Source organism: Thermobia domestica, chromosome 18 (assembly GCF_964235325.1).
Source record: "Thermobia domestica chromosome 18, izTheDome1.hap1.1, whole genome shotgun sequence".
In the NCBI taxonomy this organism is placed as follows: domain Eukaryota; kingdom Metazoa; phylum Arthropoda; class Insecta; order Zygentoma; family Lepismatidae; genus Thermobia; species Thermobia domestica.
Genome location: NC_137471.1, coordinates 167,604,774 through 167,706,807, shown reverse-complemented (window position 1 = coordinate 167,706,807; position 102,034 = coordinate 167,604,774). Strand labels below are relative to the sequence as shown.

The window sequence follows — 102,034 nt, the reverse complement described above, 5'->3', positions numbered from 1 at the left end:
GTAAAAACCCGGGAATATTCCCATTTTTAAATTCCTTCCCACCGGGAATATTCCCACTGCCCATCACTATTCCTGTTTAGCTGTTCCAGATATTTCTTCCTTATGTGGGAGTACAGATTTGCCTTCCATAATCACACATTTGTTAACAACTGAAAGTCTTTGTCTATTATTAAAGAATGTTCTTAACTCTGTAGTATTATGTTCTTGCTTCAACTTTTTGGGCCTGTCTTTTACTATCCATTGTCTCACCTGACATACCACTGAGTCTACTTCCGATGCCTACATGACTTCTTGGACCGTTAATGGTAGTAATATTATTTGACTTATGAATTCTTTTTCGTCTATTTTTACATCCGCTGGTGACTCATTATTCGGTAGTCTGCATAGGAAATCTGCTACATCCACTTGCTTAATATAAAGGATTTTGAAGTCATATGAAGACAAGAACAGCATCCATCGTTGGAGTCTTGGTGAAGCTGCGTCTGGAATAGCCTTTCCTCCGAATATGATCTTGACTGGCATAGAATCTGTAATAATTGTGAAACATCTACCGAACAAAAATTTATGAAATTTCTTTACTCCGTGTATTATCGCTAATGCTTCCCTTTCGAACTGGGCATAGCTTCGCTCTGCATTGCTCAATATTGCTGACGTACACGCTATCGTCTTTAACTTGTTAATCACTTCGTTACACAGCATAGCGTCGATTCCATCCTGTGATGCATTCGTAACGAGTACCATTTCTTCTCATCAAATGGATGTAGTATTTCCGTCTTCTTCAGCAGTTCTTTCGTTTGTGCGAATTCTTATGCATGTCGTTCATCCCAACATCATATGGCTTCTTTTCTTAGTAATGTATATAACGACGGAATTTTTGACGCTAAGCCAGGTAGTTGTTGTTGGTAAAATGAAAGTATGCCTAGAAAGGTCTTCAGTTGCGTTACGTTTTTTGGTACGGGGCATTTCATGATCGCTTCCACCTTATCTTCCATTGGTCTAACTCCTGGATTAATATGATGTCCCAAATACTCTATTTCCTGTTTGGAGAAAACACACTTGTCTCCCCGCAGTCTGATGTTCAGATTCTTGAACTTTTGTAGGAGTATCCATGTCGTTTCGTAACAATCATACCTATCTTTTCCCCATATTATCACATCATCGAAGAGAAACGCAGCCCACGGTAAATATTAAAACACTGACCCCATGAACTTTTGAAAAACTTGCGCTGCACAGCTCAACCCAAATGCTAGTCTCTTGTGTTTGTACAAACCCCAAGGTGTGTTCAGCGTCATGTATTTAATGAATTTCCATGGACCAACAGTTGTTGGTAAGCCTGCTTTAAATCACACAATAAGTAACAATGGAACCCTTCAACTTGTTCATTAAGTCTTCAATGTGTGGTATTGGGTACGATACATTTTCCAGAACTGTATTTACCGTTATGCGAAATTCCCAGCATAACCAGATGCTTTCATCTTTTTTCTCGCTAATACCAGTGCGTTGCCCAATCGGCATATTCCATTTCGTCAAAATCTCTTCTTGCACCAACTTGTCTAACTCATCTTTCACTTGTGGTTTCAAACTTACCGGTATTTCGTATGGCTTCTTGAAAATTGGTACCGCTTCTTTCACTCGTAATAGCACTTTGTACCCTTTAACTGATGTGTTTAAGCCGCCCTCAAGCACTTCTTTGATTGTACTTGCTAAGTTGTTAGCTACAGTTACATCAGTTTGTCCTGCCTCAACACTTGGTTCCACATTATTTCCAAACATTTGTACTTGTAGAGTTTCTGTTTCTTCGGCATTGTAAATTTGAATAAAATTAACATTTTGCTCTCTTCACCATACACACACATTAACCTATATTAACAACTTAATTCTTCATTCACTGCAGCTTCAAACAGCGGGAAACAGGCAACCAAGGTATATAAAATAACAAGTAGCCCCAGTTCGCGAATAGCGTCCTGATTGGCTTCCTGTCCGTGGCGTCATGTGGAAGTATCGGGGAAGATATTTTTTCACTTGCTTCTTGTTACACTTCGCAATTTACTCGTGAAACTGTATTCAAAACATAATTATGAACTTCCTTGTCTTTCCAAGTACAAATAATGAGCTTTTTCTACTCAAAGATGAGACGATATAATTTAATAAATAAATAAATGCTGTCAATAATGATTAATTATCTATACAAATAAAAATGAATATAACGTTTGCTCGCTAACTTATCCTAGACTTTTGGGTCGATGTTTATAATTTTTAGTACATGAGTTGACCTTACTAAGATTTTTTATCACATTATTTTGATTAAAGGGTGAATCCTAAGGGGGTAGAAGAAGTTCAAAATTTCTGCCTGAAATACAGTATCTCACGAGACTATCAAGTTAGAAAGATGAAACTCGGTATATAAACTCCTCATTACATTTAAGGGAAAACATATACCATTGCTTTGAAAATTTCCGTTTTAAGGGGAAGAAGAGCCATTTTCTATTCATATAAATAAAAATCATTGTAATAATAATTGACTGCTAATTCCTCCTCGACCAACTTAAAGTACCAAGTATTATTGGTACTTTAATCCGCCCAGGACTAACTTAGGATTTTATCATTTTTCGTTTGGGGAGTGAGAGCAGATAGGAAGGAGACGACAAATAGTCGAAGAGCCAAAATTGGTGCCCAGCCCATAATTTTCTGGGTCACTGAAATGAAAAGTGACCATCCGCATACCGTTTAAATCCAAATTCATTCTCTTTGGGCGTGGGAAAGGTGTGACATTATAGATTTTTGTCATTACACTTTCATTGAACGTGAATTCTAAGAGGGGAAGGAGTTCAAATACTTTCCATAAACCAATCCTCTCCATGAGAGCATTTCAAATAGTAAAACACATAAAGCAACATAATACAAAGTATTCAGAGATTCCGGGTATGTAATAACAAATTAGGTTAGGTTGTGTTAGGATAGGTTAGGTTACGTTAGAAGTCTAATCTACCCTAACCTAACAAGTGAACCTAACCTAATTGGATTAGATTAAGTTAGGTTAGGTTAGAAAGCTAGCCTAATCTATTGTATTTAGTGTGTATTAATCAAACTGTCAGGTAGCATCACTACAAAATATTTCCATTACTTTACTAATATTCGTTTATTACTCAATACAACACACTTCACATTATATATATTACAGATTACAAGTTACATAAAAGGACCACCTACACAGGGGAAAATTTGCATTTATTTGTCCTACACTTTACCTTTCGATTACTTGGAATTTAGTTTCCGTGGCTTAATCCCTCTGTCCGTCATCCCTTTTATTACCCAATATTACCTAAGAATAATGGTAAGAGTGCACTTAGAGCAGAACAAGTGATTTTGTCACACGATGTGGCAATGTAGAAGGAATAAAATCAACGTAATTTGTACGTAATAATACGGTTCGTTTAGACAAGATTAGGTTAGGTTACATTCGATTCGTAATAGGTTCCTATGAATGTCCTTCTCCAAGTGCACTTTGAGCACTTTGTCAGAATAATGAATCAGATATTTAACAAAACTAAAGGACATCATTTAAACTAAAGAATAGTGTAAGAGAGTACTACATTTATATACTCGTTAGTACCAAATTTCATTTCGCTTTACTTACATAAACTGCTTAACTTTCAGGCCATCAGAAACAGTTGTCAATAAAAGTAAAATAAATTATTCCTGCTTTTCAACTTGACTAGCGTCTAGTTTGGTATCAATAGTAATGAAGAGACAGCGTCAGATCTTAAACATTACTTTTGGGGGAAACCTAGAAGCTCATTTTTCAAACCCTTTGATAATCTTGTGCTGAAAAGTGACCAGAACATATTTCGTGCGTAATCTATATTAAGTGTTCTTTTGCTTACAGCGGGAAATCCATCTTCTTCGAAGTTCACCATTCCTAGGGAATCGATGGAACATTATTTCATTTGTATTGCTTCTTCTGTTATTATAATGAGTTACTGAGCAATTAAGATGGTTTTGCCCATCTTGAAACAGTAGTGTAATTATTTATGCAGTACTTCGCTTGTTCTGTTTAAAAATTCCGCGATACCTCCACCTGACGTCACTGGCCACAAAGTATCCTGGGAAAAAAGAGCAGAAAAGCTGAATCAAGAGCCCCTTGCAGGCAACCTCCAATTCTCTATCTCTGCGGAGAAATAATATCCCATTATGAAAAATAAATCAATACGCTCAAACCCTATCCTCAGTGTGAGAAATTATTAATCAAGAATTTTATAAATGCAACTGAAAACCTTAAAACTGTTTCAACCATCAATCAAAATGGTCACTATCGTGGTATAAAGGACAGAAGAAAAGTTTTATGCATTCTGTTATCCGTAGTTGTTCTTTCATGAAAATAAAATTTTCTTTTCGATTATTTTTACACCCCCTCAAACATTTATATAGATTTTTAACCCCTCCAAATATTTCAATGACGCAGATTGCGTCTTAACCCCCCCCCCTGGCGGGCATGCCTGTCTGGTAAGCATGGGAAAGGATATAGTCAAATCACACTTCGCTACACATATTAGCGTATCATGTTAGAACCTTCATACTTGCCAATAACTACGGAAAGGATTTGACAATACATATATTAACAGATACACCTAATACACGGACCTCGCGTCAAGAGTGCACGAAAGAGATTAGTTAAAGCTCAAGGGGAAAAAACGTAGTTCATACAAGCAAAACGCATTTGGATGTGAGGAATGTGGGAAGGGATTTATAAAAGAATCAGATTAGTAACTTCCATGTTAACATGGTATGGGCAAGAATACTGGGACCTAATATAAATATAAAGTATAATTGAAAGACCACGTGTTTCCACATACAGAAGAAAACAATCATCCTTCGTAGTATTGGGAGGAAATTTAGTTGAAAATCGTATTTCACAAGATATAATTTTTAACAATATTGGCTCAAGTTCCTGTTTGGGAAGACATTTTACGAGTGTATTGGGGTTCGTTCCTTGTGAAGGAACAGCCACTCAATGATGGTCTCTAGGTTCGGGTGTTATAAGATTTGTGAATGGGGGTTGGCCAAGGTTTCAGGCTATATACCCACTCTCACTGATGAGCCCGTCCCATTGTGGAAAACCAATAAAATTTTGTTTATAGACGGTCTCATATATGTTGTGTTCGTGTCTTAACATGTCTCCTATAACCTCGAAAAAGGAATTCAAATAAGTTTTAGGATGTAACACTAAACACCTGATGCTTGAATAGCGGAATGAATGTACCCGTGCACTGCGCCATTGTATCTACGTCGCCAATATGACAAAATATAAAAATATTAATAAATAGATGTAAAATACGACATTATCCTGTTGGAGAATATATCACCATAATATACGTACAATCAGTGGCGTATTTAGGGGGGTGGCTTCCGGGCTTAAGCCCCCCACGAAATCTTACTTAGTATAATAAAGTAAATGAAATATATTGCAGAGTTTTCACATTTCCAGGCAAAGCTCCCCCCCCCCCCGAAAGTTAGCAAAGCCCCTCCCGAAACAAAATCGTAAATACGCCACTGCGTACAATTATGTTATTTGCATCATGTTACTAAACCCAAAATAAGCACTCGTTATATATATTTTAACACATATAGTTCAGGCTTTGAGAAATCACAATCACATACGTTTTACACACTATTATTATATCTTTGATTAGTACAACACTGGCCCAAGGATAATATATATAGACCAGCGCGACCGTTGCCGATACCGATTTAATGCACGAACATTATCGATCCCGATAGTTCAATCCTCGGAAGACACAAACATTCTTCAAAGTACAACATATTCGTCTCCGACTACCATTTGGGAGATTACTTGTCTTAGGAGAATCCTTGGATGTTCTCTCTTGTTTCCATGGTTTTCATGCCGCTGAGAGAAAAGGTATTACATTTTTAAAATTTCACCTTTTCATTGTGAAGCACACTGTTAACTTTTGTATATTCGTATAAAACAATAAAAGGCTATTGAGTCAGAATTATATGAAAGGACAGGTAAGCGTTTTGAGTTATGAAATCGGACTGCCCGTGCTCTCCGAGCGTCAGAGTTACTTCGCACAAAGAAAGCGTAAGGATACACTGATAGGAGGAAAGGTAGTTCCCCCAAAACACTTAGTTTTTAGTTTTTACACTTAGGTGGTTTTACTAATAAGAATTGATTAACTGATTATTATTTTATTGGGAACACATTAACCACATTTAAACACAGTAATGTAAATAATTAATAATTACTGTAAAAAAAATGCACATTATGACTTATGGTTCACTGCTGTATATTGACTCAAGAATTCAGCTTCCGAAGGTGGGGAGACGAAAATTAAGCTGAGTTGAATTCTTTGTCCATATTTGCTCATACGAAGAGAGGAGTAGGTGGACAGCCGCACACAAACATAGAAACTTGTGAGCGAGAAACTTCGCAGCATTCCAATCTTAAGAATTCTGTCTTGGTGGGCACTAATTCTAAGAAATCCTCTTCCGTATATGAGGGTTGCTTAAGGAGTACATATAACTATAGCGTTATAAATTCCAACTGAATGTAAGAGAGTAGATTTTAAAATAAAGTACATTTCACATAACACTTGTATTCTTATATGCATATGTATGCACATACGCGTGAATATCTGTATGTATCTCACATAAATTACACAATGAACTTTAATTGGACAACATTTTGTACAAATAACTACTGATGGATACAGTCTCATTCAAAGTTGCGTGATATCTTGTAAACTGTTTAGGTATTTATCGATATAACATTGGTGTGTATATATTCTGCTAGCACATAATGGTTTCATAGGGTTTGGGACGAAGATGCAGAAGCAGATGAAACTCTTCCTTTAACATTTGAAGCGACTCGGTATGCCTGGAAAACTTGAATGTATAATAAAGGAAAGAGATTAGTTCAGTGGACTGAGTGTGTTATACTGTATCGTTACAAGTATAAATACCAAGAAGTTTTTTCTTGAATATTGTCTCATTCCATTCTTACAATTTTATTTTTTTTTTAATAAAATGCTTGCAACATTTTAAAACTGACAACTGAAACAATCTTATACGTAAATTAATCTTATTTAATTTTTTCTTTAAAAGTGATAAGTTTGGTAGTGCAAGACAATGGCGAAATCAGCCGTAGGCTTCGTTCAGAGACAGATGCTATGCACCACAGATTTGTAAGTCTCGAGATTCTGAGTTCAATATACTGGCTATATTATAAATTACGGCACACATACGCACAAAGGGTGTTGTATATACATGCTTTAAAAAACTAAAAAGCTCTATGTATAATCAGGGGCGGACTGGCAGCCATAGGGCCCACCCTGCTAAACTGAAATGAGGGCCCACTGTATAAAAATGTAAAAAATGTACTTGGCATTCTTCATATGTATTACATATAAAAGTCCATCTTCGAACCCATAAATAGTATCCCATATACAGTATTCATACAAAAGCAAAACATTAATTACAAAAAATCTGAAGTAGGAACATTTTAATAGTAACTCATACAGTGTGTAATTGGCATTATCATTTTTTATTGTAAACACACACAATACCGGAATTGGTGCTTTCAGTTATTTAAATAGTGCTATTGTTTTTATGTAATGAATTTAAACCATTTATTTAAACAAATGAGTGTTATGTTTTAGAAAACCCAAAATATATACATGTGCAATAAATAAAAATTAATCTCAAGTCAATTTTGAAACACTAAACAATTAAAGCACTGACAGAAATAATGTAAGTTTCTTTCCTCATAAATCAGTCCTAATATCAAATTGGATATAGATATTTGGGAAACGTTAATTAATTTTGAGGTAATTTTTATTGCGTTTTCATCTAAAATAACATATCTGAAACTTTTTTTTTAAGTAACCAAACGTGCAACCACCCTACTTAACGAAGGTCCGTATTTTGTCATAGCTGATCTGGGGCTCCCCTCCCCCTTGATACGTAAAAAAATACCACTTACTTCAGTCGGGAGTCTGCTCGCGAATATGCCGCAATCTCTCTCTGTACCTGTCTTTTTGGCGAGAAGAAAATGTACCCCACATACACAAATTCGTCTAAATATTGCTGTATAATCTCGAGGAAGTACGCCCCGCTCTTAACAGACAACTTCCTCCCCCCAAGTGTTTCAGGTGAGACAACACACATGGCGACAGTGTTGGAAACTTGAAAAAGCTGTAACTTTGTGGCCTCAATGCAACACACAGAATGCGATTGGAGGTAAATTGCGATAGATTTCGAAACTCAAGGTTTTCCTGGACATAAGTAAGTCATAATATCATATCTTCATGTCGCAGAAAGATTAGATATCGTCTATCGTCTAGTGTAGTCCGCCCATTCCTCGGCTGGCCTCAACTTCTCTTTTCATATGAATACCTACTTTGCACATCACAAATAATTTTTACATTTTACTACATTTTTATTTTAAATTAACTTTAAATAACTAAAGGGAATTTAACATTTACACGATTTACACACTGATTTGACTGACAGCATAAGTGTTCAGCACTTTTAGAAGTTACACTAACGCTTACTGAGCCCAGTGCCGGCAGCTAGTGCTCTCAAACGGGTCAGGTCGGGCTTCATCGGGTCAGGGCTCGAGTCGATCCTTCTTGGGTCACAGGTCGGGTCAGGTCTGCTCTAGCCTCGGGTCAACTTTCTTATGCGTCGTTTCGGCTAAAACCTATTCGGGTCATGAGTCGGGTCGGGTCGACGTTCAACTCGACCGGACCCTCTCGACCGAGGATTTAGCCGAAACGGCGCATAAGGAAGTTGACCCAAGCCTACCCGTGGGTAGAACAGCCCTGACCCTAGCGTAAGTAACCTGACCTGACCCGTGTCTGAAGCATTCTTGACTCGACCCCTGACCCATGAAAGCCTGATCTGACCCGTTTGAAAGCACTACGCGGCAGCAAAATGTTCAGTTAATTTCGTGTTCGCCTGTTAAAGTTGTGTAATTTCAAGTAAAAATAGCCATAAAAAAATAAGCTACAATTGACTGAAATCATCCAAAGACGTGGTGTATACATTGTAACTTATAAACACCTTAGACAGAAAAAAAATACCTGGCACCTGTCCTGCAGTAGTCGAATGAGTCACATCGCGCTCATTTTGTTTCTTGGGGCTTCATAGATTCAAATAGCCTACGTTGTTTTGGGTCAGATGCAACTTTTTGTAAATCACATCTTCGTTAGTGTTATCGCTTTTTAGCACCACTTTTATATTTTTCTTTACAGTAATCTTACAATCACTCCTACCATCCATACTGACACAACCACATCTGTCTTCCACGACAAACGACACGTAACTGGTGTTCCAATAATTGAATTGCTGCTAACGGATTTGCTCTTCGATGTAATATACAAATAAAACACGAGCCGAGGGCAGCAACTTCATAGTAATTGTTTGAGGTTTGCATAAAACAATCGTTGATAGTGGCGACTAATTTGTTTTCGCTTTACCGCACTGAAAAAAAAAACAACGAAGCCTGATCCGATTTCTTTCTTCGAAGCTTGGTCTTAGGACAATGCAGTTCAAAAGCGTTCCGGCTCCACCTCCACTTTCCACAATAACAATATCTACAAAACTATTGTTTCTTTAAAACATCGCCGCTCGCCGGCTTGTAAAAGCACCGGAGTAGGCAATGTTATCCAAATCCAATAACAGCCTGAAATCTACTGTGTTTCTTATATTTAAAAAAGTAGTAGTTAACGTGTTCGTTTTTAACAGCTGCTGTATCACAAACCCCGCAATGTTTTAGGGCCTGATTGTCTCATAGACGGAACCTTTTCAAGTCGATAAACGTGAAGAAGAATAAGGTCTGTTCATGATGGTTTAACTTTACGTCTTTTTTATTCAAAACACAAGTTTGCGGGAGTTACCCTGCGATATTTTTGATGCTGGTAGGTTCAATTGAGCACATCTTTTTAAAATTGGTGGAAGGGGCCCACCTATACGGGGGGCCCAACCTGCATTTGCAGGGTAGCAGGGTGGGCCAGTCCGCCCCTGTGTATAATTATGTTCGGTATTCTTCTTTCTCAATTTCTTTCTCTGTGATATTTGTATCTAAATTTACTAGCTGTGTTTGCAAATAGAAACCAAGGAAAACGAAAAAATTAAATATATAATACCAGTTCCTGCTTCGCACAATTATTAATGCGCACACATTCAGCATATTTCGTACCCTACTTGCTTTGGGACCACACATTAGTTGGTGCTGATTCTTCATCACAAGGCATTGGAGAGCTATCTGAAATAACACGCTTCACACTACGGTCCGAAAGCCAGATATACTGGTTCCTTAGAGGCGTTGGACTTACAACGCAATTCCTAGTTGAACGACCATCTTACCGATCACAGATGTATGAACTGGGAAAGAGCCCTTAGTACACTCCTCCTACGTAAGCAAATTTCATTATTTCTCCATACTGACTACAGAGGAACAGGGCCGTCTTAGGAAAGATAGAAGGAAATTGCACTTTGGATTGAAGAAACAGGCTTCTATTAAATTTTAACTAATATATTTTCAAATAAACGTGAAACATGTCAATAAGCAATTTTTTGCCTTTGGCAAAACCTGAAATGCTGCAACTGTTCTGTAGCGTAGGCAATATATTTGATTGGGCTCTTTGGATATTACAATATAAAGTGATATATTGTGCCGAAATTTCCCATATGGACGTTTGAACATTAAATATTACACTTTTCTCAATGCACGTGATCCTATTTATAAACGCGCATTTGGCAATGCTATTATGTATAGCCACGGCTGGATTCTGAATCCAATGTCCACAACTAATTTGATTCTTGTAAATAAAATTTTCTTTGAGAGGTAAGGGTCCTGAGGAATAGCCATGGGCCCCAGAATACGTTGACTTGGACGTATACGTAGCCAGCTTCTGACTTCAAATGCTATTCTTCCGACTTTCTCAGGAAGGTTCTCTATAATTCCTTGCTATATACTATGGGGAGAACTAGAAATTTTAGGTCAATTCAGTAGACAGATCGAAGAGTTTGATCTCCATTTTATCTCACAGAGTTGTAGTGTACGCAAAAGCTTTTCCTCAAAATAAAATGTCAACTCAACATTAGCGACCTGGCGATCGAGTTCTGAACTGCGACCAATTGGATACATAGTATTACATATCTTGTTCCTCACTGGGCACGAGACTCGTATTTCCAGTCGTTATTTAATGAGCCCTCCAAATTATATGTATGTGCTTGTGTGTTTAAGCCCTTTCTTAATAAGCTTCTGTCTACACAAATAAAGACAGTTAATGTACTCATGGAATTGTCATCTATGTGCAGTCCTATTTTTTAGAATAAGAGTACAATTACAATGCAAGCTATTACGTCTTCAGGGTTGGAAATCGAGATTAAGCAACTGATCTTCATATCAATTGACTACACTAGCGTCTAATTGCAACTTTATGTTAGTAAAACAAAAGTTGCTACAACATCTTGTTGAACATAACGTATCGGTAATAGTGATGAGCAAATGCAAGACCAAGACCCGGGTGGTCTTGGTCTTGCACTGGAACCTTTAGTATTGGTCTTAGTCTTGGTCTTGCACACACAGCCTTGGTCTTGGTCTTGCTTGAAGGAGTCTTGCAAGTTTTGCATTAAGAAATCTTATGCCTTTCATACGTAAATTTTACTTTGGATAAATTTTACAATGCGACAATAGTAACGGAAATACAATGTATGTATCTAAATGAAATATAGTTTACCTTCGTGTAAGTATGATGATAGTATACAGCATATGTGATAACTTTTATTTTTTCAATGGGTCCCCACGCTTCACTACTTATAAGATAAATCACAACGTTTCGTAATCTTTTTATATTTTTTTAACAGATTCAGTACGTCACTGGTTCCAAAATTCAGGAGACGCATGAAAGAAAATCAAGACGACACACATTACTGAAATACCATAAATTGCTAAATTATTTTTACACTCTAAAGACGTCAGATATTTTTTTTATTTTCAACGAAGATTACCTAATCTTTGTATTGAACAAACTTCCAATTAAATATTAAGATTTTATTTTACTGATTCCAACACATGAACTCTATGAAACAGAAACATGGACATTACGCAAAAGCGATATATATTGGATGGAGGCTTTCGATAAAATGAGAGAATTAGCTGCGCTGAACATAAAACGAATGAGGTGTTAAAAATAGTACAGTAGGGAAGAGAAGAAGAATTTTAGATGTAATTAAGAGGAGGAAAGAAACTGGGTGGTATATTGGCTGAGGAGGAATTCTATTACGGGGTACATGCTAGAGAATATGGTGGAAGAAAAGAGAGGGAAGGGGCAAAGCAGACTGTAGTTGAAGAAAGGTATTAAAACAGAAAATTGCAACGTCAAAACGAAGAGACTAGCTTCTGAGTTGCAACAATGACCTACCAATAATGGTAAAATATATATGATGATATGTTAGCAATATTGCCCAAAAAAGAGAGAGAAAAAATAAAAATAATTACGATGATAATCAAACATCTTAATATTTTAGTATAATTTGAGTAAAATCTGAAAACAACTCAACTGTTCTTGTCTTTGTAAACTCAACTTATACAAATACTTTTGACCTACAGTATATTAGAAATACAAAAAAAGCATCAAACTCCAAGTTATTTGAAATAAATGTACAAAATCACTTTATTGTTAGACTTTATTGTTAACTTATATCACTATGTTATATCGCTCGATCCTCGTGTGCCATATATCGAAGGAAGTTAAAAGTTAGATTAATAAACAATTATTCAACGTATAAGCACCCGCCCATGAAATCAAACTTGCGGTCATATACACAAGTTTCTGTCAATGTCATGAAATGTTATTTCGATATTAATTTTTTCAGCACACATTAAAAATTTCTAACGGATGCTTGATCCTTGGAGCCAAGGCCATACCCATGTAGTCGGCAACTATGGTGTACGGGATTGCCGATGTTCAATACTACATTTCTCTTTAGTTTTAAAAGAAGAACACCACTAATATGTTTTGGAATGATGTAATATCTAATTTTAAGTGCCACGATTATGCACCGAGTCTAAGAGAAATGGTGATGATGAGAAATGAATGAAATGGAGGAATGAAGAAAGTAGAAGGAAACGGGAAAATCCCGAGAAATCCTATGCGCATGGTCTCTATCCTGCAAAAAAGCTCATGTGTACAAGCTGGGATCGAACTAAGTACCCCAGCACCAAAGCTGAACGCCCTATTACTGAGCTGGTACATGTGCAAGAGTCTTGGTCTTGGTGTTGCAGGTATGTTCTTGGTCTTGGTCTTGCATGCAAGACTTGCAAAAACTGCAAGACCAAGACTTACGCTCATCACTAATCGGTAATACAATAAACTTGTCCTACAATCTCCTTTTAATATGGAAGATGAAGATAAAACTGAATATTACGTATGTACGATGGAATCCACATGGAACTCAATAGCTACTATCTCTGATGAAATCTATCTTCATCAAAACTGAAAATAACCATTATTCCGATGAAGACGATTCACTCGTATTTGAAGAAATAGAATACTAATTACCAGTCTTACAAAGGATAATGTGACGATATTCGAAACTGGAACACATATATTGACTTCCAATCCAAGTTACTTGGTTACGCTAGAACTTCACTTCAATAATGATGAAACACTTTTAAATGTATACCATAAGAAGTTAAAAATGGAGAATGAAAGTAAAATGACAAATGAAATATATAGTTAAAATTGTTATGAAGAGCAAAGGTAATATTTTTATTATACTTTATTTCACGATTATAATAGTCTGTTTTGTATAAAGGGCGATCAACTGATATCCGTTCTGTAGTCATAATTTATGAAATAAATTTTATTTCGAGCGGAAACTTGTACACTATCTAGAGGCGTCTATGGTTACTGCAGTAAAAATATTGTTCAGAAGAAGTCCCACTGTGTCACTAACTTACGAATTCCGTCCATGTACAATTTGGACGGCAGCCTATCAAACCAATCACGCACAGCGTCCTGAACCTCAGCGTCAGACTGAGATCTCTGACCTTTCAATGCCTTCTGACCTTTCAATGAGGCCCAAAGATGTGAAAGTCACAAGGTGAAAGGTCAGGGATGTAGGGCGGGTATCGCAACATTTCCAATTGACTCGTTGAAACAGATCCTGGACAGGACGGGGATAGTCAGTGGTTTTTTCACGCCCCTTCCGAAACGTTCTGGCCCAGTTCACCTGTTGTTTTGGAGACGAATGCATCATCATACACCTCTTTCATACGCCGGAACACTTCAACTGGTTGACAACCTTCTGCACTCAGAAACTGGATGACGACACGCTGGTCATGTTTGGACGGATTGGGGATCTTGAACACCGTCTTTCACTCGTTATACCTGCAAAACGGAAACACGTATCAAAAACGTTCCTACACACAAGGACATTAGCCATTACATACTATTAAACAAACAATATCCTCCTACACACTATACAAATAATACATGGAACGAACGGGTTTCAGTTGATCGCCCCTTATAATAAGTGCGTGTTTTCTCCTCCAAATTCTTTCCCTCGTTCGTATAATATTTGAACTCTGAAAATATGTATAAATTGCGAAAGAAATGTGGCATAGCCCTCATTGCAGTAATTTAAACTTCGGACAGTTTTAGTGGCAGAAAATAATAATCGCCAGCATCTTCTGAGGAAAATACTATAAGCCATAACATTTTAAATTATAATAGAATAACATGACTTTACGAGATATTTCTAACGATTTCTTTGTTATTTATTTATTTATTTATTGAACAAATTCCCAGATACAGCATAAATTTGCCATTTTACACAGGGACATGCTAACAAAGGAAAGAAAAAAACAAGACAACAATAACAACAACATAGAAAAAAGTGCAAAAGTAAAACTATTCTGTGAAAACTCTTAATTGCTCTTTCAAACACTGGGTACCTCGAAAAAATGTCCACATCAGTTGTTACTTGATTATAACTGTTTGGTATTCTATAAGAAAGAGACCTCTGTATAATAGTCAACCTAGGACGGGCAAGATGGAACAGGTGGGTATTCCGGGTGATGCGGGAGGGGACAAGAAAGGAGAGTTCCTGAAGTAATATTTCCGATCTTAAGTTTCCGTTAAGTATTTTATGTAGATACTACAGGTCAGAGATAATTCTGCGTACTTCAGGAGCCTGAATATTAAGATGTCGCAAGAGTTCCTTCTCAGATAATAATCAAAGTGCAGAAACACGAAAACGGACTATAGCGATGAAGAAATTGAGAACAGAATCAAGTCTGGAGAGATGTGTAGGTGCTGGCATAGCCCATATGGGAGAGCAGTGTTCGATCTTGGGCGCTATTAAAGTTTTATAAAAAGTTGCTAATGAAGAAACAGTGCGCAGTTCGGTGAATCGATAAAGAAGTCCCAGCATGCGCATTGAATTCTTTAGTATTGAGGAGATGTGGTCAGAGAATGTGAGTTTTGAATCAAAGACGACACCAAGATCATTATGACTAGCAGAATGTGTGATAGGGGAATCGTTGATATGGTATTTGGAGGGAACTGGAGACCTTTTCAAAGTAATAGTAATACTGTCACATTTCTTACTGTTGAGTTTCAAGTGCCACTTTCACACCAGCCTATAAGATAATTTATATCTACCTGTAGAGCAATTGTGTCATGGAGACACGATATTTCTCTGTATAACTTACAATCGTCAGCAAACAGCAGAAGGCCACTAGGTTGAGCTAATAAGTGCGTGTAGAGATCATCCATATACAGGACAAACAGCAGAGGCCCAAGTACACTATCCTGAGGCATCCCTGAGATCACGGGTTGGGGGTTAGAAGTCGCCCCTGAAAGAACAACTCTCTGTTTACGGTCCTTCAAGTAGCTTGTAATTAGAGAGAGAAATTTGCCATGCACATTAAATCTATTGAAGAGATTATGAAGAAGATGAATGTGACTGATAGAATCAAAGGTCTTCGAGAGATCAAAGTATTAAACATCTAATTGAGTATTGTTATTCATACATTTGACTGCACAGAAAAGATGAGTACTTAAATTTGAGAGACTTGAGCTTTTTGGTAGAAAGCCGTGCTGAGAACTGTGGATGTAAGGTAAGTTGTATTTACGTAGCCTGTCTGATTATTTTTTCGCAGATAATTGAAATTACAGAAAGAAGAGATATTGGCCTATACGAGGATACATGATCTATAAGTCCTGATTTATATATTAGGGTCACGTGAGCTAGTTTCCAACTGGTGGGATAATACCCCTCCTTGAAGCATCTATTGAATAAGATAGATACAAGAACGCAATAATTGAAGCAGTTTTGTTGAGACAGAGAATACTAAATTTATTAGGTCCAAGTGATCTATGTGGAGATAACGATAGCAAGAGAGCCAGAACTTCGCCGGGTGTGGTAGAGAGATTGGATAAGGTGTCCGAACAGATTGGGCGGAGAGGGGGAAGGTGGGTTGTAGAGGGAAGGGAAGTAAATGCTTTGCAGAAGTAGTTATTAAAGAGGTCGAGTCTTTGATCATCACTGCTTCAGTATTATCATCTTGAAGTGTTGCCGGTATGCCCGGAGATTTTGTTCTAGATTTAATTACAGACCAAAAGACTTTAGGGTTACTAACAGTAAAATCACCCATTGAGTCCATGTATTCAAAATATTTACGCCGCTGTACCTTCTTGGCAAGATTTCTAATTTTAGCAAAGTTTTTGTATGTGTAGTCACTCGGATGTGATTTCCATAGAGTCCAGGCAAGCTTTTTGTTTTTAAGAAGTTCACTAAGTTCATTGTCGTACCAGACCAGAAACCTGTGCGATTTTGATGCTTTCACCGGTACAAGGTTCTTTATGGCTGAGTGGACAACAGATGTAAATAAGTACACAGCGTCGTCAACAGTTCCGACCTCTAACAAACACCAAGGAAACAATTCAATAGTCCGGCAGATGTCACCCCAGGGGACTTTCTTCCAAAGAAGTTGTGACCCACTTTTGAGGGGCTGGTTTGTAGTAGTGGAGGGGAGGAAATCGAAAGAAACATCCAAGGAATCGTGATCCGAGGGTAAAAGATTTCTGCAAGGGACAACACAACGAGGTTCTAAGTTAGAGAGAATATAGTGAAGATTGCTATTATTGCGGGTATTATGCATATTATGTTGACCTAGACCAAGTCCATGAATAAAATTGTCCATGAAATAACAGTCGTTTCCATCTTTAGCTACGCCATGTTTGCTGTCCTGCCACGTGATGCAAAGGTTGAAATCACCAAATAGGATGACGTCACCGTGTGACAACGCATGTAACAGTGAGTCATGGCAAGCTTCTAAGATGTGCTGGGGGTGTTCTTGTGCGGCCTATAGAAGCTCCCAATAAACACAGAACGACGGTTTGGAATAAACACTTCCACCCAAATGAGTTCACAATCCCGTTCGAGATCCAGTCTTCTCTTGCTCTTCCACTTATTATTTACACAAATCATCATTCCACCTCCACGAGTTATGCGCTCTTTACGATAAATGGTAAAATTATTAGAAAAGCTAATTTCACTGTCGTTCACTGATTCATTCAACCACGATTCGGTCACTGCGAAACAATCCAGTCCCCTTATCTCACCTATGTTCAACGAGCACTCAAGTAATTTGTTTTTAATACTACGAACATTTTGATAATGTATATTGAAAGCACTGGTGTAACGTGGACAGGGTGGGCCAGGGTTTACGTGAATGTCACTACAAAGGAGGAGAAAACAAACGAGAATAAGGCACTGTTTTTTTTTCCTTTTAACTCATACCTTGGCACAAAATCACTGGTAGTTCCTCCGTCACTGTTAGCAGCACCAGAGAGAGCACATGACGGTCCTCTTGGTATGAAGGCAGCAGCAATAAAATGGAAAGATCTTTCACTACACTTCAGCCCATGTTTCATTGGCAATGCTTCACTTGGGAAAGTCACAGCACAGATACTACATGAAGGCAGTAGAGCACGCACATAAACACTACACACAACCACGTAAAAAAGTAAACAATAAGAGCAACATTTTGCATCGACTTCGAGTTTGACGCCATATTGGAAGTATCGAAGAATTTAAATATGTTTATGTGATTATAGAAATTTTCTAATTTGAACTTATAAGAATGCCATTCTTGTATAAGTATTTTTTCGTTGTATCAGTTTCCACATTTGTTTAAATCTATGTATTTATGTACCTTTCGAGGCATCTTTAATCATATTTTGATGTGGTATTTTAATGATATTTTCAACTTTTACCTGAACACGTGAAGTGACTGCTGTTATTTTATTTTAATTATGTGTGTATTTTAATGAATTTTCTCAGGTGTTTCTTCAAGATGACATATATCTTCCAAAATTATTCAATCTATTTAAGAATAGAATTATATTTAAACTTCATCAGTGAATTTGTCTTCTAATGATGAGTTTTCTTTTCTCATGGTTGTTTTACATCTTCATATGTGCGTGCTAGTACACTTCATAAAATTTCGAACTCTACAACACGAAATAAAGTTAGTACTAGTTGGGCTTTGCTATGTGATGATACATCAAGTGAAAAATGTACTTCTACTTTGCATCTACGAAATCATACATCGAAGACGATACACTCATGGGTTACCTGTGGTAGTCACAAGTATCATTTGAAACAGTATGTCTTAGTCCATTCGGGTACAAAAACGCATTTCCATTCTAACGTTGGTAAACCATTTCTTCGCAAATTTGTTCTGTGGAAACGCATGTTAACTCACAAATAAAAAATAATATACTTCTATTCTTAATGTAGTACTATGTTCACTACAAAGTTCTATTTCAACATGCACATGTTAACCCATACATGCAGGAAACCATATTCCTGTTCACAATGTGGAAAGACATTTACGAATTAATATAGCATTGAAAGAAACATGTTATCCAGTATGGGATAAAAGTCACAGAAATGTTCTAAGTGTGGAATGACGTTTATGACAGTCAGATTCCAAAAGGCACATGACAGTCCATACGCAAGAGAAAGTGCACTCAAGCCTGAATGTCGAAAAGCATTTATTAGAAATTTTAAGCGTACACATGCTCACCCATACAGGAGAAAAAACATACCATTTCCTTGAATGTAGAGATACGTACAGGGTTTCCACATGAAATATTCTTGACTACAAATATTAATTGCGTGGAAACTATTAGTGTCAGATAATAACGGTCTGAGACATCTTGAAGAGCAACTCAGTTTTTTGTTGTTGATGGTAATTGTTATTTGTTGCAGGTGTTTAGTAACAAAGTTTATATCAATATTTGTTATTTGGATTGGACGCGATGAACCCACTCCTTGGCCACCGTTGTCTCCCGGCATAACCCTTATGGACTTCTTCCTATGGGCCTATGTCAAAGAGAATCTATGCCACACCTGTACGTGATATTCCTGCTCTTCGCCACAAAATCGAAGAAGCCATCAACTCGACATTCTGAAAGCTACTAATGGAGCCCATACAGAAGTGCATATATAGACAAAAAATCTGAGTTTCTCTTCAAGATGTCGCAAACCGTTTTTCCCTGGCACTAATAGTTTCCACGTAATTAATATTTGTACTCAGGGAAGTTTCGTGTAGACACACGTATATGACAAACACTCATTTGAAAACCGTATGTTACCCTATACGTGGGAATATACGTACTGCTGCTTTAGGTGTGGAATGACTTTCAAGACAAAATAGGATTTGACAAGACACATATTATCCAATACAAAATAAAAATCGCACTCATGTCCTGAGTGCGACAGAGCATTCACTACTAGATTTAACTTCCAAGTGCTCAAGTTGCGAAGAAACCACACTCTTGTTGTGAATGTGGAAGGGTGCTTAAGACCAAATGTTAATAAGAGACACATACACGGCAAAATCGCAGAATTAGTTACGTGTGCAAGAATTAGTTACGTTTAAAGCGATATGAAAAATGAAATCTTTGAGTTTTACGTCCCACGGTTATGCCGGTTAGGCTAAAGGAGACGGTGATGATGAGTAATGAATGAAATGGTGGAATGAAGAAAGTGGGAGGAAACGGGAGAACCCCGAGAAAACCCACGCACACGGTGTTTGTCCACCACAAAGTTCACTTGGCGGGGGCAATTAAAGCGATATGGGAGGAGACGCGCTTTCACCCTTACTCTAGGAGAATATGCTATAGAGTCATGTGTAATTGCGAACTTTTTACTACAAAGTGAAGGCAATAGTTTTGTTTCTTTATAGATTTATTTTATGAAGACGTGTCGTTTTGAAATCCACATATAAATCATATCTGCAAAGTATCACACTACTGCTCTCAGTCTTATAAGAAATTTGCTTCATACTGTAACTTAAAATGCACTGGTTAATTCATACAAGAAAGGAACCATGTATTTCCTCTATAGTTACACCACTAAATAGATATGAAAACGTAGGAAAATCTACTTAGAATTTAATTTGGCTATTTCTATATTTAGGGAATCAATAAAATATGATCAAATGCACAAGGAGCGAAGAACCGAATTTCTATATTGAATGTGAAAGGCATTTTTAGAACAATCTAATTCGTTTAGGAAAAGAAAACCGAAAACGAAGTTATGCTAAAGAATATTAGCGACAAAATATGCTAGAATTAGAGAGCATTTGTTAGAAATACGTTCAAAAGGTATACAGTAAAACGCAGTGAGCAACTACCTCGCCTCTAAGAGGGAAAAGAACATTGAGCAACATGATTTGTGAAATAATTGATAGGGATCTTTATGGCAAATCGAAATTTAAGGTAGCAATAATAATGCCATGGTTAGTTCAGGGAAACTGAATACACACAACTCCATAAATACATTGAATACTATGTGGGGCCGGGTAAAAACCTCAAGTCTAACGAAGAGTGTTGAACTGAATGATGTAAATGACTTAATAGATGTGAAAAACAATCGCAACTTTTTTCAAAATTGTAATAATCATATAGATAGGCAAAATTTATTACTATTTCATTTAAATTTGCAATCAATAAGGAACAAACTAGCCGAACTTGAATTATTTTTAGGTATTCTTCCTTGTGATATTTTATGTGTCAACGAACATTGGCTAACAAGTGATGAAATTTACATGTATACGCCAACAGGTTACACGTTAGCACCTATTTTCTGTCGGGATAAAATATTACACGCTGGCGTAGGCATTTATGTAAACAATGGTATAGGTATTGAATACTGTTCTTGACTTAACTTGTTTTTGCATAGAACAGCATTTTGAGGTAGCTGGTGTGTTACTTAAACATAACAAAGTAATAGTTATTACGTTGTATCGGACACCGAATTCAGATATGCGTATTTTTCTTAGTGGTTGGGAGAAATTAAACAGCTATCTTTATAAATACAAAAATCATACAACATTCTATATTGGCGATATAAATGTTAGCGTCCTTATTAGTACACCCATTATAGCACTTATGACCGACCTTTGTGGGTTTATCGTAAATAAACTACATATTATCTCTCTCTCTCTCTCTCTTTTGCTTCACTTGCTCCAAACTTTGGTTTCGTGGCTTCCAGCGCCCACAAGAGGTCGTCACAAACCATACAAGCAGTCCACGTCTCCGCCGACCGCTGGAAAGATACCGGGGGAGAGAAGAGTGCTTGCCGTAAAGATGGATGAACAAAACAAATTAAAGTAAATAATCTATAAACTGTTACAATGCCTTGTAAAGCTACATGCAATCACGGCTAAGAATTAAACATGAGATTAAAATTGTGAGTACTATGTATTGTAATCAAACAAACAACATACAATAAGTAAACTACAAGCAAATTATATATTTAACAACCTGAGCCATTACTTTACTTTTTATTTTTCTTAAAATCATTTACTTTGATCAGGTGGCTTTTTCGACTTATAAGAATGATTCTTTCTTAATTCTACTTACAGTTTGCGCTAGCGGCATGGAATGAGAGTAGGGGATAATTTATAACACTCGCGTTTCACTGCGCACTACACAAGGAGAGTAGAGATTCAGTCAGCCGCAGTTTCCTCTTCTGGGCCGTCCTTTCCACAGAAATCTGGTTCCCAAATACCATCCGGTAGTTCATATGTCATACGAAAGAAAGCATCCAATAGTTATGCTGTTCACAATAGAGTTATTGTTTGGAAGTGCTCCTGCCAAGGTCCACTGACTGCATCAAATTACGTTTAAAACTAGCTGGCTAGCCCTTTTTCTTTTCGGCTACAACAACTCATAAAATCACAAAATGAATTTAGATTCAAGGCTCGTTCTATAACTACACAACACCGACACTTGGTTCCTTTCACTTCAACTTCTTAGGAACAACAACGGGCACAAAGCTCTGGAAACTTAAAGTCAGGTCGACGGGCTGGGTGCGAGCCCGTGTAAAAGCCTACTCTACGCGTAGGACGCACGACAGGTGCGATTGCACTCCTGCCTAGCCGAGTCTCTTCAATAGACTGACTTGCTTTCTTCGCCAACCTCTTATGCTGCTTTTCCAAAGGGAAAATCCCGGTTTTAACTTGAAACGCAACCAACTGATGCAATGGCTAAATTTAGCGATGAGACTTCTTGCTAGAATGTTCTGTGGAGCGATTCTTCTTTCTTTTTAACCATAAAAGGACTGCTTGGCGATTCGATCGAAGTTGGTTGCTCACACACACATTCAAACATATATGTATATGCTTGAGAAGAGAGAGAGTTCTTGGAAAATTTCCATACGAGGTTTGTTTATTAATTTTGAAATTTACACTGACTGTCTTTCGTCTCTTAATTAACACGATTAATGAGCGCCAAAAAATCCGTAACGCACTACTATGTGATGTTCTTAGGTCCCATACCTTCTATTATATTAATGATCAGCCCACAAGAAACTGTGCATGTTTAGATAATGTTTTTACTAATGAAAACAAAACTAGTCTGTTATGTAGTACTGTACAACCTTTGTTGTCTGACCATGAAGATGTATGGGTATTATTCCCTGTGATGTCACATATGAACGCTACCTATCCAGTAATTAAACGATTCAGATTGTTAGGTGAACCTAACATACAAAATCTGAGATATACATTAGGGAATCTTAATTGGGAAAATTTATTTTCTGAATATGCCAATGTTTCCGAATCTTTCCACAAGTTTATCAATACTTTGATTCTATATTTAAATGAATGTTTCCAGAAAAGATTAAGAGGTATACCACCTACGGAAGTAAACACGCCACATCTTAGATCTCAGCGGGATAGACTAATCACATTGTATTATAAGGCTAATATAACAGGGTTATCTAGAGATAAAGAGAGATATAAATTGCTAAAAAGATATACAGAAAAGAGATTAAAGCAGCAAAAATTACTGCAAACGAAAATTGGATAAATAATTAAAAAAAAAACAAGTGTGCAGCGGCTTGGTCTATAATCAATAAGGAAATCGGAAAATGCAATATAAAAGACCCCATACTAATATCCGCCAATGAATTCAATGAACATTTTGTAAATAACATAAGGAAATTAAGTGATAAGTCAAAAGTGAAGACTTTTCTTCTGAAAATCAAATCTATAATTTTAGTAGTTTATTAGCACAGCAAAACCTAAATAAGGTTAACTCGAATTTTCAGTGGACTAGAATAAATACCAGGACTGTTTTACAAATTGTTAACAAATTAAAATCTTCAAACAGTGAAGATCTTTATGGGTTTTCTAATAATTTGTTTCGAAAAATAATTGATGTTATAATTGATCCTTTCGTTTTCTTATTCAGTTGGATACTTTTAGATGGAATCTTTCCTGACTGTCTTAAAATGACAGTTACAGTACATATACATAAGAAAAATGATAAAAGTGATCCTAATAACTACCATCCTATATCATTAGTCCCAATTATTTCAAAAGTTCTTGAACAATGCATCAAAAGTCAATTATCAATGTACTTTGAACAAAATAAAATATTCCACAGTTCGCAATTTGGATTCAGATCTGGCCTTTCCACGATTAAGGACATAGAAAACGTAGTATCACACATATTAGATAGCTTCGAAAATAATTTAAATACGTGTGCAACATTGATAGATCTAAGTAAAGCATTCGATACGGTGTCACATCATATATTGGTTGAAAAATTATGTTATTATGGTATTCGGGGAACTGAGTTGTCATTGATTAAGTCCTATCTTAGTAATAGACGTCAATCTGTCCATATTATTAACGAAAGATCAACATTTTTAGATGTAACAGCAGGGGTACCTCAGGGTAGTGTGTTAGGACCTTTACTTTTTCTTATCTATATAAATGATTTCCCGAGTTGTAAATCTGTATTATATGCTGACGACATAACTCTTCTAAATACGGGTAAGAATTTAGTAAGTTTTAAAATTAAAAGCAATGAAATGCTTAAAATATCATCTATATGGTTAAAGCATAATAAACTTTATATAAATGGATCTAAAACAGAGACTATATATTTTTATCTTAGTAATCATATGACTGAGGTAGATATGCACCATTCCGTAAAACTACTGGGAATCGATCTAGATCCGAAATTAAACTGGAGTGAACATACTGAAAATTTATGCAGGAAATTTTTATTACGCTGGAAATTTTTATCTAGAGTGCTATTTTTATTACGTAAACTGAAATCAACAGTTACAGAAACAATGATTCTTGCAGCATACTATGCCTTTTTTTCATTCTCATCTTCAGTATGGCATAATATTGTGGGGAAATTCTCCAGGTGTCCAGACTATTTTTATATGGTAGAAAAAAGCCATAAGAGCAATGAAAGGTTTAACTGATAGTGTATTGTGTAGACAATATTTTACGGATTTACAAATTATGACAGTTCCCTCTCTATATATTTATAGTTGTCTTATGTACGTTAAAGAAAATGAGAGCAGTTTAGGTTATCGTAACAATACCCATTCATATAATACTAGACATAAAGATGACTTAAATACGCCTTATATTAGGCTAAGTATAACACAAAGAAGTTATAAATATACAGGAATGAAACTATATAATACATTGCCAGTGCATATACGAATGATGTGTGATAATGATTACAAAGAACATTGTAAATCTTTTCTTGTAAGTAATTCTATTTATAGTATCAACGAATTTGAAGACAAGTGTAAATTGTAACTTTTTTCTTTGTATACATTTATTTATATGCTGACATATATATAACAATTTTAAAATTCTTTAACAGACATATATTCATTGTTAAGAGAAATTTAATTTCTTTTAACACACACACACACACACACACACATGTGTGTGTGTGTGTTAAAAGAAATTAAATTTCTCTTAACAATGAATATATGTCTGTTAAAGAATTTTAAAATTGTTATATATATATATATATATATATATATATATATATATATATATATGCAATTTTTATTTATTTTTAATAGTGTCTGAAGAAGGATATGCTAGATGTCCGAAACTGTCACATTTATTATTTTATAATAAAAGGTTGCTTTGCTTAGCATTTGTATTTTAGTGTAAGTTATTGAATATAGCAAAGCTAGTATGAATCAGTTAAAGAATAGAGGAAAATATTGAGAATTAAAGGAACAAGCTGAACATCGAGAAACGTTGAAGAAACAATTCCAGGACAGAAGTTAAAAAAAGAAAAAACTCATTAGTCCAAAGATCTGCCAAAAAGCAGAATACTTAATAAGTATTTGAAGCAGAAAAAATCTACGAAAGTAGGGGCTTGTTATAAGGTTCTTCATTCTATTGTAGTTATTCGCATTACATTGCGATCTATAAATTTTATGAACACTTTGCGTTTCATTCATACGTGTTTGTGTATATGCGCATATTATGCGTTTTGGTACAATTACTTGTCATACCTTTTGCATAGCGTATAATTCCGCAAATTTTACGAAAATTGTCGGAAGAAGCCCCTTTGTTTCTCTTTTTCACTCTGTGTATTGAACGGAGTGAAATAAAATTTAAAATAATAGAGGGGTTTGTTGACAGCAAGGATCTTATAAAATAGAGGATCTGCCCTTACAATAAAATCTTGAAGCCATACGCAGGGACGGCGCCAGAAACGCTTGATGGGGTGGGCGGAAAGAGGTGGACTAGTTGCTGGGTGGGCGGACAATGGAAATGAGAACTGGGCAAGGTAGACATGTTTTTGACAATAAGTAAGTTTCATTTTTTATACTCTTTAGTTAGCTAAGGGTCAGACCGAAATAGGGGAAGAACAAGGATGTGGAAAACAGCTGTCTTGGCCTTATAGAAGGTACCATTCCGGCATTCGCCTCGTGGGACTGAAGAAATGCAGGACGCAGAATGGGCTGCAGAAGTTCGTGGCTATGCTCGGCCTATCGAATTCCGCGTGGCAGACACACTATCTCTATTTCCAGTTTCTTAAAAATAATAATGATGATGTGTACTATGTAGTCGATAAAGTTGAAGACAGCTTTACCTCCTCTCCCTCCAAGAATGAACATGAATGCAAAGAAATAAAAGAAGGTTCAAACAACACAGACTAACAGATAATACTATACCTTTCGTTAATAACACAAAATACACAATAAGTAGTTAAAGTAAAACCAGATTTTTTGACGTGGTCTCTATTTGAAGTGAAATGAAATGAAATCTTTGAATTTTAAGTCCCACGGATCTGCCGGTTAAGCTAAATGAGAAATGAATGAAATTGTGGAATAAAGATAGTGGGAGGTAACGGTAGGAATCCCGAGGAAACCCACACACACACGGTGTTTGTCCATCACAAAGTTCACTTGGCGGGGGCTGGGATCGAACCGGGACCCCAAGCTCCAGAGGTGAACGCTTAACCACTGAGCCACCGTGACCCTTTGATCTCTATATGCAACACCAAAGACCTATGTTACTAAAAGAATAGAGAAATTCGACAGCATGATTGTTTGATCATAGCTTACACAGATATCTTTGAAACCGAAACTAAAGTTAGCATATATATATATATATATATATATATATATATATATATATATATATATATATGTGTGTGTGTGTGTGTGTGTGTGTGTGTGTGTGTGTGTGTGTGTGTGTGTGTGTGTAAATTGGATAAATAAGTAAATAGCAATTAACAAAACTTCATCATGATCCACAGAAAGAACAACGTATTTTAAACTATGAAGGGCAGATCACATGGTACGAATAAGCTTAGAATGAACTTTTATACCTGCACCTTAATGAAGAGCAATGTCCAGGTTTTTATGTCCAGCATCGAATGCGTTTACCACACCCTCTACAGCAATATTCATTACAAGTTTTCTTTCTACTGAGAGGAAGCAAAAATCGCTTAGGCGACCGTTTGTCACTCGATTTCTTAGATATATTTTAACCCGTCTAAGATACGAGCAAGAACGCTCACATGGTGAACTAGATACAGGAATGGTGACAACAATTACGGCTAATTTGTGAATTTCATGAAAGCAATTTTGAAATGGTCCATTACTTCAGTAAACTGAGAAACGGAGGTAATTTTGCATTGCTTTTCCTCCTCACAGCGTTTCAAAACTTTCGGGAGAAGTTTCAGTTCCACCTCGACCCTATCAACATCACACCCATAATGACGTGCAAGTGGTTCAATTTTCTCAAATAAGAGGAAGTGTTCATTTTTAGGCAATGTTCGAAGTGGAAAAAAAGCAGAGGCGGTATGTTTTATTATAATTTTGACTCAACATACCTGTTATTTAAATATTGTCTTGATTACTGAAAACCAGAGACGGTATGTCCTCATTACTGAAAAACCAGACGCGGTGCCACCGCATACCGTCTCACTTCAACCACTGCTTTTAGGGTGAAGACTGCTTATCCCACATAGAATACCTGTATTTTCAGTAAAACGCCTATTCATTTCTGCAGGTATTCTGTCAAGTAGAGAAAGAAATATCCTACAGTCTGTAGTCTTCTTGAGATTGGATATCTTTTTCCTCAACCGATATTTGCTTAGTCATAATATACTGACGTAAATGATGGGGCAGTGATTGTGTTTTGGACATTGGATCCGTTAGAGATATACCGTTATTTTCAGCAAGACTCAAAGACTCATTCCAAATTTTTCGAACTCCTCGACTGTGTTTCGAATTTCAGTAAAATAATCGACTACACCCTTCGTAACTAAAACAGCATCAGCCAGTGTTCTCTCCTTATTTTGAAGATAATCTGACAATCTTTTCAACTTTCCAAGAAAAAGTGTGAGCAAGTTGAGTTGGAACACAAACTGAAAATTCACTTCGCTCAATAGACATCTTGCTTCAGAAGAGCGACTGCGATTTTCATTACTTATCTCAGCAAGTGTTAGAATAATTGCCCTAAACGTTCTCTTCATAGCCACACAAGCGGCAACCTAAGATAAACGGGCAAAAATTTCGTTAGCCCTTTCATACCCAAATTTTTATTTAGCGATATAAAAAATATTTTTTTCTGTTTTTAGTTAATATTAGGCTACTTTTATCGTAAAAAGTTCATACTCTTGCTTTCAGTGCTCCTATTGGCGAGAAAAATCGTGGGTCCAAATGTACCCACTGGACGCATAAGATATAAAATGTTCTAATATTGTGAAATGTTTAGTCTTACCTAATCTTTAAGTTTGATATATATATTATTACATTCTAGCCGTACAAAATACTATATGGAACTGTTGATAATACAGTAAAATAACTTTGCTGAAGAAATAACTGAAACTTCATAAATAAAAATGCTTTTCATGGAGAAACTATCAGTATATTTTACCATAAAATTGGTAATACATAATATTAGGACATAATTATTCTTGTATAAATTTTAACTATCTTATTCAAAATTAGAATTGCAAAGATAAGCACTTATGCAGGAAAATAAATGTTAAATACTGTTGAAAACGTGAAGTTATTTTCGATGGGACTGAATGAAACAATTTTTGTTTTTTGTCAAGCACAAAGCTACACCACATTTTTGGCACCTCATCCTAGATTTGGCTTTGATGCAGAGTTTGCAACGTTGCTTTTGTTCATCATGAATCGGCCAGTGACCAATAGCATCGAATCTAGTATCTAAACCAGGCGTTGTGCTGACTGTCTTCTTCTTCTTCTTGATCAAAGGTGCTTCCTCAGTTGAAGGTCTTCCACGTTTCCTCGAGATTTCTTTTCCAGCCATTAGAAGAGCATTTGCAATAGCTGCTCGGAAATCTAGTAACTTCTTATATGTGCCATCACCTCTTTGATAGCAATGACGTCTATACAATAACCAGGAATTGACAACACACATATCAATTAAGTAGAACAATTCTAAGATAAAAATCTCTTTGCCCTTATATCAGTTCTGTATAATTCAACGAGCATGTTATGCAAATCTACACCTCCCATCCTTTGGTTATATTCTTTGACAATTGATGGTCGCCTCACTTTTATATGACTCTTCTCAGCCAGAGACCACCTTTTTACTTCATCTACTGGCTCAACACCTACGTAAGATGACGCGATGTGAACAAATTTATTGTCATACCATTTTAACGCAATTATATTTGTTGTCGTTTCTGTTCTATAATCGAAGGTTCCACGCCCAGTTCTTCTGAGATCTTTGTCAGACTTAAAGTTGCAATTTGGCAACCTGTTAGGTCTAACAGTACCAACAGCCAAGAGACCTTGTAATTTCAGCTTAGAAAGAAGGGAATATGATGTAAACCAATTATCAAATGAAACTTTAAAATTCTTGTTCCTCGGTAAATGTTCAACAAAACGCATAACAATATCGCCACTAATACCAAGTTCAGATTCACTTGTTAGAGTTCCTTTTCCTACGTAAATTTCAAAATCGTATACAATTCCACTCATGCCTGCACATGCGAAAACCTTTATACCCCACTTATGAGGTTTATTTCTAATATATTGTTTCAAGCTGCTTCTACCTTTAAAAGGAATCAATATTTCATCAACAGTATTGTACTCTTCTGGTTCTGTTGTCAGAAAGTTCTGTCGCACTTTGTCTATGAATGGCCGAATTTTATACAACTTATCATAGTGTGGGTCACTTCGTGATGGGCACTGTGATTGTCGTTTACATGAAAAGTATTTCTAAGTTTTTCAAACCGATTGCGTGGCATAATATCAGCAATAATCGGGAACCGTGTGCTGTTTGCCCAGTAAAGTCTGTAGCTGGGAACTTGTAAAATGCCAGACAATACATGAATTCCAATGAATTGTTCAATTTCGTTTTTATTTGTATTTACAGATGCTCCACACTTCTGTACGGAATACATATTTGTCTGCTGAACAAATAACTCAATGACATCTTCTGTTATAAATAACTTGAAATAATTAAGGGGAGTTGTGTCGGATGAAGGTGGGTCACTAAATAACACATCACATCTTGTATCAACTTCTTGAATATCACACGCTCTCCAGCGAAGCTTTTCCTTTCTGCGTTCTGGCTTCAGAGATGTGGACGGAACGGGCTCTGAGTCCTCAGGAATCAAGTCATCATATATGGGATTGGCGGTGTCAGGAATATCAGGAAGGTTCAATTCGATATTATCCGTTACGGATGTGCCTTCTGTCGCTGCAAGAGTGAAAATTTCGTCTATGGCTGCTTCCTCGTCACCAGATTTTTCACCTAGATCATCAAGATCTGACCAGTCCCCCTCTGCGAGCATACGCAGAATCTCTGTCGCATCCAGCGCGTTGTTCACCTGAAAGTATAAGAAAGAAAGAATATGATTGTAATTTTTGCAGCTAATTTCATTTCGAAGTTGTTAGTTTAAGTTAGTATATTTACTAAGATTAGGTTAGGTACATTATTACCTTCAGAATAAAGAAAAAGGTTAATTTGTTAGATAAAGTCGAACAAACTTTATTATTTTCCAGAAATAAGTATGGCTAGAAGTACAATTTAGTATTTTCGAGAAGTAACTGTGGAAATAGAATACTCTTGGTAATCTTCTTCTAAATAGTTTCAATTTATTTGGAGAAAATAATTTTCACATATTTTATTTAGTATCTTCTATGAATATTTCTAATTTATCATGATTTGGAACATCCTGTATAGAAAGGACGAGGAGGAAGAATGGATACGAAACTGAGAAATAAAATGAAAGGTAATTATGTCAAAAAGTATAAATTTTCGTATGCCTCAATGTTTTAAAGTAAGTTTCAGAAATACATAACAAAGAAAAATTCATTCCTCATAATAAAATATCAGCCATTCTTATTGCAAAGTTTATTGAAAATTATAAGTTCTTTCTATATAAGTCTTTATCATACTCCTAATGGTTCCAATTGGAACTACACTTCATACAGAGATATTTCTAGTAATAGCTTCAGTGTAGCCTGATGGGTCCAATTGGAGTCGTGCTTTTTTATCAGTGAATAAAATCAAAAAGATTAGAAATTGCAAGCATATAATAACAGAAAACAAAGAAACATACATTCTACCTCATATCTTTAAATTTTAGAAGTGAAATATCGAATACTTACCTTGAAAATATAAAATATTCAAGCCGACTTGTCAGGGATAATTGGAAGCCTTGACTACATGCGAAACAATTACAAGAAACATTCGAACAACGATTGTCGTGTATAAAACACAGTAGCCAGATCAAAAATAAAAGTGTAGCAAACCTTATGGTAGGTTCACTAATTAAAAATGGTCAAAAAAACTTATGAAAATATATACGTAACGTTAACGGGTCCATTTGGACCCACGAGGTCGCAAAGGGTTAGTGGTTCAGAAGATACTTAATGCCATAAATTATACTATATGAAGGGGTGGATTCCAAAAGAGCCTAAGTCAATTTTTGTCAATTTTAAGATATTGGTTTTATTAAGTTCCATTTTAGCATCTCCATATATTGAACTAGGTTTTATGAACAGACTTCTTTCGTCTCTTAATTAACACGATTAATGAGCGCCAAAAAAAGAAAATGAGAGCAGTTTAGGTTATCGTAACAATACCCATTCATATAATACTAGACATAAAGATGACTTAAATACGCCTTATATTAGGCTAAGTATAACACAAAGAAGTTATAAATATACAGGAATGAAACTATATAATACATTGCCAGTGCATATACGAATGATGTGTGATAATGATTACAAAGAACATTGTAAATCTTTTCTTGTAAGTAATTCTATTTATAGTATCAACGAATTTGAAGACAAGTGTAAATTGTAACTTTTTTCTTTGTATACATTTATTTATATGCTGACATATATATATATGCAATTTTTATTTATTTTTAATAGTGTCTGAAGAAGGATATGCTAGATGTCCGAAACTGTCACATTTATTATTTTATAATAAAAGGTTGCTTTGCTTAGCATTTGTATTTTAGTGTAAGTTATTGAATATAGCAAAGCTAGTATGAATCAGTTAAAGAATAGAGGAAAATATTGAGAATTAAAGGAACAAGCTGAACATCGAGAAACGTTGAAGAAACAATTCCAGGACAGAAGTTAAAAAAAGAAAAAACTCATTAGTCCAAAGATCTGCCAAAAAGCAGAATACTTAATAAGTATTTGAAGCAGAAAAAATCTACGAAAGTAGGGGCTTGTTATAAGGTTCTTCATTCTATTGTAGTTATTCGCATTACATTGCGATCTATAAATTTTATGAACACTGTGCGTTTCATTCATACGTGTTTGTGTATATGCGCATATTATGCGTTTTGGTACAATTACTTGTCATACCTTTTGCATAGCGTATAATTCCGCAAATTTTACGAAAATTATCGGAAGAAGCTCCTTTGTTTCTCTTTTTCACTCTGTGTATTGAACGGAGTGAAATAAAATTTAAAATAATAGAGGGGTTTGTTGACAGCAAGGATCTTATAAAATAGAGGATCTGCCCTTACAATAAAATCTTGAAGCCATACGCAGGGACGGCGCCAGAAACGCTTGATGGGGTGGGCGGAAAGAGGTGGACTAGTTGCTGGGTGGGCGGACAATGGAAATGAGAACTGGGCAAGGTAGACATGTTTTTGACAATAAGTAAGTTTCATTTTTTATACTCTTTAGTTAGCTAAGGGTCAGACCGAAATAGGGGAAGAACAAGGATGTGGAAAACAGCTGTCTTGGCCTTATAGAAGGTACCATTCCGGCATTCGCCTCGTGGGACTGAAGAAATGCAGGACGCAGAATGGGCTGCAGAAGTTCGTGGCTATGCTCGGCCTATCGAATTCCGCGTGGCAGACACACTATCTCTATTTCCAGTTTCTTAAAAATAATAATGATGATGTGTACTATGTAGTCGATAAAGTTGAAGACAGCTTTACCTCCTCTCCCTCCAAGAATGAACATGAATGCAAAGAAATAAAAGAAGGTTCAAACAACACAGACTAACAGATAATACTATACCTTTCGTTAATAACACAAAATACACAATAAGTAGTTAAAGTAAAACCAGATTTTTTGACGTGGTCTCTATTTGAAGTGAAATGAAATGAAATCTTTGAATTTTAAGTCCCACGGATCTGCCGGTTAGGCTAAATGAGAAATGAATGAAATTGTGGAATAAAGATAGTGGGAGGTAACAGTAGGAATCCCGAGGAAACCCACACACACACGGTGTTTGTCCATCACAAAGTTCACTTGGCGGGGGCTGGGATCGAACCGGGACCCCAAGCTCCAGAGGTGAACGCTTAACCACTGAGCCACCGTGACCCTTTGATCTCTATATGCAACACCAAAGACCTATGTTACTAAAAGAATAGAGAAATTCGACAGCATGATTGTTTGATCATAGCTTACACAGATATCTTTGAAACCGAAACTAAAGTTAGCATATATATATATATATATATATATATATATATATATATATATATATATATATATATATATATATATATATATATGTGTGTGTGTGTGTGTGTGTGTGTGTGTGTGTGTGTGTGTGTGTAAATTGGATAAATAAGTAAATAGCAATTAACAAAACTTCATCATGATCCACAGAAAGAACAACGTATTTTAAACTATGAAGGGCAGATCACATGGTACGAATAAGCTTAGAATGAACTTTTATACCTGCACCTTAATGAAGAGCAATGTCCAGGTTTTTATGTCCAGCATCGAATGCGTTTACCACACCCTCTACAGCAATATTCATTACAAGTTTTCTTTCTACTGAGAGGAAGCAAAAATCGCTTAGGCGACCGTTTGTCACTCGATTTCTTAGATATATTTTAACCCGTCTAAGATACGAGCAAGAACGCTCACATGGTGAACTAGATACAGGAATGGTGACAACAATTACGGCTAATTTGTGAATTTCATGAAAGCAATTTTGAAATGGTCCATTACTTCAGTAAACTGAGAAACGGAGGTAATTTTGCATTGCTTTTCCTCCTCACAGCGTTTCAAAACTTTCGGGAGAAGTTTCAGTTCCACCTCGACCCTATCAACATCACACCCATAATGACGTGCAAGTGGTTCAATTTTCTCAAATAAGAGGAAGTGTTCATTTTTAGGCAATGTTCGAAGTGGAAAAAAAGCAGAGGCGGTATGTTTTATTATAATTTTGACTCAACATACCTGTTATTTAAATATTGTCTTGATTACTGAAAACCAGAGACGGTATGTCCTCATTACTGAAAAACCAGACGCGGTGCCACCGCATACCGTCTCACTTCAACCACTGCTTTTAGGGTGAAGACTGCTTATCCCACATAGAATACCTGTATTTTCAGTAAAACGCCTATTCATTTCTGCAGGTATTCTGTCAAGTAGAGAAAGAAATATCCTACAGTCTGTAGTCTTCTTGAGATTGGATATCTTTTTCCTCAACCGATATTTGCTTAGTCATAATATACTGACGTAAATGATGGGGCAGTGATTGTGTTTTGGACATTGGATCCGTTAGAGATATACCGTTATTTTCAGCAAGACTCAAAGACTCATTCCAAATTTTTCGAACTCCTCGACTGTGTTTCGAATTTCAGTAAAATAATCGACTACACCCTTCGTAACTAAAACAGCATCAGCCAGTGTTCTCTCCTTATTTTGAAGATAATCTGACAATCTTTTCAACTTTCCAAGAAAAAGTGTGAGCAAGTTGAGTTGGAACACAAACTGAAAATTCACTTCGCTCAATAGACATCTTGCTTCAGAAGAGCGACTGCGATTTTCATTACTTATCTCAGCAAGTGTTAGAATAACTGCCCTAAACGTTCTCTTCATAGCCACACAAGCGGCAACCTAAGATAAACGGGCAAAAATATTTCGTTAGTGGTTCATAAGATACTTAATGCCATAAATTATACTATATGAAGGGGTGGATTCCAAAAGAGCCCAAGTCAATTTTTGTCAATTTTAAGATATTGGTTTTATTAAGTTCCATTTTAGCATCTCCATATATTGAACTAGGTTTTATGCCAAAACTCCATAAATCAAATTAATTGTAAGCAAAAGAAAACAGTGGTGTTTTCCAAAATGTTCTTAGTCAACAGTATTCTCTGAAGTTATTTTCTGCCTTATGTCTAAAAGCACTTATAAAACTCTTGCTATAGATGATAATTTAACCGTTTTCTTACAAAAAGTAGGCAATTACAATTTTCTTTTATGTAGATTACTTTCCCTTCACAGAAATTTAATGATGGAAACACACAAAAAAATCGTATGCTGAAAAACTTACTTTTTTTAACTAAGGCTCTTTTGGAATTAAGCTCTTCATATATTGAATACCATAAGAAGGTAGTACATTAAAAGCCGTCATTTTCTGTGTACTATGACTGATGGCACCTCAGCAACATACAAAGGACGCGATGACCGATTAGTGGAAGGTCATTATGATGATGCAGTGTCCTGCCCGAAGGTCGATCTTTGACCCGAAGGTCCCTGGGGAGAGTGAACCCATGATGGCTTGCCATAGCCTTCCATGGAACGATGATAACGTCCTAAGAACGGGACCTAGAGTAGGATCCCAATCACTTATGTTCCCACTGGGAATCGAATCCGGAACTCACCGGGGACACTGGAGGGTCAATAAGAGTAACATTATTTCGCATCTGTTTATTTTCAAGGTAACTGTGCGGACAAAATGTGAACCAGTAATAATCTTCGATAACTACAGCAGAAAGCGCGCGTTATTTGCTTGAGCTGTTCGGGTTATTAAATTGTTTGGCGTAAAAAGGGAATGCTCAAAAGCCACAAATTCAGTTACAAACAAATATTCGTCAAGGTTTACTAGTTCTTATCTAAAACATGTACAGTACCGTATATGTAGTTAAGCATTGAAAAGTCATTTGAAACACTCTCGTATTCAAGAAAAGTGACCTGATCCAGCCCCACAATTAACAACAACTGTTTCTGTTTGAGCAACCAGTCTAAAAATATCAACCCCGCCGGCTAAATGTCATTCGGACAAGCGCAGAGATCGGATTACGGTGGGTTTGGATTAACGCGAGCAGCCTGTACTGCTAGTGGAGAAACAAAATACGGAAATGTGTAATTAAATGAGCTCGAATAAAAGTAAGTCACCTATAATCATGTCCAATAGAACAAGCTAGCAATCATGTTTACAACATGAGAGGGGAAACAATATTAGCAATTCTAGCCGTGCTAACTTTATTAGTCCACAGCAATTTGCGAATTATCTGGCAATGATGGGGAAATCCCCCTTTAAAACTACATACAGCATGTAAGTTTTATATTTTTTCGTGTTATTTTCTCCTGGAGTAAAAACTAGAATTACAAGAACTAGAAGAAGAAAATGTAGAACTAGAATTTACATGGATTGTGATGTCACATAATGGACTTCAAGGAATAATAAACACATATTCCTCCTATACACATATAGTATATTTGAGGAGGGGTGGGGGGCAAATTTTAGTTTTCTTTGATAAAAGGAAATTTACAGTAACAATAATACTAATAACGCATAACACAATAAAAATCACGTATGTGTCAGTGACTGAAATTCAAGTAGAGATATTAAGTAACAATTTTTTTTTTTTGTTTCATGTGTCTGCGGCAAATACGAGTGATTATTTTTAAATTTTTTCCAACCCTACGAAATCGTTTTAAATGGCTGCGTAGTTCACGAGCTGCTGGAATTTAAAGCCCGCGTAATTTAAAGGTTAAAGTATTTGTCTTAAAATCATTGTTCATTGTAGAGTTAAACTGAGTTCTAGAACCTTTTACATAACAATCCAAAGTAATACCTATTACTTTTGAAGTATGTCACCTTCATTACTCTACTTCTGTTGGGGTGGGCGAGGTCATACATCGCGTGGCACTCACCCACCCTTAATGCCGTCCCTGGCCATACGTCACAGTTTCGCCACCCCTACTCTGACCACTCCGCCCAATAGGGTCGCAATGTTTTGAGCCAACAGTCATGGCGGAAACGTAAGTAGCCAATCAGACGATAGCGGAAAGGAGAGTAGCCAATCAGACGTACCGATGCTCGGTTGTTTTTTGGCTTCATCGATTTAATAGGATGACGATACATATGGGCAGATCCTCTATTTGGGGGGCGCGGTGGCTCAGTAGTAGAGCGTTCACCTCTGGTGCTTGGGGTCCCGGGTTCGATCCCAACCCCCGCCAAGTGAACTTTGTGGTGGAAAAACACCGTGCTCCTGGGTTTTCTCGGGGTTCTCCCGTTTCCTCCCATTTTCTTCATTCTACCATTTCACTCATCTCTCATCATCACCGTCTCCTTCAGCCTTACCGGCATAACTGTGGGACGTAAAACTTAAAGGTTACATTTCATTTCATTTTCACATCCTCTATTTATAACATCCTTGGTTGACAGGCTACGTCAGTAATGCCAACCCGTGAGGAAAATCCCATTTTGTGGGATTTTTGTCGATTTTCGAAATGGGATAACGGGAACTTTCTTTTTTTAAAAATGCAAGATTTATGGGATTTTTCATATAACTATTCCATTGAAGGCCAACAAAATGTGTATGGGCAAGTAGACAAATCAATCTTCAGTTAACGTGAAATTAATGCTAATTGTCTAATTTTGTTGGTATAAAAATGAATGTTAGTTTTAATGTGATTTATACAGTGACTTGTGAATCTCACTGAGCGAGTGGCCAGGAACGTTAATTGTCCTCGAGTATTAAAAAAAATGAAGAAGAAGGTGAAACGAGAAATGTCAACTTCCAATAACATTCCGTACGAATGACTTCAGAATAATGTTTATCTAGCTTTATTATGTTCCGTGAAAGATCATCGCGCAAAAGGGAGACGGAAATACTAAAGTCAGCAAAATTTACTTATTTTCATCAGCTATTTCAATTGTTTCTTTCAATTAAGGAAAATACATGTTTATAAGCTTTTAATAAACGCAGATGATCAAAATTTTTGGATCATTCACTCATAAATGACTACACTAATTTCAATGTTCATAAGTTTACAAAATGTCATTAGTATAACGTGGGAAATTCAAAAGCAAAATGGGGATTTCTGATTCTCGAGATGGGATTTTATAACGTTTCATGTTGGCAACACTGGGCTACGTAGGGAACAAGCAGACAGCCAAACAATACGAGACACGTCGTTGACGAAGCTTTCAGCTTTATGTCTGTTATGATTGATAAGAGAAGTGCAAGGCGACGTGTAAGGAGATTTACCTTAAGCACGTGAATTGTAAGTATTTAGAAAATTAAGGTTATGAAAGAGAATGTAGTCTCGCTTTACCTTGATTGCGTTAAAACGTTTCCATAATAGTTACTGATACTTGTTGATTATTTTCAAAAGTTATAATTTAAATGGAAAGGCGGTAGTAGATTATTTCAGTATTATCATTTTACAGATATTTCTTTTTCTTTTTGTATGAAAGTTATGCAATCTCTAACAAACACCTATGCGTAAAGGATAAAACTGCCGGTTTTCATTTATCCGAGTAATTAGTGTAATCTGTCTTAAAGACTTGCAGGTTAATTTTAAATACACATCTAGAATTCATATTTAAAAAAGTAAAAGCACCAACTCCACTTAATATCCTTACGCAGACACTAGAGATAGATTTTAACAAAGTGCATCCAAACTTTTCTAACCCAAACTTATCCTAGTATACCCTTTTAAAGCAATCCTACTTATCAATGCGCTGCTGGAACATGTATTGGGGAATGTTCTAGAATATAGGTCCCTTTTTGTAAAACTATTTAACTATATTTTTCGTACCTCGTTTCGGTTCCCTTTGGTTCCTTATTCTTTTCTGTATTCTTTTCTTTCAGTTTTTGGACTTTTTTAATCGGTGAAATATATAATTACCGCAACTAAGAATATTGAACTTTAATCTTTGAACAGTGCATTATCATGTTTGTTTACTTAACCATATTAATTATATATAGTGTATTATTTTACACATAAAGTAATAATAATCTTTTGATTAATTATAATTTTGGATAAAATTAAGTTTTTTTTTATTTTTTTTATTTTACGTTCATGAATTTTATTTCGTGCAGGTTTACTTTTGGCGCATCACTCGAAATAATTGTTGAAGAGTTGTAATTCTTTCACTGATTTCCTTCTTATTGTCTCCTAAAAAGGATTTGCGCTGGGCGACATGAAAACATCTCACTTGGCATAGATAACGTTCAAGGAAGCCACCAGAGGTAATTTTTGAAAAATTAGTTAAATGGCATTTAGTATCTCCCCCAACTGGTTTCATGGTTCCAGAACCTAGTACCTTGTTTTTTGTCTAAATTGTGATAAAGGTAGAAGTACAAGGGCCCTGGGGGCTTCTAACTCCCTTCGCTAGCTGTCCCTAGCTCAGCTATATTTTGTAAAGCAAGTAACACACTGTAAATCTTATATGTGCAAGATTGGGGAGATACTAAACATCAGCCAATTAGCTGTTTCGATTTGCGCATAAATACGGCACTGGATGTGTGGCATAGGAAATACAGTTGCAAAACACAAACCAACTATTACTAAGTGACGACTAAAAAGCACGAATGCTATCTAACAGAGTCAGCGCAGGGCGAAACAAGTGTGATGCGCCAGGTGCATTCGAAGAGAGCAGTGCGCGTCAGTGATGGTGAGTATACGCGTAAGCCAGGATGGTGAAAAGAAGTGGTTTATGTCAAAGATACGGGTTTCTATAGCACTTGTCGTGATTTCGTACTAGTAATGCTCCACTTGTAAACATGAAATACAGCTTCTGTACACTGTGCAGAAATATACTGCCGGTAAAAAATGTCTAATAGTATCATTTTTCATATGCACTAACTTATTTTATCCATCGTGAAGCACTTGTAATGGTTTTACACTAGTAACCCTACACTTGTAGTCGTGGAATACAGATGTATTACTTTGTGTAAAATTATGTCAACTGCAGAAATGTGTTCCTTATAAATTTATCTTTTCATACAAAGTATTCAATTTTACCTGTAACTCTTCCAAAATTTGGTGCGCCAAAACTACATCAGCACCTTTTATTTTCTTGAAAATTCCAATGAGATTCGTTTCTGTATTCGGAGTCGATGTTGAATTGTTCATTGGCGAAGTATTGATATGTAGCAATATTTTGTTTTACAGCTCGTGTGTGATTGGGTTTTATGGGTTTACAAAATGTATTTTGTGGCATACGGTATGTTGTTCTTTGAAATTCATTTGTTCGCAATGGATATATTGTTCTGCATTATCTGGTATTATTGATGTTCCTTAGAGATGAAAAAAGGCCGGCTTCTTTGAATCGATGGTTTTTTGTGCGTAAACAGCCGGCTTTTTTGGAAAAAAAAAACGAAAATTTTGAAAATTTTGGCTTTTTTCGTTTTCATAATTTTTCTGTTTAAATAGCTTCCTTATAGTATACTCTAAAGTTAAATAAGATTTCATGACCTAAATGCTATATTTCGCTCTGTAATTCACCATCATATGATGAATGGAACACGTGTTTTATGAATTAAACATAAAGTACGTAGTATTTGAGGGCAACTGTAGAAGATGTTAATTATTTTAACTTCTGAGTTATCGACATATTTTTCTTTTCTACATCATTTCTTTTTAGTCATCCGTGTTTCATTTCCTAGAGATTAGTAGGCCTACTCTAGCTTCTAGCACGTAAGTTAAACTTTTGTTTTTCAATATATCCGTCAGGGCGTACATTTGTCAGTATATCTCTCAGAGCATAGTACAGCTGTGCAATGATTTAGCAATAATCTTCCGGATACAAACTTGAATACCATTTTATACAAATAATCAGTAGCGAATTCAGAAAAGTATTTTGAGAGGTGTTTCTTTGCTTAATGTTTGTTTTTTCTGAAATTTCCTAATTTTTATTTGGGAGTTTGAGTGCAAGCATAACTAATATTTCGTTTTGTTTGTATATTCAGCAATAACCTTCCGGATACAACCTTGAAGTTTTTTTAAATACCTAATTTTTATTTGAGAAGAATTTGAAGTTTATGGGTAAAGGCATAGCGAATATTTCGTTTGTTTTAGAAATTCTGTAATTTCAGGGTACAAGCTTCACCCATAAAACATCCTCACCCTAACACCCTTCGCAAATCCGTCACTGCTGATAATAATTAATAACAAGGATCTAAAAACGATAAGAAAGGAAGTCGGCCAAACTCACAGTACACGCATTATCTCTAGATTCACAGGTACAGTTAAGAAAAATTTTTGTCAAAATGGTGGAATGTGGGGTTGAATCCCGGACTTCCCGACAGAAGCGCAAAAGCTATCCAGTCACTCATGGTTGTTGTGCTTAACTTGGATATATTCTCCCTCTCTATGGCCTATGGAATCCGAAGGTTTAATGCCGCGTTGACAAAAGCTCTCCACTGACTTCAATCCTTAGCCAACTGTATCCAGTTTTTACTTTGTATTCCTATTTCTGCGAGATCCATTTTAATATTATCCTCCCATCTTTACCTAAGTCTTCCTAATGGATGTTTTCCGATTGGATTTCCAGTTAAAACTTTGAAAGCGTTCCTACCTTCTTCCATTCTAGCTGCATGACCTGCCCACCTGAGCCTCCTAGACTTGATGACCGTAACGATGTTTGGTAAACTGTATAAATTATGCAGTTTTTCGTTATGAAGTTTCCCTCATTCCCGTTCCTCTTCTGTCCGAATATTCGTCTCAGGATTTTATTTTCAAATACTTTCAGTCTGCGTTCTTCCCTCAAGCGACCATGTTTCACAACCATAAAACACAACAGGCATGATTATCGTTTTATATATTTTAAGCTTTAAATTCCTCGACAGAATTCGCGACGACAAAATATTTTGAACAGGATAATAACACGAATTTCCTGATTTCAGTCGACATTTAATTTCTTTGTGGATATGATTTTGGTCTGTGATATTGATCCCAGATATTTAAAAGTATACATTTTGTCGAAAGTATTATTTGATATTTTAGCGCATCCATAATTTGCCATGGGGGCGCAGTGGCTCAGTGGTAGAGCGTTCACCTCCGGTGCTTGGGGTCCCTGGTTCGATCCCAGCTCGCGCCGTGTGGACTTTGTGGTGGACAAACACCGTGCTCGTGGGTTTTCTCGGGGTTCTCCCGTTTCCTCCCACTTTCTTCATTCCACCATTTCACTCATCTCTCATCATCACCGTCTCCTTTAGCCTAACCGGCATAACCGTGGGACGTAAAACTCAAAGATTTCATTTTTTTTCTTTTATCTCCTTTCCGTTTTAATCCTTTTACCTTGCTATTGAGGAAGGAACCAGCTGAGTTCCGAAACGTCAAAATCTTTAAATTTTTCAAGGGAGGATTCATTGGTAAATAGGCAGTTTTTTGTTAATTTTGAATATCCCCCCATGCGCCCATGCAATTATGATATTTTTCCACCAAAAATGGTGGATTGGCGCTCATATAAAAGTGCAAGGATTAAATTACAACATGCAATTCTTGACTTAGTGTTTTTAAAGTCATGCAAGTTTCACTTTTTTTTTTTTTTTTTTAATGGAAAGTTTTTCACTTTAATCGGTCTTTACGCAATATTGTTTGTAATGCACAGGGTAGAGCATTAAATCAAATTATTAGGTTAAAATACTTTTTAATAAACAGGCTCAATAATGACTGCTATCAAATGTGGATGTCTTTAACTTTTTGTACTGACCCGCTATACGCACATATTCTACAGAATAGGTTGCTCGGTAAATGAGTTTTTTGAAGACGATGTATAAATGTTTTTCTTTGTTAATTATATTACGAATGTGTAAGCTTATAAAATTCATAGTTATGTACGTATTACTCTATCTGTAAGTTTTTTTAATAGCATATATGTAATTATTTTGTAATTTTGACAACTGTATGCGTACTCGAGAATACTCTCATTTGTATGCAAAACAGGCAAATAAATAAATAAATAAATGGAATACAAAGTTAAATTTGCACGCTTAGAAAAGAAAATCACTCGTCTATGTGGTACCCTTATTTTCAATAAACGCAAACCAACAAAAATAGTCTGATTCCCCTGTAGAATTATTTGTTAACCTTACCGATATTGACATACCTAAGAAATTCTATCAGATTTTTAGGTTAGGTTTAAAATTTAGTTACCTTCCGCTTTCCATTCCATTGGAGGAGATAATTTGTTCAGTAGAAAAAGCCGTTGACCTTGCACCTAATATTCATTCCGCGCAATCTATTAGAAATGAATGCTTGGCCAATATCAATACTTTTTTATACTCATACAAAAAGGTAGGACCATATCCAAAATCCAGATATGTACAAGGACTTATTACACAATTTAAGGAATTTCTTAATAAACACGAAATCTGGTGTTTTAAAGGCTGATAAAGGAAACCAATATGTTGCTATGCCAAAACAAACATATGCTTCCGGTATTTTAAAAATAGCAGAAAAATTTAATTTTGTTTTATATCCCTGTAATCCGTTACCACAGGTTATTAAGAAGGTACAGTCGACAATTGATTCTTCACCACTTTTAATTGACATTGAAAAAGATATGATAAAAATACATGCACCTAGTGTTCCCATTATTTATGGTCTTCCGAAGGTGCACTAGCCTGACATCCCCCTTCGCCCGATCATATCAGGTTTCAATCCTCCAGCTTATTTACTATCGAAATGGTTATATTAAAAACTCAGCATTGGTTTTAAATATGTTGTAATAAACAGTCTAGACGTAAATCAACAATTATCATCATTTGTAAATGCCAATGCCATTTTACTTGCCTCCATAGATGTTGTATCCGTCCATACCACTGGAACTTACTATCAATAGTACTCGGTCCTGGTTATTACAAAATGGCGCTTCTACCTATGAAACTAATTTTTTATTACAATTACTTGAGGTTTGTTTAACAACTAATATATTCCAATTTGAAGATCATTACTTTTCTCAGAATGATGGCTTAGCCATGGGTAACACATTATCCCCATGTCGGGTTTGGCGCTTCATCTAAAACAACATTCACATAATACAAAACAGGTTAGGGTAATAGGTTAAGCAAAATAAAAAAAAAAAAAACAACAGGAAATTAAAGAATCGTTCTTTATTCATAAATACAAATCTGCATTGAAACTTGATACTGGCAACATTGATCGAACTTGGGTACCTACCTTTGATGCATACTTTGGATCTGGCAATAGTGGCCTAACATACACACCGCGTTCTTTTTTTATTCAGTTCATTCTTTTTTTTCACTCTGCTCTGTTCATCTCAGGATCTTTTTTGTACGTTACTTTTATATAGTAGTATGTATTCCTGGTTTTACTCCTTTTATCTCCTGGGCCGCGGTGGCTCAGTGGTAGAGCGTTCACCTCTGGTGCTAGGCGTCCCGGGTTCGATCCCAGCCCCCGCCAAGTGAACTTTGTGGTGGACAAACACCGTGTGCGTGGGTTTTCTCGGGGTTCTCCCGTTTCCTCCCACTTTCTTCATTCCACAATTTCATTCATTACTCATCATCACCGTCTCCTTTAGCCTAACCGGCATAACCGTGGGACGTAAAACTCAAAGATTTCATTTCATTTTTCCTTTTATCTCCTTTCCGTTTTAATCCTTTTTACCTTGTCATTGAGGAAGGAACCAGCTGAAAGTTCCGAAACGTCATAATCTTTAAATTTTTCAAGGGAGGATTCATTGGTAAGTAGCCATTTTTTTATTAATTCCATGTATTTAGTTTTCTCTGCATTTATTTCTAAACCAATGTCGCTGCAAGCGTTTAATAAGGACTCTGCATTTCTTTCTATTGTTCTCCCATCATCCCCTATGAAATTTACATCATCAGCATACACCGTAACCTGGTGAATACAATTCAGCTCTAGGGCCTGATTGCTATCTTTAATTTTCCTTATAGCGTACTCCGGAACAAAGCTGAACATTAATGGCGATAACGCATCTCCTTGTTTCAGGCCATTCTCGACGTAGAAGCTCATGGACAAGAATTTTTCTGCTCGGACTTTACTCTGAAATACATTTAAACAGATTTTAATTAATCTAACTATCTTTTTCAGTATTCCGAATTATGTAAGAATGTTGTACAATGTTTCCCTCCTATTCGAGTCGTAAGCCTTTTTAAAACCAATAAACAGCTGATGTACGGGGTAATATATTCCCATTTCTTTTCGAGTATTTACGAGTCCACGAGCTTTCACGTCTAAAATGGCCTGAAACAAGGAGATGCGTTGTCGCCATGATTACTTAACTTCGTTCTGGAATACGCTGTAAGGAAAATCAAAGATAGCAACCAGGGCGTACAGTTGAACGGTATTCACCAGGTTATGGCATATGCTGATGATGTAAATTTAATAGGTGATGATAGGAGAACAATAGAAAGAAATGCAGAGATCTTATTAAACGCTTGCAGGGACATGGTTTAGAAGTAAATGCAGAGAAAACTAAATATGGAATTGCGTCGGGACCGGAATACAGCAAACTATGGATGCGTTAAAATATTAAATAATACTTTTGATAAAGTGGATAGTTTCAAATATCTAGGATCAATATTAACAGACGAAAATCATATTCACGGAGAAATTAAATGTCGACTAAAAACAGGGAATTCGTGTTAGTATTCAGTGCAAAATCTCTCGTCGTCGCGAATTCTGTAGAGGAATTCGAAGCTTAAAATATACAAAACGATAATCTTGCCTGTTGTTTTGTATGGCTGCGAAACATGGTCACTTACTCTGGGGGAAGAACATAGACTGAAAGTATTTGAGAATAAGATCCTGAGACGAATATTCGAACCCAAGAGGAACGGGAATGGCGGAAACTTCATAACGGGGAACTACATAATTTTTATATGGTTTACCCAACATTGTTAGGGTCGTCAAGTCTAGGAGGCTTAGGTGGGCGGGTCATGTAGCTAGAATGGAAGAAAGTAGAAACTCTTTCAAAATCTTGACTGGAAGACCAATCGGAAAACGACCATTAGGAAGACCTAGGCGCAGATGGGAGGACAATATTAAGATGGATCTCGCAGAGATAGGAATACAAAGTAGAAACTGGATGCAGTTAGCTAAGGATAGAAGTCAGTGGAGAGCTTTTGTGAACGCGGCATTGAACCTCCGGGTTCCATTGGCCATAGAGTTAGTTAGTTAGTTAAATAATGTGGTTGATAGTTGATCGATTTCCCTAAATCCACACTGATAATCTCCAATAATTTCATCTGCGTATAGAATGCATCTTGTTAATAGAATGTTAAGAGAAATGCCTCGATAATTATTACATTCAGTTTTGTCGCCTTTCTTGTGAATTGGAACAGTGATTGATTGTTTCCGCTGTTCTTAAATGTATTCCATAGTTTTTCTCTTTTTTAAAAAAAAGAAAAGTTTCGTAATGATATATTGAATTCCTGTCGTTAAAAATTCAGAAACCTTCAGGATTGAGTAAACCGTGATGGTGGTTATAAGTCTAGGAAACCGCATAATCAGATGAACAGTCTATTATGCATATGATCCATTAGGAGAAAATTTGGTACTTTCCCGATTCTGAACAAGCTTAAGAAACGGTCAGTGCATTATAGAATTCGGAATTTTACCGATTTTGCAGATTCCAAGCACCTGATATAGGTGGTATAACATTACATATGTGATCAATGAATTAAAAATTTGTTCGAAATATTCATACAATGTATATGAAAGTTAAAACTTAAAAATTTCAAGAATGTACAGAACCACCCGAAACCAAGCTCTTGATATGCAGTTTTTAAGATTATCATATAAATGTATTTCTCTCATGTTTTATTTTTTGTTTCAAAAAGAGGGTGCGTGATACTTTGAAGTAAAATTACTACATACAATTTTGCTGGTTATTTGTGTCTTTTTTTCTTTTTTTTAAAAAAAAGTACTTATTTTTGTGTATAAGAAGTTAAAAAAATATTATATATATATATTCGTTAATTTGTTGGAATTCATAATGTAAATATGTTAAGAATTTTTAAAAAAATCTTTTCGAAATTCATGGTTTATTTTAGAGATTCTATATTATTATCTACATCAACCACTAATGAAATGAGTTCTTGTGCTGTAGAGAAGCGAAACAAAGTCTGCTTTATCAGTTTAAAGCAAAATTTTGAAAAAAGCCCAAAAATTCCCAAGCAAAAAAGCGAAGCTGAAAAAAACCGAGATTTTTCCCAAAAAAAAGTCGCTTTTTTTTCTGAACCCTTGCATCTCTAATGTTCCTGGTTACTTTCGTTTTTTTTAGGGTATGTTGAGTGAATTACGGTAAAATAAATTATTCGAAATTATTAATTAACCAAAATTCCACTTGCATTGAAAGATTTCTTCTAATAGCATATATTCTAAAATATGTTTGGGGTATGTGGGGGGTGGCACTGTTATTTTATAATGTAGATTATTGGAAGAAATTCTTTTATACGAGTGGTATTTTGGTTGGTTACTAGTTTGAAATAGATTACTTTGTCGTATTTCACTTACATGGCCCCTAGAGGGAGACCTGTGGTCTAGAACCTTGCCTATGTATTGTAAAGGGATTCACTCGAGCAGAGTATTCTACCAAATAGAAAATTTATAAGTAAAATGCAATATGAAACATTTTTTGTGAAGGAATGAGAATATGAATAAAGTAATTTCTATTAGTGCAAAGCACATTGAAAACAAATCTGTCAAAATTTGGTAAGCAGTAAAACCGTTTTGAAGGTAACAAATGTGACCAGTATTTTAGAAGTTCTAACCTAACCTGAAAATGTAAGAAATCTCTTAAAATATACAGTAAAACCTGTCAACTTGGCCACCTGCTTATCTTAGCCTGGTTCGTCTTGAACCTGCATTTTCCCATAAGACATTCATTACTCATTACTCTGTAAGTTGGCCGCATTGAAGCAATGTTTATCCTATGTTGATAATGATAAATTTACCTGCGTATCTTGGCCACGCCAATACGTTTTGTTATTTTTCTTAACTCTTTCGTATTCCCATATGAGAGGCAGATGTTCTGTATTTGTTACTGGACACAGAAAAGCATAGATTCCCACGATTTGTTCTTGGAGGTCAATGGCCAGAACACTACCCTGACAAAATAAGAAAACGCACGTACAGGAATTCAGGTAATGGTCGTACGTATTTGTTTACCCTGTTTTGGTAAAACCATTAGCTACATCGGCTCCTTTCATCAGTGGGGAGCTTTAGTAATTCCGGGAAATTCTCAAGGTTAAAGCTAACCATCTCAATTGTGATTTATTGGCACCTGACGGCTTGTCGAAAAGTAGCAGAGGTTTTCACTTATAGCTCGTTAACAAGAGGTAGTTACTACAAAATTAGAATGTTAATATGTGCAAAAAAGAAAAGAAGACATACGTCTAGAATGAAATACCATGAATAAATTTGTTATTAATAACTGATTTGCTACTTTTTGAAAGGTATCTACAGAGAATATTTGACACTGCCGAAAAAAATCATATAAACTGCATATAAATTATTGAATTTATAATTTTGCTTTTCTTGCTTTCAATCTGAATAGCTCAGTGTGCTACAATATCAATTTCAATAAACTGCGTACGTATGTTTCGATTTTATGGTTGTGTGATTGTGTTTTCTGTCCAAATAATTCAGTGTACCAGACTAGTTTTCAGGAAGAAAAAGGCACATATATTAAGTATACTGTGGTATTTTTTCTAATACTGTGTATTGTTATAATTACTCTATGTACATTATTTAAAAGTAGCTGTCGTGGTATTGCTTATTAAAATTTTACAATCAAGTAATACTAGAAATCCTATTCTAAAAATACACCAATCACTTATTTTCTGTAAGTTGGCCACCTGTCTAAGTTTCCCACTTTTCAATGGAACCGATGGTGGCCAACATAGACAGGTTTCACTGTAGTAGAACCATCTGCTCAAGTAATGCCTTGTAAAGTTTACCCATGCGATATGAAATCATTTGTGTTAAATGTTGATAAAGTTAAAACAGCACCACAAGAAGTTCAAGGCCTCTTAATGCTTTGAACTCATATCCCAGTAGCGATTAACAATTTGTACTACGTTAATTGAAGCTGATGAGGGGAGGGGTAGCAAACATGCCAAATCTTCTTTACCTTTTTCTAGATACGCTCGCCCTAGTGGGTTCGTTTAGCGTCTTGCCGGAGAAATGGGAAGCAGGCAAGTTGCATGATGAGTTAGGGTGCCGAAGGCTCTGCAGTGGATGCTGTCCGATATATGGTTCTTCTGCCAAGTGGCAGATTAAGCTTACTCGGTGTACCTAGGCACAGAATTAATGAGTGCCCCTCATAGAAGCAAAATGATGTTTGCCTTACTTTCATATGTCTTTGTGTTAAAATCCGTGGGAAAATATTAGTGTTAACTGCAGATGGCTGCCCCAAAATGTAAAATTTACGGAGAAATGAACAGAATCAGACGATATGTTATTAGAATGACAAATAAGGGTACTGGTGTGTTTTTGGGCACCACATTTTGGAAGATATAAATGAAATATTGGATGCTTTGCGTGAAAAGATATGTTTGTAAGGAAGGCAAGAGAATAAAATACAATAATACAGCTGTACGGTTAGAAAAGGTGGATGAATATGAAAGATGACTCAGATGCTATTTTCCACCGGCGGTATATTTCTGCAGAGAGCCTGTATTTTATGTTTACAAGTGGGGCGATACTAATGAAACCATGACAATTCCTATTGAGACTCTTATCATTGCCAAAATGTACTTCTTTCGACTACTCTCGCTTATGCACATACCCTCCGTCTCTGACGTTCCTTCTCCCTTCGGGCATGCTACAATGTAGGACCGCTTGCTTTTTTGGGTGCCAACTAGCACATGTTGGTTTGTGTTTCTTGCACTGTAGTTTTTATGCGAAACATCCGGGAGCCGCATTTACACGTAGATTGTAAAAGATTTGTAAATTTTCAACAACTATTTTTGATGGCCCCCTTCAAAGGTAATTTTCTCCAGTCGAGTTCCGAGCCGAGTCAGTGTTTTGAGGTTGAGTTTCGAGTCGAGTCGAATTTGATAAATAGCTCGCTCGTTTAGCTCGTTTTAACTCGTTTTGAAATCATTGCCTGATTCGACTGGAAAACGAAAGCTATGAGAAATGTAAGCGGTAATGTGGAATACTTTTAGTGTTGCTTACGAGATGGGACACTGCTCGCATCTCGTCTCATCTCGATTAACAAGACGACAATGGATTTTTATAACGAGACAGTCTCAAATATCATGAGCACCAATATAAGTATATAGGCCCTACTGTAGTTATTACCACCAGGGCTGAGAGCTGTACGGTCGAAGTTTTCAGCCCAACCTGGGTAATGATGTTAACCGGCTCAGCTCGGTTGAACTGAGCGAACAGCTCGAGCCGGCTCGGTTGAGATGGGGCACCGACTCGGCTCAGGTGAACCATCCTCTCAAGCCGGCTCGGTTGGAGTGAGCCATCAGCTCGAGCCGGTTTGGTTGGGTGAGCTGTGAGCCAAGCCATGGGAGTCGTTTAGAACCCTAAACCCGGGCCTAGCAGTTTTGAACGTGTTTGTCCGGCGCCCTCTAACTTTTAAGAATTTTTGGTTCGAGCCCGGCTACTTTCTCCTCCGGAAATCAAACCCAGAGCCTCATGAACGATGTCCTTGCCTCTTAGATTTCACAACTACCAAGGTCAGCAGTCAACTTTTTTTTTTTTTTTTTTTTTTAATATTCAGATACAAACCGCCTATCTTTCATGTTTATACACGGTGTTGTTAATGATAATAATAATAATAACTTGTAGTAGTAGTATCATTGACAATAATTATATTGTGTATGTAGGATACTTGATGAAAGTACTTGCAACTACACACAGTATTTGGCTCGATTTGACTCGTTTTGGCTCGACTCGAGTCAAATTCGAACTGAGTTTCGAGTCGAGTTGGAGGAATTTTTTCGAGCTGAGTTCTCAAGTCGAGTTTCAACCAAAATTCGTTCGAACACGTTCGTGCTCATCCCTACTAAAGCGAAAGTTTCCCGATTTATATATAATTCTGTATAATGGTTTCACTTGTGCAACTGCTTGTCTTTTTGTCCTTCTGAAATGACTCTTGACAATTATATTAACAAGTATGTAAAGATCAGTACTGAGTGAGTTGGCAGACTCATTCCATTTGTGGCCAATTAGTCCCGGTTTCGAGTCCAAATGGAAAACAACTTCTCTCGGATATAAGCCAAGAAGCGGTTTGGATTCCACTTTAAGCATATGTAACCCCTTCCAGCATAACCCGTTGTTACATAATAACACCAAGGCGAAAAAACTTATTTCTGTCCATATGCAATATAAATACATGGAGCAAATTATTTAAACCAAAATTTTTATTTATTTTTACATGGTTTTTGCCGACCCTGCAAATATTATAGTTATGTTGCTAAACACTATAATTACATTTGAAAATATGGTAAAACTGGAAGTTGGAGATTTTCACTGTTCCTCTGAGCATAAATATACAGTATAAATGGTGTTATTTTCTCTTGGGAGTATGCATTAACGGGATCCCTTCCTTTTCAAATTGAATTTATATTATTCCTAAATTAATTATTACTTAAATTAAATTTCAATATTAAGTATTGAATTGTGTACTACAAAACTTAATTTTCATGTAATAAGAGACATTGAAATAAATTTGAACAACAAAGTAGTAGAAGCAGTCCATTAAAATTAGATTCATTTCAAAGAAAACAGAATAATACCGAGTGAATTTGTTTTCACAGTTTGGAATTACGGTAGACTTCCAAAGTATGCGAATTGAATATTGAAGCACATCTGTAATTTCCGGCTGAAAAAGAGAGGGAGTGAGAAATGAAACCTGTTAAGGAGTGAAAATCTACCTGTTCCGATCTTAGTACAGAGATGCAGGAGGAAAAAATGAATCTTTTCTCGACACGCTGAATCGATTACATTAAAAAAAAAGAAATGTCGCTGTCATGCCGTTTTTGTTCTTTGGCAGGGTGTCTATCGGTCACGAAATCAGAAAACGGTCATGAAAGTCACGAAATTTAGCTTTTGGGTCACGATTTTTTTAACTGTGAAAATGTAAGTACAGATTGAAAAAAAAATGTTCTATAAAACGTCGAAATTCAGCACCAAAAATGTCTATGGTCGGCTTTAGACGCTACCAAATCGCAAGCAAAATACGTTTGTATCGCATAGATGAAAATTCGGCCTAATTCGCACCCAAATTCGCTCTTGAAAATGTTAGAAAATTTTATGATTTGGTAAAGAAAAGGTCACGAAAAAGTCGCGAAATTTCATTTTGGAATTTTAATAGACACCCTGTTTGGCGATCAACATTGAAACCAGAAAAGAATTGATTTCTGCCATTTCCTGTCTGAATGAGGAGTTAACGGAGAAGATGGAAGGAACGCTGAATCAGTTGAGAATAACAAAAGCTTCCCGGAATCTCTTACCGTTTCTACTGTGATACGTGTGAACTGATGGGCGGACGGACATAGCCATTCTGTAAGACGATATTTTGGCAACTCTAATAATTTCTTATATCAATCAATAGACTAGGAGACATATATTCAAGACTGTTAATACAAACAATAATTAGACACGTAGAAGTAAACTATTCCGCAGTAATATAAAGGAAGCGACTGCTTTTGCCAGTATTTTCTTCTGTTGGAGTTTTAATAGTCTCCCGTGAGTCTTCGTATGTATATTGATACGAAGGAGATTCAAATGAAAACCTCATTTTTTCCCACTATTTTGTTGCAGGGAAAATGTTTACTTGTACATTATTTTTCTACATAATCCTCTGAGTTCAGTGCACTAACGCGGCCGGATTGGAAGTGCTTCGATACAGCGTAAGAAAAATTCTTTGGGTTGACACTGAAGCCACTCGTACACCGCCGATTGAACGTCTTCATCAGACGAACTTCTTCCCTCAAAGGTGAACTCAAAGATGGACTAAAGATGTAGAAATTTAATAGTGCCAAATCTGGGGAGTATCTCGGATGTGGGAGGCACTTGAAGCGTAGGTCGTCGATTGTTTTCATGGCTGCGTGAGCAAAATGAGGACGGGCGTTATCATGCTCAAGCAAAACACATGCACTCGCCAATGTCCTTGACTTTGTGCGTATTGTTCGCTTCAAACGGTTTTATAAGAAAGTCGGTGTAGGTAGCACTAGTCACTGTGGTACGTGGGGGCCATGTAGTGTTCCAAAATAGGACAATTCTTATCCCAGAATAAAGACAACATGACTTTGTCTGCAGAGGGCTAACTGTGAAAATTCTTAATTTCGGCGAAGAAGAATGTCGGCATTCTTTGCTTGCACGTTTCGTCTCCGGTTGAAAATGATGCACCCATCTTTCATTCCTGGTGACAGTGTGAGCTAGAAAATCTTCACCCTTGTGTTCATAACGCCTCAGCAACTTTCGACATGAGTCAGCCCGATGACCTACGTCAGCTGTCGAGGAGCCCACCTGATATTCACTTTTCTGTACCGGAGTTCATGTACTGTGTGGTGTATAAACCAAAGCTCATATTCAGCAAGGAAGCTATGTCAGCCAGGGTGACAGGCTTTTCTGAATAAGACGATCTGCTGTGGCTATGGACTTCTCTGTGGCAACTCGATTAGTCTTACCCAGACAGAAAGCATCAGTCAACAAAGTCGTACCTTCTGTGAATTTCTTGCATCACTTGTGTACTTGCCGTTGTTACAGACAGGCGTGTCCATACTTCATGCTCCGATGAATATCAACCGGCTTCACACTTTCACTCCATACAGATCGAATAATTCCACGCTGCTCGTCCTTGATGCGCCTGCATAGTAATTCCGCCGTATGGAATCAGCTGTTACTCAGCTAGAACCCCATCTACCGGCAGTACTTCGTAATACCAGCTCGGGAAGACATCAAGAACTGTGTCTGCAAATTTCCAAACTCCTAGAAAAGAGATATATTTTAATGGCACTTTTGCGATTTTCATTTGATTTTCCCTCGTTAATAAGTTCCATTGCATTGTTTGTGTGAAATTTTCTTTTGATATTAGTTTGCTGGTACAAGTATAAATAGAATACGTAAGGTTACTTTTTTGATTTAATCAATCACAATCATTTGTTTCAGATACTGATTCGCCATGATTGCCATAAAATATGCAATGACTGCTTTGTTCCCTTACCTCGTTGCAGTAGCAGCATCGAATTATAAAGATTTGAAGTGTCTAGGTAAGAAAAAATTTCAGTTAATTGTATCAAAACGGGATTAATAGAAATACTTCTGTACATGGTCAGTCTCGCACTGTTCTTATATATGATAAATATACAATAATTTAATGTGCTCTGTATAAGAGTGTGGTACTAGGGATGGCCAGAACCGGATCCAGGTCTGAAACCAGTTCCTAAGATCTGGTTCTGGAACCGGGTTTTTAGATCTAGACCTGGAACCGGTTTCTAAGATCGGATTCTGGAACCGGGTTTTCAGATCCAGGTCCGAAACTGGTTCTGAGAACCGGTTCCGCCGGAACCGGAACTTTGTGGCCATCCCTATGTGGTACACCGTATGCAATACGAGGGGCAATCAAAAAGTTCCCGGAATGTTGTAGTTTTGGCATTTCTGATGCAATCACAATGAATCTTATGCAGTACAGTCCTTAGGCTGCCTAATTATGAATTTAGCAAATGTGAACGAGTCATAATAGTGTAGCTGAACGGAACAGTCTGTGGTGATCAGTTGGTGCAATTCGACCAACGCTCAAACATCAAGTTCATGTGCCAATTGGGGAAAATCTGCTTCTGAGACTTTGATAGCCTTAAAAACAATATAACACCATTGGATGTTTTTTCTCTTCCCAAAGCAAATAATGGGTCTCAAAGGTACCCGTTTCACCACCGTTAAAAAAAAAAAAAAACTGAAATTAGGATTTTTATCGGTGTTTCCAGCAATCGCAGAAGCAGTGGAGTAAATGTGTGTGCTTCAAAGGTGCCTACTTTCAAGGTGCTTAAGTAAATGTGTACTTATCTTGTGGTAATATAGAGTTGCAACGAAATTTCGGTTACTTCTTGACTTCCCCTCGTTTTTCCAAATAACTCTTGTTCTCAGTTGAACAAATTTATACGATGATTTTCTTAAAACTTGAATAAGCTATTTATTGAGTATATTAATTGCATTTTAAATGTGAGTCAATGTTCATTCTTAACTATTATATATTTTCTGCATTAGTAAGATCTTTACGATCACACCTTGTAAGTACTACTTCTAACACACACATATATATATATATATATATATATATATATATATATATATATAGATATATATATCTGGACACACACATTTTCTGGACATATTGACCCATTATATACCCCGTGTACATGTGACATAACTTACATTAGATAAATAAGACGAAGAATTAAAACAAACTATTATAAATCAACCAGAGAAATCAGCATTAGCGCAACATGCATTAAAAAAAAACACACACACACAAATATTTGTTTGAAAATGCGCCGTTATATACAGAACCACTCATGGATATAAACGATTATTAAGAGAACCAATGGAAATAATATTACATAATAAGACATTAAATACAAAGAAAAACATTTGAAATATTTTATTACAATAATAATAGTAATTGAGAAAACATTTATATCATAAATTTGAATGAAACCATAAATAAAATTGATTGTTTCATATTGAAATGTAAAATTATAAAACGTAAGAATTAAAATTATACGACTACTCTAAAATTATACAACTAGATATCAATGAAAGAGGAAACTCCCGATTTTTTAACAGACCATATCCTCTATAGATGTGAATTCAATAACGTACAGAGAGTGAAAAAGTGACTGACTGAACCGAGAGTCGAACCCGAGACCTCCGGCATACCGTGCCAATGCGCTAACCACTACACCAGCCAGTCTGCTTCCCAGAACAGCCACTTACGTGGTTGGTGCTCTCCACTCGGATCACGTGGATTGTACCACAAATCACTGCTGTGCTTGGACACTGCATGTGTCCACATATTGAGCACCTTTGACGGTTGTAATTTCATATAGATATTAATGAAAGAGGAAGCAACTGATTTTTTAACACACCATATCCTCCATAGATGTGAATTCAATAACGAACAAAGAGTGAAAAGTGAAGAGTAATATCAAAGGTGCTCAATATATGGACACAGGGATTGTCCAATCACAGCAGGGCTCTGTGGTACAGCCCACATGGTCCGTTTGGAGAACACCGCCCTCGAGAGTGAGACAGTAAGTGGTTGTTCTGGGTGGCGTAGTGGTTAGCGCATCTGCACGGTATGCCGGAGGTCCTGGGTTCGAGTCGGTCCAGTCAGTCACTTTTTCATTCTTTGTACGTTAATACTCCCAATTTAGTTGAACTCTAATGATCAGTGTAGTCAGTGCATTTGAAACGTAAGTTGAAATAAATAAAACACAGATGAAATACCAAAAATTAAGCTTTTTAAATATAGTCAGATTGTTTTGTAAACATACTGTCATACTTAAATGTTAAATCTAGTCATACAGTGATTCTATTTCATAATATTGTGGTTAATATAACTTTTCAGCATATCAACCACGTAAGGAGAAAAGTACATTGTAAATAGAGTTGGGCAAGTAAGAGTATGTCTGAATTTTGGTATTTTAGAATATGGTAACCTTAGTGTTACGAATGCATATTTTAATCTTTGTTTCAAGCCACCAACCAGATAATGAATCCCTTCGGGAAACTTGTTCTGGAGTGGCAAACAGTCGCTACTTTCCTTTGAATCGATATCGTGATAGGTAATGCCAAGAAGTCATTCATAACGTGGTGATAATTGTATGGTCCATCGAATGTCACCACGAGCGTTTTTTCCATTTGTTACTTACCAAGTGGCGTTCGTCTGGTTTGTGACAGTTTGAATGACAGTGTTGACAGTTGATTGATCTAAGTTCACTGCCCGTTTTGTTGGTGTATTTCTGTAAATAATTCATCTAACATATAGTGCACATAACAGCATCCATTATTTCGACTGACATCTTCCTGGTATGTTTTGTGTGTGGATATTGAAGGGCTGACCTTTGCCACAAGGATATATACATAAGATCTTCCGACCGTAAATCCACTGCCTTAACACTGTTTTACAATTCTTTCGTAGCTGAAGTGTGCATTAAAAAGTATCATTGTATCGTCTTCGCTTGAGTCGTTTCATCTTTTACATGAACGTAGCTTCTATCCTTCTGGAGTAAGAAAGATAGCGTGTCATCAAAATCTTTTACATAATCCCTATCAGTTTTTTTTTTTTTTTTTTTTTTTATCTTATTTTCGTATAACTTATTAGCAAAAATGACGCACGGTTAAAATAAGGTTTAATGAATATAAATCCAGAAATTTGAATATTGTAGAAATCGTTCCCTTTTCGTCCTCTAGAAGAGGAATTTTCAAGTACACTGCAATATGTATTCGCTCTTGTTTAATGAAATTTATGTACCGATCATTCAACTTAAGCAACTCGTCACATTCGGCATTTTCTGAGTAAAAAGCCGGAAATTTGAATATTACAGAAATTTCTCTTTTAGGTGTGGAAATTTTAAAAAAATGTTGTAACACGTCTTTGCTTATTTCAGTACGAGGTTTATATGCCGAGTTTCCTGTTCCTAACTTCAGTTTGATGGATTGGAGTTTAGCATCCTTTTTCAGCACTGAAGCTGTATGAGACGTGGACCCACAGTTTTAAAGTAGAATCTGAACCTGTAATACGTTCAAATTTCAAGGTTTTCCTTCCGAGAATTGAACCCGGGATTCTGTGCGCGTGCTGTCAACTAGACCAACGAGGATGGCACCTGATTTCAAGATTCGTGATACTTAATTCTTAGCAAAAAAAAAAAAAAAAATCACCCGCTCTTAGAAGACGTTTTTCTAAAAATCCTTTCTTCTCCCGTGCTTTAGTGAGAAGATGAGCTCGTGTCCAAACTTCACGTTTCTACCTGTAGCAATATATCTTGCGCATTGATAGCTTAGCCACTTGTACTGTTTGATATAATAATATATTGCAATAAGGAAATCCTAACATGCATATATGAAAATGAAAATAAAAGGCAGTCCCATAATACGAGGGTAAGTCAAAATTTATCCTCAATGTAGCTATAACTTTTGTTACATTGTTCATTTTATTGTTCTTGTTTATTTTATTGTTATGCTGTTGTGGTGACGCTAGGAAAATTTGATCATAATTCCTCCGTTTGTCTTCCTTTAGTTGCAGATAGATCATTAGCGCTCAATTAGAAGTTTGCACCAAAGAGGAACAACGAGCAATGATCCGGTTTCTGTGGTCGGTAGGTGCATCACGGGCCGCAATCCATCAAAGAATTTCGGAACGGTGTCTTACCACAAGGGAGGGTCTACGAATGGATTGAAAAATTCAAAACTGGTTGCACAAGTGTTACGCACGAGGAAGGAGCCGGACAATCATCTACGACCATAAATGATGACACCGTTGAGTGTAATTTTGTTAGACTGTTCCCGTATTGTACCGAACGTCTTTGATGGATTGTGGCCCCTAATACACCTTCCGATCACAAAACCCGGATCACTAGTCGTTGTTCCTCTTTGGCGCAAATTTCTACTGGAGCGACCATGATCTATCTGGAACAAGAGAAAGACAAATCTGGGGAATTAGGATCAAAATTTCATATCATGACCACAACAGCATAATAATAAAATAAACGAGGACAGACGTAAATATGAAAAATGTAACAAAAGTTATGTTACATTGAGGATAATTTTTGACTTACCCTCGTAGTTATGAAAAAATAACTTTTTTTTAAGTTGAAAATGGAAGGCTCTACCAGACGTTTCAATGTGAGTTGATCCAATCTTTTTCTTTCAGTGTGTAAATCAGTGGTTGAAGAACTTGATAACATTATACAGAAAGTTGATCCCAAGAGGACTGTAAAAGTGGGAGGTTTCAGAATAGATTCCGAAGGAAATCAGAAGCAAAGCACTGTAAGTTAGTCTCATGTAATCGTAGTTATATCAGTTTATGTAATCTGTAGCCTAATGCTATCATCTCTCATGTTTCCGAGATATTTTTCTTTCATCAGGGAAATACTTCATCTTACCATTGCAAAATCTTCCCCATTGTATATCCGTTCTTCAGCGAACTTCTTCTATTTATCATTTTTACATGCTGTCCTCCATCTTCTGTCAGCGACAGACAAACTGTATTTTACTTCCGTTAATCCTTTCCTTTAGCATTTCATCACTTTATTATTATTTTTTATTTACTGTTATGAGCCTGATTTACTAAAAATAATACAAAATTTACCATTTTTCTTTTGCTTGTTTATTCATAAGTGAAAGGAGATAGTGAAATGCAGCTTACCACAATTATAGATAATGTTATTCTACAACAGAAAATATGAATGTCAAGAATTTTCAATGTTGCCAGAATAATATTGCCCTGAAAATCTAAGTTAAGGCATCGACTAGAGGAACGAATTCAACTGCATTTGATTACGTATCATGTTGTGTTGGAATTCTGTGAACTATTATTTAAATAACATTATTATTTAATTTTAATAACTGTATGTTAAAACTATTTTGTTTATTACAAACTAAATACAACTATTATTTAAAATGTAGTTCACAGGATTCCAAGACAACACGATACGTAATCAAATGCAATTGAGTTCGTTCTTCTAGTTGCTGCCTTAACATAGATTTTTGAGTAAATGTTATTCTGGCGACACTGTAATTTCTATCGATGGCACTATGGTGACATTACTCCTTATAGGCATTACACCTATAAGAAGTAATGTCACTTCAATTTTTCATTTATATAAGTGTGCTATTTTATTGAGAAAACCAAATCTATTTCTTTTTTCTGTAAAGAAAAGCTTTTATATTGGTCCTTGCCATCATATACACTACAATTGTAATCTGCTATAATTTTCTTTTATGGTGGAGATACGATAGTTTCATTCAGTGAATGTTGTCTAAAAATTGTATTTTCGCTATTTAGTGTTCTTTTTTTTTTATGCCCAATAATATTATCAGTGATTCATAAAATAAGTTGGTATCGCAGACTTCCATTTAATTAAGAGTTCCCATGTACAGGGTGTTTCAAAACAACATCGACAATGTTTGGGAGGCGATTCCTGACACCAAGATAAGACAAAAAGTATAGACAAACTGGGTGCACAAATGCTTCCTTTCAGAGATATAGGCTGCCGAAAACATGAAAAAAAAACGGTCCATAGCTCCAAAAATATGGGGCCTACCGTAGTCGGGTCAAAACTTTGCTTAGGAACTAGTATGTCGGCAACAATTTTTATAGAGGTGGTTGGTGAGTATTTCAAATTATATGCCCGTACCCAAACTCTTTCTAATTTTTAATTGTTGTGTGAACACCTTAGGATTCTGAAATTTGGATAAGGCACATATTAGTTGCTAAGTGAAATCTTGACCAGATTACGGTAGGTCCCATAGTTTTGGAGCTGTAATGTTTTTCCGTTTCCTTCCACTTTCTTCATTCCACCATTTTCTTTATCATTATTGTTATCACCGGCTCCTTAACCACGAAAAAAATCACGTTTTTTTCTTCTGATTAGGCGTCAGTTCAGAAAACGAGGCACTGTAACAATACAAATTCAATTTAATATATAGACTTGCTTGTTTTGGCCTTAAATTACAGTTATTGGTATAAATCAATTAAATCTATTACTGTGATTAAATATATGATATTTGACGTTTAAAGTAATTTGAAAACTTCGAACTTTCGGCTGCACCCAGGGTTTATCGAGCTCTGAATATTGTAACTAACATTTGTTACAAATAGTTATTACTAGTAGAATATTCGTTCTTCGCACGGAGAGAATACGTTTCATTTCGGACATAAAGGGGTGAATTAGGATTTAAATGGCATCGGAAGTGTCACTGTTCATCTCAGCGATCCCCCGAAAACTATGGATTCGACACTAATATGGGTCATTTTCGATCATTTTTAAATGTTTCGCCTTCCACTCCCCTAAATTGTACCGTCAAAGTGAAATGATAAAAGCCATCCCAAGCGCGAACCTCATCTACATTGAAAATTTGATCTAGATCAATCCAATGATTCAAAAGGTGTAAAGTCACAGACGTAGTCATTTTCATTTTATATATATAATTGTGAAATTGAAGAAATCTTTACAACTTGTCGAGGGGTGGTGTAACCCAGAAGTTTCTTCTTGTTGTATTATACTAGATTGTCGACTCCCGGTGCGGCATTCGGTCGAAAAAGTGTTAAACACTTTTTTAGGTCAGCCACGCTGAATGTGGTTTTCCTGGGTTTTCCTCATTCACACCAGGTAAATGCCGGGGGTTATCTAACTTATAGGTCCCAGGCCGCTTTCTTCCTTTCCCTTCCTTTCTCTGGATAGTGTGCTCGCCGAGGGACGTCATCTCTCAAACGTGAGGGGCTAAATGGTCATAGATGCCGAAAGCAAGAAATCTAAATCCTAACACTAGATTGTCATTAAGTTGATTAATTGGATACGATATTGAAATATTTTAACAATAACTTTCTTTAATCATTGTTACGGTTGTTTTTAACTTTTAAGAATAAGGTTTCCATGACAAAGGTTTGGGAAAGGAAGACTGGAACTGGAAAGTTGATCATTGTTGAAAAATATAGGAGATAAAAATAAAAGTTGTATATAAGCTGAAGTGATCAGAAATAGCATTAATAACAACTAAAAGTATGTTATCTTGTCGGTATTGGAGTAGAGAGCCTCCTCTCGGGTATGGTGCTACCCAACTTGTTGGCTGGACTTGGCGGTATGTTGTTGTGTGTGATTTTCCATGGGGGGATTCCCTGTTTTGCGATGTTCCTTATCGAACGAATATAAGAATTCCACGACTGCCCTTACCTTACTCAGCCAATCATTCTCCGTATAACATGAATACATCATCCTTAAATGATCTTCATGGAGGATTTCCAATGATGCAGTATCAACCTATAATGTATGTAGCCATCATGTGGTATCCGGTATTTCATAATCCATATAATGAATTCTTCCCTCCTGCAAGGTTTCGAGTTCCTCCAAGACACTTGAGGAGTATATACAGCGACAACAGCCGTTTTTGCCCAGCAAGTTTCAATTTCTGTAGTGCAAGGAATGTGAATGTAAACAGCCATAGTAACAGTCACGTCAGAACAAACTCGTGTACGTATGATACTCCTATATTAGCGGATAAGACTAGATTTCATAGTTCAACTAGAGAAACATCATGTGAATGCCGTGTGGGAGTGAAGACTTCACAGAGATTCCAATGCAGCTATGGATGCCAACTGGAAGCAGCACCACCAATTGTAGTTTGTTGTCCAATGAGATGTAGTACAAAACCACCAATATTAGTAAAGGATATTAAAGCTAAACTTCCCGATCGATTGGAATGGAGCCATCCAACTGAACTCGAATATCCAATCATTGTGTTGCCAGATGATCGAGCTGTAAAAGGGGATGCAGAAACTGGTGTGTTAGAAGATTATACTGACACTAAGAGTTCCGTCAGTCAGGTGAACCGACTCGAAACATCACCAAGAATTCTTAATAATAATGAATATAAAAATCAAGAAGAAGCTAAGTTAACATCTTTAATTTCTGAGTATGATAATGTTAATGCTGGGAGCAAGGTACCTTTAAAACACTGGATGAAACGCTATACAGATATAAAAAAATTATTGCAGAAGCGCGTAAGTGAAGAGGTTAAGCGTTTCTCTGATCATGCTCCTGAATCATTGGAAACGTCTGCTGAAGCTATACTTCTTAAACTGAACCAAGAATTAGAGTTGATAATAAAGAGGTGTGTTTTTGACTTGAAAGAACGTGAAAATTTTAAAGATATCAACAGAAAACTGCAAGAGTTTGAAGAATTAGCTTGTGTCTCAATTCATGTAGCCTTCAGACAGTTTCACTGTTTTCTCGAAAAGAAACCTCGTGGACGCAAAATTTGCTGCTTATTTCCTTGTTACAGGCATTAAATGGGAACAGAGATTACAATACTTTCTTTAGCTGTGTCAAGGAAGAAAGAATATTTGGAATTGGAATTGGTGAAATATACGTAACGAAATACAACTCAGACGGGAAAAAAGTAACTTTTACAATGGCATACTAAATTGAGAAGTATCTTCGCCACGTTTTGTTAGTGAACGTGTATTAATTATAATAAAAGTATCACTTATTACTTTCTGTGGACATTTATTTCTAAAGTGGAAATTTGTAAGGGAACAGCTCCCTTTAATTCTTCAATGAAGCTTTTCGCGGCGGGAGCTCATGTGGTTCGGATTCCACGTTAATCAGTAGGTCCATGTCCCATATAACCTCGTTCCTGAACGGGACGTTAAACTCAAACTCAGCTCAACTCTTCAATGAAGCTTCATGTTGGTGGTATATGTCTTCAGCCGATCTGATCTTTTCTTTTTTGTTTGTTTGTTTGTTTGTTGTGTTAACAGCCCGAGCTTTCGAGGCTGTCGGAAAGTTCGATTTGAGACTGAAAGTATCTAAATTCTATATCAATTGCTGCCCTTCGATTTAATCGTAATTTCAAAATGAATTATTCAATTGATTTCTATATATAAGTTGTGTCTGCTAATCATGTTCTTGTTATCTCTTAAAGTTGATACTTGCTATATTTTATTGCTTTTATACGTTTAGAGAAAAATAATATACATCGAATTTAGTTCTTAAAATGGTTACTATGTTTAAAATCAACAAATGTTAGCATTATTAGATTTTAGCACATTAATCCACAATATAGAACTTCGTTCTTGTGTAAATGATAATTGCAGTATTTAAAAGCAGTGGCTGGTAGTATATGCCGGAGATACAGGGTTCAAATCCCAGTCCAGTCAAATCACTTTTTTTTTCCTCTTTGTAAGTTGCTGAATTCACATTACAGAGGATTTGGTATGCAAAAATAAGTTTAAATCAGTTTTTTTTTTTTTTTTTTTCATTAATATATGGAATTACAAGCGTCAAAAGGTGTTCTCAATATATGGATACTAGATTGTCCAAGCATAGCAGCTAGGCTGTGGTACAAGGCATGTGGTCTGAGTGGAGAGCACCGACTGCAAGAGTGAAAGAGTATTTGGCTGTTCTGGGAAGCGGACTGAGTGGCATAGTGGTTAACGCATCGGCACGGTATGCCGGAGATCCCGGATTCGAGTCCTGGTCCAGTCAAATCACTTTTTCACTCTTTGTAAGTTAGTGGCTGGTAGTATTTGTGTTCCATGTATAAATCATGAATGTTATGTATTGGTCAACACTTTACCCACATAAATGGTAAAGTCTTCGGGGCAAGCAAATGCTGAGAATTATATTATATACCTCTAAAGTCGCAATCACACTTAATTGTTTGCATACTTCCACAAAACATACAATCACCAAACTTCGCATACATGTTCATCATGTGATGTGAATAACGGGAAAATTCTGATATCTTGAAAAAGGCGACATTTTTCATGTAAATGAAGGGTCGAAATTTTTTCGTCGTTTCGAAATGCTGGTTTTTATAGTAGTTGCACACATCATAGAAACGTCATATTTTGTCAGGCAGTGAAGCTAGGAACATAGTTTGTGTTAAAAAAAAAAAAGATTCGTTTTCGTTTGGCGGCGCAAATCGAGAAAATGTGAAATTTGTAATGGCTGTTGCTAGAACGTCGAAATTTCGAGCTGATGTTTATTTTGATGCGTAGTCTCCGAATGCATGCTTAAACTTGAAAAAATAGTCATCTTCGGGGTAAGAAAGTGCTAGGAATGTTTTAAGGGGGCGTCTAATTCTAGACAACTTGTAGATATGGTGGAAACACGAAATTGCATTAGGACGTGTAGATTGCAGCGTAAAGTAAGGGGGAAAATCGGACATGTTGATAAAGTCATCATCTTCGATTCAATATGGCGGCTCAAAAATTTGTAACCATGAAAATTGTAAGTTGTGCTCACGGTAGGTAAGTGAGGTTTTGGTATATTATTAAAGATTAAGTGCAGTCTGAGTGAAGAAACAAATCATTAGAGAAGTCGCCATAATTGAATGCAAAGTTGTCATGTTGTAGAATTGATTTGATCTGCCTTGTTATGTGCTATGTTAAGGGTAATAGAACAAACAGAAATCAACGTAGTAACTTGGCTCTGAGGAATCGCGTCTGCTTTCTAAGTAGCAGGTCCCGAGGTTCGATTCCCAACGAAACCTTATTTTGACTTGCGTTTTTTTTTTTTCTTATCACCATTGCTTCGTATTAGCAAAGTAGTTTCTGTTTATATTGCGCGAACAAAATATTTTCGTTATTACACACGTACAGCGAAAGGATATATTTATACTGCAACTGTTGAGATGGTCTGGACAGGAGGTACTGTGTTCGTGTGAAGCTTCGAGACGACACAAAGAAATCTTTAATTTCAAACATATGTAGGCTTCGGAGATGGGGCATCACCAGTGTTTCTTTCAGAAACAATGTTCAGGGGGCACATTTGGTATTCCGGGGGGCACTGCTAATAATATTCTATTTATTATGGTATTATAGACGTATTATTTTGGTCTTCTCCGGGGGCACTCACAGAGCTTGGGGGCAGTGCCACCCAAAAATATACAGGTCTGGAAGAAACACTAGGCATCACTTCCTCGATATAGTGGCCAGACCAGACAAAAGTGTGCGCCTCAAACCGGAAACTATGCGAGAAATCAAAAAAAAAAAAAAAAAAACTTTTATGCCCCTTGTGGATTCTCGTTAAACTACATGCGTATACCAATTTTGAAGTCTATAGCACAACTCTAGCCTCCAGACCGAAAATACGTCAATATCTGAACAACGGTTTGGAAAATAGTCATAATAGATGCCGAAAAATATTGATTAAAAGTTTTAAGCCGACTCATGCACACACAGAAACGCCTTTTGGCAATTGTCTTGTCGGCAGCTTACATAATTATAATATATGAGATACGTGGGAAAGTGCTCCTTTCGATTCAATAGTTTGTCTGTTGGACAAGGTGGAAATGAAATTCCATGCATAATAGACTCAAACTTTTTAGCAATCAATATAAAAGTAAACGTTCCAAGAAAGAAAAAAAGGAAGAGAAGAAGTTGGTAGGAATTGAACCCGGATCTCCTAATTCGTAACCTCATATCTTTCCGCTGGACTACTCAATTTTTCTTACATTTTTAACTTTTTTTTTCTACTTACTGCTCACAGCACATATGGGACCAGTGTAGTTGGAATTACACCTCTGAAGTCGAAATACTAATGACTAGAGACCGGATGTTAGGCAAAATGCCTATTCTTCAATGCTAAAGATATGATCAAAAATAACGTTTTAAAGTTTATATCGGGGATTATAGTTTCGTTTTAAGCCAACTTTAGTTTGCCTATTTCGCCCCTCACTGCCTAAATAATTGCTTTAGTGCCTAATGTTGGTATTCTATGCATTTTCTTTGAAGTAAGATTTGATTGGGAAATATATATAATTTATATACTGTAAATAACACAAGCACGTGGTACATTACAATCTCTCTCTCTCTCTCTCTCTCTATATATATATATATATATATATATATATATATATATATATATATATATATATATATATATATATATATATATATATATATATATATATATATATATATATAATACACATCAAGTTTCGTTTTTTACATATAGAATGAAAGAAGACATTAACAAACAAGTATATTGCTATATTCTTTGAACATTGTTTATGACTAATCTATTTTTTAAATTGTATCGAGTATTTATCTTCATTATTTCGAGTTACATTTTAGTGCCTATTTTTTAAATTTTAAGTGCCTATTTGCCTGCCTATTTTCCAAGTTTTTAATGCCTAAGCATCCGATCTCTACTAATGACCTTATATATGTGCTCTTTTAAAGAATATCGTAATGAATAAAATGTCATATTAATTGTTTAAACTAATGAATGGGATTTTGAGAAATTGGTTATGTTATTATTTTTTATTTATATGTAATTTAGTAATGGGGAGAATCGCTGCACTGTTTGATTTATCTTTTTCTTTAATATGTGAATATGTTTGTTTGTTTGTAGCTTTCTTACTGTTTCCAAGAGTGTATGTCTGTTGGATATCATAGTGTTTCAATAAGAGTTTCTTGTATTGTTTTGTTTCTTTAGGTTAAATATGTGAGTACTTCAGTTTAATTATTCTTTCTATTTTGAAATGGGAGATTATTTATATATATAAATTGGGGTAGTACATAATGTTTCAATACGGTTTGGTCTGATAGGTGAAATTTTATTTGTGAGATGCGTATGACTATTCGTATTTGTTTTCAAACGAAGTATTTAAATGCGAGGAATAGTGAAATTCAGAGTAAAATGTCTAATTTTAGGGAATTATTATTGTTATATATCTGTAATGTCTGAACATAGTTAATTGTTCTCATACTTCGCGAAAACATTAAAAAGAACATTTCGCGACATGTTCAGCATGTCGTGTGAGTGACGGGACAATTCGGATATCGTGAGAAGGGCGCAATTTTCGTTGCAAATGAAGTGTGGAAACTGTTCATAGTTTCCAAATGCTTGTTTTTAAGGTAGTTCGCATGCTTGTGAATGGACTTGCTGTGCGTTATGTACCATGTGGAAGTAATAGAATGGTTATTATTGGACGTAAAATGAAATGAAATCTTTGAGTTTTACGTCCCATGGTTATGCCGGTTATGCTAAAGGAGACGGTGATGATGAATAATGAATGAAATGGTGGAATGAAGAAAGTGAGAGGAAACGGGAGAACCCCGAGGAAACCCAAGCACCAGAGGTGAACGCTCTACCACTGAGCCACCGCGGCCCCATTTTTGGACGTAGTAGCTTGGGCAAGAAATAAGACGTCCGCTTACTAGTAGGACTTCCGGTTTCGATCTCGGAATAAACTTGTTTTCCCCTCGTATTTTTTCCTATCATGATTGTTTTGTATTAGGAAAGAAGTTTTTGTTTGTATTGCGCGAGCCAAGTATTTTCGTTATTACATGATTTTATATATGCGTTTATTTTTTTAAAAATATCTAATTAAGTATTAATAATAGGTTTAAACAATAACAACTACAAATGAAAATAACAAAGAGGATACTTCAATAATGTATAAACCAATTAGTTTTCCACCTACTTATTCTCTATATACGAGGTTTCTTGAGCATGTTCTACTTCTGCATTGCTCATCTGCTCTAAATCATTGTTGAAGGTTGTAAAGGTTTATGAATACATAGTTTACATGCAGTTGAAGATAATATGCAGGAAATAATGCCGTTTGAATTGAAAATAATGTGTTTGTTGACAGGTCCCTGCAGTAACAGGAAGTTAATACGTCTACACTACTTCTTTTACAAGTCATCACAGTTCATGGCAAAGCCGTGACCGGAGGCGAAGCCCCCAGCGAGCTTGAATATAACATCGAAGCTCTGTCATAACATACGGTAACTCTAAGCGTGCTTTCAATGCATTTTCATATACAGCCTAGTAGAAATGGGAATGATTATTCTTGAAGTCTGCAATACCAGAAAATCCAATTCTGTTGTTCTCGATGTTAGTAGCCGTTGTTTATGGTATCAGTAAGTCCTTAATTACAACGAAATGTTAATAATACGATTAATGAATAAATGTGAACTTAAATTAATTAAAAATTTCTTCGAAATGAGTTAGTTATGTTTCCTGATGAAACTACGTAAAATAATAATAATAATAATAATAATAATAATAATAATAATAATGTTGAGAAGTAAAACTGCGGAAGACTGAATAAAACGTAATTGGTTCCTGTAAATTTCTGCTGTCGATAAACTAGGTTCTGTTAGTTCGTATGATCTGATGTTCGAATTTCCGAACTGTTACTGCTATTATATACATTATACAGTCATGTCCAAAATGATTGTCGCATATCTATAACTGTCTTGCTTATGTAATATGATTTGATAATGATTTTGCAGGGTACATTTAATACTGTTACTATGTGTATAATTGGGAAATGTATATTTGTAGTAAATTTCATAGGAAAAGAATTATAAATACGCAAATTAGAATGAGTAAAACAAGATGTTGCTAAATGGACTCGAAAGTTTTATTTTCGTTTTATTGTTCTCATTTACTGCTCTTTTGACATGAAATTTGCCACATACATGTCTTTGCCGATTATACACATACTAGCATTATAAGAAATACCGGCGAAATCGTTATCAAATTATATTCCTACATCAACGTATTTATAGACATGCGACAATAATTTTGGACATGACTGTACATTTGATATATTGAGCGAATGAAACAGTAAACCATAATATTTAGAGGAGAACTGTGCCTGGAACATCATTTTAGAGCGAAATGTAGATTATTAATTTTCTTTTTAACTGAAGGGACCTTAGTATGATTGCGGATCTGCCTCCTCGGAACGAAGTCCTACCCCTTGGCGATGTTGGTTAAGCATTGTTTTTCCTGCGTCATATTTATATACTAAACCTCCATCAAGCGAACGTTGACCTTTTATATATACGAGGGTTGTACCAAAGTAAGGTTCCCATATTTTTTACCAATAGAAAACATTGTTTATTGTTATTAATTTGTACATCGTTCGAAAGCTTACACTGTTGTCTATTTTTGAACATAGTCTCCATTTTTTCAACGCACTTTTGAAGACGGTGCTCCAGCTTTTGTATTCCTAAGTCGAAGAAGTCTCCCGCCAATCCGTTGAGGAAGCGTGTGACCTCTGCTGGGACTTCATCGTCGCTCTTGAAGCGTTTGCCACCTAAGTGTTCCTTTAGCATGGGGAAGAGGGAAGGTAGCTCACTGCCGATCTTTGAGCAGCTCACTGTTGATCTTCTGGACAAGCGCATGTCCGACACCGGCGGTCTTCCACTTCGTTCTTCATCGTGAACTTCGGTGCGACCCTCAGCAAAAGCCCTGCACCATTTGCGGACGTGCTGCACAGACATGCACTCTTCACTATAAACCTCAGTCAGTTGCCGATGAATCTCCACGGGTGGTAACTCCTTGTGTGGAGAAACCGGATTACTGCTCGAACCTCGTACTTGGCGGGAGCGGCGATCAACACTTCAATCTCTGACGGCTGCCAAGCGAACACTGAGCGACCTGGAAAAATGGAGACTATGTTCAAAAATAGAACAGTGTAAGCTTTTGAACGATGTATAAATTAATAACAATAAACATTGTTTTCTATTGGTAAAAAATATGGGAACCTTACTTTCGGTACAACCCTTTGTATATATATATATATATATAATATCAAAAGTTAGTCACTACTTCCTTTTGCTGCAGGTTTCCTTACATTAAAAATAAATAAAAAAAATATTTTTCTCCTGCTATTGTCTTCGTCTTGGATAAAAATCCTTGAAAATGAGAAGAGTTGTGAAACTTTATTTCCCGGTATCAGTCGCAGTTAAATTAAGCAATTTCTAAGCAAAGAACATGACGTACATTCCGTAGTCCTGGTTCCTTCTATATTCTAGGTAAACAACGGAGTAAGGAGCGTTCGAATAAAAGATAAACAGAGCTGATAGTTGTAAGTATTTGATGAAAAGGTTGCATGGTAGCAGCACTGCATGTATTTGTGTATGTGGGCACAGAATGTCTTTCAGACCGAGTGGAAGAGTGCGTTCTTGCGTCAATGGCATGTAATGAATATGTTGAAGCGGGCATAACATGACGTAATCCAGTTCCTCTCCAAAAAGGAGAATTTATTTCTTTGCATGCAAGGGCATACAAGCACCATATTTGAAAATAGCACTGTTTTCCAGTAGTGTTCCGAGGGTCGAGAAGAACGAGTGAGTACGGTGTATCTCGCATAACCTGAGAAGACTCAGTCGAAGAAAACACATGCGCTGTGGACATGTTATTGAAGGACTAGTTGTTTGGTTGATATGGAATGAAGCGTCCCTATAAGCACCGAGGCTGTATGAAACGTAAACCTACAGCTTAAGATAGGATTCAAACCACAAGAGCTCTCGCCAGGAATCGAAACCGAGTCTCGCACCGAAATCGCATGCGCTAACAATGCAACCACGAGGGAGCTCTTGTTTTAAAGGAGAACCGCCGTCCTCAGCGCCTAGTCTATTTACACCTTCCTCTACTGAAAACTGTGTACTCTGGTACCTTGCAGACTAACAGAAAGCCTTACACATGGGAATATCCGTGCAACGCTTCACACAGTACCACCAACAAGGATAACGTTTCTTGGGTCAAAAAGTTGTTTGTGATGGAGCTTGAAGGCACAATTATTCGCATTGTGTTGCAGGGTCTGTGGACAATGTTCTTCAGTGTAAACGGACCTCTGTTATTAGATTGGTGCCAGCAACACTATGGAAATTTCACAAGAGCTCCTTCGTGACTAAGCGGTTAGCATACGCACCTTTGGCGTAGGAGACCCGAGTTCGATACCCGGCGGGAGCTCATATGTTTCGGATTCCACGTTAATCAGTAGGTTCCGTCTCATATAGCCCCACTGCTGAAAGGGACGTTAAACTCAAAATGAACTCAATGAAAATTTCACAAAGCCATCAAAAACAGATTGCCGGAAAAATAACCTTGCAACGTGCGTATGACAATCCATGACAGGGCATGGCTTACACGATAACGGACATTCTGCACTGTTTCAGCTGGAAGCCTGGATCTTACCTGCTGTGATTCCGACATCTTTGGTCTATTTAAAAAAAAAAAAAAATAAGGTCAGGCTTTTTATCTCCAAGGGACAGGTTCGTGTGCTCTGGAGAAGTGAGGCTTCCTTATCCGTTCTCAATATGCTGTGTTGTGTTACAGTGTATGTTGTCCAATACATAAAGTATTTCGTCGCTGCACCTTCAAAACTCGGTATTTCCAGTGTTTGTTCGAAAAGCTATTTTGCAGATACAGGAGCAGTTTGATGTAGAACGTTCACCCACAAAACCCTTGTGTGATATCGTTCATTTAAAAGTTAATTATATCACAAAACAAAACCCCAATTTTTTCCCCAAAAACACATTATTTGATGTTATATTAAAATAATAAGAATATTGCACGCCCAAGAGCAGCACGTATCTGATTTTTTTTTTTTTTTTTCGCCTAACAAACAATGCATTAGTTTAACTCTCGTAAATTTTTAATTTTACACGTAGCCGTTTGTGAAGTCACAACGACGATTTGTTTCTAGACCTTTGTGTGTTTCATGTGAATGATCTTATTCTAAGTGACAGTTATATAGAACGGTTCCTCTTCTTTCATAAAATAAATATTTTTATGGATATATCTAAATTGATTATGTTTTGCGAGACGTTTATGTATTGAGGTAATAATAATGTTTATCTTAATATATGCAATATGTATACTATATCAACCGTAAGTAAATAGAGGTAAATAATTATTTTGACAGATTCCGTATGCTCGTTCCGAGCTCCATCTGACTGAAGCCTTGGACCAAGTATGTAACAAAATGGACAATTATGTTCAGGCAAGATATAAATCTTCAGGGAAGCTAATGTTACTCCAGTTGGTAGATGAAAATGGAAAAATGAGTCCAGATTTTGATAAAGTGGACATTGTACAAGATCCCGATTTAAATAAGGGTTTAAAATTTTATGTAAGTATTTGCTGGCTTTTGTTGTGTTATTTTCCCGCTAATAACTATCATCTAAGTTCAAATTGTAATGTTATGTAAAGGTCGATGGTTGTAACTCATCTCCAGCCTCTTGCATAAAGTGGTAACAAAATCTAATATTCGAGTGCTGTCTACACTTCTTTATGGGACTTACTTTGTACAGAGTAATGTCATTGGTAAGTACACCAGCTTAATGTAAAGAATTTACAGTAAAAGTTTCAATTAAGTACAAAAAAAATCTTCCTCAATGAATATACAGGGTGTGGCCAAAAGTCTAGACCGGACTAAATATTTGAGAAACTATAAATGCAGTCGATCCGAAGTCAATTGGGATTAATGTTGGTAGCAGGAGAATACATTATGACGTGGTTAAGGTTGGTGACCGCCATATTGGAATAAACTTGTTTATTTTAAGGGGCCGCGGTGGCTCAGTGGTAGAGCGTTCACCTCTGGTGCTTGGGGTCCCGGATTCGATCCCAGGCCTCGCCAAATAAACTTTGTGGTGGACAAACACCGTGTGCGTGGGTTTTCTCGGGGTTCTCCCGTTTCCTCCCACTTTCTTCATTCCACCATTTCATTCATTATTCATCATCACCGTCTCCTTTAGCCTAACCGGCATAACCGTTGGACGTAAAACTCAGATTTCATTTCATTTCATTGTTTATTTTAATTGGTAACATGGTCGTGTGACATTAAACAACATCCTCGTTCGAAGGAAAATCCAACGGTAAAGTTATTTTACAAAATCTGCAGTGATTTTGAAGTTGTGAATGGATGTATGATAGGTTATGTAGAATTAAATTTTGTTATTTGTGGAGCATTGTATGGACGGAAACTGACTGTCTTCTTTTTTCTTCTTCTTCTTCTTTCTTGTAGGTAGGACGAGTTGTTAGCTCGAGAGGAAAGAATCGAAATTATCCTTTTGATTGGAGGATGCAGTTTAGCTGTCGCTCATTGAAGACGGCTGCTATTATTGCTGAACTGCGTTCTCCAGTCAAAAGGATAATTTCGATTCTACAAAATAACATAACCTATCCTAAATCCATTCACAACTTCAAGACCATTGCAGATTTTGGAAAAATAGCTTTACCGTTGGATTTCTCTTCGAACGAGGATGTTGTTTAATATGTAACACGACCATGTTGCCATTTAAAATAAATTGATTGCAATATGACGGCCACCAACACTGCGGACGACAATCTTAACCATGTCATAAAGTTTTCCCCCTCCCACCAACATTGATCCCAATTTCCCAATTAACTTCGGTTCGACTGCATTTACAGTTTCTCAAATATTTAGCTCGGTCCAGACTTTTGGCCACACGCTGTAGAGTCCACCAAATACTCAATAATTATATTAGTGTGATAAACTTGTGGGCAAGGAATACTTCAAGTTTGCTGTTGTGTACCTTAATGTATGAATTATATTCTGTGCAGTATTTGTTGCTTAGTACTAATTGGTTTATGTGTAATGTCTAGTGATACCAGTGGATTGAGGTACATTAAAATGATTTGGCAAAGAGATGCATGCGTAGAGTTTTAACCTACTTTAAGCGTGCGCCTTAAAGGTAGGATCCTTGAGTTAGAATAGTGATACTTTAATTAGAAATCATCTCTATCAAATTTTTATCATAACAAGCAAGTAGCTATTTGATATTTCCTAATAATTCAACTTAAAGCATCGGTATAATCTAATGTACATTTGATTACAGAAGAAATAAGGACTTTACATACAAAAAATTATTATAGTAATAATTGGCACTGTCAGTAGGATTCGAACTTACTAATCTCGCCTTCGGTCCCGGGGTCGATTCCCGGTTGAAAACGTGTAAGATCTTTTTCAGGCCAGCCATCCTGAATGAGGTTTTTCTGAGTTTCCCTCATTTACACCAGGCAAATGCCGGGATGGTATCTAACATATAGACCCCAGGCCGCTTCCTTCCCTTTCCCTGGATAGTGTGCTCGCCGAGAGACGTCATCCCTCATACGCGACGGGCTAACATGGCCAGAGATGCCGAAAGTCCAGAAATCGAACCTAGGAAGTGGACAACATGGTGTCCGTGGATTTTCTCTAGGTTACTCCCGTTTCCTCCCACTTCATCATTTCATCATTATTCACTTGTCTTAATCATAGTCTCCCTTAGCCTAGCAAGCATATTCTTGAGGCGTTAAACTGAAAGATTTCATTTCATTTTGGAACCTAAAAAGCTGTTCATACTGGTCTAGTGGCTAGCGCGCGGGTGTCTTCAGTGCACGTAATGCCGGGCTCGCTTCCGGGAGAGCACAAAACATTTAATTTCACGATTATTCACTTCCATTAATCCTCTCGTTTAACCTAAACGCTATAAACAAAAAAAAAAAAAATCATTTTATTTTCATTTTGAACTTAAGAAACTTCCTTATCCTATATAGTGAGCATGCGGGTCTTCGGCACTGGAGACCTGGTTTCAATTCCTGGTGGGAGCTTAAATGGTTCGGATTCCATGTTAAGCTGTAGGTTCAAGTCTGATACAACCTTGGTGTTAAAAGGGACGCTAAACACCAATGCAATGCAACCATCGAACGTAGGTGCAACCCTACCAATGCACTAAAACCTTTTAATATACCTGATATCGGTAGACATTACATGGAAATAACAAATACACAGAATATAATTCATACTAAAGAAATTATTACGGTAGACGGTAGTAAACGTGAAGTATTTATTACCCTAATTAGTTTTACGACATTAACATCACTTCCCTACAATAAGAAAATTAACTCGTGAAATATTTATAAGTAATCTGGTCTAAAACTTTTATATTATATTTTTCACTGCGAAAGCGATCAAGTGAGACGTTATATTTAAAGGTTTTTAAGTGAGTTCAGACACGGATATTTATGTAACATATTTGAATTCTATTACACATGCTTATTACAAAAGAGACCTGCCTTTAACGTTGAATAAAAGCTTAAGTGTGTTTGATAGAGATTCTTAGTATGTATAAGGTAAAGAGCTCAGATGAAAGTTAAACGGTTGGTGTCAGCACCATTGAAACGAAATGGCCTTTCACTCTGTTGAGAAAGCATTCGCCGAGATTGAAGCAACGACAATAAACTAAGATACTGTTTTTTAGCGCCACTTTACAATAAAAGACCGTAAATCGCAGTTGACAAAGCGAACCTTATCAACAATTGGAGCAAGTATTATAAAACAAGAAATCCTGACTGATGAACTCGTAGGCCAAACTGCTTAAGCTGAAAACTTCTCAAATTCGGTCAGATTTTTGGAAATTGGGCGTCGAAGGAGGAGAAATAGGGGTAGCAATTATTACAGTTCTGTCATATTAAAGTTCAGCGAAGAAGAAAATGTCCAAAGACGAGACATATAGCAATCGATAAATATAAATTACTTGAACAAAATGTTGTATATCAATATAAAACTCATGCCGAGAAAAATATATATATTTTTTTTTTGTACATCATAATTTATGTTGTACAATCCGCGGCAAAAAACCTGCAACATGAGGATGTAAGTTTATTGTGAAACTACGCCTAACAGCACAGGGAATGAACATAACGTCTAAGTGGAACGAATCACGCCAGGATAAACCTCGGCCTCCTCCCGTGCACACTTATTTTGGAGAAAAAGACTTCTTCATTTCACAAACTTATATGTTCATGTTGCAGGTTTTTTGCCGCGGATTGTACAAGAACGTTGCCACCTATTAAGATAAACTGATGCTAAAGTATACTCCCATGAACCTCTTCCTTAATGATGCTAGCAAGACAACAGTACATAATGAGGTTATTCCAAAACTATCATTACGTTTAAAAATATTGTGCAAAGATGAGATCATATCAAGCTGAACAAGATGGCGTAGTTCAAAATAAACTCTGAGGCGTAGATATCGAGAAAATCGCTCCAACTAGTTTGTTGCCAATGTGATGCACCTGATAGCTTGTATTGTTCTGGAATATATTAGTTACTTATTTTATATGAAAAATATTGACTACTAACTAGCATACTGTATTGTCTGATTCGTCCTAGCAGTGATGAACTACTTTAATCCTTTAATTTCGGTTACAAACATTAAATTTTGATATTTTGACGTCTCATTTAAAACAAGTGACTTTCGTTTCACAGTTGAATTTCAAACTGTCCGAATTTAATATTGAAACAAAGGGGCTCAGTGGTAGAGCGCTTACCTCTGGTGCACGGGGTCCCTGGTTTGATATCCAGCCAAGTAAGTTTGTGATGAACAACATTGTGCTCGTCGGTTTTCTCGGGTTACTTCCGTTTCCTCCCACTTTCTCAATCCACCAGTTCTTCCATCATCATTCACTTGCTTTAATCATGGAATGACCATTAAATTTTCAGCTGAAAACGGGACAGGTTCCGGCATATTAAAAAATAATAAGAAATGAGAAACAGGTCAGTGCGTAAATTAGTTCCCGTTTACCTTAGGAATACCTAATACATTTATATTGTGATATAATATAACATATATATATAAGCTATAAAATGTAAACAGCATTTAACTTACAATATAGTGGGACATGATGCTGCCTGCATTTTTTCCTTTGCCCTAGCTCGAATCCTTCATATTACATTAGGTAAGAAGTTGACTCCTGAACTGAAGAATGCCAGAACTATTTCTCAGAAGTATCTTCGTGAGAAAAGCTTTATTCTTCACTAGTCTTTCATAAAATTCACTATACTTCTCTGTGAAGTTACCCGTGCAAGTAACATAGATTTCATTGTTGCAACATGCAAGGAAGATTTTTCAGTTGTCCATATGTTATTCATGATTGAATAAATACGCTCGACAACACCAAAGAGGCACAACATTTTTCCTACTGCTTCCAATGGAATATCAAACTTTATATTCCGAGCACTACTGCAAATTATGGATCACGTTTAATATAGGGAATTTCAATTCAATCCTTGCCTCTTTGTTATTATTAATTATGTAACTAACTCTATGGCCTATGGAACCCGAGGTTCAATGTCGCATTCACAAAAGCTCTCCATTGACTTCTATCCTTAGCCAACTGGATCGAGTTTCTACTTTGTACTACTATTTCTGCGAGATCCATCGTAACATTGTACTTTCATCTGAACCAAGGTCTTCCTAATGGTCGTTTTCCGATTGGCCTTCCAGTCAAGACTTTGAAAGCGTTTCTACTTACTTCCATCCTGGCTACATTACCTGCCCACCTAAGCCTCCTAGACTTGATGGCCCTAACAATGTTTGGTAAATCGTTCACTTACATAAAACGGGACAAATACTACTTTTTAACGTCTACTGACAGGACGGCCGGGACACGCCTCTAAAACGGGACTGTCCTGGTCAAAACGAAACGTATGGTCACCCTATTTAATCATCGTCTCTAACAGACATAATCGTGGGACATTGAACTCAAAGTGTTTTTTTTAAATATTGAAACAGATCTAAAATTTACGGTCGCAATAGATGAATAGTGTGAGGTAAAACCTGTTAACTAGTAAATTTCTACCATTTCTAGTCTTGGTAGAGTGATACAAGAGAAGATTGAATCTTGTAAGAAAAGACCTTTGTCGTTGTCATTTCTTGTTTTTGTTCTATGGTGATCAACCGTTGAAACCGGAAACAGTTCATTTCTACCACTTCCGATTTGAGTAGACAGGAGATGAAATATATTTTTGGGGTGCTGAATTCAATGCCAAAATAAACTTTTCCATATCTCTTACCGTTTTTGCTCTGATGCATTTCAACGTACGGACATACTCGTTGCGTAAGACTTCCAACACTTATGCACAGTATAGTGTGGAAATCTAATAATCAAGTACTTGATTCAGCATTTTTTTTCACATGAATTTCCAAACATCTTTCTATAATGAAACCTTACTCATAAGTGCTATATGCACTCTCCAAATTGAAGTCTCTACTTTAGGCAGTTTGGCCTAGGCGTTGATCAGGCAATCAATGAGGAGTCCTTCTTCCATTTATAGAGATTAAATTAGAGTAATCCTCCCAAACTGGCGAGGGACACGCTGGCTTAGCGGTAGAGCGTTTATCTCCAATACGTGTGATCCCTGGTTCGGTCCCCGACCATGTATGTTTGTGATGGACAACATCGTGATGGTCGGTTTTCTCGGGGTACTCCCGTTTCCTTCCATTTTTCATTCCACCAATTCTTCCATCATCATTCACTTGCTTTAATCATCGTCTCCCGTAGCCTTAAGGGCATAATCGTGGGACGTTAAACTGAAATTTCATTTTTCTCCCTCCCGAACTGGTGACCTACCATTCATTTCCCTTACTTTGAAAAAAACAAATTGAGAGTTAAAAAAAAAAAAACACTTCTTACACTAAATTTTTCTTATTCTTTAGAGTCTCTTAGTAATAACATGTGCCCTGTTAATGAAACGCACTGTTTTCTAAACTAACAGCGTTTACAGTTCAAAAATTCCATTCTTAGTGTCCTGTCCAGCAGAGATTTCAAGTGGGTTCAGCGTGCGAATCATTTCAAGATGATGATAGATGACGAATTATTGTGCTCTGGAACTCTTCATACCTTTCCCTTATCTGTATGTTGACCTTGCAGTTATTAATTTGTCAAAGTATGTTTACCTTTAGTTCCCCATGTCACCACGTTTCACTACCACTGTGTGATCAAATAATCTTGTGCATTGATCTTGTTTTTTTACTAATAAGTGAAGTGTAATTTTTGTAGTGTTTTTTCAAGAATGCGTTATGAATGTGTTCACTTGTAGACGGAACAATTAGTCTCAGTAATAATACTAATTAGAGCAATGTAGAAGTATTCTCGTTTCCATTTTATTTTATTTTCAGAGTAAAATATTTTCAAGTTCGTTAGATTTTTTTTCTTACTCCTATTTATTTATTTTCTTAACACTCAGTGAGATTTAATTCCAAACACTGAAGTTCATCTCTTCACCCATTTTACTGCTTTTAATTTGAGGTACAATTTTATCTTGTATAGACTTGAAATTTATAGTCCGGGTAGGAAAATTTCTGTCCACGAGCTCTCACGTTTGAGAATGGCCTGAAACAAGGAGATGCGTTGTCGTCATTATTATTCAGATTTATCCTGGAGTACGCTATAAGGAAAATGAAAGATAGCAACCAGGGCCTAGAGTTGAATGATATTCACCAGGTTATGCCATTTACTGATGATGTGAATTTAACAGAGGATGATAGGAGAACAATAGAAAGAAATGCAGAGGTCTTATTAAACGCTTGTAGGGACATAGGTTTAGAGGTAAATGCAGAGAAAACTAAATACATGGAAATGCGTCGGAACCGTAATACTGCAAACTATGGATGCGTTAAAATATCAAATAATACTTTTGATAAAGTGCATACTTTCAAATATCTAGGATCAATATTAACAGACGAAAATCATATTCACAAAAAAATTAAATGTCGCCTAAAAGCAGAGAATTCGTGTTACTATTCGGTTCAAAATCCCTTGCCGTCGCGGGTTCTATCGAGAAATTTGAAGCTTGAAGTATATAAAACGATAATCATGCCTGTTGTTCTATATGGTTGCGAAACATGGTTGCCCACTCTGAGTGAATAACATAGACTGAAAGTATTTGAGAACAAGATCCTGAGGCGAATATTCGGACCCAAGAGGAACGGGAATGGGGAATGGTGGAAACTTCATAACGAAGAACTACATAATTTATACGGTTTACCAAATATTATTAGGGTCATCAAATCTAGGAGGCTCAGACAGGCAGGTGATGTAGCCAGGATGGAAGAAAGTCGAAACGATTTGAAAGTCTTAACTGAAAGACCAATTGGAAAACGACCATTAGGAAGACCTGGGAGCAGGTGGGAGGACAATATTAAGAAGAATCTGACAGGAATAGAAAGTAGAAGTAGTAGTAGTAGTCATAAACTTATTTTTGCATTATTTTTGATGTACCCGGCTCAGACAATTTAATCGTTTTTATTTTAAAAGCTGCTACCTTTAAACAAATAGTGTAACTAATCGTTGTACGTTCTCGCAACGGATGTATATCAGCAACAATCAGACGAAGCAGCCAGTGGCCTTGGCAATCAACTGCAGCCAGACACAGTCGTATTTGTGCTTACGTCATTATGGTAGGTAAGACTCACATGAGCAGCGAGAACAAGGAGAAAACGCGAGAGGTGCAAGGAAGAGACTCACCTTCTCATCGCTGCTGAAACAACTCATATAAAATGTAATATTGAGCACATCCGTTTGTATTTTCACAATCTAAAAACATCGACATTTTTTGTTGTTATAATATTACCTTTTACTTGTAAAGAAATGTAAGTGTAGCGTTAATATTAAATATAATCTCCAATTTGTGCGTATCATTAGCGTTATTCTGACCCAAAAATTGCTGCCTCATGTTCGTTCGCTTTATTGTGCATGATGCAAAATACATATTAATGTTAGCGAATTATTGTGGTCAGTTGTTTTCAGATTGAATGATGCTGAAAATTTGTCCTATTTGTAAGTTTAAGGTTGTTGTTTGAATTTTCGCCTATATGTGGTTAGCGGTGAAAGAAGCTATTGTTTTTGTAATAACTTGTTTCGTCGTTAACGCTCGGGTGAGAAATTCGATTAATGACTGCTTAATGTAATGTTTGCTCTACTAGGGTTACCATCCTATGGAGTAAATATCACAGTTGGCTATGGATAGAAGTCGGTGAAGAGGTTTTGTGAACGCGGCATTGAACCTTCGGGTTCTATAGGCCATAGAATAAGTGAGTTACTTCATTATAGACTTCAAATTAAGAAAATAGAAGTCCCACCGCGAAATTCTCATTGAGAAAAAATAGCTCATGGAATGTTTTTTTCCTACCTTTGTATGTATTGTATTTCTAGCTTTAAGGGCTTGGCGAAAGAAGACCATTGATTTTAATGAGGAGTATTACTGTTTTAATTTTATTTTACGTTTTTTGGTAAAGTCTTCGCCCAATCTGTGATTTATTGTCGATAGTCTTAGTACGGATGGACGAACTCGATTGACATTCTTCTTGTGTCAAACAAAACTGTCCGTTCGCCCAGAAACTATTGACAAAATGCTTCCATTTAGAAGGTTGATTAAATTATATCCGAGTGATTTGGCAACAGTGCTGTCAGCTGTGGACTTGCTCCAGAAACATGAAAACGGTGTCGTCATGAGTGTGATGTCTCAACTTGCAGGAGAATGTAATTTTGGCGTTTGAAACACCGCTGATAGTGAACCGTTATTGGGAAAGCTACATCATGACTTTAATACGCGTATTTTCTGTACAACCGAATAGTGAAAGTGTAGGGAAAATGGTTTAATTATCGGAATGATGCCAGCTAAAGATATTGCGACCTGTACAGAAACGTTTAGCAAATAAAGGTTACGGTAAACATTGTTCGAGATCACCAGCAAAAGCGTCACCTGAAGTGGTTCATAAATTTCGTCGACAGCCAGACTAGGAGAATGCAACTCCCCAACGTGACATGGCTCAGAGATTAAATCTGGCACAGTCCACTGTCAGCCACAACCTCATCAGATGCCATATTGTTCAACATAAGGCAAACTGCCACAAACTCAAGAAAAGGCACTTGGGAAGGCGGGGGTCAAAATGGAAAACTGTTGTCATATTGAGGGGGACGCGGTGGCTTAGTGGTAGAGCGTTCACCTCCGCTGCATGGGGTCCCTTGTTTGATCCCAGCTCGCGCCGTGTGGACTTTGTGGTGGACAAACGCCGTGCTCGTGGGTTTCTCGGGATTCTTCCGCTTCCTTCCACTTTCTTCATTCCACCATTTCGTTAATTTCTCATCATCACCGTCTCCTTTAACCTAACCGGCATAACCGTGGGACGTTGGATGATCCCTAAATTTGTCACACACGTCAGGTAATTACGTACCGTGACGTCTCTCGCAAGGGACGTACCGAGTTTTACCATCAGTTGAGAGAAAGTTCCTAGCAAGAAATCGCGATTGTCACCGGATACCGCTACGAGGGGAATTTGAAGTTACGTAAGGTGAACAGAAGCGTGATAACGAATGTTGTCTGTTTCCAGAAATCCATAATGACCTTAATCTATCGAAAACCTATTCCTCGTTTGTACCAAGTCAACAGAACCAGATAAGGATCTACATGGATAAACAGTCCATTTATGCCCTTGGGTTCTATCATGACGACGGAGCATGAAATGGGAATCAGCGTTATTCTCTTTCGTGACATGCCTCAGAACCAGCTGATTGGATATTTGCACATTTGAACTGTTAACACGATGTCTACATATGCCCTTACTTGCCTATGGAAAACCTGGAGGAGGAGAGAGATGGAATTTCCGTACCTGTATTCTAACGTAATTTGTTGCAATGGAAATTACGATATTGGGCGATTGTCCATAGTGCTGGTGGTCCGATGGAACACAATGGTGTCGCCAAAGCTTTTCAATTGGGTAAGTTCAATTTGAAATTTTGTTGAATATAACCCAATCCTCCTTGTGTCGAGTGGACATACTATTACGCGTTCAACACATTCGCTGCCAGTAATTAAAGTGAAATATAATTATCAGTCCAACAAAAATAATGAAGTTTTCAGAAATAGAATTTGACCATAAAAATCTTATATCGTTACGCAATAGTCTTGCAACTGAATAAACCTTGTTCTAATTCGTAAATTCGTAACTAGGTAAGATCAAAATCGTTTCTACTAGCTAGTTAAGGTAGCAAAATATCATGCATAGTTAAGGCTGTTGCTACCTCTTTGTCAAGTCGAGTTTTCCCCTATCTAATAACATTGGAACTTTTTTCGAATTTTTCTCAGTAAGCAATGAACAAATCCCTACAAAAATTTGCATGGAGTCAGGTCAATAATAAAGGATTCCTTATATGAGCTTATAATTTTACTAAAAGCCTCCAATTAAGTTATTCATTCCCCCCTTTTTTCCATGTGAAGATTTGCAACAGTGCGATCTCTCTTTCTTCCTGTTTGTGTTAGCAGCATGCGAGAAATTCGGGCTAGCCATTTAAAACAGGTTTTAAAACTCTGTCCATAACGCATCTGCGGAATGAATGTTTCTACCCCTGTCACCTTTTTCGAGGACAGATTTATGGCACTCAGAAGAGTGGGCGCTCTTTATTTTCTTTGCTGAAGCTATTGCTTTTAGTATATTCGTCCAGTCTTATTGGAAGTTTTTGTGGTTACTTTCGAACCTAGCAAGGTGCCTCTTGCATCTCGTGTATTTCAAAGTCTTAGATTTAGTGATTGGTTATACAAATATAAATTAACAGACGGCTGTGATACCAGATCAATCTCCTGTGTGAAATAATAATAATAATAATAATAATTGTAGGGAATCCGTGGAACAAGAGCCTGTAAGGAGCAGGGAATCTCGCTGCGGCTTTGACACTAGTAACCTAGTTAAAATGTGAGGTCACCACATCGGTTCGCCCTTGCCGGTAATGCTCGTTTCCCTGCCGCCTTTAGCGTGGGAGATCCTTATTCGATTCCCGGCGGGAGCTCATGTGGTTCGGAATTCACGTTAATCAGTAGTCTCGTTTCATATAGCCTCGCTGCTGAAAGGGACGTTAAAATCAATTCATTGTTTCCGTGCCGACACCAGCTGGGTTTTCACATTGAATACACTAGCGCTCTTTCACTTTTGTAACCTCACGGAAACAGGTAAACCAGTTAAAGTAGCATTTTGGACTAATAATTATGATTATAATATGTATCGCTTTAACAACTTTAAATACTATTATAGAATTTTTATGCTAAATAGTAATCATTTTTTTTTACCACATGCGAAGAAAATTTAGAAATAAACCTTCTTTGTTACACAAATTTGTTCTTAGCGTGAATGCTGTCGAATTCTATTCCTAGTGATGACAAATTTTTCGGTATTGATTCAGTATCGCGAATCAATTGGGAAATTGAGGAACTGACCACACATTACCCTTATTACAGGGCGCATTTGTAGGAGAAAGTGAACCGTAGTATCAGGGATTCTTTTATTACACAAGAAAGATATCTATACATAATGAAATAGGCTCTACTAGACAATATAGATACAAATATCATTTTCTATTATTATAACTTTTCGAAATATGAATAGGGATTTATTTCTTGGTTACAGGATATAGTGTAACCTGATAATAATAACCTTGAAACTTACGCATTCTACACATGGAATATTTATTTCCAAACGGTGGAAGTGAAATTTCATATATGGCTACAACACATACAGTATTATACAAATAGTACAACATATATTATTAACAGAATAATTTTAATTTTATACATTGTCTTTTGATGCTTCATTTTAAAATACAGGCCTTACTTTTTATTGAAGTACACCCGTTTGTCAATGTCATACTTATTCAACTAAAACATTTTCGCATCAGTATAAAAATATGTGATGGAATACTGTTTCATCAAGCTACCACATTAATGAAATTCGAGTCGAGACAAAAAATATACAAGTTAAAATATACACACACATCAGCGAGAACATTATGACTATCTACCTAATTGTCAGTATGTCCACCTTTGGCACGGATAACAACGGCGACACGTCTTGGCATGGACTCAGTGATCCTTGGTAGGTCGCTGGAAAGAGTTGGTACCACATATGCACACAGGTCACCTGATTCCCGTAAATTCCGGGGAAGGGGCGATGCGCTCTGACGTCACGTTCAATCACATCCCAGATGTGTTCGATTGGGTTCAGATCCGGCGAGTTGGGCGGCTAGCACATCACTTGGAACTCGCCCCTGTGATCTTCGAACCATTCTATCCCACTCCTGGCCTTGTGGCATGGTGCATTATCTTGTCGAAAAATGCCACTACCGTTGGGAAACATGGTCGTCATGAAGGGTTGTACGTAGTCTGCAAACAGTGTGACGCCTGGGCCGTTGTGATGCCTTGCTCCACTAGACACATGGGTGCTCCCAGAAATTGGTTTCAAAACTGTTTCTGAGTGAATACTTTCTTCAAGATAATATTACAAATTATAGAAAGATTTTCGAGACATTAGAGTCGAGTCGAGATTTTTACGAGCAGTCTCGACTCGACTAGTGTCTCGAATCGAAAATCCGAGTCGAGAAATAAGTTTGTCTCGATTCGTCTCGAATTTTACAAAGTGTGTCTCGACTCGAATTCGAGTCGAGATTCGAGACATGTTTCGACTCGTGTGCATCCCTAGCTAGTGCCGTTTATAGCTTGTTTCGAGTGTTATTTATGAATACAGTTAGGGTTAACTTTCTGCTTAACTACAAGGAAGCCCGTTGGGGATGATTTGAACGTGGCAAGTATATAGCATGCTATTACCCAGAAATCACATCTATGGTACATCCTTTTTTCAAAGATTCATATCTTCCACGTATAACGCTACATGCAAATAAGATCTCTGGTTCAAGGAAAATTCGAAACAACATCTAAGTAGCAAAGTACGTAAAGCAGCGATCCCTACTGTGAAACATTTAATACTTTAAATGTGAAACATTTAATACGTTAAACTTTTGATAGATAACCAACAAGGAGCTATGCTGTTATTATTATTATTATTATTTTTTTTTTTTTTTTTTCATTTTGCAACATGAACTGGCCCTTATTTGTTATAAATTTCCTGAGTTTTCCAGATGGAATTGTCTTCCAATAAGAAAATAATAGGTTATCTAAAGCTCAACAAATCCATTTCAACTGGAGTACAAAATTATTTGCAATGTCGTATAATATTGGTAACGTTATGTTCAAAAATCACTTACAGTTGACATAGAAACCAAGGAACACTACTAACGTCTCTCGTGTTTTCGGGAGAATTAGTTTTAATGAGCAGCTTTTCCCTCTTTCTACCTTTGATTTATTGACCTTTGAAAACAACAGTAATAGATATTCTTCTCGTACAAGGTTTTTAAGAGATGAAGAAAATATTATACCGTGTGCCCAATATAAACGTAAATAGGAGCCCAAAAGTAAGGAACACCCGAAAATGAGACTGCTTCAATGCGTCCGAATCCCAAGATAGATAGATAATCAATTTACACGGTAGCATGTAATGCATGTCTTGATCAATGAGAAAATGAAACTTCTACAAAACTAAGGTCAAGTTGGGCAAATGGCCAATTTTAGGATTACCATATTCTGAAATGTCAAAATGTGAGCATACTTCTACGTGTACTCCCCTCCTTACCTGGGTAATATGCGGAAAGCTTATACTAAACACAATAGTAAGAAGTAGAGTCCCGGTGTGACTAGATTTAGCCATGTTCAAGACAACGAAACAATTTGGTCAGGAAATGTATGTGGATGGAAATTTTAACTCTCAAAATGCAGACATGTCTGTAAAAATGCTAATGTATGGTAACCATACCCAACGTACTTTGAGATGTCGACAAATTAACAGTTTTATTTCTGTAATATGAAATCTGTGGTAGTTTCCATTAAGTTTCTTGGAGTTTAATTAGTATAAAAGTGCGGATTTTTGCTTTTAAAATAGTATACGAAGTTCTGACTATAACTGCAAAGGCAGTTATTTATACATATGCAGTAATTTATATTATGCATGAAATATGATAATAATGCATTTGAAATTTGTTTCAGGTGGAAAGAAAAGACAGTTACCGGATACAGATATAGTGATTATACATAAAAATCTGCTCCTAGAAACGCTAATTAGTAAATAACGTTGTTCAATATAGATTTTCTAATGGAGTTATGAATAACCATATTTGGACAATTTTAGAGTGCTAAACACGAAAATAGCACTGAAAAAGCGAGATTACTTTTTGTTTTGAACTGTCGCGGAGAAAAGGGTGAATCTAAAAATTACACTATTCTCGAAACTTTAGTAGGTATTGTGTAACGGAGACATAAGCAGACATTATTGGATAAGGGTGCTGAAGACGAAAATGGCAAAGGGGTTTCTTGTTTTGATGTTACAGAGAAAAGGGAGGAAATGGAAATAATGGAAGGTTTATGTATTTTTCCGACTTTCATGTGGGAACCACAAATTCTGCACATTTTTCAAAGCCACGCATATTTATGGCCTTTGTATTATTTTTATATGTTTTGTATGCCACTTTATTCAAAACTGTTGTAATAATAATAATAAAGTGATATTCGCTTTCGTATACACTAAAAGTATCTTTATTCAATAGAGACAGTTCGCTTCTAATTGCTTACAACTGTCTATCCATGAACGGGGGAAAAGCTAATGTAAAAGAGGAATGGATTTGTTCTCATTGTTTTTATTTCTTTTTTTTCTGCTTTCAGCAAAGAAAACGTACTCCAACGCCTCCTCACTGAAATGCCATAAATATGTCATTCTTGAAAAGGGTCCCCTCGCAGCTGTGGACAATGTTCAACCTCAAAGTAACCCTCCGCAACCTGCTAGAAGAGAGAACCGAGTGTCGTCAATGCGTTGTTGCGAATTTTCACATGATAAAAAAAGGGGGGGGGGGAATGAATAACTTAATTGGAGGCTTTTAATAAAATTATAAGCTCATATAAGGAATCCTTTATTATTGACCTGACTCCATGCAAATTTTTGTAGGGATTTGTTCATTGGTTACTGAGAAAAATTCGAAAAAAGTTCCAATGTTATTAGATAGGGGAAAACTCGACTTGACAAAGAGGTAGCAACAGCCTTAAGGTAGCATATTTTGATATTTCAAAGTGGTAATTTTTTTCAGATTATTATTAATTTTTCAAATAATTTTGCTTAAAGTTTCATTGTGTGAAAATTATCAAATCAATTTTAAAATAACAAAAGAGAAGCACTCAAAACAAAAACCAAAATAAGTAAGATAATTCATATGAGCGAACGTGTTATGGTGACTATTTTTACATATACTATTTTGTATGTTCTAAACAATTTTAGTAGCTAGACTACTACGACTATCGTAAAGAATTCACCCAATGTGCAGAAGCTGAATAAAGAACTTTTTCAAGAAAATAGAGTAGAAGGACTATCGACATGAAATCGTTCAGTCACGCAAAACAGTGAGAGAGAAACGCTTCAGGGATAAGTTTTAGAACAGCCTCTCTGTTCGTGGTAAGCCTCATTATGCATACACACTTCACATTGTTTTACACGAGCACGCTCAAAGGAGTTTCTCGAAAGGTTATGAATTTTTCCTTTTCATATTGTTTGGTAAAGTGTTTGGTTTATTGCCTCCTTTCTACCCTTCTTTCTGCTCTTTCGCCTTACTGAAACAAAATATTTAATTCAGCATAGTTGTATCTTGGACCAAACATTCACAAAGCTTGAAGAGGTACTGGAGTTTTCGCACCGTCATGTAAATTTTAAAATTGTTTGGATTTAGATCTTGCATGAAATAATTTTAGAATTGTGAGGATTTATGCATGATGTGATTAATTGAAAAATACAAATGAAATACACTATTGAAACTATGAAAATTACACTTACGATGTTTCACAGCACATGAAAGAGGAAAATAGACGTAGAAAGTTAGAAATAAAACGCCCGATGATTTAACAAAACAATTGAACTTCCAACTTGAGGAGCTGCTTCTATTATACAGGGTGATTATAATTAAAGTCCCAGTTTCAAAATGCTGTTAAAAAAAAAACACTAGAAGAAGGGGAAAACGGTATAGCATAAGAAAAAAAAACTTTCGAAAGTGTATCAATAGATGGTGCTGTAAGCGGCATAGAAGTGGATTCGGCTACAATTGACATTTTGAATGGAAATACGACGACTTTGGCATGAGTTGCACATTAAATCAACCGTACTGTTGAATGTGCATAATTGTTTCGGTTTTGTGACCGGAAAAAAGTCATTCAACAGTTGTGGCAGTTAGTGGAAAGCCCATCCACCACGGCACCAGAGCACGATCCTTCATTGAGAGACGCAAGACAAGCTGCTAAGATGCAATATGAGGAGAACGCCACGTACCCCGCGTTTTTATAACAAATGCAATGTGTCTTGCGCATGAGTCTTGTAATTTGCATAGTATGCCATCTATTGATACACTTTGGAACTTTTTTGTGTTATGCTCTTTCCACCTTCTTCAAGTATATTCAGTTTGAATATAAAGTCATTCTGACCAGCATTTTTTTTTTTCCAGCATTTTGAAAGTGAGACCTGAATTATAATCACCCTGTACTCCATCTTTGCTCTTGCACAGAACTACTAGGTTCTAACTTCCTGAGCGCTATCAAATTTTCTGTTAAATTCAGAACTGTTGTCCAGCTCATCTAAATTCAAATTTAATCGTGAGTTCTTGGGTTTTACGTAAAGTCAGTACTTAGTACGTTACCTTCCTTTCCGTACTATTGGATTTTTGCTAAGTTTTAATTTCTTTCATGTAATGCCAAGAAATACTTTCCAAAGTGGTGAAGCAGCCTCGAAATATAATTAGTTTCTAATATTCCTAATATGTTTTTAATTCTGTTAGGAATATTTTAAGTATTCCCACTGTAAGATTCTTTAGATGAACACACAGGCTGGTGAATAGCACAATTCTATAGATTATCGATAAAGTAATTTTACACTTAGAAAAATATGTCCTCGTTCTTGCCTAGTTTGATAGCCATACTTATTCCAAATGTTGCGTTTAAAAAAAAATGGTTGGATGTGTCCACATTGGTAAATGTTTTGCTTATTTTGGGGATGGGAGGTAGAATTTGGATATAGACATGCAAGGAAATTACAACGTGGCAGCCCTCTAAAAGAATCAAGATTGGTACACAGAAAAAAAGTAAATCTTCTAGTTTAACGCCCGACGATTGTGCCCTGTAGGTTAAAGGAGATGAATGATTATTGAAAGAACCACTGCAATGAGAGTCTGGGAAGAAACAGGAAAACTCCAAGAAAAGCCGGATAAGATGTCCACCATAAACTCACGAGGTCTAAAATCGAACCAAGAATCTCTTGTACCACAGAGGAATACTCCAGTACTGTCCATTGTGTCCTCTTAATGCAAAGAAGATAAATGCAATATAATTGACATGATTTTTCTTAACAACAGGCCTAGACTATGTTCTTTTTACTATTGTCTTCTGTGCCTAGTTGTGCTTTTCATCTTTCGATGGGGCCTGCTACGTTCCTAAACGTTGTGAGAGTAAATTCCATAATTTGAATCTTTTTCTACAATGTGTTTAACAAATAACTACACTTATATAAACACGATTATATGTTGAGGTTTTGTATTTTGTGTGTTGTAAGTAATATTTTCTACATAAGTTGGTAAGCCTGCATTGCTTCCTGTTTGCTTCCGCACCAGTCAGAGTGGTGAGCTTAAAACAAGATATGTCTAGCTCTTTGTTATTCATTGTGTGTTCGTCCGAGACTACGTCTTTCCATGTACCTGGAAATCTAACGGAAAACTCGTCTTTCACTGGCTGTGTGTACTCACGATGCATATGAAAAACTTATTTCACGAGAAATGTATATGCTGTTCTAAAATTAACATCATTCTAAATGCACACGGAAAGACACGATCTGAGTCGTTCAAAGACGATGATCACACAATGAATAACAGAACTAGGCATACCTTCTCGTCTCAAGATCACCACCCTGACTTACTCGCGGAAGTAAACTTCACAGAACTCAGAATTGCCGACTTCGCAGAAGGCATTACACACAGCGTACGGAATACATTCGTTCAACATACAATCCTGTTTCCCTATGTGTATAGTTACTTTCTGAATCCATTTTATTTTATTTTATTAAAGAAAAATAATGAACAGTCACTATCCTGTCAATCTTCATCATGATATATACAGTGGCGAATCCAGGATATGATCAAGGGAGAGGCTAAACAATAGTTTTCCGTTTTATCCAGTGTAAAGCAGGATTGAAGCCCATTTTATCCAGTGTATACCTGAGCGTCAAGGGGGGAGGGGGCTATAGCCCCCTTAGATCCGCCACTATATATATATATATATTCAACATACCACTATAAGTTTTATCAACCAAGTGAAGATCTGATTAGGAAAATAATTTAAGCTTTCTCTTGTTAAGGATGACCGCTACATCAATCGAAATATACAAAGTGTAATCAAAAAGTATGGTGATTGTAGTTCCACAATGTCATCTATCGATGTTGTGTCCACTTCAGTTAGTAAACCTTTGGTACAGTCAGTGTCGAGTTTGAACGAGTTGTGACATGTTAGTTGGCTTCCAAAGGCAGAAGAGTGGAGACGATGTATGGCGATGAAGCGCTGACATTGAAGTCGATTGAAAACAAGCAATGATTGAGACGTCCTTCGACGTTAAAAGCAGATGAATACGTGTAAAAAGTGACACAAATGATTTGTCCAAACAGGGGAATGACTATTCGAGAACTTTCCGAAAACTAAACGTCTCGTATGAGTCCGTGAAAAGAACTTAAACCGCCAATAAAATGGACAGATATCTTGCTTCTTCACCATGAAAACGTGCCGTGTCACACTATGCTATTGATCCGCGAGTTTTTGGCCGGAGCACCATACGACTTGTGGGTCTTCTCAAAAATTAAAACCGTGCTTAAAGGACAACGTTTTAAGTCCATTTCTGACATTGAGAGGGCCACGACAGAGCAGCTGATAAACCTTTCAAACGAAGCCTTCCAGAAATGCTCCCAGTCATGTATTCAACGTTGGGATAATTGCATTGCCAGCCAAGGATAGTACTTTAAAGCAGGTTAAATCAAATCCTTTGTAACCTTATTACTTTGTTTCTAATAAAATGATTGACCGTACTTTTTGGTCACACCTCGTACGTATTGAAGGAACATTACAGGAAGTCAGTATGTTATTATTAATTCAAATATCTTTTGTACGCTCAATAAGTAATCATAGCTTTTTAAAACAAATAATTCAGAAGTTCCTTATTATTATAAGATAACCAAGAAAGTTCTGTCGTTTTTTCACCCACCACCTTCGAACATCGATAGGTCAATTAAGACGTATCTGGAAGATCAAAAATAGTCCCCATCAGCATCAACGACCGTCTGCCAACCTCCTGAAAGGCCATGGATTCCGTCGCGGCAGAATTTGGTGGGCTGTGACGCGAATAAGGTATCAAGTGCATTTTGCACCTCTACTAGGAATTTGAACCTAGTAGAGGAATCACCTAGGCGTCCTCTAAGGTGATTGTCCAAGGAATGGAACTGGTGATAATCGGACGGTGCAGTGTTCAGGGAGTATGGCAGATGCAATAGTGGTTCCCATCCGAGGCCTAGAATAGTGTCCCGGGTCATCCTAGCTACGTGGAGCTTAGCGTTGTCTTGTAACAGGAGGACCTCTTTGCAATTCAGGAGTGCTGGCTCCAGAGTTTTTCTTGAACACGGCTGAGCTGCTGATAGTACATAGTAGCAGTTCCCGATGCACGATGCCGCGAGCAGTTCACCAAATACCCAGGAGGACTTTCTTCTGGTGAAGTGAAGTGCTGGTTTCGGCTGTTTTGAAACCGGTTCATGGGATGCTAACCAACGACGACGGTGCGGTGGAGCTTCGTACAGGGCCCACTTCTCATCACATGTCAACGTCCTTCCAGAAATGGCTCCTTCCTCAAACGAGACAGCCAAGAAACAGAGGTGTCTGCTCTCGTTGCCTTGTGGCTCGGAGTCAGATCATGTAGGACCCAACTTGTAGTGCTACCCAAGTTGATGGAGGTGATGTCGAATGGTTTTTACACTCACACTGAATTGTAGTTCCAGCTCCTCACATGTCTGGCCACTGTTCGCTTCAATTGCAGACTGAAGATCTTCATTTTGTACAAGTGTTGGTCTTCCGGCACGTAATGCGTCTTCGAGTGTTTCGTCACCGTCCGTAAACTTGTTAAACCACTGCTGCACTGTCCGCGTATTATTTACGTGTATTTTTCAATTCTGTGTTTTCCTATTCTTCAAATGTAAAATTTCTCTACACTTTCATAACTGCACTCTTTAACGGCCCACCTGTCTCATTAATTCTCTTTTCCGCTACTAAAGTTCCTCGTCTCCTTGCTAACACTATCACGTAACCGTCCATCCCAATATCATGCCATATTATGTGGACACTTCCCACTACTTTTGTATGCTTTTCCTTTTTACTTTCCCACTCTATCTGGTGAAACTATTAGCGAAAGGATATAGTTTGCCTTTGTAGCGTGATTTTTATATGTATATACAAGTACTATTTTTTTCCAACCTGTTAAGCCATCAGAGTATAACCACCTGAGATGACAAAACTCGGATAAAGTTGTTGATTGGCCGTCGTTTACCGCCCACACCGTTAGACTCTGTCCTTCAATCGTTGTCGAGTAGGGAACTTGAAAACATATGGAGAACAATCGAAGCGCGCGCCAAGTGTGATGCATTTCGCTTTCCCTAGGCGCTGATCTTGAAGTTCAGAAATTTAATCCACACCATTCACGAACCATGAAAATTCACATGTTCAGTAAACTCGTCAACCACCAGAAAAATTCACCATTACCCGCTTTCATGTTGTACGTCGGTAAGTCCATTATTGCACACAGCTATCACTTACGAAGGAAGATCAGAAACAGTAAAGTTACAAGACCACTATTTCTGGAGTTCCGTCTGTTATAGAGGAATAAGGGGTGTGTGGTCACTTTACCACATGGAGTTGGCAACTGTGCAGTTTCACCACCCGCTACTTATGGCGCTAGTTGTGGGTAAACACAAATGGCAACTTGTTTGGAAAACTGGTCTCGCAAAGAAGTCCTCTCAGTTATTCGATTTCTGTTGGCGAAACATGTAACCGCGGCTGAAGTTCACCGGGAGATGGTAGGGGTTTACGGAGAGACTGTAATGTTTCATCGGCATGCCACAGAATGTTGTCGAAAGTTTGCAGCTGGTAGAACAAATATCACCGACGAGGAGCGCAGTGGCCAACCCACCACAGCATCAACAGATTTGATCATTGAGCAGCCTCCGTACAGCCCAGACCTCGCTCCAAGCGACTTTCACCTGTTCCCGCACTTGAAGGAGCACATAGGAGACCGTCGCTTCGCTTCAGACGAAGAGGTAAAACACTTCGTGACCACGTGGCTGATCACGCAAGGACAGGATTTTTACGAGAAGGGAATCTTCAAACTCGTCCTACGTTGCAATAAGCGCCTCAACCGATATGGAGACTCTACCAAAAAAGTAACGTAATCTATGTTCCATCTGTTGGCTGAATGAAACAATATATAAACGTTTCACTGCAGGCAAGCTTTGTAACCCTATTTTCTGATCACTCCTCGGAAAGTTCCTGCCGTAATCTTTACTGATTCGACAATGAATTGCGGCTGTATTTTGCCCTTCCAGCTAAAGAGTACATGACATAATTACATCTGGTGGTGCGTTTCGTCTCGATTGTACTGCACATGTTCCCATGCTCAGTACTCTAACAATGATTAAACGGCGGAGTTTGTCTAAAGTGTGGGCGACGGCCATTAAACAACTCTGTCTTATCCTTGTTTCATCATCTCACATGGGTCTCGTCAAGTAGCTTAACGGAGGTTGAAAAAAAAAAAAAAAAAAAAAACCCTCGTAATATAAAATATAGAGATTGGAGTGCAGGTGTGTAAAGAAGCAAGTGTAGAGGATTTGAAAGCCTGCATTGTAAATAATAGTGACCATGTGTACTCAATGTTCAGTGTCATAACACGTATTCTGGACAATTGCGTAATGAATCAATAAGATGCATATGGAATGTTTATAAAGTTTGTACGCACTCGGGCGGTAAAAATAATAATCTTGACCGTTGAAGGTTCATCAGTACGAATCCTTTAAGAAATTTTACGTTGCTTATAGAATTACAACGAAAGAAAAAAAAAATGTTTAAATCTCAAACCAGTTTTAATGGATATGGCTTGTTCGCACATCAATTTCATTTCCATTAACAATGGAATATATAATTTTCTTGAAGGATAATTAATGTGAATCAAGTAAGAAGTGTAACTTCTTTAAAATCTGTCAATAGCACAGTTTTGATATTCGAAATAAGCGGTCGGTTAGATATTAAATATGTTGGTTTTTCGTCCCCGAGTTTAAACACTTAGAAGGAAAGCAACATACATGATGTTCCGGGGACAAATCAACATACTTGTTAAACGTATTCAGGCCTCAACAGAAGGAAAAACGTTTATCTGACAGCTTTGGTCACAAACGCCAAATTACAAAGATAGAGCCAATTTAAAGTAATTACTAGAATTGGTCGTAGAGAGCCTACACTAAATAAAACAAGTTATGAACTTCGCATATGTGCTTAGGATATCATTACAAGCAAAATAATTAACTTTGGTCGGAATTACAGCGATATGAAAAATTTATAGCAACTAATAGAATTGGTCGTAGGGTAATTACGTGAAATTGGCCCCATCTCCATAATTAGAAGTTTCCGACCAAAGTCACAAATATTTTGTAGTGAGATCCTGGACACGTATGCGAAATTTGTTGGTTTATTCCCGGAACATATTGTATGTGTAGAACGAAGGAAATTCGGAACAATGTTTCATTAACACTTCAAAAGTTGTTTCTAAATTAAAGCACATTCATAATTCTGTTTAAATGTTTTCTACAATTCAGAAATGTTACTGACGATATGATTCTACACGTACAACATACATTCGATACCAGCTCGCGCCAAGTGAACTTTGTGGTGAACAAACACCGTGTGCTTTGGTTTTCTCCCACTTTGTTCATTCCATTCATTTCTCATCCTCCTTGAACCTAGCCGGCATAAGCGTGGGACGTAAAACTTAAAACATTTCATTTCATTTCACGTACAACATACAAGCAAGTACGTGTAAAGTTCCTTAAAGAAGTCGTACTTATGAAAATGATAAGTTATTGCTGAAACATCTACGGTCAAGATTACCATATTTACTGTTCGTGTGTTTCGGAGAGTACGGACTTTATTATTATTGTTCTGGAAAAAAAATATTGTAATCTGTGTACAAATCCTGTGATGCACTACTTACTGTATATCTCAAGTGTTAATCACTATAACATGATTATATTTTGCAAAGCATGACGTTTGAATATGCCGTCTTGTTTTATCATTTTAGTGCCAAAGTATTGTCGAAGAATACGATGAGCCTTTCATCCAAGTTTTTTCAAAATCCTCGGATAATGCAGATGAGAAACTGTGTTCCGAGATCGCTGGACTCTGCGGTGGTTCAGTTGAAGAGGATTATAACTTTGAAGATCGAGAAGAATTATGATAATTGTTTATTTATTTATTTAAGTTTGGTTGAGGTTTAAAGTTTGTTGTGTTGTTCGTGTAATTTTTTAAAAGTATACGAGAATAAAAATTGTTTAATTTCGTAAGTTAACTGGTATTGTTGATCCTTTCAATACAGGAATTATGTCTGGTTCTGTTCAGAAATCTTTTGAAATGGACACTCGTCTGGCGATGATCGTTACTGTAACGCATTTGCGGAGCAGAAGGTCATATTTGACACACCAAAATTTTCTAACCAAAATATAATTTTAATACAATTGAGTTGTAAAGCTACAGTAGACTCCCTGTTAACGGATCACCATTGGACCGGGCCCTGGTGAAAACAAAAATCACCATTTCATAGTCTCTTAATTGTATAGCACCTTTATAATGGTTAAAAGAAGGCTTACAGTATTATAATTCCATATATCCTGCTTTCCATAATGCCCTTTCTCTAGCCAGAGCCTCCATTCTCTTGTGTTTAAAAATATTGCTGAAATAAAACAATTCACAACCGTAATTTAAATTATTAAAATCAAAAGTGTCGAGCACAAGCCGCTCCAGTGACACTCACTTGAACGAAATAGTGTATATTAAATAAAGCACAATAGTTATCACAGGCCTCCCAGCAGGACATTGCAAAAATATAGGGCAGTCTGGTTTATAAAATAGCACAGTTTGGTTTATACAATAGAATATTATGCTCTGAAGAACACAAAAAAATATAAATATAGAAAAAAAGAAAAGGTCACCCTTCACTCCAATAGGCAACTGGAAACTAGATTTAGATTAATACAAAAATATTAATGAAAAAAGAAGATTGATAGCTTATTTCTCTGTAATGAAATATTTGAATCTAATTAAACATTGAATTATTTGAACAATATATACGGAAATAAACAATATTACAGCATTTCATTCACCATAGCTGTGCAAATTATATATACAATTCTAACAACTGTTATGCAACGTAAATTTCAGGACATTTTTCATTTCACAAATAATTTCCAGGACATTTCTAGGATTTTCACCATTTTTCTGCTTTCCATGACTTTTCCAGGCTGTTTCCACGACACACTTTTATTCCCAGGTTTTCCAGGGCGCGTATTATGTACAGCAATATTAGAAGGCGTTGGGATGGTGAATACCAACATACCTCAATATCAAGCCAATACTGCTGCACACACTGAGAAAGAAAATGCTAACACAGCTTGCGTTATAAAAAACTGGAGCATGCCAAGGTTCCTCAGCTAACCTTCATTGGGGAAGAATAAGCATATAGGAAACAAGAAAAAATAGGGTGGACATGGGAGGATAGAGAAAAGCAAATTTAAAAAAATAATAGTGAGGATTAGTGACTAGTCCCTCAGAAAAAAAAAAGCTAAACACATTTAGCATATTGCTAATACGTAGCAATTTAAATCATCACTGAAACTGCCCTTGGCTTGTATTTTTAATAATTCAATCACTGAAAAATATAGGAAATAAAGGACAATATTAAAGTATAGGACATACATAGGACAAATACACACACATTTCCAAAATATAGGAAAAATAGGACATCTGGGAGCCCTGTTATCACACAAAACATTACACTACACCAGGGATTCTCAACCTGAAGATCGCGAGAGGGTTTCATGGGGTCGCGAAGATAAGCGGAAGAGAGAAATATAATCTGATACTGGAAAAAAATTTTAAATATTATTTTGAATTTTGTTCTGATAGGCATATTTTTTATTTTTATACATACTGTTAAGAACACCAAAAAATAGGTCTCCTAAACATTTTCAACAGGTAGAGGGTTGTTTAAAAAATCAAACCAGAAATTATAAGGGTGATGCTTGGAATTAGGTTGAGAACCACTGCGTTACACTAACACACTTATTTTCGATGTATGTGTGTTGATTGAAGAAAAACATAAAACTAAAAAAAAAAAAAAAAAAAAAATACGATTGTGTGTATAATACTGAACGAAGTACAGCACAGTATTCTATTATTGTTGTGCGTATATTTATTACTGCTGGAGCACAGAGCGCGACCGATAATGAAAATGACATATTTCTTGAAACATGGGCGGTTAAGAGAGAGTCCAGTGTATTTAAAAATTATGATAGCCACAAGAAGTGTACTCAATGGAAAAATAGGCATAGTGATGATACATCTATTGACGAAACATTACTGATTTTCGATAAATTGTATTTATTCTATGGACAACATTAGAAAGTGAATTAAGTATATTCTGTGTGCATAATACTGGAAGACTAGAAAAATAACACTTTTACTTTGATTGTTCATCAATCCTTGTAGAATTTCCAGTTTTTGAGGTAAATTTTAGACTCAGTCAAATACCTATTGCTTCCTTACTATTTATCGTAGAATCATGCTTCATACTTTTAAGAATAGCTACCTTTCCAACTGTACCACTCGCTTGTCCGTATTGTACACCAGAAACGGGAAAGTCGGAAGAAACCGGGAGTTTTTTTTTAAATCAAAATTTTTGCGCCCCTTTAGCGCTGGCCTGGGTTTATGTTGGGATCTAAAAACTTTGTGAAAAATACGTAGTTATGTATATAATGTGTGCGCAAAATTTCAATCTTGTATCTTGAAAACAAAGGGCAGTAAAAAAAAAATTCAAATTTACCTTAAGAAATAAACGTCAGCCCCTCGCCCCCACTTGGTGCCGCCAAGTTGACTATCCGGTTCCAAAACGCATCTAGGGTGTTCTTTCTTCCATGCTTGACTAGACCAATAATAATAATAAAAAGACGGGGTTCAGTATGTGTTATGTGAGCTTAATAAGCGTTTACACACAACACTACTCCATGGTACAACGGATAAAAAGTACATTTTACAACGCATATTTTTGTGCAGTGGACTTTACATTCAAAACGTTTGCATTCAGTACAACTTTTTTCTTATTCATTGTCATTTTAATTGTGAACAAAGAAAAATAATAATGCAGAATGAAAAAAAAAAAAAAAAAGTTCAAGCACCCAGCCAGTCTGGGACAAACAAATTATAACATGTCTTCACGTAAGCAGCGAAGGCTGAGTCAAACAGGAAATTCTCGCACTGTGATTACCAAACGAAGAATGTTAACATGATAAACATGCTCCTGAACTTAAAAACAAGTATACCTAAGTGGATTACGAGAAAGAAAGAAAGAAAAAAGAATACGGTGAAACTGAGTCAAAATTGACCCCATCTCTGTCGGGCGAGTGTTAACATTTTTTATTTATATATTTTTAACTCCGATAAACCACCAGACGAGAACGATGTGCAACGATGCAAGGGTCTTGGCAACTCGATTCACGTGACGTCGCCATTATGATCGCCGTTAGATTAACTTACTATCCTTCAGTTGTTAGGATAGCGGACGAGGGAACATGTCGAGTGTCGAAGCGTCCACCTAGTATAAAGTATGTGCTGTAATTTGCATTCTTTAGACGAAAGGGACACAGAATCGTCGTCGAATGAAAGGTTAACAGTGACGACTTTGAGTAATGGCTACATGCATACAAGGACGGTGCTGAACGCGTGAATCACGCGGTTCGTGAAAGGTCATTTTTGAAGATCAGCTCTCTTGCCACTGTGACCGTAACAAGTGGCTACAAAAAAAAAAAAAAAAATTGTGCCTGGAACGTTGCAAACTTTCTCACCACAATTCAAGAATAGTGATTAGGTGAGAACTTTGTTTCTGAAGGTCATAGGAAAGCTTGTGCCGAGATATGATAAGTATCTTAAACGCAATGGCAGCTTGTAGAAGAGGGCTGTAGCTAAGGTATGTATACAATAAAATTTCTATATTCAAGTTTGGTTCTTTTTCGTGGTTTACCGGAGGTTGAAAAAAAAATAGCTCTTGTTTTTCTAATGAATAAATCTTCCATGAAGTGCTTTTTCCCTGATTCCCAGGCATACATTTGGAAACCGTAGAATGCCCTTCCCGCTGGTCTCGTAGCTAGCGCATGCGTGTTTGGTGTACGTAATCCCGGGTTCGATTCCCGGTAGGAGAGCACACAGTTTTAATTTCACAACCCTTATAAATTATATCGTATATTTTTTATATGATTAAAGCTTTTTACTTCGTTTTTTTTTTTTCTTCATTGTAGAACACGTTACGTATGCTTTCACGCCTTTCTACGTCGAGACTCAGGATGTGATGACGTCACAACGTGAAACAAAGGAACATTTTGTTATGCCTATTTTTATTATTTTTTGGTGGGCTTACTTTTGTATCTGGAAGATTGAAATTTTGCACACATATTTCGGTGCACCCCTTAGAATTTTTCAGATTTGCTTCAGATTTCTGCGTTAACACAGGCGGAAAGGGGGGAGTTCAAAAGGTAAAAAAAAAAAAAAAAAAAAAAAAAAGCTTTTAACAAAAAATCCCTTTTTCGCGACTTTCCCGCTTCAGACACACACAGGGTTTGTCCAAGTGGGCCCAGCCCAGCCCACCACTGTTTTTTTCGGGTTGGACCCACCTGAGTTTTTGAGCTGCTTTTTACTACATTATTGGTACAACTAAGGTGATCACATTGAAAGTTATTTTTATCAGATTTTGGAGCTTCCTTGGGCGAATTAGATGCTTTCACGTTAAGGTATACAACAATATTCAACATAAGACCTTTATAAAGTTCTGAATGCACTGAATGAATAAATAATAATAATAAACGAAACTCACCTTAGCTTGAGATAATTATAGAACAAATTAAATATGGATTATGCTTATAGCCTATTTGAAGTAAAATGTACAATTTTATATTTCAGAAAATACTTTTCGTGAATAGTGTGCTCCCCGACTCGGCCCCGCCGAGGGACGTTATCCCTCACGTTGACGGGTTTAAGGTTATATGTGTCGGTACTACCAATAAATATATAAATACATTAGTAAAACTATTAGTATTATTTCTTACCTTTGATGGTAACAAAA

General features: G+C 36.6%; 1 protein-coding gene across 5 annotated transcripts; it reads left to right on the top strand.

Annotated features, from left to right (window-relative positions):
- Positions 1-38,482: 38,482 nt before the first annotated feature.
- On the top strand, positions 38,483-97,211 carry LOC145675637 (protein seele-like). 5 transcript variants are annotated; one of them, XM_081746186.1, is made up of 6 exons: positions 38,489-38,619; positions 39,441-39,590; positions 54,466-54,566; positions 59,228-59,343; positions 72,757-72,963; positions 96,950-97,211. In XM_081746186.1, the coding sequence occupies exons 3-6, from the start codon at positions 54,479-54,481 to the stop codon at positions 97,103-97,105; spliced, it is 567 nt and encodes a 188-aa protein (XP_081602312.1). In that variant the 5' UTR covers positions 38,489-38,619; positions 39,441-39,590; positions 54,466-54,478; the 3' UTR covers positions 97,106-97,211. The 5 variants fall into 5 exon arrangements, with proteins under 5 accessions (XP_081602311.1, XP_081602315.1, XP_081602314.1 ...); XM_081746187.1 differs by having other exon boundaries at positions 38,541-38,619; positions 39,525-39,590; XM_081746185.1 differs by lacking the exon at positions 39,441-39,590 and having other exon boundaries at positions 38,483-38,619.
- The last annotated feature ends 4,823 nt before the right edge of the window (positions 97,212-102,034 follow it).

Bases quoted from the DNA above. Each gene is read 5' to 3' on its own strand.
- LOC145675637 (XM_081746185.1), top strand. From the start codon at position 54,479: ATGATTGCCATAAAATATGCAATGACTGCTTTGTTCCCTTACCTCGTT. The intron at 54,567-59,227 runs GTAAGAAAAAAT...TTTTTCTTTCAG, and splicing joins TAAAGATTTGAAGTGTCTAG to TGTGTAAATCAGTGGTTGAA. The intron at 72,964-96,949 runs GTAAGTATTTGC...TTATCATTTTAG, and splicing joins ATAAGGGTTTAAAATTTTAT to TGCCAAAGTATTGTCGAAGA.